The sequence below is a fragment of the Bos indicus x Bos taurus genome, chromosome 5, assembly GCF_003369695.1.
Source record: "Bos indicus x Bos taurus breed Angus x Brahman F1 hybrid chromosome 5, Bos_hybrid_MaternalHap_v2.0, whole genome shotgun sequence".
NCBI classification, from domain to species: domain Eukaryota; kingdom Metazoa; phylum Chordata; class Mammalia; order Artiodactyla; family Bovidae; genus Bos; species Bos indicus x Bos taurus.
Window position 1 is genome coordinate 53,731,453 of NC_040080.1, and position 144,179 is coordinate 53,875,631.

General features: G+C 41.0%; 1 long non-coding RNA gene across 1 annotated transcript; it reads right to left on the bottom strand.

Moving 5' to 3' along the window:
- Positions 1-11,826: 11,826 nt before the first annotated feature.
- On the bottom strand, positions 11,827-104,439 carry LOC113892729. Its single transcript, XR_003511114.1, has 4 exons — positions 104,401-104,439; positions 87,777-87,838; positions 57,306-57,402; positions 11,827-12,557 (listed from the first exon to the last, which is right to left on the bottom strand). It is a non-coding gene; the product is annotated as an uncharacterized LOC113892729 (long non-coding RNA).
- Positions 104,440-144,179: the final 39,740 nt, after the last annotated feature.

The following is a 144,179-nucleotide window of genomic DNA, read 5'->3' on the forward strand; positions in this document are numbered from 1 at the left end:
GATGGCTGCTTCAGCTTCCGATGCCTTTGGTCCCAGATTCCTTCCACATGGAGTGCCCCTCGCTTCCATTAAAACTCACCCTCTTCTAAACCCTATGTAAACTTCAAAGCCCTACTTTGAAGGCCAGTCTCCTTGGGAAGAATTCTCTGACCATCCAAATCCACAGTGACCTCTTCCTTCTCTGCCCCTTCATGATATTCAGTTTTAGTTCCACTATGAAGGCGTGGGCTGCCGTCTATGGGTTCGCACAGAGTCGGACATGACTGAAGCGACTTACCAGCAGCACCAGCATGAATAGGCGGCTACAGGTTGTCATTCAATGACGCTTCAAGTCCCCGGGAAGGAGATCTCTCTGTCCTGCTATGCTTCCACTTCTTGGGCTTTCCTTTCTGGTCTCCTCCCTTCATGCCCATCAACACTGCCCAGCTGTCAGTGCCTCCTTGTAAACTGGTCTCCATCTGTCATCTCTCCTTCTCATTTGCTAGGAAGCCAGATTACCAAATTGCCCCCAACCCCAGTGTGAGAGAGTCACTTCCTCACCTCTCTTCCCTAAGGATGACAGGATGGGCAAGTATTGACTATAGTGTTTATATCACTGTTTTGTTATAAAAATTCATGTACGCTTTCTGTCTTCTCCAAGGGATCATAAGTTCCTTGAGTGTAGGGATTCAGCCATGTCTGTTTCCCACTCAGTGCCTCCAACAGTACTCAATACATGATGTACTCAATACATGTTTATGAAAATAATACTCAATAAACATTTATGAAATATATTTTTATCATGATTGCATTATTCCACTGTGCCTTAAATATAGGCATATGCTGAATGAAGGCTCAGAGAGCCTTTCTGGGAGCCATTTCTCATTTCTCCAGTCATTTCTGGAGAAATAAGAAAGATCTGAAACATTTAGGTTGGGGGGGTCTTCTCTCTCCTGTGCCTGGCTTCATTCTCACATGGGCTTTTCTCTCATGCTAGTGTGGTTCCCCAGAGGAAGTTCAGGGTATTATTTCCCTAAGCACAGTGGATATAGGACAAGTGGGGTGACTGTCTCCTAGCTCATCAACACCCAAGGAGGAGAAACCAAGTACAGCAGGTCACCAGAACTAGAACTGAGCGTGACATCAAGGGGCAAGTCTGTGCTCTCAACCTCTCAGGGCCACCTCATGTCTCATCATTGCCTCTTTTGGTACACAATTTAGTCTCCTCCCTAAGTGGATTTTCTCCACCAGGCAGCTCAGCTCACTCAGGCTTTGTCTTGCTGTGATGCTAAATGCATTTCGTAATCTCTCAGTTTTCTCCCCCACTAGCTGGCAAGGGTTGCTCAATTTTCTAATTCCAACACTGTGAGTGAAGGATGCCATTATCCTTGCCTGCTTTTCCTTGTCAGGCCAGAAGTCCCTGGCAAGCTTCAAGACGGGCCAACTTTGATTCAGGTACCATCCAGGGTGAAGTCAGCTATGGTTGAGACGTGGGTGGGCTGGAGGGAGAGGGGACATCAGAGAAAATACGGCAGCCTAAGCCCACCCTGTCAGCAGAGCCCATGGGCAGGTATAAACCTCCTTTCATTGGACATTGGACTTGTTTCTGAAGACAGACACTGTCATAGCAGGGTAGAAAACCTGATTCCTACAGACAAGCAGTATAAATGAGTACAGCAGGCTGGTGCAGAGCAATGGGAGATGGTGGCTCCAGCAATTGTTAACATGTGGAAATGTTGCCAGAACTTTCCATTTTTAAAGAGAAGCCGTAAGCATGGATTTTAGTGTGAAGTTCCTGAGTTTAAAGCTCAGCCAAACTTATCTGTTCAAGCCAAACCAAACTGATCTGAGGGCCACTGTTACCTCCAGCTGTCAGTTTGCAGCTCCTACTTTAAAAACTGAGGTCCCGAGGCAGATCGCCTGAAAGTTAGGTAAATGACCTCTGAGCAAGTGGCCCCTTATTATAATTCATTTCCTTTTACTCTAGTTATTTGCATAGTAACCGCCTGCCTCCCATTTGGTGTCTATTGACTAACTTATTAAAATGTTACTCACTTTGGATTGCTCTGCTTTTGCATCATTTCAGAATCCTTCCAACTTCTTGCCCAAGTTCCCATGGTACCACCTTCAACCAGGAGAAGACAAGGCTCCAAGGGGATTTTAGTTTGAGGTTTCATGAAAGGTCAACTTGGGAATATGATTCTTTGTTAATGACCTTCTTGTCAGGTTTCTCAAAGACCACCCAGGCCTCTGGCTTGAAGATAAAGCCAGGACTAAGGGCCAGCTGGGTAATCAGAAAAAGCAAATCTCATGCCTTGGGAGCTGTGGAAGGTAAATTTTGCAAGGTTGGATACAGAAGCCAGAAGAATAGGCATGTCTGTTTGTCTCGGGAGGGGGTGGAGAGATGGAAAGCGGAAACATGTGATTACTGGGTTGACTAGTCACAGGATTTATCAAACTTTATTGATAATTCTCTGTAATGCCCAATGATTACGGCAAATTTCCAGCAGCAATGAATCTTGGCTGTTCCTTTCAATCAGGAACAAAACTAGTCCACAGGGTAAGTGATGTTTAAGTGTCTCTCCAAGAGAAAGATGGATGTGGCCCTTGGCTAGTTTCTTCAGAAATATCTGGTTTAGGAAGAACCAATGTCTAACATTATTTTTATATGATAAGATTGGGGAGAATGAAATCCTTGAAGGCCAGTTCAATGTCATATCCCTGAGATGAGCCTTGAGAAATATAGTCCCTGCAAACCTCTCCTAGAGCATACCTGGGCTGTGGTCTCTCCTCTTCTTTTTCAAACCCTGTGGGTGTGACTGTGTGTGTTTTCTTGAAACATGGTATTCATATATTTGTATAGAAAAGAGTACACACTTGTTAAGTGTTCCTCTGAATAAATAATCACACAATGAACATATCCATATAACTACTACCCAGGCTAAGAAATAGAATACTATCAGTACTTAAGTTTCCCTACTAAGTCCCTTTCCAGACATGGGGCCCTCCAACTCCCCACATATAGTCACATCTCGATTTCTAATGCCATAGATTTAAAAATGCCTATTTTTGAACTTCATATAACAGAAACCATATTATGCATATTTTGTGTCTGCTTATTGCAATGGTCAATTCATTTCATTGCTGTGTAATATTCTACCATATGACTACAATACAATCTTTCCATTTTACTATTGATGAAGATACGACTTATTTCAAGCTTGGGGCCATTACAAATAACGCTGCTATGAAATTTTTGTTCAGACTTTAGGTACCTTTGTGCATGAATTTCTATTTGGTCTATATCTAGGAGTGAAAGTGCTGGCTTATAGGATAGATGTAGTTCAACATGGGAAGATATCATTAAGCAATTGTCCAAAATGGTTATACCAATCTAAACCGATGTGCAAGAATTCCTTTTGGCTTGGCCTTTCATTTTTTAAAGACAAACTTCATCTCCTACCTACCTCCCTATCAAGTCTTCCTTCACTCCATCACCACTCATTCACTGCCTGCTTTTGCAATTTCTTTAGCACTTAATAGCATTTTCCAAAATTCTCTGATACTGAGTCACCTAAAGAACATGCTAAAATTAAAAATTTCTGGAGACCACCCTGGTAAAGCACCGGGGGAAGCTGCATGGTTCATCAGAGCCCCAGTTGATTCTGATCATCAGAGGAGTCTGAGGAATAGCAAATATCATAGAATTTAAGAGAAACAGATAAAAGTGGTCCCAAGGTATGATCAGGAGAAGGGAGTACAGAGGATGAGATGGTTGGGTGGCATCATCGGCTCAATGGGTATGAGTTTGAACAAGCTCTGGGAGATGATGAAGGACAGGGAAGCCTGACATGCTGCAGTCCATGGGGTCGCAAAGAGTCGGACACAACTGAGGGACTGAACAGCAAGGTATGATCACTCTAGTTAGGAATAATACCTAAATATGATTGGTCACTTATTCAGCTTCACTCAATATTCTTTTCCTGCCATCCTCCTCACCATGCCCATCTCCAGCCCCAAGAATTTCAGAAAATGTAGATCCTAGAGACTTCGCCTACTAATCTACCAAGCTATGTGGCCTTGCTGTCCTTGGATAGCAGCAGCAGCACTTGGAAGCTGTTAGCAAAGCAGAACCTCAGGCCCGCCCCAGACTTCCAGAACCAGTATCTGAAGTTATTTAAGACCCCCAAGGGATTTGTATCCACAGAACAGTTTGAGAAGCATCACTTTGTTCTGTGTGTGAGGGGAAGTGCACCAGATAATTTAGGTGATCCTAGGACCTAAGCAATATAGAAAGGCACGAGCTTTGGAACCAGACAGTTTTCAGTGAGTCCCAGCTGATAGGGAAGTTACTTAATATCTACCTTATCTAAAATCATCTGTAAAGAGGAGCTAATAATCCCTACCACACTGAGATGTTATGGGGATTAATGAAGTGACCTCAGTAAAGTATCTGCTTCATAGTTAGGGCTCCCCCGTTGATGGCAATTTGCTTTGCACAGTGCCTGGTACAATAAAAAGCACTCCAAATGCTGTAACTACTGTGGTTTTGGTGGAAGTGGTACAGATAACATTATTATTATTAGCCTCAAGGAACTTACAATTCAGGAGAAGGAAACACAGTTAAGCACATAAAAAGTTTAGGGAAGATGAAAGATTATAACTACAAAGGGTTGTTATAGTTCAGTCGCTCAGTCATGTTGCGACCCCATGGACTGCAACATGCCATGCTCCCTATCTCTTGGAGTTTGCTCAAATTCATGTCCATTGAGTCGGTGATGCTATCTAACCATCTCATCCTCTGTCACCTGCTTCTCTTTTTGCCTTCAATCTTTCCCAGCAACAAGGTCTTTTCCAATGAGTTCGCTCTTTGCATCAAGTGGCCAAAGTACTGGAGCTACAGCATTCAACATAAATCCTTCCAATGAATATTCAGGGTTGATTTCCTTTAGGACTGACTACAAAAGGATCCTTCTCCAAATTGGAGATCCTACAAGAATCAAGATTCTAAGCATGTAAATATTAAATATATTTCAAGGCAGGGCAACTAACATATCTAATCATTTAGCCTATGTAAGGCACACATTTAACATTACCTCATTCGATACACCCAACTACAAATGAGACAGATACTATTCAAATTGCTCCCACTTAGTAAAGGAAAACAATAGAACCCCACAAGGTTAGCTAATTTGCCCAAGGTCACCTTAATATTAAGAGGTGGAGCCAAAATTCACTTCACTGACTCCAGAGCACATACTCTTAATGATGGTGATTCTGAACAATTTTCTTCACATGACTTAAGATTCTTAGAAAGCAAGGGAAACCACTGTGGCTGGAGTGAGTTGAGGGGCTTCACAGAAGAGACACTGATTCACCCAGAGCTGCATAGACTCAGCAAAACTGGGCAGAGAGGTATTCAAGAAAAAGATACTCTCCTAATTCCAGCAGCATTTCGGATGCACAATTACATCTCTTCACAAAGTGTGTTCACAAACACTCATCCAGGGCTTGTTGTTGTTTAGTTACTAAGTTGTGTTTGGCTCTTTGTGGTCCCCATGGACTGTAGTCCGCCAGGCTCCTCTATCCATGAGATTTTCCAGGCAAGAATACTGGAGTGGGTTGCCGTTTCCTTCTCCAGGGGATCCTCCTGACCCAGGGACTGAACCTTCATCTCCTGAATTAGCAGGCAGATTCTTTACCACTGAGCCACCTGGGAAGCCCCATTCAGGGCTACTGAGCTAGAATATAAATTTTCTCTGTCTTGATAATCTTAATGTCTATAGCTTCTAATTTAATCCTACGACTACCATATGAAGTTGCTATCTTTGTTTTGCAGGTAAGAAAAATAGAGGCAGATACTCAGAAACTCCCATTGAAACTACCGTTGAAGGCAACTACCATTTGTCCCTTTAGGAAGATCTGGAGGCTATAGAGTGACCTATCATTATGATGTGCTGGAAATGGAAGAGTTCCCTGGATGCAGAACCTACAAGAAATTCTTGGGATAAGCTGGCCACCCCGATAGAGATCTAAACACAACATCCATGCTTGCAGTAAGATGTTGCCACTGGTTAAACCAAAGGCTGTGTGTGTGTGTGTGTGTGTGTGTGTGTGTGTACATGCACACACTAAGGTAGGGTGTGCTACTCTCACCAGAGATCCAATACTCCACACCTTACCCACCCATGACCTGCTCTCTGCTTAGTCCCCAGTGACTTCATGGTCAAAGGGACAGACTCTCCTTCTCTGAACACTGACTGTAGCTCAAAATTTTCTCTCTACTCATTTCTTCCTTTTAAACTTGCTGCAGTGTATGTCTAGGGCATATGATGTGCCAACACAGAGATGAATAGAACAGGTAAAATTCTCGCTTTCAAGGAAATTACTTTATTAGCAGGGCTTTGAAAATTGCTGGGGTGAGGTTGGGAGGGTTTTGGTGGGAGGGATTCTGGAAGAGCCAGAGATTGTTCAAGTCACATTAGAACAACTTTCTGACAATCAGAAATAAATCTTGGTTCTTTTTTTTTTAAATTTTATTTAATTTTTAAACTTTACATAATTGTATTAGTTTTGCCAAATATCAAAATGAATCTGCCACAGGTATACGGGGCTGACCTTGCATAAACAGACATTGTCTAGCTCCATGGTCTGACTACTGAATCTTTCAAAAAGAGAATAACCAATAGACTGACCTTTGCTTTCACAATGTGCATGCTGTGCTAAGTTACTTTAGTCGTGTCCGGCCCTTTGTGACCCCATGGACTGTAGTTTGCCAGCTCCTCTGTCCATGGGATTCTCCAGGCAAGAATACTGGAGTGGGTTGCCAAGTCCTCCTCCAGGGGATCTTCCCCACCTAGGGATCGAACCTGCATCTCTTATGTCTCTTGCATTGGCAGACAGGTTCTTTACCACTCGAGCCACCTGGAAAGCCCTTGCTTTCACAATCAGTTGTTTAGTCACTCAGTTGTGTCTGACTCTTTGTGACCCCATGGATGGCAGCACGCTGGGCTTCCCTGTCCATCACTAACTCCTGGAGCTTGCTCAAACTCATGTCCATTGAGTCAGTGATGCCATCAAACCACCTCATCTTCTGTCATCTCCTTCTCCTCCTGCTTTCAATCTCAATAGATAATAGTAAATGTGAGGTGAATGTGGTATCTTAACAATGTTGGAAAGGGGCCACTTCTAGAGGATGTTTCTTGTAAGCAAATCCTTTCCCCAGCATCCCTCACCATACAACCCATGCCGCTGGGCATGGCAGCTCTTGTTGGATATGTTCCTGTGAGGACAATGGCAGGCAAAGCTAGTCTACATGCTAGACGGGATAAGTAAGTGGTAGTCCACGCAGGGGACAGTAATGGGAGCTTCTCAGAAGGGAGGGAGGTCAAGCTGCCTTGGTTCCCCTGCCTCTCTCAGGAGTTTGGGGGGCTTCAAAATATGAGTCCACCAATGTCTTTATGGACAAGGATCGAAATGATCAAATTCATGCATCACTGGCAGCAGGATAAGCAAACATCCAGAAGAGGCATCCCAGGAAACAGGGAGGATCCATTTCAAGTTCTGAGACGACTGAAGCTTGGCACTCCCTGACAAATGCACTCCAGCTGGTTTTGATCCACACGAGACACCAGCGTGTATGCGCGCACGCGTGTTTATATATCTGCATATTACAGAAAATGCACTTAGTAAGCAGGAGACCTCCATTTCATCTTCCTTTTACTGAACGGCAATCTCCTGGAGAGGAAGATCCATGAAATGTCAGGGAAGATTATAACTCCGGCGGTCCAAGGAGATGAGGTAGGTAGCTGGCATTTGCACAAGGGAATTTAGATTATCAGAACACCTAATTGGAAGAGATTTGGTTAAGCTCTTCCTGCCAACTTTCCTATAGATAATGGTCAAGCCGTGGGGCCATGTGTGCTCTGGATCTTGAGGGGAGCAGGCAGCCCAAAGCCTCCTTGGCCTGATGCACCCTTCAGCTTAGCAGACTCTAAGTAAACAACTGATTCCACTAATCTCGGAGGCCTCCCTCTGGTGTCTAATAAGTACAGGCTCCCTCTCGGCATTTGCCTCTTCTCCGTGGCTCCCTTATGAAATGTGATGCTAGCTGTAGAGTTGGAAGGACAAAGGAACTGAGTAAGTGTAATTTATTATCCAGGATTGTTTTCAACCTTTTTCCAATTATACACATTTTTCTTTTGGCTTTGGCAGACCTGAGTTATGAGGCTGTTCTGGTCACTAATGGGCTGAAAAAAATGGGCCCCAAGTATTCCTTAAGGGATGTGTTACTGGCCTGTAGTTATTTGCCTATGGCATTCACTCTGTTGAATGCAGTTAATTAAATGAGAAAACTAATACTGACTCCTGCTTCTCCCACACTGTCTGCTTTCCCTCCCTCCACGTGCACCAAGGCTTAATATGGGATCATTTCATTTAGGGACCAGAAAGCTGTCAGACCAACAGAGATGGAAGCCCAGACTGGGTTGGGTGCTCTCATTGGAATTTGTTTATTTGTTCACACCCACTGGGGAGAAATAAAGGGCTTAGGAAAGACAGAAAGCCTGCACTTTTAAAACTGTGGAGCAAAAAACAATGGGCTGGGTGACAGGGACTCGTTTATGACCTTGGGTTGGAGGCTGATTTGATGTGTGACCTTGAATAAGTAATTTATTTCACTGGGTTTCATGTTCCTGACTTGAAATGGGGAAGAGTCATGAGACTACCCCTCACCTTGCCTATTGGATTGGTTGTGAATCCAAGGCTCTTTTCTTCATCCTGCCCACTTACTGGTGGGCATTCTCTTGGATTCAGGATTTGTGACCTGCTCTTTCCACGGTATCAGAGGTCTCACACCTCCTCATAGCATTAGGCCTGGCATCTTTGCAGGGATCCACGAAATCCGTATCAACTTCTCTCTCAAGATCCAATCTAATTTAGCCAAAATATTCATTGGAAATTTTCTAGGTGGATGCTTTGCTTTGTGAGATTTACTCTTCTATCCAAACTCACCCAGGGCACACTTCAATCTTTATATAGGAACCACAGGCACGGCCTAAAGAGGGTGTGGGCTTTGAATATTACTCTAGTACTTCTAATTCTGACTTGCGTGAGCCACTCGTACATACCAAGCTTGGAATGGAGACGGTCAGACTGGAAATGGAAAACTCTTGGCAGACTACCTGTTACATTGCAGACACTCAATAAATAACATCCTTCGTCCTATCCTTGAGCTCTTTTGGAATTTATATAACACCTTCAACTCTCAGATTATCTTTTATGTCTGTTACACAAAGTTTTCAAATACAGAACAAAGCACATAAAGAGCTGACTCTCCGGTAACATTCTGGACATTGAGCCTTGCTTTCTTATTGAGTTCCACTATTAATTTGGAGACATGTTCCATTGGAGACAAGAATAACTTTGAAGCTATACCAAATATGTAGGGATATATGTAATAAATACTATGTAAGAATACATTTAGGAATGTAGCAGTTTCTGAAGCACAAGAAGAACCATGAAATTTTTGTGATAAAATGCTAGTATTAACATTCAAAAATTCATTATTTGTATAAAAATATACAGAAATTGAAAATACCATGTCTAAACTGTGGAAAACAATGCAATACAGAAGGTTCCTTCTTATCAAATCAGGAAATTTTCTTGTTGATTTTAAGGTACTTTATTTAGCACTGGTGGTTTCATAGCTAGTCAAGGCATGGTCTATTTCACCTTTCTTTTTAAAGCTTCCGCAGACCTTTTAAAGTAACAACCTCCCCTCCGAGACTACATTTATACTTTTGGTGACAAGGTGAAAACAAACAAACAGACTAGACTCCCTATCCCAAGGAGAGAGGTCAAAAAAATAAATAAAAATGCAGAGACAAGTGGAATTGATCAAGAAGGCTTGGAACTCTCGAAGGGTGAGTAAAATTTTAATTCTCCCCTGACCTTCCTAGAGCCAGTGCTGGGAACAGGTTCCCGCCTAGGCCTTGTCTGTCTTTGCTACTGTTGTTGTCATTTTCTTGTGGTTTCAGAACTTTTCTATTTGTAGAAGCTCAGTGCTTCAACACTGACAGTAAATAAAGTTAAGGTGAACATATTTCTTTAGAAATAGGCTCTGCCTTCTATTGCAAAGTTGTAACAGAAATATAAATACTGAGATTAGTGAAATGAATCAGGGATAGCGATATTATATTCTTAGCAATCTCTCTAAGGGAGACAGAGAAGACATACATTATTTCTTTTATACAATTAGGAAAACAATGAAAGACCAGTTACAGTATGTGATCACAACAAAAATGAATATTATGATGTCTTCCTAAGTGGTACTTTTCCACTAGGATCAATCTGAAAGCCGTGATTTTCCTATGAGTAAGAAAAACACATAGAACACATATACACATATATCCTTAACTTAGACATGATGCTTAAAGGAAAAATTAATGGGATACAACACCTTCAGCTTATGGTAGATGTCTTGCTTTCCTAATGAAAGACCTTCCCTAGATGAAAGAACCTTTAACACTGGAAACCTCTAACTTTAGATCTTTTAAGCTCTAGCAGGCATGAGAGCCATTTGCTTACTATAAATAGACTACAACCTGTGTGTGTGTGTGCTCAGTCATATCTGACTCTTTTCTACCCCATGGATTATAGCCCAGCAGGCTCCTCTGTCAATGGAATTTTCCAGGCAAGAACACTGGAGTTGGGTGGCATTTCCTACCCCAGGAGATCTTCCTGACCCAGGGATCAAACATGTGTCTCTTGCATCTTCTGCAATGGCAGGTAGATTCTTTACCACTGTGCCAACTGGGAAGCCTAGAGATTTTCTAGTGCCTAGCTTAATTTCAGTCATCTCTCTCTGTGTAGTAACCAAAAATGTATCCATGTAAAATTTTTAATTAAGTTTATTTATTTTTGAAAGATAATTGCTTTACAGTATTGTGTTGGTTTCTGCCAAACATCAACATGAATCAGCGATATATATCTATACCTATGTCCCCTCCTTCTTGAACACCCCTCTATCCATGTAAATTTGTACCAGAATTTGTTTCTGTCTTTTATGTGGTTACCATTGCCAGTACTTTCTTATATTCTGGAAGACTATGTTCATAGAGTGGCTGAACATTGTACAAGTAATGCAAGTATTATAAAAGTGATACGGTGTGATGAGCTTGGAGGTTCTTGTCCACCCTGCTGCTGCTGCTGCTGCTAAGTCGCTTCAGTCATGTCCGACTCTGTGCGACCCCACAGATGGCAGCCCACCAGGCTCCCCTGTCCCTGGGAGTCTCCAGGCAAGAACACTGGAGTGGGTTGCCATTTCCTTCTCCAGTGCATAAAAGTGAAAAGTGGAAGTGAAGTCGCTCAGTTGTGTCCGACTCCTAGCGACCCCATGGACTGCAGCCTACCAGGCTCCTCCGTCCATGGGATTTTCCAGGCAAGAGTACTGGAGTGGGGTGCCATTGCCTTCTCCGCTTGTCCACCCTAAGACACTGGAATTCTGCATCTTCCTCTTCTTCTTTATTCAGCTGTGATGACACCATTCATGTTTCCACATTCTAGAATGTCATTTCTTTAGTGCATGGGAAGTGGGAATGTGTGTCTGTGAGTGAGTTGTTGTTGTTCAATAACTAAGTCATGTCCGACTCTGCAATCTCGTGAACTGCAATATGCCAGGCTTCCCTGTCCTTTACTATCTCCCAGAGTTAGCTCAGACTCCTATACATTGAGCCAGTGATGCCATCCAACCATCTCATCCTCTGTCACCCCTTCTCCTCTTGCCCTCAATCTTTCCCAGCATCAGTGTCTTTTCCAATGAGTCGGCTCTTCGTATCAGATGGCCAAAGTATTGGAGCTTCAGCTTCAACATTAGTCCTTCCAATGAATATTCAGGGTTGATTTCCTTTAAGATTAACTGAATGAGTTAGTGTATGCATAAAAACCATTCAGGAGAAAAATAACCAAGTTTTACATTCATTAGAAAATAACTGATTAATAAACTAATTTATCTTGGTTTAAATCATTCAGCTCCACAGGACACTGTGCAAACCTAACTCTGTCAACCTCACCCAGAAACCTGGGTGTGCTGTGTGAGGTGACAAGAGTTATTTTACAGTTGGAAAAATGGAAACGAGAAGAAGCTAGAGTCAAGAACCCAGGTCTCAGGCATTTGCGTTCCACAATGTTCTCAGCAAACTCCCATTTCTTCATGTTGTATTATACCTGATTTTGTTGATAGAGATCACTCAAGACCAAAGTTCCAAACTGCAAGAGCTGGTCATCATGAGGGCATGGGGGAACCCAGGACAAGACAGATGTTCAGCATAATACGGAGAACAGTTATGTAGTCTTCAGCAGATTTCGGTGTTATTTATATTTTGTCCACAAGATGGTAGCGTACACTTTCCATTTAATGTAAAGCTGGCCTGTGATTCTAATTTCCCAGAAAGTAGAGAATGGTTTGTGTTCAGTTGAGGTCAGCCGCTCACTCTGGATGTCCTTCAGTATTTGTGTGTGTGTAATGAACTGTTGATCTGGAGTATATTTAGCTCTGTTGTAGCAAGGTGGAGTTTCATCTGAAACAAAGAAAACCCAGAAATGTATTGCATTCCAAACTTTTTAAAGGAAATTTGAGAAGTGGGAATACTTTAGACATCTAAAAACCACACACCGAGTATCAGATACTGACATTTTCGAAAATACTACCTCAGTACATCATGCGAAAGACATTCAGGATGTCAAGTTCAATTAATCTTGGGTGAAATTTTTCACAGTATCGAAGTTCCTTCCATGAAACCAGTTCAAGAGGGCTATAGGAGGTTTCCCCTCAAATCCATGGGGAAAGCCAGACCTTAGATGCTATGAAATTTCCATGAGCTAAATAAGAGGGCAGCATCAGCAAGTTGGCCTGATCCTCTGCTGTGAACCTCCCTTCCTCATCCAGCCCTCATGCCAGAGGGACAAGACACAGATGGGAAAAACATCTGGGCCTGTCTGCCTCCATTGACCAGAGGGCCTCCTTTGAGGTTCAGGTCTTGGGCTCACATCATCTTTTTTTTTTTTTTAAACTCTTTTTAAAATGAGAAGCTCAAGTGGGATTCCCTTTCATCTTTCTGTATTATTTTCAAATTAAATTAGGTCTAATGCTCTGTATCAGAACCACAAAAGCAAGGCTCCAGGGCATCTAAGCGACTTCCCATTCTGTTGTCCAGAACAGCTGAGCACCCCACCTAAGAAAGAGAGAGGGAGATGAGCCAGGAACAGAATCTGGGCCAGGATAATGGCAGAGGGGCAGGAGGGGAGCCCCTACTGTCCCAACTTTGTGGTTGCCTTTCCAGTGGGCTCCAGAACCAGGTCAAGACTTCAGCCCTCCATGGTCATATGAGCTACCCATTCCATATTCCCTACTCCCCCAAAGGCCTCCTCTGATCTAAGCTAGAGAGCTCACCTCACTGCCCCGTTGATTTCCTCCAGTTTCTTGTCTGTCTGTTCTTTTCAGCTTCAGTAACTCTGACCTGAATCAGAAACCCCATAGCTCCTGCTTTGCACAGAAGAAGCATTCATGTGTCAAATGTTCTCTAAGAAGTGATGCAAATAGAGGGTGCGGTGAATTTTTTTTTTTTTTTTTTTCAGGAGGTAAAGGAATACAGAGATGGGTGAAGAGACCATTAAAAGAGAGAGGAGAGTACTTTAAGATATAGAAAATGCTACTTCAAGTGTAACCATGGTTATGATTTGGTAACTCATCTGCTTTCCATAAAAACCGGAAATTTTCTCTTCGAGGTGAATACATTTTATCATCACATCTGCCTAATTATATGGAAAAGTCAATGGTAACTTAATGAGTTTTTCTGTTCTCCATAATCTTGATAGGGTTTTTTTTTTTTTTTTTTTTTTAATGTAGATCATACCTTAAATTATATGTGATGGACTGAATATCAGCAAGAAGAGTTCATCTCAATAATACCCCATTCTGATACTTCTAGAAGCCCTATACCTGCTTCTGTAGAGGACTATAAGGATCTGTTCATGTTAGGATGGAGCTGAGATGCTGCAGAAATGTCCGAGGATGGAAAAACCATGGAGAGAGAGAGGAAACAATGGGGAAGGGAGACCAGTGGAGGAAGGGCTGGTTCCTGGTGATTACTGCTGACTCAGTAGATGGACTGGAAAGGAACAATGGTGTGGCACCATCCCCTGAATTCTCTGCATTTTTGTGTTTGAATAACTATAAGATTGTTTTCCTTCTAGAAGTCTCTACTAATCTTTCTAGATAGTGTAAGACCAAATATGGGCTTCCCTGGTGGCTTAGATGGTAAAGAATCTGCCTATGATGCTGGAGACCCTTGACCCCTGGGTCAGAAAGATCCCTTGGAGAAAGGAATGGCTACCCACTCCAGTATTCTTGCCTGGAGAATTCCATGAACAGAGGAACCTGGTGGGCTATAGTCCATGGGGTTGCAAAGAGTCAGACATGACTGAGTGGCTACCACTACAAGGGCAAAAGGGAAGATTATAGAAACACAGTTCCTTAGGGTGGAGTTAACTGTTTCAAAGGACTCATCATTCTTCAAGTCCACTTGCTCACTCACTCAGTCACCTATTTATCATCTATCTATCTGGACTGTGCTATACATATCACCCTATAACATGCTCTTTTTATTTAATAATATATCATAAACCTCTTCCCAGGGGATTCAATATTTTTCCCTAAAATGGGATCTTTAATAGCTGCATTACATTCTATCACATGGAAGCACCAGTTTTTCATTTGCTTGGTTTTTTAGCCATTCCCTAGTTGGGCATCTAGGGCATTAAGCAGCAAATTCACTTGATTTAAGCAGGGCTTTCCTGGTGTCTCAGATGGTAAAGAATCTGCCTGCAGTGCAGAAGACCTGGGTTTGATCTCTGAGTTGGGAAGATCCCCTGGAGGAGGGCATGGCCAAACCCTGCAGTATTCTTGCCTGAAGAATTCCATGGACAGAGGAGCCTGGTAGGCCATATAGTACATGCGGTTGCAAAGAATCGAACATGACTGAGTAATACAAGCTGTCTGAAGATGAAGTGAAGATAGATCTCAAAGACATCGCCACCTCCTTGCCCACAGAGAAGGGAAAACAGGCTGGACTGAACAAGCTGAGGAGGAATACTAGCTCTGGATGGGTGAAGAGGCCACACCTTCCAACTCTGAGAGTCTCAGATTACAGCTGCCTGAGGAGTGAGCTCCCAGGCACCTAAAGTGGAGCAGGGCAGGAGGAAAAGGCAGACAAGCAACAGGATCGTAAGCTATTGTTCAAATCTCCTAAAACTGTAGACTTTTTTCCTTTGGAAAGTGGGGTCTTGGTTTTCTGCTCCAAAGGACAATGTGTGCTTGGCCTCACACTCACCTATAAAGGCAAGTATCAGTGGACCTCAGTTCACAGAAAGATTTATGTGTGGGAAACTGGTACTGCATGAGGCCCACACTTGAGATTTGCAGATGTTCCACACACAGTATCATTCCTCTGTGTGGTGAAAGTGAAGAAAATGTTCCGTTCTTAATTGAGAATCTAGGTGGAGTCACCCTGCAGGAGGCATGGCCCAAAAAAAACCCATGGATGTGGGAGGTGGGCCAGTGCCTGGACAGAATCACTCATGCAAGGAAATGAAATGGATGCTCTTTGTCTATGTGGAATGTGGAACAGATTCTCAATCTTATTACTATTGTTGTTAGATGCCCTCATTTCCTCTTTCACTTCAAATTTTGCACTTTTCAATAAAATATAAATTCTCTTCCACAGTTCTTGAGGTGAGGCATGCAAACAGGAAATCAGTGGGTTCCCATCTCTCTCTAATTCCCCCACCCCCACCACAGGCACCAGGCTGAGAAGCAACACAGAAAAGTTCAGGTAGGGGGACTTTCTTGACAGTCCAGGGTTATGACTCCAAGCTTCTACTGCAGAGGCGGTACAGGTTCCACCCCTGGTCAGAGAACTAAGTGAAAGTCACTCAGGGAACTAAGTGAAAGTCACTCAGTTGTGTCTGACTCTTTGCGACCCCATGGACTATACAGTCCATAGAGTTCTCTAGGCCAGAATCCTGGAGTGGGTAGCCTTTCCCTTCTCCAGGGGATCTTCCCAACCCAGGGATCAAACCCAGGTCTCCTGCATTGCAGGTGGATTCTTTACCAGCTGAGCCATGAGGGAAGCCCAAGAATATTGGTGTGGGTAGTCCATCCCTTCTCCAGTGGATCTTCTTGACCCAGGAATTGAACTGGGGTTTCCTGCATTGCAGGTGGATTCCTTACCAACTGAGCTATTGGCACAGGATCAGGGAACTAAGATCCCCTACCAAAAGCAAACTAACAAGCCAGTTCTGGTGGGCTTCAAGGGCTTCCCAGATGGCGCTCATGGTAAAGAACTCATCTGCCAATGCAGGAGACATAACATACGCAGGTTCCCTGGAATAGGAAATGGCAATCCACCCCAGTATTCTTGCCTGGAGAATCCCATGGACAGTGGAGCCTGGAGAGTTACAGTCCATAGGGTCGAAAGAGTCAGACACAACTGAAGCAACATAGCACACATGCAGGGTGGGCTTCAGTGGTTGTTTGTACTCACTCAGAAACAGGGAGTGCTGGGGTAAAGCACCAGGAAGAATGAACCAGAATATGCCTCCTGCCACCATCCCCATCTTTGAAATCGTAGCTCTGATTCAAATCAGTATTTGCTAATAAGCACCAGTTCCACGTCAGAGACTACTTTGGACTTGGTGATTGTGTCTCCTCAAAATTCATATGCTGAAACCCTAATTCCCAATGGGATGGGATTTGAAGATGGGTCCTTAGGGAGCTAATTAGATTTAAAGATGGTCAGAGATCATGAGAGTAGAGCTCCCAGGATGGGATTAGTGTCTTTATAAGCAGAAGAAAGGACGAGAGTTTGCTCTCTCTGCCTCTGTCTGTCTGTCCTTCTCTGCCACATGAGCATACAGCAAGACAGTGTCTGTCTGCAAACCATCCAGAAGGCCCTCGCCAGACACCAAATCTGCCAGCACCTTGATCCTGGACTTACTGGCTTCCAGAACTGTGATGATAAATGTCTGTTACATAAGCCACCCAGTCTACAGTGATTTGTCACAGCATCCCAGGCACAGTAAAACAAGGGCTGTACTAAAAGAATAATTAAAAGACACATTCACTTATGTACTCTAAAATATATATTTGTTGCCTACTGTATACCAGGCACTATGATGGGCACTGGGAGGACAATGGTGAAACAAATAAATATAGGAGCTACGCTTTCCATGAACCTGTCAGTCTAGTAGGCAATACAGATATTAGATTGAAAATGACTTTATCATTTTAGGATGTCACATTATTATACCACTTTTCCCAGATCCAAGTTCTAAAGTACCTAAGAGAGACAAGGAGTCAGACAGGTAAAGTCCATGCACTGCCTTATGACAGGTAAAGCTGTTTGGAGCATGTGGTTCGCTAAATCACCTAAGCCTGCTAATATGCCCCTGAATTGAATTTTCATGAAACTGCAGGCCTCCTTCACAGGCGAGTACAGTAGTTTAATCATCTAACTGAGAATCCCTGCAGGAAGACAGAGCCAAAATCATTCAGATCCTCTGCCAATAGCATGCATGCTCAGCTGTGTCTGACTGTTTATGACCCCATGGTGTAGCCCACAAGACTCCTCTGTCCATGGGATTTTCCCAGCAAGCATACTGGAATGGGTTGCCATTTCCTTCTTCAGGGGATCTTCTGAACCCAGGGATTGAACTCATGTCTCTTGGTCTCCTATATCAGGCAGGTGGATTCTTTACCAACTGCAATACCTGAGAAAACCCCCTGCCAACAATCTGGGACCACCTTCACCTCCTATCTGACCAGGAGCTAACCCAGGATGGCCCTGCCCTTTCTCTGGGCTTCTCCACCAAAGGAAAGAGCCCATTCCCTGGGTAAGCCCAATTGGCTAAGAACAAAAAGCCAGATGGTATAAGAGACCAGCTTGATTACTCTAGTGGAGATCCTTCCACAGAAAGTCAAAGCGATGAGGACTATACCTATTCCTTGTTGGCTCAGCTGGTAAAGAATCTGCCCACAGTACAGGAGACCCCAGTTTGATTCTTGGATTGGGAAGATCCCCTGGAGGAGGGCATGGCAACCCACCCCAGCATTTTTGCCTGGAAATCCCCATGGACAAAGGAGCCTGGAGGTGCAGAGTCAGACATGACTGAGTGACTAAGCACAGCACACACAGCACATACCTATTCCTTACTATTCTGATGAGCGCTTCAGAAGGGGAAGCCCAGGGTATCATGGGAGGACATCAGTTGAGGACTTAACTTACTCCAAGTGGGAGGGTGTGTGAGCAAGGTATGGTTCCTAGTCTCAGGTAGTTTGCAGGTTAACTCACAAGGAGAGAGACTCTTCAAACAACAGTAAGGATAAATTCTGTACTAGCATCATAAGTTAGAAACACAAGGAGCATGGAGGGACACACAATTGATGTTTGGTGACCACTGTTTACTGTTCTTTTAACTGTTCTTATGCATGAGATAATGTCATGCACAGATTGTCTACCATCTTAATATGAGAATAGAACAACTATAAAGTAAAGACCTCAGTCATACTAGGCACAAATTCCAAGTCTGAGTGGGTTTTTTGTTTGTTTTGTGTTTTGCTATTAAATCTGTTGGTTGTCTAAGAAACTACCAAATCAATTGAGCTTTATGGCATCACATAAACAAAATCCTAAATCCACCCAAAAGTGCAAACACATCTGAAAATACTTTTAAGGAGCTGTTTTTTATTATGAAATTAGTGCGTATTGGTTAAACATTTTAGAAAATACAGAAAATTTCCACCAGTGAACCTCATCCACGGTGATGGCTTTGATGAACTACTTCCTTTGCTTGTTATTATTTTTTCCTGTGCATAGTATTTATTTTGCTCTTTCAGTGATTTTGTCTTGTATGCAACTTTCTATTACCTGCAGTGGCTTAGCTCATTTGTGGACTATTATAAAATCTAAGACAAAGAATCTGTGAGAAAACAGTAAAGCTATCACAAATCAGTGAAAAGCTGCATTCAACTGCATATCTATTGAACGCCTATTCTGTACCAAGCACAGAATTGCAGAGCAACCTGCAGGCACACATGGAGTTAACTCTAACAAGAGGAAGCCCCGTCTCCTCCCCCAAACACTGGGGAGGGGCCAGCCCCCAGCTTGGTTCCCTGGCCCCTAACCCCTGCCTACAAGGGTTTGTGGCCCAACAAAGGAAATACTTGCGAGGGTCTGAGTTTTTATAAACTCAGGGCTGGAGACAGAGGGATTGGGTTAAAAAAAAAAGGAAAAGAGAGGGAGTAGACCTCAATTCCACTCCATTATGAAGAAAGGAGAGGAACAGGTAACAATTCCATTATTTAATCAGTTAATCCCTTGGCCATTTCCACCCAAGCAGTTAATATGTTATGATTCTTATTTTATTTTATAATTTTTAGAATTTCAGACAGTATACATGGAATGATAACTAGATTCCTAATTATAAAATAGAAGTTAAGTAAATAATGTTTACACTCAACCCACTTCCTATATTCTGTGGCTAGTATAGTTTTAACTTTGATTTGGGAATTCTCTATAAGATCTAGTTGTCTACCAGAACTACTCTCTGATTTCCTAGAGCTGCACAGGTGAGGTTTACTGGGAACCATCTACAGCTCTGATTCTTGGAATAGACTTTATTTATTATTTTTTGTAGGCATGGCAGACACTGCTAGTTGTTGGCCCAATGCTGATTCATTCTCCTTTCTTACTGAGTCTTGATTTAGTTGGGTGTAGAAATAGTCACAGCTAAAACTAAATTTCCCAACCTACCTTGCAGAGGAGGTTGCTTGTGTAACATGGTTCTGATCAATGAACTAATCACAGGCAGAAGTCACCAGGGGGGCTTCTCAGAAAGGCCACCAAATGGGGAAGAATCAGTAGGCAAGTGTCCCTTTTCCCTCATCTTCCTGCCTCCACGCAATGGCTGGAGTCCTGGCAGCATCTTGAGAGGGTCACATTAAGGACTGCAGTGGAGAAAGCTAGAAGGAACCAGGGTCCTTGAGCTGCCTCTCCAGCTCTGAACTGCCTGTCACTGAACTTCTTTTTATATGCGAGAAGAATAAACCTTATCTTATTTAGGCCATCACCAAATATTTGGATTTTCTGTTTTAGGTAGTCAAACAAGTTCATGACTAGTCAGTAGGTAATTGTTTTTATTGTCAATAGTTGTCAGATTTTTATTTACATGATTTTTTTAAAAATGTTCACTCCCTTGGAGTTTATTTTTATATTTGCTTACTTGGAGTTTAGTGGGCTTTTTGGAATCAAGGGCTTAAGACTTTTTCTAGGTAAAGAAAGTTTTAATTACTTTTAGCTTGCCCACTGTTCACTGCCCTCTGTATCCATCATCTTCACTTTCAAGCAGAACTGGACTGCAGTTAATTCGCAGAGCTACTGGCAAGCGCTGAGCAGGAATTCATCTAGGATAGCTCTCCTGGTCCACAATGTGTCCCACCTTTATGGCACGGTTCTCTGAAACTCTGAACTGCACAGTTCGAGCTGTCACCCCAACCGCTGGGTATCTGTTACCATCTCCTCTAGAGTACTTTGTTTGAGGGAATTCTACTCCCAGAATGTAAAAGCACAACAGTAACCAGATGACCACCACCATCATCCCTGTCCCACCAGGTCCGACCCTGCTTTCTGGAAAGAACACTTTGCAAAATGATACTGAAAGATGGAGCAGAGGACACCTTGGACTGCTATACGAAATACTGCATACTGGGTACCTTAAACAACCAACATTCATTCCTAATCGTTCTGGAGGCTGAGAAGTCCAAGATCAAGGTGCCAGCAATGTCTGGTGAGGGACTTCTGACTTGTACATGGCCATCTCCTCTGTATATCCTCACATGGTAGACAGAAGAGAGAGGAAACTCTCTATCTTCTTATAAAGGCACTGAAAGTAATATGATAGTCACTCAGTCATGTCCAACTCTTTGCGACTATAGCCCACCAGGTTCCTCTGTCCATGGAATTCTCCAAGCAAGAATACTGGAGTGGGTTGCCATTTCCCCCTCCAGGGGATCTTTCCGACCCAAGGATGGAACATGGGTCTCCTGCACTACAGGCAGATTCTTTACCATCTGAGCCACCCACCTGCCAATTATGAGAGCACAGCTACTGCTAAGTCACTTCAGTCGTGTCCGATTCTGTGTGACCCCATAGACAGCAGCCCACCAGGCTCCCCCGTCCCTGGGATTCTCCAGGCAAGAACACTGGAGTGGGTTGCCATTTCCTTCTCCAATGGAGAGAGCACTAATCCCATTGTAATAGCTCCACCCTCATGACCTAATTACTGCCCAAAGGCCAACCTCCAAATTCCATCATATTATGGTTTTAACTTGAATTTTGGGGAAAAGACAAATCTTCAGTCCAGAGCTGACAAGGTAGAAGACAACTATGGCCTCCTCAAAGCACAGAACCTATCTGATTTCAACATGGCTACCTGGTTTTCTAATGAGAATGAGATGGTTGGATGGCAACACCTACTCCATGGACATGAATCTGAGCAAACTCAAGGAGATAGTGAAGGTCAGGGAAGCCTGACCTGCTGCAGTTCATCAGGTCGCAGAGTCGGACATGACTTAGTGACTGAACAACACAAGAAAGATCCTGAGTCACAGAACCAGAGGGTAGAGAGTGGGAAAGGAATGAAATATTATCCCACCTTGCCCCATATTAGTCCAGGCTTTCTTAGTCTTGACTGGATGATGCATGGGTATGCCACTGATTGATTTTTATCAATCCAGTTCCACTGATCAGAAAATTATCAAAGATTCTAGGTTGTGTGTCAGTAGGAATGTTTAGTGTTGTGATTTTTTTCCCTCCAGGTACAATACCATAAAACTTTCATGTCTTTTTCCTGGAAGAAAAATCATATCACATACTAATGCTGTGATTTTTAAATACATTGTATAAGTTGTCATTGTGTTTTTAAAGACAAGTTGGAAGAGACTCCATCAGGAGCTATAGAATCATAAACCCATATAAATAAACCCCATAATAATCCAAAAAATGGCAGCCTATTTTATTAATCATTAGTTAAATATTCACTATAAAATATTTATAATTTATGCTATCAAAAAATAATCCCAAATATTATTTTTCTTAAGAAAGATTTACAAGAGGGAGATTATTGGGTAGGAGGTAGGATTATGATTAAAACTCTCAATATATATTAAAAACAATTGATCAAGCATCTTTAAAACTCATAATCTTACCTTTCTTAAATTCTTCTGGATCTTTTACAAACTACAGAAGTAGATGAAGTCTTCTTGACTAGTTTTTAATTCTCCTTTACTTTTTAATCTTTTTAGTAGCATCGTAAGATGTCTATGTCAGCTGGCCAAAAAGTTCGTAAAAACCCAAACCACATTTTGGCATTCTGATATCATTCTCATTGTTTACAGATAAGGAAACTATTGTTTAGAAGGGCCATTTGTCCAAGATCACAGAATAAATGAGTAGCAAATTAGAGGCAACTGAGTTAAAGCTGTCTCGGGAAGCCCAGGTTTCTCTGGCCTCAGATCCAATGCTCTTCCACCCCTCCGTGACCACGTCTCAAGCATTGTTATTTTGCACTTAGAGAAACTTGTACTCAGAAAGACACAAGAATTTGTCAAAGGCCACACAGCTAGGTAATGAAATAGATCCAGCTCTGCAATTCTTTATTAAATTGCTATTATTCAGGATCAATTTGTAATAAAAAATATAAGTAATACGAAGAACTAGTCAAATGCAGTTTAGATACAACATGCTGGAACTCTATGAGGCATAATTATGCTTATAATTTTATGGTCCCTAATAAAAGTTTCTCCCACATTCTCTCAGTGCACTCACTTTTCACTTAACCTTTCTTCTCTCAACAGAACATGGTAGAGTTTGAATTCATCCCTTACCTGAATCCAGACTTAGAGGAAGGGGCAATCAAGAAGGCAGATTTCAATGACAAAAGAATGATGAAAAGGAGAGCACCTTCCCCATGCACCATGCACCGTGTGAGGGGCAACTGGCACAGCTTGCCCAGGGAAAAATCCATTTTTGGAGTGACCTTTTCTACAAAAAGAATTTTCTTTCCCACCTTCACGCACTTGTCATTTTTATATGACTATGAGGGGGGCTTCTCAAGATATCTCTCCCCTTAACCTTTGTACTCTCTTTCATGTATTGTCCACACTGTGCTTTGAAAAATGGGATTCTTGTTCTCAATACAATGACTAGCCAGCAATTTCAGAAGCGTTTCATATCTTCCCAATTATAAAACTTAACTTTGCTATGAAAACATCTTTACAAAGACATCAATTAGGAAGCTAATGTCACAATGACCTGATCCGCCCCTGCTACTCTCTCCATCTTTACGTGGTTAAAGATGACAGTATCAGTTGTAAAAAAAATGACTCATCTGGAAAGCTGCAGCTCTGATGAAGACTGCAATGAGATAGCAAGGGGATTCCCACGTTACAGTTAAAGAGTTTGGGAGGTTTTCTCCCTCTCTCTGTCTCCAGGACCCACCCACCACTAGCCTCCCTTACTCCTTCTGTTCCCCCCACACACCAGATGCTACAATTGCTTGTGCTGTGCTGTGTGCTTAGTCACTCAGTCATGTCCAACTCTTGCAACCCCATGGGCTGTAGCCCGCCAGGCTCCTCTGTCCATGGGGATTCTCCAGGAAAAAATAATGGAGTGGGTAGCCATGTCCTTCTTCAGGGGATCTTCTCAACCCAGGGATCAAACCCAGGTCTCCTGCACTGCTTACCATCTGAGCCACCAGGGCAACTTAATGAGTGATTCCTAGGCTTTCTGTTTACTTCCCACCTCCTTCTATCACACTGAATCTTCATCTACCCACTGAGTGAATACATATTATGATGTTCGACTTAAACTTCATCTCTTCTTCAAAGCCTTTTAAAAAACTTTTCATGCTAAGAACTAATCATTTCCTTCTTTATAATCTCATTCCCATGGTTTACACAATTAGAAAAAATATCTTCACTGCACTAGGTGGTTTTCTTTTCCAATCTCTACCCTAGTTTGCAAGCTCTTTGAGAGCAGGAAAATGATGTGACTAAACAGCCTCAGCATCTACCACAGGGGTCAGCAAATTTTTTTCTGTAAAGGTCTAGATAGTGAATATTTTAGGTTCTGTGGGCCATATGATCTCGGCTGCAACGACTCAACTCTGCTGTTATTAATATAATGTAAAAGTAGCAAACACATAAACAAGTGGGTGTGGTACCTAATATTTTGTGGCAGCCTGGAAAATCAAACCAAACTTATACCCATCCTATGGATTTGTGAGTTATAAATCAAACTATCTTATTCAAACAGAGTTGATGAAACAATTAAGTTAAAAGTGACATTCTGTCAGGTTATAATTCTTGCTTAGGGTACTTGTAATAGTTCCCTAATGATACTCTAATGATTAGTGTGAACTTCAGTCAGTTTAGTTCAGTCGCTCAGTCGTGTCCGACTCTTCGCAACCCCATGAATCGCAGCACGCCAGGCCTCCCTGTCCATCACCAACTCCCGGAGTTCACTCAGACTCACGTCCATCAAGTCAGTGATGCCATCCAGCCATCCCATCCTCTGTCGCCCCCTTCTCCACCTGCTCCCAATCCCTCCCAGCATCAGAGTCTTTTCCAATGAGTCAACTCTTCGCATGAGGTGGCCAAAGTACTGGAGTTTCAGCTTTAGCATCATTCCCTCCAAAGAAATCCTAGGAGTGATCTCCTTCAGAATAGACTGGTTGGATCTCCTTGCAGTCCAAGGGACTCTCAAGAGTCTTCTCCAACACCACAGCTCAAAAGCATCAATTCTTCGGCACTCAGCCTTCTTCACAGTCCAACTCTCACATCCATACATGACCACAGGAAAAACCATAGCCTTGACTAGACAGACCTTTGTTGGCAAAGTAATGTCTCTGCTTTTCAATATGCTATCTAGGTTGGTCATAACTTTCTTTCCAAGGAGTAAGCGTCTTTTAATTTCATGGCTGCAGTCACCATCTGCAGTGATTTTGGAGCCCCCAAAAATAAAGTCTGACACTGTTTCCACTGTTTCCGCATCCATTTCCCATGAAGTGATGGGACCAGATGCCATGATCTTCGTTTTCTGAATGTTGAGCTAGCTTATAAAAACACAAACTTTTGGTTGTATAGTTCTGCAAGAAGTCAAAGATCAGTCTCACTGGGCTAACATCGAGGTATAGACTGCACTGGTTCCTCCAGAGCCTTCAGGGGAGAATCTACTTCCTTGCCTTCTCCAGCTTCTAGAGGCCTTCTGCATTCTTTGGCTCATGGCCCCTTCTTCCATCTTCAAAGCCGGAAGCATAGCATCTCCATATCTCTCTCTGATGCTCTGGTTTCTGCTTTGCGCATCACATCTTTCTCTGACTCTGACTCTCCTGCCTCCTTTTTTTAAGGATTACATCATCATTACATTGGGAAAACCAGAATAATCCAAAATAATCACTTCATCTCAGCCTTCTTAATTAAAGCTCATCCTTGAAGTTCCTTTACTAAGTAAGGTAATTCATAGGTTCTGAAGGTGAGGGCATGAGCATCTTCAGGACACCATGACTTAGCCTACCACAGTAGCTGATACTAATCACTAAGAGCTCCTATAGAAGACACTGCTCTTCTCTCCAAAAGCTGACTGCCAGCTTTAGCTGTTAAGGAGAGGGGCTGTATCATGCTCCAGTTCTGTCTCACACAAGTCCACTCTGAATCTGAGTTCTCTGAAATGGCTGTGTGTACTTTCAGGACCTGGTCTTTTCCATGGGCATGCTCAGCTGGGATGTGCATCTTAGAACTTATCTGGCAGAGTCAGTACTTTTCTTCTTGGAGTTGCAGACAGAAACAGACTCCCTTCTGTGCGAAATCTGAATACCCTCAGACTTGCCATGAAAATACAATTAACCTCCTTCTCCCCTCACTTAACAACGTTGTTAAGTTTACACAGACTTGATAAGGAGAGTACCTTTTCTCTTTGCCTAAATTCTGAGCCAGTGAAGAAAGTAGACCAGCAAGAAAGGAAGAAGAGAACTCAAAACATCACCTTTATCATTATACTTCAGAATTTAGCTTGAGGCACTAAGCAAATGGGCTTTCTACCACTAAATTCCATAATTAGATGGATTTATCTGCCCTGTACGGCTTCCCAGGTGGCTCAGTGGTAAAGAATCTGCCTACCAATGCAGGAGATGCAGAAGACATGGGTTTGAGCCCTGGGTCAGAAAGATACCCTGAAGGAAGGTGTGGCAACCCACTTCAGTATTCTTGCCTGGAGAATTCCATGGATAGAGGGCCTGCCTGGTGGTCTACAGTCCATAGGATCACAAAGAGTTGGACATGACTGAGCATGCAGTCACATATCCACCTGTCCAAGCAGTACGGATTCTATTGGCCTCTCCAGGAGGGGGGTTGCCCAAGGAAAACTTAAGGCAGAGAGGCACAGAGCGAATGAAACACCTGTTTCTCCAGGCAGCTCACACCCAAAAGGGCCTGGTTGAACTATGAATATACAGCTCCTTTCCCAAACTCACCAATAAGAATAATTACTCCACTTCCATCATGGGAAGAAAGAAACAGGACAAGATCTAGGAGGGCTCCGTTTAGTAGAGCTCCGCCCTAGTGCCAGAAAACTTCAGCATGGTTGGAAGGAAGTTCCAGCACCATCAGTTTCCTACTCAGTTCAAACAGGTGGCCATAGCTAAGGAGTAGCCCAAGACTGTTACCACTGAATCAAGAGACTGGTAACAACATTGCTAAGAATTCCTCAAACATGGCATGGTGTTTATTTTTAATTGTTTATTTTTTAAAAAAGCAAGGACAAGGTAAGAAATGTCAGTTATCTATAAATTCACTCATAAGGGATTGAACCTTAATTCGTACATGAAATTGCTTAACAGCAAGCATGGCTCACTTGGAACTATTTGCTTTAAAAAGCATGAGTGTTATGTAAAAATATACAAAATTGAGAACTTGAATAAAGCATAAAGAGCAGTCAAATGACATATTTTTACCCAGTCTCCCTGACCATACTCTCTTTCCTTACTGATGTTCCTGCAAGATTAATTTACCTAAAACATACTTAGACCACATCACTCACTCACATGACTTCCTACAGCATGAAAAGCAAACTTAGCTTGGACTTCAAGGTCTTAGTCTATCTCCAACCTTATTTCTTACGACTTTTCTTTACATACGCTTTGCTCTATACACAGTCAGCCAGTTCATGTCCCTTTACAACTGGTCACTCTGTTTTCCTTTTCAAAGGCCACTCCCTGCACCCACTTCCCACCTGTCCCAAACCTACATCCACCTTAACACCCAATTCAAATGTCACAACCCCCCAGGCTAAAAAGAATCTTTCACTCCCCCCAGCTGTCATTTAAGTCCTCTCTAGGGCCTGGACTGTAAGTCTCCTGAGGGCAGGAACTATACCTCATAGATATCTTTATGTCCCCTACTGCAGGAATGCTGCAGACGGATGCAGGTTGTGCATGGCAGCCCTGCCCTGGAATACCTAACACACTGCCTTTACATGATAAGCATTTGACCAGTAATTCCTAATAAATGAGTGAATATCAGTACAGTTCAGTCACTCAGTCATGTCCAACTCTTTGTGACCCCATGGACTGCAGCACGCTAGGCTTCCCTGTCCATCACCAACTTCCAGAGCTTGCTCAAACTCACAACCATCCAGTCGGTGATGCCATCCAACCATCTCATCCTCTGTCGTCCCTTTCTCCTCCTGCCTTCAATCTTTCCCAGCATCAGGTCCTTTTCTAATGAATGATTATAAATTAATTGACATTGTCATTATCCTCACATACCAATTTAATGAAAACTCAGTTCTTAAGATACCAAAAAGTCTGAAGTCAGAACTTAAGGAGTGATATAAAAGAGAGACAACTTGGAGAGAAGCTTAAGTTCTTCATAGGATGACATCTGGGGTCTAAAACACTCTCTAAAAGGGCATCTAATGAGAGCACACCTCCATCACCACCCCACCCCCGCCACCCCCGCCCAACACACACACACAAATACACAAGGTATACAGTTCCTCCCTAGCCTTATAGATGCATCCCTGCCAGGCCCACAGTGTATGGTCAGGAGAGCATGTCTGTGGCAGCCCTGTGCAGGCCCCACAGTTAGGCTGAGCCCTCCTCCTCCCCACCCTCACACCCTTGCCAGGATCCCTCTAGTGTGAGTGTTATCTTCCCACTCGGTTCCTGTAGCCAGTACTAGGAAAACTTCTACTGGAACAACTTCCAGTGACAAGACCAAGATTTCTTTTCATGGGAAACTACCTGGCTTGGTAAAGAAAGGGTTAGAATGCATGACAATCACAATAATGCTGGGAGCCGCCATTGCCAAGAGATGAGATTCTGAGTATGTGACCTGTGTTTAAGCTGGGGTGAAATACAGCTTGCTTATTCAAAAGAGCTCTGTCCCAGAAGAGTTATCATCACACTCAGCAGACTGGGTAGAGGCCAGGCTCACCCAATGAAACCAGGACCCTGACCCACTTTCAGTACCACATATGTAGCCAACTAACAGTAAGCAAAAAGAGGCACCCTGACAGGGTCTGGGGGTCATTTCATATCCAGGTGGCCTGACCAGGTAGGGCCCCATCTGACCTCCATGACAGAATGTGGACCACACCCACCATGCGGAAAAGCTAGCCAGAATCTAGGATGGGAGGCAGTGGTGCCCAGCATCACAGATTTCAGGTGTGGCAGCTGACAGACTTGGTTTGAATTCTGAGCCACTGCTCACAGGGGAAGTTCACTTTCACTCGCTCACCTCCACCATTTGGGAAAGTCCAGTCATGTGGTGGGGGGACTGAGCCAGTTTTCCTTTGTACCCACCAAACAGAGCAGTGGTTACGAGGACTGATTCTGGAGCCAGGCAGGCCCCAGTCCAACTCCAGTCCTGACGTTTAACCACTTCTCTAAACTTCCTCATCAGTTTTCTCATCTATAAAATGAGACTGCTTAAAATAGCACTGAATTCAGAAGGGTTTTTTTGTGAGGGTTAAATATATATGATCATGTGGGTAAGGTATTTGACACAAAGTCTTCAATTAATAATAGATACTCTAAGGGGGAAGAGTTCCAAAGAATAGCAAGAAGAGATAAGAAAGCCTTCCTCAGCGATCAATGCAAAGAAATAGAGGAAAACAACAGAATGGGAAAGACTAGAAATCTCTTCAAGAAAATTAGAGATACCAAGGGAACATTTCATGCAAAGATGGGAACAATAAAGGACAGAAATGGTATGGATCTAACAGAAACAGAAGATATTAAGAAGAGGTGGCAAGAATATATGGAAGAACTGTACAAAAAAGATCTTCACGACCCAGATAATCACGATGGTGTGATCACTGACCTAGAGCCAGACATCCTGGAATGTGAAGTCAAGTGGGCCTTAGAAAGCATCACTACCAACAAAGCTAGTGGAGGTGATGGAATTCCAACTGAGCTATTTCAAATCTTGAAAGATGATGCTGTGAAAGTGCTGCACTCAATATGCCAGCAAATTTGGAAAACTCAGCAGCGGCCACAGGACTGGAAAAGGTCAGTTTTCATTCCAATCCCAAAGAAAGGCAATGCCAAAGAATGCTCAAACTACCACACAATTGCACTCGTCTCACACGCTATTAAAATAATGCTCAAAATTCTCCAAGCCAGGCTTCAGCAATACATGAACCGTGAACTTCCAGATGTTCAAGCTGGTTTTAGAAAAGGAAGAGGAACCAAAGATCAAATTGTGAACATCTGCTGGATCATCAAAAAAGCAAGAGAGACTCAATGGACATGAGTTTGGGTAGACTCTGGGAGTTGGTGATGGACAGGGAGGCTTGGTGTGCTGCGGTTCATGGGGTTGGAAAGAGTCGGACATGACAGAGTGACTGAACTGAACTGAACTGAACTGAAGGAGGAACAAATGACATTCAATTAAATAAGCTGCCCTTTCTAAATGCAACAAATGAGGACCTGCACTGATTTCCTCTTTTATCATTTTTCAATGGTTCTTATTTTAAGAGGTAAATAGTCCCTGGCTTTTCTATAATTCTTTTTCAGCTCATATGGCTTGAGAACCTACTACTGGTCTGGCCAGGTGAACTTTAAACACACAGAGTATCTTTCAGTCCTTATGGAGGAGGATGATATATATTATCCCCACCTCACAGTTGGGGAAAGTGAGGCTCAGGCATGCTGAATGACTTGCTAAGTACATTAAGCCAATATATTTGAGCCCAGGCATGCTGACTTGACATCTCCTCAGAGCATAAGACTATTTCTACGTAACCAAAATATTGACTTTATCAATGACCCAATAAATGTGGAAATCAGATACATGCGAGCATGCTCAGTTGCATCACTGTGTCTGACTCTTTGCAACCCCATGGGCTGTAGCACAGGCTCCAATGTCCATGGGAATCTCCAGGCAAGAAAACTGGAGTGGGTTGCCATTCCCTTCTCCAGGGGATTTTCCTAACCAGGGATCAAATCCTCATCTTCTGCAGCTTCTGCATTGCAGGCAGATTTTGTTTACCACTGAGCCACCAGGGAAGCCCATGGAAATCAGGAGATTTCTGTTCTGTTTCTAAATCCATACCTGAAACTTACTGTAATGAGAACTGGGCCCACAGGTAGCCCCTAAACCTACATATCGAGCCAGTCACCTTACCTCCTAGCTGGCCCCAGAAGAAAGCAGCCCAAAGAAGCTGGTGATTTTCCCCAAAACTCTGTGCTGTTCACATGGAGATAGGAGGCTGCAAATGGTTCCTCCAGCAGAAGTAAGGAACAGAACCTAGCTAAGAACTTTTTACCATATGATCCCACTTATATTTGGAATCTAAAAAAACCCAAATTGCCAGCATCTGTTGGATCACAGTAAAAGCAAGAAAGTTCCAGAAAAACACCTACTTCTGCTTTATTGACTATGCCAAAGCCTTTGACTGTGTGGATCACAATAAAATGTGGAAAATTCTTTAAGAGATTGGAATACTAGACCACCTGACCTGCCTCCTGAGAAATCTGTATTTAGGTCAAGAATCAACAGTTAGAACCGGACATGGAACAACAGACTGGTTCCAAATTGGAAAACGATTACATCAAGGTTATATACTGTCACCTTCTTTATTAAACATATATGCAGAGTACATCATGTGAAATGTTGGGGCTGGATGAAGCACAAGTTGGAATCAGGACTGCCGGGAGAAATATCAACAACCTCAGATATGCAGATGACACCACCCTTATGGCAGAAAGCAAAGGAGAACTAAAGAGCCTCTTGATGAAAGTGAAAGAAGAGAGCAAAAAAGTTGGCTTAAAACTCCACATTCAGAAAGCTAAGGTTATGTTATCTGGTCCCATCACATCCAGAGAAGTCAATGGCAACCCACTCCAGTACTCTTGCCTGGAAAATCCCATGGGCGGAGGAGCCTGGTAGGCTGCAGTCCATGGGGTTGCAAAGAGTCAGACGCAACTAAGTGACTTCACTTTCACTTTTCACTTTCATGCATTGGAGGAGGAAATGGCAACCCACTCCAGTGTTCTTGCCCTCCTTATCTTTAGGTTCCACATCCTTGGATAAAAGCAGCCCTAGATTGAGGACTGGGGCCATGGAACTTAAGCACTGGTGAATTTTTTTATCTATGTGAGCTCCTCCCAGCATCAATTCAATACCTCATGGATAATGAAGACTGTGTGTGTGTGTGTATAATCATTACCATGTACATCTTAAATTTATACAATTTTATGTTAATTATATCTCAGTCATGCTATATAAAAATAAAATACATAAACACTATTTAAAAAAACAGTAATGTGGGTAAATTGTTATTTGCATAGTGTCATATGGAGTGATCCATATATTTTATAATTTTTGGGTTCAGTTCAGTCTCTCAGTCGTGTCCAACTCTTTGCGACCCCATGGACTGTAGCACAGCAGGCTTCCCTGTCCATCACCAACTCCCGGAGCCTACTCAAACTCATGTCCATCACGTCGGTGATGCCATCCAACCATCTCATCCTCTGTTGGCCCCTTCTCCTCCTGCTTTCAATCTTTCCCAGTATCAGGGTCTTTTCCAATGAGTCGGTTCTTCTCATCAGGTGGCCAAAGTATTGGAGTTTCAGCTTCAGCATCAGTCTTTCCAATGAATATTCAGGACTGATTTCCTTTAGGATTGACTGGTTGGATCTCCTTGCAGTCCAAAGGCCCTCAATAGTCTTCTCCAACACCACAGTTCAAAAGCATCAATTCTTTGGCACTCAGCTTTCTTTAAGGTCCAACTCTCACATCCCTACATGACTACTGGAAAAACCATAGCTTTGACTAGATGGACCTTTGTTGGCAAAGTAACATCTCTGCTTTTTAATATGCAGTCTAGATAGGCCTTCCTTGGTGGCTCAGATGGTAAAGTGTCTGCCTACAATGTGGGAGACCCAGGTTCAATCCCTGGGTCGGGAAGATCTCCTGGAGAAGGAAATGGCAATCCACTCCAGTGTTCTTGCCTGGAAAATCCCATGGACAGAGGAGCCTGGTAGACTACAGTCCATGGAGCAAGTGTCTTTTAATTTCATGGCTGCAGTCACCATCTGCAGTGATTTTGGAGCCCCCCAAAATAAAGTCTCTCACTGTTTCCATTGTTTCCCCATCTATTTGCCATGAAGTTTTGGGACCAGAACTTAGTTTTCTGAATGTTGCGTTTTAAGCCAACTTTTCACTCTCCTCTTTTTTGGGTTCAAAAATGTTTTTCATTTCTACTATGTTCCAGTAATATGACTCTTATCAGTAATTTATAAATGTATACATACTTTTCATTTTCCATTCATTTTTTATGAAGTGTCCAGATTTACACAAACATTTTCAAATAGGTAAAATATTATATCAACTTCAAGTGCTTTCTTTCCTTTGTTAAAAAACAGAAAACAGTCATTTCAACACATAAGCATTTGCTTTTTTCACATATCAAGAAGCAGAAAGGAAGTCTGTCTAGGGTGATGCAGTTGCCCAACAATGCTGTCATAGATTTAACCTCTTTCTCTCCTTCTGTTGCACTGCTTTTAAAGGAACAGCATCATTATTGCTGTCCTGGTGGGTGGCTGTTTCACCAACAGGAATAAAATCCAGCATTTCAGCTGATTAACAGAAGGTGGAAGAAATAAATGCTAAAGAACCATGCTTTCTGGGTACAGTTCTTTGAAACAGCTTTCCCATTCAGCAACTTCCATTTAGAGCTCACTGAGTCACACACACACCTAATCAAAGTCTCTGGAGCTGCAGAAAGACAGAGATAATGTATGCCAAAGAAGACTGGGACTATGTATGAGTATTAACAATAATAATAATGTAACATAGCTAGCAATAACAAATATTTATCTAGGACTTACTATATATTAGACACTGTCCAAGAGGCATTTTCATTAATTACTTCTTCAATACTTGAAACAACCTTATGAGATAGGTACTATCATTATTCTCATTTACCTATGAGGAAATGAAGGCACAAAGAAATTATGCAATTTGAAGAAAGTCTCTTGGTGAATAAGTGCTCAAGGTGCAACTGAAACAGATGGAAGAACAATTTTAACCTAGGTTTACTAAGAAATTAAAAAAGGGATCTTTTGCTTCTTTTACCTTCTATTAATAATAAGGCTTTTCACTGAAAGTCAACAAGTGTTTAACTAACCAATGTGAGTTGGGGATTTAAATTTCCAAAAGTCATGTGACAAAAAATACCAGAGTAAGAACACCAATAGGTCCATTATTTAGCAAAGAACCCATTTGATTTGGCTTGGTTATCCTAAATGATGGTCCTGGGGATGAAATTTGCCTTGATTATGAAATTACTGCTGCTCATAATATTAATCAAAATTCTCCAAGCTAGGCTTCAACAGTATGTGAACCAAGAACTTCCAGATATTCAAGCTGGGTTTAGAAAAGGCAGAAGAACCAGAAAGCAAATTGACAACATCCATTCAATCACAGAAAAAGCAAGAGAACCCCAGAAAAACATCTGCTTCATTGACTACACTAAAGCCTTTCACTGTATGGATCACAACCAAATGTGGAAAATTCTTAAAGAGATGCGAATATCAGACCATCTTACCTGCCTCCTGAGAAACATGTATGTTATGAGAAACCTGTATGTTATGTTCTCAGAAGCAGCTGCTGTTGCCTTCGCCACAGAACAGCATTTATTTGCTGATTTGGGGACATTTATGTGCAAAGTTGGCTGAGCTGTGGGGATGGTGAACTTCTTGGAATACAAGGCTACAAGTCATGGGTCATAGGTCTGTGAGGCACCTGTAAGTATAATACCCTTGCTGGTCTGTAACCTCACAGCCCTGACTCTCTACTGACTATAGCCTAAACCCAGAGGAGGCTCTGGTGCTTTTACCTGAGATGCATAGACTAAAGTCCGGCCTTCACACACCTACCGTGAAGCAAAGGTTTTCTACTGGGCTTCCTCAAAGATCTCAAGACTCACTACTTAACACATGTTTATTTGTCTGACCAACTCTTTTTGCTTAACTGAGAAAAGTGGGAGGCAGTCCAAGTCAAGTGGACATTTCTGGAATCTTGCAGTCTTGAGAGTTTTGACCCAAACTCAGTTGACTTCCAGAGACTTACTGCTGGCCTCATAAGTTCAGAGTAAATGGTTTTCTATACCTCCGGCCCTAGGCAACTGCCATGGTTCAACATTATACTGTCCTGAGAACCTTGCTAAAGAACAGGAGAACTCTAATAATGATGTAGTGGGCAGTGCCACCTCTGATTTCCCTGTCTGTTGAAAGCCTTCAGAAGCTTGTGATCTAGGGGCCTAGTCCCTGCCGACCACCTCCATCGTATCTCTTATGACTCCTTACCCTGTGTCTTATATTCCAGCAATTCCAAGCCATGTAAATCCACATCCTCCCCAATGACAGCCATGCTCTTCTTACCTGTCTGTTTTTAAGTTTCTTTGAAATGCCCTCTTCCCAGTAAATGCTCATCACCCTGCTCCTGCACCCCACCCCTTTGTTCCCTGGCTTATTGTTAAGACCCTACACTGGTATCATTTCCTTCCTGAGCCCGGTCAGTCCAGTTAGAGGCTGTGCACACACCACACTGTTTCAGAACTGTACCAGTCATGTGTCTGCCTCTCCCATTAGATGGTAGCTTCTTTAGAGGAGATACGAGATACCAAGACACTTTTATCTTTATTTTTCTGATGCCTGACTCATGGACTACAGCAAAGTAGGCTCTCAAAATAATGCCGACTAAATTAAATGAATCCATAAGCGTTTCTGGATGGGTAGGAGATTATGGTTTTTTTGTCTAGAGTTTTATTCAAAGGCAGACAGAATAAACAATGTCACAATAATAACAGTTATAGTCTATCTGAACAACTATTATCAGACAAGTATTTTCAATATATGGAACCCCTTCAGTAATAATCTCAAATAGATACTGTGATTATCCCTATTAAAATATAAGGGAGTAATTATGATGATGATAAATACTGCATATAGCAAAAATCAAGAATTTAAAATTAAGAAATTTAAGAGATCCACACAAGAGAGAAGTGAAGTATCTTTTTCAGGCCACACATAGATAATACACGTGGAACCTAGGATTGCTGTCCAGTGCAATATGGTAGTGTAATATGCTTAATACATGACATCTTATTTGGAGGTGAATGTAGAAGCTGGCCATGTTGAAGACCAACTGAAATTCCTCCAAATACCATGAAATTGAATTGCTCTACTGGGAAAACTCTGACAGCAGGAGAATCAAGAAATACTCCATTCAGTCTGGGGCTGGCAGAATCTGTGTACACATGTACTCCAAAGGCAGGAACAGCTTGTTAATCTGGCATTTAACTACCAGAAATTACTATTAATCATTATTACTGGGAGGAGTTATTGATACATAATGATGGCCCTAGGGTATTGCTTAGTCATGAAGTACCTTCTGAATCATCAAAGAAAACTGAAGTTCTGTTCAGCTGAAGTTTAGTATTAAGTCTGCTTTATTGTCTTCAATTTTTTTAGGTGTTAGTAATCACTAAATAACATAGATACATCGAACTCTCTTAAATATTTTATTAATAGTAACCAGAACCTTCCCCTAAAGAGAAAGTTTGATATTATTTCACATCTGTTTATTTTACTTGCAAAGATATGTAAATGTCTGTGTAATTTCAGAGATGCATATTTGTGAGAAAATACCCAATTCGTGGCAGCTTTTGGTTATTACAAAATTTTCAACTACTGGGTATAATTTGCTTATTTAATAGATATTTGCCAAGCATTTACCATGCGGGCAGGAGCTGTATTGAGTACTGGAGTTGCAGATGTGATTAAAATGGGTACAGTCCCTGTCCTCCTATAATAAGGAAATCCATGAAAGTTTTTGATGTTAAGGTAGGAATTCTGATTCTCAAAGATGAATGCTATCACTAGTAAGACTAAGAGTCCCAGGTTGAATTAAATAAGTATTAAAATTGAACTATAAGCACATTTCTGAGTATAGAAAAGAAGTGATCTGAATTGGGAACTGAGAAATAAGACAGTGTGGTGATCTCTTGGGGGTGGACAGATAAGCAGGAGGCATATGGTCCTGTAATGGGAAGCATTCTTTGGTCAGATTGTTGGAACCCAAGGAGTTTGGACTTTATCCTGTAGAATAAATGGAAAATAGACTTTGGTATGTATGCAAATTCATTGGTAGTGTCTACTTGAAGCACTCTTTGGGGAGCTTTATGAGGTCCCCTCTGCCTTTCAGAAAAAGTGCTATGAATGAAATTTGAGGTCCATTGATGATATTGGAGGAGGAATGACTACTCCAGTGTGAATGCATTTGTCATCCTGTCTATAGAAAATAGAAAACAATCAATCATTCCATATTTATGGGTCATCTTCCATCCCTTGGATAAAGTATTGCTCCAAACCAGACTCAGCACTTTGAGAAGGAAAGAGTTCTAAGCATCTAGGGTCTAAGTACCTAACATATGAGACATTGCTCTTAACAGTGTAGCTGCAAAGAAGCATATTCATGGTATAGTCAGTTTTCAGTACAGGCTCAAGGAGATATGAAATCCTGACGTTTCTTCATGTACCAGACTTTGATATATGGAAATGTGCTATTTTCTTACAGGACAATTCATAGACAAGGATGGAGAACTAGAGAGAGTGCTTGCATCTTTCCCTAAATCTCTGATGACAAGACACAATCAGGGCATAGGGGAAGGAGGTTAGCACCCTGAAACGATCATCCAAGCAGGCCCTCAGTAGCGTGCTAACCAACCAAATGCAGATGAAGTAGTGTGGGCAATGAATTACAGTTTTAGTTTCCCAGTTCCCTTCTCACTAAGAATCTCCAAATCAAGAGTCTACTGCTTGAACTGGCTCTAGCTGTGGACTGGCAGTCCTCTTAGACTGCTGCAGTGCTGGGATTTATTTGCTTTAAAGTTTTCTCCTAAACATCTTTAATAGGCAGATGTAAATCTGGTTTTAGAAAAAGGCAGAGGAACCAGAGATCAAATAGCCAACATCTGCTGGATCATGGAAAAAGCAAGAGAGTTCCAGAAAAACATCTATTTCTGCTTTATTGACTGCCAAAGCCTTTGACTGTGTGGATCACAATAAACTGTGGAAAATTCTGAAAGACATGGGAATAGCAGACCACCTGATCTGCCTCTTGAGAAACCTATACGCAGGTCAGGAAGCAACAGTTAGAACTGGACATGGAACAACAGACTGGTTCCAAACAGGAAAAGGAGTACGTCAAGGCTGTATATTGTCACCCTGCTTATTTAAATTATATTCAGAGTACATCATGAGAAACGCTGGGTTGGAAGAAGGACAAGCTGGAATCAAGACTGCCGGGAGAAATATCAATAACCTCAGATATGCAGATGACACCACTCTTATGGCAGAAAGTGAAGAGGAACTAAAAAGCCTCTTGATGAAAGTGAAAGTGGAGAGTGAAAAAGTTGGCTTACAGCTCAGCATTCAGAAAACTAAGATCATGGCATCTGGTCCCATCACTTCATGAGAAATAGATGGGGAAACAGTGGAAACAGTGTCAGACTTTATTTTGGGGGGCTCCAAAATCACTGCAGATGGTGATTTCAGCCATGAAATTAAAAGACGCTTACTCCTCGGAAGGAAAGTTATGACCAACCTAGACAGCATACTAAAAAGAAGAGACATTACTTTGCCAACAAAGGTCCGTCTAGTCAAGGCTATGGTTTTTCCAGTGGTCATGTATGGATGTGAGTGTTGGACTGTGAAGAAAGCTGAGCGCTGAAGAATTGATGCTTTTGAACTGTGGTGCTGGAGAAGACTCTTGAGAGTCCCTTGGACTGCAAGGAGATCTAACCAGTCTTTCCTAAAGGAGATCAGTCCTGGGTATTCATTGCAAGGACTGATGCTGAAGCTGAAACTCCAATACTTTGGCCACCTCATGTGAAGAGCTGACTCACTGGAAAAGACCCTGATGCTAGGAGGGAGTGGGGGCAGGAGGTGAAGGGGATTACAGAGAATGAGATGGCTGGATGGCATCACCAACTTGATGGACATGAGTTTGGGTAAATTCTGGGAGTTGGTGATGGACAGGGAGGCCTGGCATGCTGTGATTCATGGGGTCACAAAGAGTCGGACACGACTGAGCAACTGAACTGAAACCTATATGTTCTCCTTCCAACAAGTCTTGTAAAGGTTAAAGAAGGGACACAGAAAGTTTTGCTAAATTCTCCTTCTACAGGAAACTAGAATAAAAGTGAATTAAAACTCCAATGCGGGTTTTCATGGTCAATAACTCTTACCAATAAATATATACACCTTGTGTTTATGCAAAATAATGTGGAGAATTTGTGGAGCTCTTTGTGGAATTTGTGGAGTTCCAGATGATTACAGCCCACATTTTTTGAGCATAGTCACCTAAAATATTTGGATAATTGAGGAAAATAGCATTTATTAATTGAATTATCTGAAATGCTCCACTTCAGTGGACTGTATAGACCTATATGTAGGTCAAAAAGCAAGAGTTAGAACTGGACATGTAACAGTGGACTGGTTCCAAATTGGAAAAGGAGTACATCAAGGCTGTATATTGTCAACCTGTTTATTTAACTTTCACCATGCAAAATGCCAGGTTGGATGAAGCACCAGCTGGAATCAAGACTGCAGGGGAGAAATATCAATAACTTCAGATATGCAGATGACACCACCCTATCGCAGAAAGCAAAGAGGAACTAAAGAGCCTTTTGATGAAAATGAAAGAGGAGAGTGAAAAGTTGGCTTAAAACTCCACATTCAGAAAACGAAGGTTATGGTACCCGGTCCCGTCACTTCACAGTAAATAGATAGGGAAACAATGGAAACAGTGAGAGACTATTTTCTTGGGCTCCAAAATCACTGCAGATGGTGACTGCAGCCATGAAATTAAAAGACACTTGCTCCTTGGAAGAAAAGCTCTGACCAACCTAGACAGCATATTAAAAAGCAGAGACGTTGCTTTTCCAACAAAGGTCCATCTAGTCAAAGCTACGGTTTTTCCAGTAATCATGTATGGATGTGAGAGTTGGACCATAAAGAAAGCTGAGTGCCAAAGAATTGATGCTTTTGAACTGTGGTGTTGGAGAAGACTCTTGAGGGTTCTTTGAACCACAAGGAGATCAATCCTAATCTAGTCAATCCTAAAGGAAATCAGTCCTGAATATTCACTGGAAGGATTGATGCTGAAGCTGAAACTCCAACACTCTGGCCACCTGATGAGAAGAACCAACTCATTGGAAAAGACCCTGATGATAGGAAAGATTGAAGGCAGAAGGAGAAGGGGCTGACAGAGGATGAGATGGTTCAATGGCATCAGTTTGAGCAGGCTCTGGAAGATGGTGATGGACATGAGTTTCAGTAAGCTCTGGGAGATGGTGATGGACAGGAAAGCCTGGTGTGCTGCAATCCACAGGATTGCAAATAGCTGGACACGACTGAGTGACTGAACAACACAACAACTAATATTAGTAATGTCCTGATTATAGACCTTTTATACCAACAGGTCTGAGGACATTGCAGAGCACAGTAGATACAGTGAAAGAAAGGACCACTTTAATGAACGTGGCCTGCAACGAAAGTGCAGGACCAATTTTCACATCCTTGGGTAATACTGCCTGTGTTTAAAGTGATAGACTTACGACTTTAAAACTCATTCTGAGAAATGGGACTGCTTCATGGTGTCACCAAAATTCTAATAAGGGATAATATCCCTCCCCCAAACACTTCAGTTAAATCTTGCCACTCTCAATGTAGTAGTCATTACTGCTACCAATGCTTTTGGAGCATGCAGTTAAGACTGTAAACATTACCCCCATGTGGTTTGGGAAGTGCCATATGTCTAAATCTGCCCGTTGTGCTGTAAGTGAAAGGATCACATATTACTTCCAGGCCAGAATATGCCATTGTGATTTAGAAACCTAGAACTCTCTTGTTTCTACCATTCAAGATGAAAACTGCTTTCTCAGCCTTGGTTCCACAGAGAGGAGGTATAGTGTGGAGCAGAGCCCCCAGATGACCTGCAATATACATGAAATAAACCACTAAGATTTGAAGGTTTCTTGTTATTGCAGCACAACCCAGCCTACCCTGACTGTTATACTGGGTCAGTCACTTACTCATTTAAATGAATAAGAACCCACTCTGTGCCAGACACTGTCTTAGGCCCTCTTAATATAACTAGGCCAGTGCTTGGCTTCCTGGAACTTAGACACTAGTGGAAGAATCTAGTGAGATCTAATTCAACAACTCTTCAGCCCAGAGAGGAAGGCATAAACTATAGAAGAAAATTAACCCTTCTCCTCAAAGACAAGGCTAAAATTAGAAAACTCCTTCCTGTGATATTCTCTTAATAATATTCTCTTAAAGGAAGCCAAGTCCAGAGGGCACTGGTCCCTCTGCTCCTTCCCCAGGACACCAAAGGATGTTCAAATCCTATTTGAATTTTGAACTTTTAAGTTAAATGATTTGGAAAGCTTACAGAAGGGAATTCTGGAGAAAGAGCAGGACTTAGTAAAGTGTGAAGGTGTGAAGGAGTCTTCTCGATTGCAGAAGATAAAAATCACAGAGATGTGAAAGTGTAGGTTCTTCTCCCTCAAACCAAATGGACCACAGAAGCATCAAGTTATAGGATGAATAAATTCACCAAAACATCAACTTGAGCTCCTGAAATAGTTATTTCGTTTTGTTTAAGACTTTATAGTAGTCACAAAGGTTCATTTCCCACAGGATGAAGCCCATTTTTCCTTGAGAGGAATCCTGAGCAGATACACAAATAATTAAACTGAAATAGACCATTTTAACCCCCACTGCAGTTCAAACACCCCAGCCATCAAAGCGGGCCAGCCAAAACCAGCTGCTTAAGATCATCCTTTGAGGTTCAATGAACTGGGGCTTTGTTAGACCAGGAGTGAGAAAGGATTTCAAAGACAAGGGCCCTCCTTGGGAAATGATTTCCTGATGACCTCTTCGAATTACATGCTTTTTCTCATAATACAGTTAGCCCCCTAATCCTTATTCCCTCCACTGTGAATCTCTCCTAAGCCCCTCAGTCAGCCCCTCAGAAGAGAAAGATGGGAGGAATGGCCACATCTCCCCAACCCATGACGAAATTTCACAAATTAACTTTGTCCTCCATAACACAAAATGAGCAAGAGACAAGTTTTTCTCTTGTTTCTGACTCTACAAGCTCTGGATAACTTGAGTCTGTGTTTTTCTATAATGGTTTAATTTGAAAAACAAAAAGATGCTAAATTTAAAGACTAGTAATTATATCACTCTGAGATGCCAGCATCGCTGTCACTTTAATAGCTCCATTTACAAGAATTTCTGAAGTTTTTTTTAATATTTTGGTCATTTTGTCTGGATTTTTTAGCTAAAACAAACGTTTGAGCTTTAACATCAGGTGTTGCTTTTTTTCCCTGTAAATTATGATAACTTTTAAAATGATACTTACCATAAATTCAGCTGCCCAGCTTTGACCTAAGGCTATTATTATTGCTCAGAACTTTATCAAAGGGCTTTCTTACCTAAGGAGTTAATATTACAATACCAGAAGAAAAGGGAATAGGAGGAAATGAATATGAACCCAGTTCCTAGAAGCAAACACACACTCTGGGACTCAATATTAGTTATGCTGAGAGCGTTCATAATAATCCGTTGTTTAAAAAAAAAACAAATGCTTGCCTGGAAAACAGGATTGAGGGTGAGAATTCTGTTTTTGGACATTCACTTGTTGGATGACCTCAGGAAAGTAACTCTGTGCACAGACTGTCTGCCAGCCATTGTACAAACCATTTGTCATGAATTAACTCACTTACTCTTCATGTCATCACCTTTGTGGCAAGTATTACTATCATCCCCACTCATGAGATAAGGGAATCTGATGCACAGGGAAGTTAAATAAGTTACCAAAGGTCACAGGTTTCAAGGTAGGTCCTTGCCCTTAACTTCTTTTTTTACCACTGGAAGTTCTGGAAAGTCTCATATAGGTTCACTAGTATAAGCTTCCAAAATCTTTACTTTTGAAGACACACCCTACCGCTTTGTTTTCTAAAATTATGTATAATTCCACCAGTGACTTCAGGTTTTCTGATTTTTTTTCCCTTTTAAAAATATTTTTTTGAAGACTTTAATCAAGACCTTAGATGAAATCTTTGGCTTAGGTTAAAATTTTTAAAGGAGAAGATGAAAGATGGAGAAGGGAGAAAACTCCATCGATTATCCCTTTTTATTGTCTTGCTTTTTTAAGTTGGTTTATCATTAATTCTTGGGCATCTCAAAGGGGCCACTTTGAGCTCTATGCATGGTCTTAGTTTTCTCAAGGGGATTGAGGCATCATCAGTGCACTGAAAAAAGCTTAAAAAGATGGAAACCAACAAGAATATGTCATGTAAGTATATATTCATTCCTTTGTGTTGTTTTTGTTTTGAAATAGCCAACCCCATTAAAACAAGAATAATCTACTGACCTAACACATTTTACTTTTATTAATCTTGTGTAATGCCAGAAAAACATTACAGCATTGGGGCTCAGCTCAAGGACTCCAGAGGCAAATGCCTGGTTTAAAAACCTGTCTCTCCAACTTGTTCAGAGTGTGAGAATGTTATTTCACCTCTCTGTGCCTCAGTGAACTCATGAATAATATGACATCAGTACCTTTCTCCCAAGGTTGTTTTGAAGTCAGCATGCCATGGGATGAATATTAATCACACGATAAATATGTAATGGCTATTATTCTAATTATTTTATGATTATAAGAACCCAGTTACGGCTCTAATCATAACCTTCTCACTTTTCTGAAGCAAAACTTCTTTCATTAACTCTACACATAGGAAAATTAATTACTTAACAATTATTTTTCAGCATTTTCTGCAAACCAGGCACTATTTTAAGTGCTTTGCAAGTATTAACCTGGGTAATCTTTCTTCCCACCCTACCAAGTGGGTACTATTACCACACCCATTTTACAGGAAAGGAAATTGAGGTGCAAGGAGGTTAAGAAATCTGCCCAACATCACTATGGTAATATATGATAGAGCTGGGGTTCACATCCAACCCACTGGTCCCATAGCCTCCAGTTCTGCCCCACTCTGCTCTGCTCTGAAAGCTCACCAGCTGCTTTGCTCCTCCCCCTCCACTCCATCCCCACTCAGGACCTTTGCATAAGCAGATTTGTCAGCCTGGAACACATGTGCACTGACCTTGAATACCTATTCACTTGGATAATACCCCTTTTCTCCCCCAGGACTGGACTGTCTCCTCTGTCACCTCCTCCTTTCCACCAGGTGCTCAGCAGGTCATTCATTCATACCTCCCCTAAGGTTCATCACTGCAGTCCAGCAATCACTCCTCATTATCGCTTCTGTGCTGTTTGCCAGAGGGCCTCGCAGTGCCCTGATCTCCACAAGGGCAAGAGCTGAGCTTTAGTTTTGTTCGTGCCTACAACCATAACATCTGGGAGCACGTTAGCTTATATATAATATTTGCTCTTGTTGTTGTTCAGTAGCTAAGTCGTGTCCAGCTCTTTGTGACCCCATGGGCTGCAGCATGCCAGGCTCCCCTGTCCTTCACTATCTCCTGGAGTTTGCTCAAATTCGTGACCATTGAGTCAGTGATGCTATCCAACTATTTCATCCTCTGCCACCCCCTTCTTCTTTTGCCTTCAATCTTTCCCAGCATCAGGGTCTTTTCCAATTATGCAATATATTGTATCATAGTATAGATAATACTGTTTTTATATATTACCTAGTATTATAATATTATTTATACTATTATATTATATATTATAATATATAATATTTTTACATATAATGCATATATATGCAACTCTTATGGAGTTGCTCTGAGGATTAAATGAGCTTTTTCATGTAAAGTGTGTAGATCAGTTTTGCCCCATTGTAAGTGCTCAGAAGGACAGTTCTTATTATAATTAACTGTCATGGACCTTATAATCTGGGGGTGGGGTGGGGTGAGGACAGACAGAGCCTGTCCCCAACTACAATGCAATGGGATAAAGAGATATTTGGTCAAACAATGTGAAGTCATTTGAAGTCATTTTTGTCAATCAAAAATGGTTAAGAAGAGGCAGTTTTGTTTGATACAAATTATAGTGGTCAGAGAACACAGAGAAAGGAGCAGTTGGTTTTGCTTGGAGAAGTAAAGAAAAACTTCATGAAGAAGCTGGACCTTGATGGAATCCTGCAGGCTGAGTAGACAGTCACTGAATACAAAAGGGGAGAGATGAGAAAGCAGGACCAATAGACCAATAGAGATGAGAAAGCAGACCATGCCAGAAATGAGACTAGAAGAAACCAAATTACAGCTCTTATTCAAAGTTCATTCACAATGTTATAAGATTTATTAGTGGCTTCTGAAGAGTTAAGAGCATTCTTTTGAGTGCCCATGGACTTTGGTGCCAGACAGACCTGGTTTGAATCCCAACTCCACTATTTACTAAGTGAACTTGATCAGATGACAACTTCTGTGAGCATCATTTTTTCTTATCTGCAAAACGAGTTCAATAGGACTTTATCTTGCAGGACTGCTATAAAGATTAGAGATGCTGCAGATACAGTTGTCCTTTGGTATCCAGTGTTCCAGGATACCAGGTATCCATGGACAACAAAATCCACTGGATCCTAAGTCCCTTACATTCCACCCTCCTGAACTGTAGTTTTGCACTGTGAATACAGAGGACTGACTTTATATAAAGTACTTTGTGGATTACCTAACATATTAATAGTTTTCCATTAAGAATGGCCTGTATTAATAGTATTATTAATGTCTTGGAGGACTCAGTGCTCTATAGGAACCAACTCACTGGCAACATTCAAGGACTAGTAGCATCACCTATTAAGTCCAGGCAACTAAAGATAAATACTATGATTTCCCAATCAGAAGGCTTTAAAGGCCAAGAACTATTATGTTAAGAAGATGCACTATCCTCCCCCAAAACATCAACTAATATTTGTGTAGCAGTTTTCCATATGTGAAGCACTTTCCTATGGATTAACTCATTTGCTCATCTCAGCAGCTTTATGAAGAAGTTTCTATTATTGTCTACATTTGAGGGGAAATAAATTTCACAGAAGTCCAGGCTTCAGAGAAATTCCCATCATAGCAAGTGGCAGAGTTGGGAGGCTCAATATAATTGAAAATGTAGACAATGTCTTTGTCTATTCCTTAAAAGACTGAACACAGAATTTATTTTGAAGGTTTAGGAAGCTGTAACCTGACAGTCTCAGTTAAGAATGATAATGTGGGAGATTATACAATCATAAAATTTTGTGTGGGGCCCATCAACAATCATCTCTCTTAGTCTTCTCATTTTACAAAAAGAACATTGAGAAAAGAGCAACTGAATGACTCTCCTGTAGTCACTTTGAAAATTCATAGCTGTGCTTCTAGGTAGAGGTGGCAGATTTAACATATGCTTTACATTACACTCCATCTCCCAAACTCACTAAAAAAGACAATAAAAGGATTGATTTTAAAGACATTAACCCATAAGGACAAAAAGAATAAGAAGGAAAACAACAACAACAACATTTTGGAAGATAGAAAGCAGATGGTTGAGGGGCAACAGGCTTAGCAGACCCATGAAGCTGAAATTTAAGTTGACAGTGGGGAAGCCCAGAAGCAACCTGATTTGCACTGCAAAATACCAGAAAGTCTCAGAAAGCAGCAGCAAGAAATACCTCTGAAAGTGGGTGTGCAGCCGAAGCTGATATAGGACTTGCTAACTGCGTTTGAGAAGTGGTCCCTTCACCCTCTGGCAGAAGACTGAAGACTGACTCTCCAGTAAGGCTGTTATGAGTAAGATTCCAAACCAAAGAATGACAGGCATGACTGAAACTAGGAATATCCAACTGACAACAAGGGATTCATTACAAGCACACATTCTGAATGATGAGAATCTCAGCCTCTTGTCTCAGCTTAGTTCCTGGAACTGACAGCCATGCCATAATCCCCTAGGCTAAAGGTTGAATGACTCTGGTCTGGGAACTCTGACCCAGCCCAACATTAAGATTTAAAGATACTGATGGCCAGGTATCCAGCTGATCCATTTAGATCAGCTTAGTGACACATAGGAGTCAACAAGCCTTATCCATGTACACAGATCTTTCCTCAGCTGCTCTGTGCTTCTCTCTTAAGATGGCCAGATTTAGCAAATAAAAAATGTGATATTTAACATATACTGAAAATGTATTCATTGTTTATGAAAAGTTCAAATTAAACTATTCTGTATCTCATCTGGCAACCTTATCCTCTCTTAAATGAGAATGGGCAGCCAAGAATCACCAAATATTTGAGGAAAGCCTCAACACAAAGACAATGACTAAATCACACAAATGGGAGAAAAGGGACAAAAAGACCAAAAAAGGATGCAAAGAAAAGAATAATTTCAAAAATTCTGCCATTTCTTTTCTCAGAAATTTAAGAAAGGATGTTGTACCTTTGAAATAGGATCAGCTTGTTTTTTAAAAAAAGAGTCAAAAAACACTGAAGAGCTATTGCTAATTAAAGTTATGATAGCAGATGAAAAACTCAATAGAAGGTTTGTTTTTTTTTTTAAACTTTACACAATTGTATTAGTTTTGCCAAATATCAAAATGAATCCACCACAGGTATACATGTGTTCCTCATCCTGAACCCTCTTCCCTCCTCCCTCCCCATACCATCCCTCTGGGTCATCCCAGTGCACTAGCCCCAAGCATCCAGTATCGTGCATCGAACCTGGACTGGCATCTCGTTTCATACATGATATTTTACATGTTTCAATGCCATTCTCCCAAATCTTCCCACTCTCTCCCTCTCCCATTGAGTCCATAAGACTGTTCTATACACCAGTGTCTCTTTTTTAAGGGAAAATACAGTTATAGAAAAAGAAAACATGGGGAATGGGGCAGGGGGAGAAATAATAAAAGAAATAATTCAAGAAAATTCTCCAGGACTGAAGAATATGAGTTTCAGATGCAAAAGACCCTCTGAGCACAAAGGATGACAAAATGCCCTCAGTAATGGAAACATACAAAAAAAAAAAAGGAGGGAGGGATTGAGCTAAGAGCTATGTCTGTTTTAGTCCTAGGAGTTCAGGATGAAAGATAATATGTTAATATGTTTGATAAATATTAAACAATTTGGTTATAGTTGCTCTAGCCTAGGACTTTCCTGCTGGCTCAGACAGTAAAGAATCTGCCTGCAATGAGGGAGACCTGGGTTCCATCCCTGGCTTGGGGAGATCCTCTGGAGGAGGGCATGGTAACCCACTCCAGTATTCTTGCCTAGAGAATCCCCAAGGACAGAGGAGCCTGGTGGATTACAGACCATGGGGTCAAAAAGAGTTAGACATGACTGAGCAACTAAGCACAGTACGGCCTAGAAATAATACAAGAGTTTAATAAATCTATTAAGCTTTAAGAAATGAGGTTTTATAATAATAATGATATACATGAATAAGCACAATGTAGTGAAAAGAACTCTGGATCAAGAACCAGAGACACACATTCTAGTCCTGTGTCTGCCCCTTTGTGACTTCATACATATCACTTCATATCTCTGGACCCAGTTTCATCATGAGGGTTTAGAATTTCTAGAATCCTATTTGCTTAGGCAATCATGAAATATATGGCATTAAACATAACTGAGTACACAATTAAAATAATTTTAAAAAATCATATCCCAATAATACTTATTAAATATACAATCCTTTTTTCTTAAATTTTACATATTATTTCATTTTTATATAATAACAAATTTATATTTCTACGGTACTTCACAAGTTTCATTCATTCATTCATTCATTCATTCTCCAAATTCCAAATGATGTGAGGTATACATAATGACAGAGAAGGCAATGGCACCCCACTCCAGTATTATACAGGCATTGCACATGCTCTCTTGGAGCTTTTATTCTAATAGGGAAGATAGTAACTTTTTAAAAGACAAATAAATACATTTCTATGTAGGATAAATGTTATGAAGGAAAATAGGATTCTATGAAAGAAAATAACAAAGGGAATCACTTTTAGAGCTGGTGATTAGCAAAGGAATTTCTGAAAAAGTGGCTTTTAAAATGAGAATAAATAAGAGTTTCGGCAGGTAAAGAGTAGGAGAAACAGCTTATCAGGTAGAGGAGGAAATACATATGAAGGCCTTGAGGGGGAAATTGTGCTTTCAGGGAAATGTTGGTTGGCCAGGATGGTTGTGTGATATTCTCCAGAGGAAGAATGGTGTGGGATAAAAGACAGAGACCAGATTATTCTGGGTCTTTGAGTCCATGAAAGAAGGTTGGGTTTTATTTCTAGGGCAACAGGAAGGTACTAAATTATTTTCAGCATGGTGTGACCTCTAATTTACAATGTATGATCACTCACCATTATTTTATCTCTTTGGATCTTCAATACTATGCTTTGAGATAAGCAGTGTGTTGATATATGGCACTGAGAAAATGAAGCAGAGAGAGGTTAAGTGTCTGTCTCATGAACAGGTCCAACAGTGAGTTAACATGGGCAGACCCAGAGCAAGACTTGGGTTTTCCTACACCACTTAGTACAGTGCCTGATGCATAACCTCAATAAATATTTGTTAAATGAATGTACATCACACCAAGACATTCTAGCTACTGAGATCCATGGGTCTTTTGGTAAAGAAAAATGTGTTAAATCAGCCGCCAGAGGGAGTGTATACTTCCCCCATGTAACAGAAACATTGACCTTGGCAAAGACAGCTGGCAGGAAAAAAAATCTTTAACTGAACAAAGTGCTTTCTCCAGTTTATACCAAAAAAGATTTCATGAAATAGAACTGGCAACATCACAACAGAACCTTTGTTATGTGTTTGAGCCGGCCATCTGTCCATGAGACTCAGTTGTGGACAGCCTCCTGACTTAGAGTTCTCCTGACTTTGTTAAAAAAAAAAAAAAAAAAGTGGTTCCTCCAAAGTAAAGTGTAATGAAATGGAAGTAGCAATATTTCCTGACACGATTCAAACTGTACATGCTGAACAAAAGACTTCTTATTTTTTTCACCCAACCCTGCTGTTTTGAATTTCCTTGAACTTGCTTCAAAATAGAGCTTGGGAAGAAGAAAACTTTGCCTGTGGCACAGAAGTGGTCCAAGATGGCTACAGGAGTCTACCTGCTGAAGAGTGAGATCGAACTATTGTTTCCACTGTGCGGTCAGGGGAAAAGAACTACACACAAATGCATCTAGAAACAACACACACACACACACACACACACACACACACACACACACACACACACACAAATATGTGGTTTAAGGCATGGTTTTAAAAGATTTGGATCCTACCAGCCAACCACATTTTTCTCCATTTAATAAAGATATAATTTTGTCAACAGCCATTTGACAAAATTTTTTGTCGTTCTCAGCCAATGCGTGAACTGGATACAGATATACAGGTCATCAACTTTTACCTGAGTTGAGGGATCAAGGAAAGTTTCCAAAAGAGTCCCCTAAAAGTAAATCTGCTACTGCTGCTAAGTCGCTTCAGTCATGTCCGACTCTGTGTGACCCCATAGACCGAAGCCCACCGGGCTCCCCCATCCCTGGGATTCTCCAGGCAAGAATACTGGAGTGGTTGTCATTTCCTTCTCCAATGCAAGAAAATGAAAAGTGAAAGTGAAGTCGCTCAGTTGTGTCCAACTCTTTGCGACCCCATGGACTGCAGCCTACCAGGCTCCTCCATCCATGGGATTTTCTAGGCAAAAGTACTGGAGTGGAGTGCCATCGCCTCAGCCATCTATAATCAATCAACAAGAATTGATTGGTCAGGCACTATGTGCTAAGAACAGGATTTAATCTTGTGGGAGAAACAAACAAGGGACTGACACACAGTTCCTACACTCAACAGCCAACTCTTTTTTGTTAGTTATTAAGGATATTTTCCAAATATTCTATTTTTTAAAATTTAGAGAACTAATATCCAGGTAGTTGACTGAATTTTATTTGTTTGCTTCTGGTTGTATAAGGTCATGAAAAAACAAAGACCAGTAAGGGATCTCCTGATGGTTCCATAGTGAGGTACAGAAACTTCATTTATTTGTCTTTCCTTAAATCCTCTTACAGGCAGAATGTAGGGGAAGAGAACTGGGTGTTGGGAGAGAGTCTAGGGGACTTTGTGCTTGTCACCTTGGAAGTCTCATTATTACAAAGCTTTGTTGTTTTTAGTTGCTAAGTCATGTCCAACTCTTTGTGACCCCATGGACTGTAGCTGGCCAGGCTCCTTTGGTCATGGGATTTCCCAGGCAAGAATATTGGAGTGGGTTACCATTTCCTTCTCCATACAAAGCTTTGGGCATTTTTTTTTTAAATAAGAAGTATCAGTTCCATAACATCCTGGCCCTAAAAGCTTCTGGGTATATTACAATTGTACTTTTATATTTTCTTTTTCCATTAACTTATTTAAATAGGAATTCATGATCACTCTAAAAATGTTGGTGAGAGTGGTATTTTTGAGTATAAATGAGTTTGTGGTGAGAATGTTTATGTGTGGTGACTAGTTTCTAGCATTTCTGGTCATTAATTAAAATAAAAAATAAATAGAAGAAAAAACTTTCCAAAACAGAAGAAATTGATTTTAAAGTTTTATAAAATTACAGTGATTTTTTTTAAAAAAAAACCTTCAACATTCCAAAATGTGTATCAGAGACAACTATGTAGAAGATATTGGCTCAGGTGCTATGCAAGATTCTAAAAAGGTCTATGATATATTCTTTCCCCCTAAAGTTGTTGGGAACTGGAGAAGTGAGAAGCAGGGATGTCAAGCTCTCAAAATAGGCAATATTAAGCTGACAGTGGACAGGAACACAACAAAGCCCAGACTAAGCTTTGTAGGAATATAGGGAAGAGACATGGAGAAAGAAACAACAACCCACTCCAGTGTTCTTGCCTGGAGAATCCCAGGGATGGGGGAGCCTGGTGGGCTGCTGTCTCTGGGGTCGCACAGAGTCGGACACGACTGAAGTGACTTAGCAGCAGCAGGGAAGAAACAGCCCTTACTGCATTTGAGTGAACATGCTCTTGAGGGTGTTGGGCAAAAGAAAGAATATAAACAAAGGGACAGAGATTAGAAATCACTCTGGGCATAACTAGGAAATACTTCCATCTCGTTTGACTAGGAAATAGGTTAATTATAGGACTGTAGGGGCTTTGCAAATGGTACTAGTGGTAAAGAATCTGCCTGCCAATACAGAAGATGCGAGATGCAGTTTCAATCCCTGGGTAAGGAAGATCCCCTGGAGAAGGAAATGGTAACCCACTCTAGTATTCGTGGCTGGAAAATCCCATGGGCAGAGGAGCCCTGGTGGGCTAGAGTCTGAGGGGTCCCACAGAGTCAAACAGTCGGTGACTAGTCAATGAGTGACTAAGCATGCACGCACGCATAGGACACTACTGTTAAGCCTGGAAATATCTTTAGGATCAACTTGTGGAAAGACCTGTATGGCATTTTGAAGACTCCAAATTTAATTGAGAAGAGAGGTGAAAGGGTGAAAGAGTCCTCAGAAGTGGGCTTCAAGAAGATTGATTTGGCTGAGGAGCACAAGACAGAAACAAAACAAGAACACAAAATCACAAAAACAAAACAAGAACACAAAATCAAGGAGACAACCGCCTAACAGGGTATTGCAGGAATCCAAGCAAGAAGAGATCATGCAATGTAAACTGAGGTGAAAACATGTGGAAGGAAAAGCAGGGGGCAGAGGCAAGAGAAAACTCAGAGAACAAATATAAAAAGTGAGTTAAATAAATGGAGTGAGACAGTCACATAGTTTCAGTTTGCTAATGTAATATTTGTAGCACTTATAAGAATAAAGAAGTCAGAAGGCTGACTAGGTTTCAAAAAGGAAATGTGATTTTGGTTTTGAAAACTCATTTATGCTAAAATGCCAGCAGTACAGACAAAGAGAGAAGTCCAGCAGATTGTTGGAATTAAAGGTCTGGAATCCAGGAGGCAAGAGAGTCCTGGAGGGAAGCTCTATAGAGGTAAGGAGTGGTCACTGAGGTCACAGCAGTGGATAACACTACTGAGAGAGAGAAGAAGAGGTGGGGGAAGGGGAGGAGAGAAAGACAGCCGAGGGAAAGACTCTTTGAGAATGTTTTTCTTTTTCTTTTCCTCAGCTGAGGAGGAGTCACTTAGAAAACCTGAGAAAGACTATTCTTTGTTGCAGGAGGAGAACTACTGCTATTACAATGTACAGGAGTCATTTCAAGAAGAGGATGTCAACAGGGTCATTTTAAACCCTGGAGTGGGTAAAGGTGAAGGTGAGATTTGACAGAAGAAAAAGCTGGTTTGGGACTTACCTGGTGGTCCAGTGGCTAAGACTCTACACTCCCAAAGCAGGGAGCCTGGGTTCAATCCCTGGTCAGGGAACTAGATCCCACATGCCACAAACTAAAACATTCCGCATACTACAATAAACATCATAGATTCTGCATGTCGCAGCTAAGATCTAGCACAGCCAGATAAATAATTTTTTTTTGAAAGAAAAAGTTTGTTAGAGGAATTGATTCGAAAGTGAAGTCAGTATGGCAGCAATTATTAAGACAGATTCAAATGATGTCATTTGGGCAGAAGTCAGTTTGAAAGGATGTATGGTTAGGGGGATTGAGAAAGAGGAGCCAACCAGTGGAGACTATCAGTTCAACAACTCTAATGAGGAAGGAAACAAGAGGACTGTGGTGCCAGTTTCCAGGTTAAGAGGTATATGTGTTGATTTTACATGCTGGGAGGGAGTGAGGGTCCTTTTTAAAAATGAGGAAAGGAGCTTTTGGAAAGCATGAGGCTACCCAAGACAGGATAAATTAATTACCCAAGAGAGGAGACCATTGGGTGATCATGAGCCCAGGGGTTGCCTTCCACTTAGCAAGGAGGGCAAAGGTTTTGTCAGCTGAAGGAAAGAAGGAAAGTAGATAAAAACAGAGACAAGAGAACAAATCTTCAAGGAGGAGAGGAATGGTGAGTGAGGAAGATGAATCTTCTCAATGAAGTGGTTGAGAGTCAGCTGGGAGGGTGGGAGTGAGGGTTTGAGAATCACAGAGAAGCATTACGCAACCCCTCGGGTGGGGGTCGGGGGCTGCAATGGGAGGAAAATATAAAGGAACGAAATGACTGCTAAGTGGCAAAGATTTTTTTTCTCTCTGGGTTCCTGTGGGCCCTCACTTTCAGGCCTGAAACTGCTCCCTACCAGACTTCAAAGCCACTTGCAGGGTTGGCACTTGTAGCTTGGTAATTCCAAGCATTCAGACCATGCCACCCGACACTGCAGTGAAAGGCTTTTCCAGGTCCCTCATGAAAGAAAAGAGACGCCAAGGAGCAAGGCAAAGAAGTATCACTAAAAAAAAAAAATAGGACTGGACCCCGGCCATCTTTCTACCTCTCTCTCCGTTAACATGTCGAACCAGAGAAATGCCTGACCTCGCTTCTTGGGAAGAGTGAGGTATGTGTATCAAAATACATAAATCCTAAAAAGCCTATTGTGAAGGGCAGAGCCCTCATTATTTGTATTTTGATCACTTTTAAATATTTTTAAAGTGAGCGCTTCCAGGGGCAAGGTAAATAGTCCCATTTTGTGGGGCGCTTGATTAAATTCCAAACATATCATTTTGTGGGGTGTGCCTGCAGATTCTGATACCTTTGAGCAGGTTTGCCAAGAAAGAGCAAATGTGAGAGGAGCCCATGGAAACAAGGAAACTATTCTCCCAGTGGCAGGTTGCAGGGCTGTGCAAGGGAGAGCCATCCGACTTTTGTCTCCCCACTGAAGGGGAGATTAGAATGGAATAAATTAGCAATGTGGGCCTGAGTTGTTACTACATAACAATAACACTCTGTGCTCCATTCAAGGGATGCCAAGCCCTTTGACAAGACTCTTGCTTTCTCTTTGGACTTCACCCCGGGGGTGGGGAAGGGCACTGGCTAAGCGCATCCCAGGTCCAGAGAGAAGTGTGCCTCCCCACCCACTTACCACAGTCTCACTCTCTGCTCCTTCCCTACCAACTTCTTGCCTTCCTTTCCTTTCTGACCACCTCCACCCATCCTTCATCATGAAGAAACCTGCCCAGAAGGAAATCAAACTACTGAGCATCCACTTATAGTAGCAACCAAGGCATTCATTTACTGGACCATTATGTGATCATCACAAAACCTGAATAGACAAGGGATAGTCAAGTGATGGTCACATATATTTAATGATTGATTTGGCATTGATCCTTGGCTTGGGAATATCCCTTGGAGAAGGGAATGGCTATCCAGTCCAGTATTCCTGCCTGATGAATTCCATGGAATGAGGAGCCTGGAGGGCTACAATCCACGGGTTTGCAAAAGAGACAGACATGATGGAGCAACTAACACTTTCACTACTTTTACTTTTTTGGCACAGCTACCAACCAAACAGAATGATATGGAAGCTGCACTGGAGCCCAGGATGAGAGGCACTCACCATGCTAGGCATTACCTCCTAGTTGCTGGAGTGTGGAACTTTCATCAACTGGAACAGAATTATTTCAATGTTTAGACAACAAGGACTGTTGAATCTTGGTCCTGAGCTATCACCATATCACAGATAAAAATGGGTCCACAGAGGTTTTAAATACTTTACCCCCAAACCACAAATTGATTATAGGCTTGGGACCCAGTGACTCAACTGGAGGGTCTTTTCCACCCACCTTGCTGGCCCTCTGCCCTCTTTCCTTTGTCATTTTGTGTGTGTGTGTGTGTGTGTGTGTATATATATATGTATATATATATATATATATATATATATATTTCACATATATGATACGTGAAAGTTGTTCAGTCATGTCCGACTCTGTGGCTCCATGGATCATACAGTCCATAAAATGCTCCAGGCCAGAATACTGGAGTGGGTAGTCGTTCCCTTCTATAGGGGATCTTCTCAACCCAGGGCTAGAACCCAGGGATCAAACCCAGGGATTGAACCCAGGTCTCCCACATTTACCAGCTTCAGTTCAGTCAGTTCAGTTCAGTCACTCAGTCGTGTCCGACTCTTTGCGACCCCATGAATCACAGCACACCAGGCCTCCCTGTCCATCACCAACTCCCGGAGTTCACTCAGACTCACGTCCATCGAGTCAGTGATGCCATCCAGCCATCTCATCCTCTGTCATCCCCTTCTCCTCCTGCCCCAATCCCTCCCAGCATCAGAGTCTTTTCCAATGAGTCAACTCTTTGCATGAGGCGGCCAAAGTACTGGAGTTTCAGCTTTAGCATCATTCCTTCCAAAGAAATCCCAGGGCTGATCTCCACCAGCTTAGAGATGAAAATATGCAGTGTTCTGGAGAGGACATGCAAGGGCACCAGAAGACTCTCTCCCAGAGAACTTCTCAAGTTGCATTTATTAATCTCTGCTGTTCCCATGAAAAGTCTTCTCAGTAGTGGCAAAATGGGAGGGGAGGGAGTGAAGGAGTGAAGAAACAACTGACTGAAAAGAAAGCTTCTATTTCCTCTTTTCCCCACAAAGAGGCAAGGACCTTGTTTTATATTGTTCCTCATGGTACCCCCTGGGGGTTAACACATGGTTGACACCCAATGCAATTTGGTTGAATGAATGAATAATAATTTCTCCCGTTTCTACAACACTTTATATTCTTGAAAAGAGCCTTTACACCTGCTCTCATTGGACCCTCAAGGAGTTCAGCAGGATTACAGGGCAAACATTGTTATTTCCATTTACAGATGAAGAAGCTAAGATGCAGAGGGCTAAGATGGTTTGCCTGCATCACAAACCAACCATATTGGGCCCTGCCAGCTTCCTGGTCTGGGGCTCCTTCTCCCACAGGGCAGTGTCTCTAAGTATGAATAAAAGTTAGCATAACTGGAAACAAAACAACTTACAATTTGCAACCTACCGCATACTTAGGGTGACACTGAAGGAGTAGCAGCACACAGGAGACCTGGTCTCCCTCTCCCTCTTTCTTTCCCCACGCTCACCTCCATTCACCAGATCACCAGCTCCAGGGAAGTCCCTCATTATTCCTGTACCTCAGCCATACCACCTGCATGTAGCGCTAGCTTTATATCTTTTCATTTTTAAGTGAATTCTCCCCTTAAGTAAATAATTTAAGTAAAATTACTTAAGGGAATGATTTTTGTAGCCTATATTAATTGGCTCAGGACTCCCTTTCTTACAAAGTTCAAGTATGACATTTAATAGACGGAAAAGAATAACACGACTCTAAATAATAACATTAGTCTATCTAACTATGGACAATTCCTACTCATGAACTCCCTCTCTAGGGCCTCCAAAAGGCAAGGGGCAGTGGCCATGGCTTTTCCCTCTTTTTACCTATTACCAGTTCCTGCAGTGTGGTTTCTGGACCAGCAGTATCAGTAGAATCGGAACCTCCTATGAATGATAAAATCTTTAGTCCTAAACCTACTAGAGTCAGAGTCTCTAGAGTGAGGGGTCCAGTGATCTATTTTAAAAGGCCTCCAGGTGATCCTGGTGCACATAAAAGGGTGATGGCTACTAATCCATTATATCCTATTATTTTCCTGCCTGAGCCAGGAACACCTTGTGTTCCCAATGGGTGCTCTGGGACTCTCTGCCCACTCAGTTCTTTAATTCTTCTTCCCTCCACATGAAAACCTACGATATAGTCTTATTAATGACATTATTAACTTACCTCCTTGGAGTAAGGGGTGGACTAGATAATCTTCTGAGATTTTTTTTCAAGTCAAGAAGCTCTGATTCTTCGGGGGAGTCACAGCTAAGCAGATGGCCTTAAAGAAGAGGAGTATGAAGTTAGCTATGTGTTTATCATGCATTGTGTGCTAAGTTGCTTGGGTCTGTCTGACCCTTTACGACCCTCTGGAGTTTAGCCTGCCAGGCTCCTCTGTCCATGGGATTTTCCTGGCAAGAGTACTGGAGTGTGTTGCCATGCCCTCCTCCAGGGGAATCTTTCTGACCCAGGGATTGAACTCATGTCTCTGCGTCTCCTCATTGGCAGGCAGGTTCTTTACCACTACTGCCACCTGGGAAGCCCTGGGTTTATCATATGTGGCCTTTACTATGGCGAGGTACTTTCCTTCTATACATACTTTGTTAAGGGTTTTTATCATAAATGGGTATGGAATCTTGTCAAATACTTTTCTGCATCTACTGAGATGATCGTATGGATTTTATTATTTTTTTGGTTAATGTGGTATATCACATTGATTGATCTGCAGATGTTGAACCATCCTTACAGCATTATTTACAATAACCAAGATATGGGCCCATCAACAGAGGAATGGATAAAGAATATATGGTGTATACATATATTACAAAGGAATCCTACTCAGACATCGTAAAAGATGAAATCTGACCATTGCAACAATATGGATGAACTTTGAGGGTATTATGATAAATAATAGATATTATTATTTGTCTTTCTATTATTATATTTGTCTTTCTCAGCTAGGGAAAGACAAATATCATGATTTCACTTATATGTAGAATATAAAAAACAAGCAAACAAAAAATAAATGAACAAACCAAATGAAAGCAAACATGTAGACAGAGAACAGAAAACAGTACTAGTTACCAGAGGGGGAGTGACCAGAGAGAGGGCAAAATGAGTAAAGAGACTAATTGCATGGTGATGGATGGAAACTAAATTTTTAGTGGTAAGCATGCTATAGTGTCGGAGAAGGCAATGGCACCCCACTCCAGTACTCTTGCCTGGAAAATCCCTTGGATGGAGGAGCCTGGTAGGCTGAAGTCCATGGGGTCACTAAGAGTCGGACATGACTGAGCGACTTCACTTTGACTTTTCACTTTCATGCATTGGAGAAGGAAATGGCAACCCACTCCAGTGTTCTTGCCTAGAGAATCCCAGGGACGGGGGAGCCTGGTGGGCTGCCGTCTATGGGGTCGCACAGAGTCAGACTGAAGCTCCTTAGCAGCAGCAGCATGCTGTAGTGTACACAGAAATAAAAATATTGGGTTGTTCATTCAGGGTTTTCCATAATACCTTATAGAAAAATCTGAATGAACTTTTAGGTCAACCCAATAGAACAGTGCACAACAAGAAACTTATATAATGTTTTGAACCAGTGTTATCTCAATAAAAATTAAATTATAAAAAAAGAAGACAGAAGAGAACTTCTGCCTGGTAAGCTTCCTTTGCTACAGGCTCCAAGGCTGGAGTAAAGTGAGGACATAGGCCAGTTGCCAGCTCTTAGTTACAGCCCCAGGAGATCTTTGATGTTCTCCCCTTGCAGTCTGGGGTCCCTGTTTTAAAGAATTTATCAGAATGACCTAGACTTAGCAAACTTGCTCTATGTACCTTGGACAAAATATCCGCTGAGTCAATTCTGTGAGGAGCCTTGGATTGTCAGCCTAAAAGCCTGTTTATAGTTGACTGCCTCTGGCAAACTGCTATCAGATGCAAAAAAAAAAAAAAGTGTCATAGGTTTGGCATATACTAAATTATCCTCAGCATTTGCATTAGGTAGGTGGTCAAGCAACAGCAGGTAGCAAATACAAGAGGAAGAATCTAGTCCCTGCCCCACTTCTCCTTTACCACCCCCTCCCTTCTTTCCCAGATTCCCACCATGAAAAGACAACCTAAAGGACTCAAAAGAAGGATGACTTCTCCACACCTGGATATTCTCACACAGTTAAGAAAGAAAGAACCCAATCTCTGTTCAGTTCCTGGGTTCTGATATGCTTTTCCTTTCTAAGCTTCTACAACCTACTGCTCATGACTTCATTTTGCCAACCACAAAATGTAGCTAACTGCTAACCTTCGGCTTTACTTTCCTCCCTCTTCTAGGTTCTTTGAGTTATGAAAGCACAATGAGTGAATGGAGAGACGGTCGAGTAGGATAAGATAAGAATGTTAACAATCTCCATTGAAGACAACAGGCAAAGGTCCTGGAATTGGAGTCATGAGACTTGGGTCTCCAGCCAGGGCTTTGTCACTGGTGAGCTGAGAGGCTGAGGCAGGTTACTGCCCCACTGGGTGTCACTGCAAAACAAGGGGCTTGAGCAAAACAAATCTCTGGGCTGTTTTCCAACTGTTTGATACTGTGAATAGAAAGACAGAACATAATTATGTCTTATTTGGGAGCTGCATTGCCCTTGTCTGAAAACTCAAGTTTGGGGACAGCAAGTAGACTTCACTTTGTTTACCAATCTGTTCTAGCTGTGTTGATTGCCTGAAATGTGGGAAAGGGTAGCGTAAATGACTACAAGATCTTCCATGCGAGGGCAGGCAGTTACATCCCTAGTGCCTCATTTGTCTCTTTTCCTGCTCTTTCACAGCTAATAATCCTTCTGTGAAACTTTTAATTGCATCTAGGCTGCCTAAAATACAAGTACCATCAGATCATAAAGTCCCATGCCCAGTACAAAGCCTGTTACCTGACAAGTACTCAGTAGCATTTTTTGAATGAATGAATATGGGTCTGTATACTAAGGGCCTGTCTAGAGCGATAGCACAACCAAAGGAGAGGACCGCAATAGCACTGGACTCATATAGAGAGAACAGTCCTATTTCACGTGTTGTCTAAGGGTACTTGCTAACACTGGTTTTTATTTTCTCTGAGACTGAATGTCAGCTCTTAACTTGATAGAGGAGAGTACAGCAATGATGGGAAGAGGAATTTCCCTGGGATTCAGTGAACACTTCATTTGGATATTGCTTCTTTCTTGAATGCTTTCACTGAGAGTTTGAATAGGAGGCCATCAGCTTGAGAAAAGATTTAAAATGGATCCTAGCTGCTCCTTATTGCTCAGATTTTCCAACCACAGGTGAAGTTTCCCTGTGTCTTGAAGACCTCATTCTGCTCCCCTGTACTCTTCGTTTGTGTTGGAGGGGGCACATTATTATAGTTGGGTATTAAGCTTTTCGGAAGGCTGAGAGAGAAGGAGGCTTTCTTGGTAAGCCTGGCTCTGTGGCTTGGCAGTCACACAAGAAAATGACTTTATCCCCAAACCAGATGTTCAAGTTGTTTTAATAATATCTTATGAGCCCTCCTCTAAATAAAACAAAAACTCACTCTATCAGAATGTTCCCTGGGATTAGGAGGTTGATCCTTGCTATCTGGTTTTACCCACCAGAGGGTAGCACCAAGACAAATTTGTAATAAATCCCTGACAAAATTCAAATTTGGTTCAGGATGATTTACTCAGAATTCTGTGTGAAAGTATCAGTACCTGAGAACATCAAAATAAGTCCCTAAATGCCTCATAAAATTTCTAGGTAGACACAGGTCTCTATTTATTACCAGAAATAATGTTAGGACATTGAATAAATCCCCATGAACTGGGACCGGTTCACATTTTTCTTGCACAATCAGTTTACCTGGAATCTTAAAATGAGGTTTTCCAGTGTACAGGAAGTTGGCTTCCATGATTGTTATAGTTTTTCTTTAACTCAACCATTCTAAGACTTTTTGTAGGAATCACTGACTTGTCCAGACTTTTCAAATTTGCATTTAATTGTCCTGCTATCTCTTCAAGAAAATTAGAGATACCAAGGGAACATTTCATGCAAAGATGGGCTCGATAAAAGACAGAAATGGTATGGACCTAACGGAAGCAGAAGATATTAAGAAGAGATGGCAAGAATACACAGAAGAACTGTACAAAAAAGAGCTTCATGACCAAGATAATCACAATGGTGTGATCACTCACCTAGAGCCAGACATCCTGGAATGTGAAGTCAAGTGGGCCTTAGAAAGTATCACTACCAACAAAGCTAGTGGAGATGATGGAATTCCAGTTGAGCTATTTCAAATCCTGAAAGATGATGCTGTGAAAGTGCTGCACTCAATATGCCAGCAAATTTGGAAAACTCAGCAGTGGTCACAGGACTGGAAAAGGTCAGTTTTCATTCCAATCCTAAAGAAAGACAATGCCAAAGAATGCTCAAACTACCACACAATTGCACTCATCTCACACGCTAGTAAAGTAATGCTCAAAATTCTCCAAGCCAGGCTTCAGCAATAAGTGAATTGTGAATTTCCAGATGTTCAAGCTGGTTTTAGAAAAAGCAGAGGAAGCAGAGATCAAATTGCCAACATCTGCTGGATCATGGAAAAAGCAAGAGAGTTCCAGAAAAAACATCTATTTCTGCTTTATTGACTATGCCAAAGCCTTTGACTGTGTGGATCACAATAAACTGTGGAAAATTCTAAAAGAGATGGGAATACCAGACCACCTGACCTGCCTCTTGAGAAACCTATATGCAGGTCAGGAAGAAACAGTTAGAACTGGACATGGAACAACAGATTGGTTCCAAATAGGAAAAGGAGTATGCCAAGGCTGTATATTGTCACCCTGCTTATTTAACTTATATGCAGAGTACATCATGAGAAAAGCTGGGCTGGAAGAAGCACAAGCTGGAATCAAGATTGCTGGGAGAAATATCAATAACTTCAGAGATGCAGATAACACCACCCTTATGGCAGAAAGTAAAGAGGAACTAAAAAGCCTCTTGATGAAAGTGAAAGAGGAGAGTCAAAAAGTTGGCTTAAAGCTCAACATTCAGAAAACAAAGATCATGGCATCTGGTCCCATCACTTCATGGCAAACAGATGGGGAAACAGTGGAAACAGTGGCTGACTTTATTTTTTTGGTCAAAATCACTGCAAAATCACTGCAGATGATGATTTCAGCCATGAAATTAAAAGACACTTACTCCTTGGACGGAAAGTTATGACAAACCTAAACAGCATATTCAAAAGCAGAGGCATTATTTTGCCAACAAAGGTCCATCTAGTCAAGGCTATAGTTTTTTCATTGGTCATGTATGGATGTGAGAATTGGACTGTGTAGAAAGCTGAGTGCCAAAGAATTGATGCTTTTTAACTGTGGTGTTGGAGAAGACTCTTGAGAGTCCCTTGGCCTGCAAGGAGATCCAACTAGTCCATTCTAAAGGAGGTCAGTCCTGAGTGTTCATTGGAAGGCATGATGCTAATAACCTGAAACTCCAATACTTTGGCTACCTCATGCGAAGAGTTGACTCATTGGAAAAGACCCTGATGCTGGGAGGGATCGGGGGCAGGAGAAGGGGACGACAGAGGATGAGATGGCTGGATGGCATCACCAACTTGATGGACATGAGTTTGGGTAAATTCTGGGAGTTGGTGATGGGACAGGGAGGCCTGGCGTGCTGAGATTCATGGGGTTGCAAAGAGTCGGACACGACTGAGTGACTGAACTGAACTTAACTGTCCTGCAATCATCAGTGGTGGCTTCTGACTCAGGGGCACAACCCAGAGAGTCAAAGGATGACCCACTTGATCCTTTGGTAGGATTATGGGTTTTCTTTGATTCTCAGGGACCTCTATGTTTACTTGTATATTTTCACATAGCATTCTGTGCCTATCTCCCACAGAAATATCCTAATTTTGTAATTAGACAATTCTGATTAATGTCCAGACCTCCTGTAGTAGCCCTTTATGGACAGGAATCATGTATATCTTATCACTTCAACCCCTAGAAAGACTCTGTCTCAATAAACACCTATTGAAAAATGAATAAATGATTGGATAAAATAATGAATGAAAAAATACAGCTAGAAATCAGCATTCTTTTTAGTAAGGTTCTTGAGAAGTTGTAAGTAAACTGCAGTTTTTTCTTAATTAATTACACAAATATTTGTTGAGCAATAGGCTCTAGGCACTGACAGATACGTTTCTGTCTTTAAGGAACTCACAGACTCTAGGGGGAAACAGACGAGAAATTAGACCATCACAGTTGATGCCACATGAAAAATAAGAGCAAAGGGTTTTGTGAAAATACAAAAGCAACATCTGGCTAAGTCTGGAAGAGATCAAAGATGACTTTTGAGATGGGGTGATGCCAAGTATTTAGAGTAGGTGAGGGAAAGTCAATTCAAGAAATGTCTTTAACAACAGATCTTCAACACAAGAGGTGATGTGTTTGGATTCCTCCTTGTGCAAAAACTCCCCGTAGGGTCAACAGCCAAATAGGGGACACAGTTTGCAGGGAAGTTGAGAGCAGAATCTCTGGAGGCAGACTGTCCTGGCAGGAATCCTGCTTCTACCCAACCCCTAGGCTGTGTGACCTTGAATAAGTGGCTTAAACTCTTTGTGTCTCAGTCTCTTCATTTTAGAATAATAGTATTATCAGCCTCATGGGATTGCATGAGGAATAAATGAAATGAAATATGCAAAGCTCTTAGAATAAATCTTGACACATGGAAAGACCAAATACCAGTTGTTATTATCATTGTCATCGCAGTTGAGTACTTCCCAGATGTGGCACATGCTGAGGGCATGGTTTGGCTCTCTCTTTGAAAGAGAGAAAAATGAATCAGGGAAGGATCACACTAAATAAAAAAAAAAAAGTGCATCGACCATGTCTAAATAATGACCACTGATTTTCACCCACCCGCCAATACTCCATGGGATAGTTCTGACATCACGGATTGACTGGAGAACAAAATAGAAAATCTATGCATCTAAACATATCATTTTCAAACCTGCCTCCTCAGTGCCTGGAACAGAGTGGAGAATTAAATCATCATCATCATATTTATAAATATGTGAAGACCCATCTACCTTTCCAAATTAAACACTGTTTGTCAAATCCACTAATCAAGTTATTTATTGAGCAACTTCTACAGCAGGAGACATGCATGATTCTTGCATTCTTGATTCTTGTCTGAAGAACTCAGAATCTCATGAGGCAGACAGATGTGTGAACAGAACATGAGAGTATAATAAATGTGGTGGGGACCAGAGGGATGGGACTTCCCAGGTGGTGCTAGTGGTGAAGAGCACCCCTGCTGATGCAGGAGACACAAGAGACACGAGTTAGAGACCTGGGTCAGGAAAATCCCCTGGAGAAGGGCATGGCAACCCACTCCAGTATTCTTGCCTGGAGTATCCAATAGATAGAGGACACTGGTGGGCTACAGTCCATGGAGTTGCAAAGAGTCAGACATGACTGAGCAACTAACACTTTCACTTTCAAATATGGTGGGTACCAGAGGGATGGGGCTTCCCGGGTGGTGCTAATGGTAAAGAAGATGATGCAAGAGACACAAGAGATGTGGGTTCAAGCCCTGGGTCAGGAAGATCCCCTGGAGAAGGACATGGCAACCCACTCCAGTATTCTTGCCTGGAGAATCCCATGGACAGAGGAGCCTGGTGGGCTACAGTCCATGGGGTAGCAAAGAGCTGGACATGACTGAAGCAACTTAGCACACACCAGAGGGATGTCTGCATGAAGGGCCACTGGAGCACAAAGGAGGGGGCAATATGCCCACCTAGGAGTCAGGAAATCTCCAAGGAAGATAAGTAGGAATATGATGAGCAAAATGGGGAAGGCAAGGTCTCCCGAATTCACTGTGCTGTACTCACTAGGCAAGGAAAGCACCTTGCCACAAGGGTGCTCAATAAATAGACATAGTATCACTGAATGGGTGAATAAAGAGGCTAGCTCTTCCTACTGCCCATCCTTCTCTATCCCCTCCTCCCAGAGACATCTTCCCACATGCTCTTTTCAACCCCACGGGGAACCTCCATTACATTACTCATCCCTTTCACTGCCTGGTCTTCTGCAAACCTCTCAAAAGCCTCCTCTATTATTGCTCAACAAACACAGGTGTCCTGGGTGAAGCATAGAGCGTTTAAATCATGAGGAAAGCCAGACACAGTGAGCATCTCCCACTAATTTTTCACTGGAGAAATGTGAAGTGCTGAATCAGGGGAGGACAGAGTGTGCTGTGTGGTCATTGTAATAGCCATGCCATGTCCCACCTGGCCTTTTCCCTTCACCCTCCCTTCACAGAAGAGTGTCAGGTCTGCTGAGTTTCACATCTACACCCAGAAACACAAAACGCACGCCCCCGTGCCAAGAAGGCTCCTTACCTTACCCCCATGCCAAGAAGGCCCCCGTGGCTCCTTACAACCTCATCAGAAAGAAAGGAGACCCTGAAGGAATCTAGGAAAATGGGACCTCCAAACCATCCCACAGCTGCAAGCAATGTAATGCTTTACTTAGGGCCAGACACTGCATCCTGGCCAATCCATCCTTTCACTCTGCATCAGCGCCATCCCCTCCCCATCCTTTCTGCACCCAGATTTCATTCTCCGTGCTAGACAGCCAACAGTTTAAAAGGTCTTCCAAAAAAAATCACATTTCCTTCTCTTTTCATCCCCAGAGCAGGGTGTATCCAAACCACGTGGCAACTTCACTCCTCATAAATCAATTGTTTAATTGACAGAAGAGGGGATTTGTTTAGAGGCTCTCAAAACTCAAAATTTCATATGACCTATCTTCCCCAAATGCCCAGAATACCTTGATAGTCTATTGTTTTCACAGGGACTTTGCAGCTTCCAAGGTCTGGAGAAGGGTCAAATGCCTGAACTCCAATTTTCTCCCCATTTCTCTGGTCTGAGAAGACAAGAGTATCATCTGGGATTTGTGGCCAAGCGTAATCTGTGTGGCCTCTTTGCATGAGGAGGAGATGGAATGTTTGGATGAACAGGTTTTTTTTTTTTCTTATCCATAGATTGCCCACAATGCTATGCAGAGAAGTGTCCAAGTTTTGGAGTAAAACAAAACAAAACACACAAAAAACTTTCAAATATTTGAGGAAGCATTTTAGAAAGCACTGGGGGAAGAGAAAGTGGTAAGATTATAGAGGAAAAGAAATGGAGAAAGGAAGAGAACTGAAGCAGAAGGAACAGAGGAAGACAGGAAAACAATGAGAAGAGGCCTATGTCCAGAAACATCTATCTTTGAGCAGATCTTTCATTTAAATAAAATGCTAAGTTCAGAGAGGAGCTAGTGAAAACTCATGCACTGATTTCTATAGAGTCTTTTATAATATCATGGACTGATGAGGCATCTAAGAAGTGAGCTATAAGTGAAAGTAAAGTGAAGTCACTCAGTCATGTCCAACTCTTTGTGACCCCATGGACTGTAGCCTACGAGGCTCCTCTGGCCATGGGATTTTCCAGGCAAAAGTACTGGAGTGGGTTGCCATTTCCTTCTCCAGGGGATCTTCCCAACCCAGGGATCAAACCCAGGTCTCCTGCATTGCAGGTAGACGCTTTACCATCTGAGCCATCAGGAAAGCCCAGAGAGAGAGCTATGCTATTTTGTAATTAGAAAATGTGTGTTGTTTAAGTAAGTTGATAAAGCCTATGATCTCAGGCACATTCTCACTAGGCTGGCCTCAGCTGTATATCCTGTCTAGCTCAAGTTCAACCACATCTCACCACCTCCTCTGTAATCACTATGGTGCTCATCACCATAATCTTCCTCCTGGAGAACTGCAATTGCATCAGAAAGGACTGGAAAGTCCAGGGTCCCCAGTCCTGAACACACTAGAATCACCTGGGTATCTTTTAAATCTACAAAAGCCTGGACCCCACCCCAGATCTGATACATGGTTAAATGAGCATCTCTGGAGGATGGCCTTGGGCATTTTTCAAAATGCCTTGTTTTTCAAAAAGCCTTCCAGATGATTTTTCTTTGTTTTTTTAAATCATTTTGTGTATTTCTTTTGGCTGTGCCAGGTCTTTGTTGCTGCATAGGCTTTTCTCTAGTAGAGTGGCATAATGGCTACTCTCTAGTCATGGTGCTTGGGCTTCTCATTGCGGTGGCTTCCCTTGCTGCTCCATGGGCTCTAGGACATAAGGGCTTCAGTGGTGGTGGCCCAAGGGCTCAGTAGTTGTGGTTCCCCAGCTCTAGAGCACAGGCTGAATAATAGCTGTCGAGCATGGGTCCAATTGCCCCTAGGTATGTGGGATCTTCCTGGACCAGGGATCAAACCTGTGTTTCCTGCACTGACAGGCAGTTTCTTTACTGCTAAGCCACCAGGAAAGCCCCAGATGATTCCAATGAGCCTGCCAGGGCTGAGAATCACTACTGTAGGCCACACTCTGGGACACCACTTATTCATGTATTCAAAAGATAATCCTGAGTGCCTACAGGGTATCAGGAACTGCATCCATGCAAAGTCTATCCAGTACTCACCAGGAAAGTTCAGGCCTAGATTCTCCAAGGGTACCATGGTGTAGTGATTGGGGTCCACAGCCAAGTCAGTAGGATGTCATGGGGCTTCATCTGGTCTCTGTCACTGAATTACATTAGGATGGTGCAACAAAAATCAAACAGCACACCCATGGTATTTTTATTGGGCTTTTCTTTCCCAAATGCACCTCGCCCATCTTTGCAACATAACAGTATAATAATTTGGGGGCAGGTGTCATCTTCCTGGTTTCATTGAGGACTTTGCTCCAGCAGTGCTGGCCTTTCAGTCCCTTGGCTGTGTACCCCAGGGCCTTTGAACTTGCTCTCCCCCTGCTTGGGAATCCTCTCTCACTTAGTCCACAGTCCAATCTAGAGAAACCTTATCTGACCACTCAGATACCCTTCCAGTTACTCTCTATTGTATCACCTTGTCTTATATTCTGTGGGCTTCCCTGGTGGCTAATACAGTAAAGAGTCTGCCTGCAGTGCAGGAGACCTGGGTTTGATCCCTGGGGTGAGAAGATCCCCCGGAGAAGGAAATGGCAACCCACTCTAGAATCCTTGTCTGGAAAATTCCACAGATGAAGGAGCCTGGCAGGCTACAGTCCATGGGGTTGCAAAGAGTCAGACACGACTGAGTGACTTCGCTTTTCTATATTCTGTACAGCACATATCACCATCTGAAACTGTGTGATTTGTTTGTTGATATATTGTCTCCTCCCCTCTCCAGTTGGATGTGAAAGAGCTTAGGACACTGCCATCCTCACTGCTAAATACCCAATACATGATTCAGTTTCTATTTTAAGGCTATTCCTCCTATTAATACAGAGAATGGACTGCAGACAGGCAATATGGAAGCAGGGATATGAGCTGTTGGAATAGTATGGCCCACAGTAATGGCAGAAAGTGACAAGGAACTGAAGAGCCTCTTTACAAAGGTGAAAAAGGAGAGTGAAAAAGCTGGCTTAAAACTCAACATTCAGAAAACAAAGATCATGACATCCGGTCCCATCACTTCATGGCATATAGATGGGGAAAAAGTGGAAACAGTGACAGATTTTATTTTCTTGGGCTCCAAAATCACTGCAGATGGTGACTGCAACCACAAAATTAAAAGACACCTGCTCCTTGGAAGAAAAGCTATGACAAACCTAGACAGTGTATTAAAAAGCAGAGACATCACTTTGCCGACAAAAGTCTGTGTAGTCAAAACTATGGTTTTTCCAGTAGTCATGTACAGATTTGGGAGTTGGACCATAAAGAAGGCTGAGTGCCAAATAATTGATGCTTTCAAACTGTGGTGTTGGAGAAGACTCTTGAGAGTTCCTTGGACAGCAAGGAGATCAAACCAGTCAATCCTAAAGGAAGTCAGTCCTGAATATTCATTGGAAGGACTGATGCTAAAGCTGAAGTTCCAATACTTTGGCCAACTGATGTGAAAAGACCATGATGCTGGGAAGAACTGAGGGCAAGAGGAGAAGGGGGCAACAGAGGATAAGATGGCTGGATGGCATCAGTGACTCGATAGACATGAGTCAGTGTGAGTAGGAAATGAGCAAATTCAGGGAGACAGTGAAGAACAGGGAAGACTGATGCGCTGCAGTTCATAGGGTCTCAAAGAATCAGACATGACTCAGTGACTGAACAACAGCAGTGATGGTGGTGGAGACAAAAAGAAGACAGCATATTTCAGAGATACTCAGAGATGGAACCAAAGCCTTGATCACAGGTTGGAGTAAAGGACGAAAAAGAGATTACAGGTTGATTCTGAGAAGACTGCTGACAGGGAGCTGGGTGGATGGTTGCTCTGTATCTGAGATGTACATGACTGGCGGGCCTCAACTGACTTATACACACCTCTTCTGTTTCTCTGAATTACACCTACACCCCTTTAAATAGTGTCTTGTGCAACAGGTACCCACTGGCGTCCTACAGTCCCTTCAGATGGTTTTAAAATTAACTTTTTTCTCACGTACATTTACATGGTTCAAAAACCTAAATGATGTCTTATAGAATAAGGCATACATTGAGAGGTCTAGCTCCTACCCTGTCTCTAACTACAGTTATCCACTCATCTCATCATTTTTAGATATCCGATTATATCAGCTTTTCTGTGCAACAAACTTATTGGCTTAAAGCAACAATTTAGCTTGTGATTCTGTTGTGAACTAAACAGTTTTTTGGGGGCTTGGTGACCTTGGTGGACCTGAGTACCCTCCGTGCTTCTGGGGTCATGGTGGAAAGTGGTGATCTAGGCTAGTGTGGTCATACTGTATTCGCTTAGGTGAATTGCAACTACATGTCTTAGAATTCCCTTCCCTGTATAATTCTTTTTTTTTTTTATTTTATTTTTTTTCTAATTTTATTTTATTTTTAAACTTTACATAATTGTATTAGTTTTGCCAAATATCAAAATGAATCCGCCACAGGTATACATGTGTTCCCCATCCTGAACCCTCCTCCCTCCTTCCTCCCCATACCATCCTTCTGGGTCGTCCCAGTGACAACACAGGATATTTGCAAGATATTTGGGGGTGGAAGTGAAGTGGGAGTCATTATGCTTGGAACACTGGTACAGAGCCTGAGGGACCAATTAGCCCACGTGCTTTGTCACAGATCCACAGGCTCAGCCTTCTGCTATGAGGCAGCAGCAAGACCCACAGCTCCTACAGCTTCCATGGATCCCCTCCTTCTGCCTCCCTGAGGCCTGGGCCAGGCACACGCATGGCTCCACAGCAAAGGGAGTAGATGGAATGGAAGACAGACACGGCTTCCAGGTTGGCCTCCATCTCTCTTGCTTTGGGTTCACTTTTTCTTTTGAATAATCTACGCTGCTGACCTTGGATGACTTTCAGGAATAGCATCAGATAGAAAAGCAGCAGGATTCGATAGTGTTTATTAGCTCTTCTTTGTGGTCTTTGACTAATGACTTCCAGTTTTACAACATTTAAACCCTACAGTAAGTCTCTCATTCTATGCCACTCTGCAGTTGACATGTTGCTAGCTAGTTTAGGGGTTGGGATATGAGGTAGGCAGCTGGGTCATATGTCTTTCACCATCCATCATGCTAGCCCAGGCTTTTTCACATAGCACTCGGTACTGCACGAGCAGCTAGAGAAGGCAGCTCCCAAATTCTGCTTGCTTCATATTGGCCAAAGGAAATTATATGGCCACGTCCAGAGACAGTGTGGAAGGCACAACTCATGGAGAGTAGATAAAGAGAAGTGTGAGCAGATAAGGCTGTTACTGCAAACAATGTGCCTTGGCACTTTTGTTGATTTCTTCTCTATCCTCTTTATGGGAACACAAGCAAATATGAACATATATTTTACTTTCCCTCTTTTCTCATGTGAAAGACTGAATATCATATATATGCCATATATATACTTGGGATTTTGCCTTTTTAACTTAATAACAAACCTAAACAGTATCTACTTTTCTATTCTTTTATAAAACTGCACAGTATTTCTTTTCATGACTGCTATAGTTTGCTTCATCCGAACCTTGTATGTGGACACTTGTTATTTCAAAAACACTGTAAAGAATCAACTTGTACCTGTGCCATTTTATTCATGCTGCTGCCTTTTTAATTTAGAATATTTTATAGTTTCCTCCATGGATTATTTTATGGGGCTGAGATTTCTCCCTTGTCTATAGTTGTCATGTTGGTGTCATATGGTCTGGGTATCCAGTGCCTTCTTGATGCTGGACGTTGGGAAGGTCATCTATGCACTATCCTAGGGTAGCTATTCTAAAACTTTAATCTACAAAACATTCACCTGAAAGACTAAGTAAAAATTAATATTCCCAGGTCCCCATCCTCAGATTCACTGAGAAGTTGTTTCAGAGTAAGCTTGGTATCTGTATTTTAAACAAGCATCATATTCCCAGGTCCCAGTCCCCAGATTCACTGAGAAGTTGTTCCTGAGTGAAGCTCGGTATCTATTTTAAACAAGCACCTCAGATACTTATGAAGCAGCTGATGTGCTGCACACAGAGAAGTAGGTTTGTAAATACTGGTTACCTGGAATTACAGAATGTCAAGTGTACCAAGGGCTCACAAGAGCAAGCTACATTCTCCGGCGGGGGTGGGGGGGTGGGGGGGTGGGGGTGGGAACACACCACAATTTAAGGCAAATGTTCCTTTGTTGATTCATTCATCCTGCCTCTCTTGATGATGCCCATCCCCCATGATGTATTATGGGGTGGAAGTTGTTTTAGCGATGGGATAAGGGCACAGAATTAGAAGGTGATTGTGAAAGCTTGTTCAATTTGTAAAGAAGCCCAGCAAGAGGGCTCTGAGATGCCAAGAAGTAGCTTGAGTTCAACGGAGTCTTCTAAGACCCAAGCCAGATGGGGCTCTGTCTTTCTTGTGTTCCCCCTGCTTACAACATTATTGGCTGAACAGAGTAAATCCCAGTAGTGCCTGACAATGAGACACTAAGGAGAAAAGACCAATACAAAGTTCAGAGAGAGAAATGAGATTCAGGAAGAGGGGAGGGCCTCCATTATTCAATCGAGGGCTTTAAGATAGAGTTGGACAGGTTTTCTGTGACTGCCCGTGTGACCTGGGTCTCTTGTTTCACACTTAATCCACCATGCATTACATAATGATTATCAAAGAATAATTCCTTCCTTGTGCATTCTTAGAGAGCAATTCTCCCTGCCTCTGAAACACATCTCCCATCTTTTTCATGTGGTCAATTGATTCTTCTGTCTCTGCCTAGCAGGCTGAAAGCTCCATGAAGGCAGGACAGTGTCTGAATTTTGCTTCTACTGCTTGCCAGGCTGACTAACTGGTGTTCCAACAATGACTCAAACCAGACATTATCTAGATAGGAATATGTCATACAGTACCTGGGTAGGACAGAGCTAACTAGGTATGACCATACAGAACCAGAAACTAGTCTGTTGAAAACTTTTCTAATCATCACATACACATAAGGCTGTAAGCAAAAGATTCAGTTCTCAGAGATCCTTACTCACAACAAACTTGGAAATGCAGTTTATATAATTATAAATGTCACATGCATTTATTATTTTTCTTTTTTTTATAAATGGGAAAACAAAGGAAATAATATTTATCATTACACCTCTTTCTTGTTAAGTACAAACCTGTATTGCTACTATAAATAAAGCTTATCAGTACATTTTTTTTCCATTCTCTTTTCAGAAAATAAATAATATTTACCATTGTCATATGAAGAAACTATCAAAAAATATTCAATCAAAACTCAGTTAGAAAAAATATTATATCAATGTGCCAGGCAGCTAACAAAAATTTTTCTTTGTGATATATGTGTTATTTGTCAACTTTTAAAAATCTGTGATTTGTTGTGATTTCTTTTCCTATAAGCACAATTTTATATTTTTCTTAATGAGCATCTCCCCCAAACCAAAATCTGCCTGTGGTTACGCCCCATGAACTTTCTGTACACACTTAGGTAATGAGCAGTTGTACCACTACTTTAAATTGAGAACATAGTCTCAGATTAGAAAGTTTAATAAGTCTAAGGTATCATTAACACATCCTAAAGTGACATAGGGCTGCTTCCTCTTTCTTTAGTGTGCATATAGTTCAGAAATATATATTGAGTATATTTGGAAAACTGCAATCAGATAGGGGAAGGTTGGTTGATTTCTTCTATATTTTTCTACCGTATGCATTTCTTCTCCACCCACTTCCTAGCTGGCCATCCGTTTTTGCCCCCTCGAAGGTTAGAAAGGAGTGGTGAAGAAAAGCCTTAATGGAACTGCATTGGGTGGCTTCCTGTTCTCTGGGCCTGGCAGATTCTGTCTCTATGGAGGTATTTCAATAGGTTCACAAGATGTTTTGCACTGGGTTCCTCTCCCTGCAATTCCTTTGATTCTGGCAGATGTGGACACAATATACATCTCTTTTGAGTGGTTGCTCTTCTATAGTATATGGGGTCACAAAGAGTCAGACCCAACTGAGTGACTTTCACTGAGTGGTTGCTCTTAACTCCTCCCTCACCAAAGTGCCCACCTCCAGATTCTTGCTGCTGGGATCCCCCTGTACCTCTAGGATCAGAAACAACCCATCTCTTTCTCTTGGTTAGTGAATGTTTGGTCCTTAGAAAATCCTCTTGCCTCCTTTCCGCCAACATGCCCTGGGAGTACAGGCTAATCCCATTAGGGAGTTCTTTCCTTACCCAGCATGAAAATGATGGACAACCTTCATCATCTTACAGGTTCCCTGGGAAAGGGTCAGACTCTGCTCCCAGCTACACAATGCTTTCCTCCCAGTCTCTCTCTAGAGGCAAAGAAATAATAGATCACCTGCCACTCCTCCCTTTTCATAGTCTTGATCTGGCTGAGAGGTAAAAAATTCATTGACCATTCTTCAGGATCATTTCCTTTGTAAACATTCAATTGGTGGTATCTCCTTTTGGAATTTTTCCATTGACTGAATGTTGGGACCTGGTCATAACTTCAATTTCAACATCCTGTTACAGCCTGAATCGCCTTTGCTTCATTTCACGGTATACAGCTCCTTTGTCCCTTGGATCACTAAATTGACTAGTAATTAAGAAAGGCATGGATACTTTTAAAATGATATCATGTGTCCAAATTAGATCAATCTTCCTCTCACATTTGCTCATTTTTAATTTCTTTGAAAGGAATCAAATTGCACTAAAATACTTTTGGCCAATGCATGAGCCTATATAAATACAAAATTCAGTTCAGTTCAGTCACTCAGTCGTGTCCGACTTTTTGCCATCCCATGAACTGCAGCATGCCAGGCTTCCCTGTCCATCACCAACTCCTGGAGCTTACTCAAACTCATGTCCATCGAGTCAGTGATGCCATCTACCATCTCATCCTCTGTTGTCCCCTTCTCCTTCCATCATCAATCTTTCCCAGCATCAGAGTCTTTTCCAGTGAGTCAGTTTTTCGCACCAGGTGGCCAAAGTACTAGAGTTTCAGCTTCAGCACCAGTCTTTCCAATGAATATTCAGGACTGATTTCCTTTAGGATAGTCTGGTTGGATCTCCTTGCAGTCCAAGGGACTCTCAAGAGTCTTCTCATTGAGTATGTATAGAGTGTTTCTTTTGTGCAAAGCAGTCTACTGGACACACAAAAACCAACACACAACAGAGGTTATGTGAAGGGAGGTTGTTTAAATCATTCTACAACTATTTCCCACCCCAACAACCATTTTTTTTTTTCCTCAAACACTTCCCCAAATCCAGAGAAGCTAAGGCCAGACTGGTAGGAATATGTTGCTAATGACACATCAATGATGCCCTTCAATGTAGGATTAAACCCTGAGTTTAATCCTGGAACTGAAAATCTATCTCCCTCATGTTCCCAAAAGAGAATTACCCTCTTAGCATCTCTTGTTCATCATCTCACAGGTGCTAGATTCCAGTGTGGTACATCCAATGTGAATTTCACCATCTCTCCCTGGCACCTGAACCTTCTTGATTTCCCGTGTAGACTCTCATTTTGAAATTGGTTGTATTTTTGAAAGTAGGCCTCTTAGGCTGCATGATTTGATGCAATTCTTCACAGGTCCGAATGCTAATACAAGTTGGTGACTAATTCCTAAGTCTTAGGAAAAGGAGTTTTTCTAATTTGGGGTTGCGTTTGGCAAGGATCCTTTTCAAGAGCCCTGCAAGAAGACAGAATTCCTTTTCTTGAAGTGTTAACTTCCTCAATCAAGACAGGCTCTGTTGGGAGTTCGATCTCTCCCCACGGCTCTTAGCTTTAGTTGAGGGGGGAGGGGGAGGGTGGGTAAGCTGCTTTCTTGGTACCCTGGGGAGAATAAGGAGTGACCTTAGATGTCTTTTCCCAGAGACTTCTGGGAAGAAGTTCCAGCTGCCATTTTAGTTTTCTTACAGACAGTATCTTGTGTCTTTTTTTTTTTTTTAATGCCTTCAAGGGGTAAAATCAAATATATCTTCTTTATGGCCATGCCAGGTTTTGCATTTTGCTTAGCACTAAAGGTTTTCTTAAGGTCTTAAAACACGTGTCAGGGGTTTTAATTCTATAAAAAAGAAAGAACTGGATGTTCTGAAGGCAGACCACATGGTCGCCACTTAAAAGTACAAGTTTATAGCAAATGGCTGAAACTTTCTAGTAACACTGAAATGATTTTGTATAAATGTACTGTTTCCAAATATTTTTCAGGATTCATTTGGGAATGATTAAGCTAATATTACATCTTTTCAGTGTTATGAAAAAGATGACTTTCAATCAGAGCTCTCTTTAGTGATTTCATCGAATCACTAAAGATACAGAACCAACCTGGTCCTCTTCTCCCCCTGGTATGTGAAGAGAATGAGATTTTGTTACTAGGGCACCTCAGGACACTCTGGGTGTCTGCTATGTATCCAAAAGAATGAAGAACATGCATCCTCTGGAACTCCCTGGGGAGTTTAGAACTGACTTTTAGTTACAGCAGGGTATTGCTATCCGGAGAATGAAATGGCATCCCACTCCAGTACTCTTGCCTGGAAAATCCCATGGATGGAGGAGCCTGGAGGGCTGCAGTCCATGGGGTCACTAAGAGTCGGACACGACTGAGCGACTTCACTTTGACTTTTCACTTACATGCATTGGAGAAGGAAATGGCAACCCACTCCAGTGTTCTTGCCTGGAGAATCCCAGGGACAGGGGAGCCTGTTGGGCTGCCGTCTATGGGGTCGCACAGAGTCAGACATGACTGATGTGACTTAGCATATAGCATAGCATAGCACAGTATCATGCCCATGACAACCTTGGAACTCTCAGAAGGCATGCCACCAATTTGCTCTGCAGTCCCAGCAAGGATATGCTTCATTGCATTATACAAATATACAAATGAAATGAAAAGGACTGGTTAGAACCATCTGGGAATAGGTCAAGAGAGGAATCTGAACATTGTCGCCAGCCAACAGCTGAATGGGTGTTGTGAGGACAGTGTGCCTATTGGGGGGACCCCTGCATGCATTTGGACAATCTTATGCTGACAGGGAAGTCTCCTGAATGTTTTATGTATTGGTTACATTCCCATGAATGCTAGCCTGAAGTCACTGATACATGACAGAGAGAGACACAGCTTACCCAAGGTAAGATCCAAGAGAGGAAAAAGCAAAGCAAATTCAGATAAAAGATAATTTGCAAATTTCACCCACATTGGAGAGGGCAATCTGCTTTACTCGGTCTACCAATTTAAATGTTAGTCCTATTCAAAAACACCCTCAAAGAAATACCTAGAAGGATGTTTGACTGAATATCTGGGCATCCTGTGGCCCGATCAAGTGAAATCATCACAGCTGCACCCTTTGTCAACTCGGCATCCACATGCATCTCCTTAAACCATACAATCTCCAAATGAAATCAGTAACAAAATCATAATTCCACCCAATGTAACTATCCTGCATTCAACCTAAAATGCACTAATCCCCTCCCTCGAAGAGGAGATCAAAATCCTTGGGTCATGTTTATTCTTCCCCTTGATAGCTCATAACTAAAATACTATGACTTAGGTTAACAACACTTAAAACACTATGATATAAAGTCTATGCATCTTATACTAATGATAAGGAGATAAGAGAGGGAAGAAAACAAATTCACTCACACATAACTATAACAAAATAAAGAGTAAATATGCATGACAATTTCAGCCCTTAGTTTTTTAACTGGTCATGTGGTTGTAACTGGTATTTATAACTACCTTTATCCCGTACCCATATCATATTCCCTTTACTTTCAGCACCAATTTCAGCTGGTGGGATGATCTAAACTTATTGCTAGAGGGTCTGAGCCATTACTAGTCCTACTTGGATTGAGTTGTCCTGGTTTTCCACTGACCTATTCATAGGGCACGGTAATACTAAGAGATGGCCTGAGGGATCTCTGAAATTCCAAGCATACTCTTCCTTACCTGCATTGTGGAATACCAGTCCAATGTCCTCTTGGTGGTCAGGATTATTTCCCAAATCAGCTGAGCAACTCTCTTCTTTGCCTGTTGATTCGGAGGCATTGGGCAGCAGTCTTAACTTCCAGTTCAGTGAATCTTTGTTGCATCTCTTAGTGAAAGCCTTCCTCTTTTTGGAGTTAAGACCTCTAGACCAGCAGAGCATAAGGATGTAGGAATAGGAAGCAAAAATGTAGCTAGTGGATCACTAGGGGTGCTGCCACTGCCATTCCCACCACTTATTCCACCTGTGGATCCTGGATCTCAGACAAACAGCGCATATATTGGCTGCTGATTCACAGCATGTATAGCCTTTCCCTGGCCCTGCCACATATTGCCACACAGCCGACACCATAACTGAGTCTTCAAAAGACCATTTCAACATTCAAGCCAGTTGTTCCAGACTAGCGGGGAACATGGTAACACCAGTAAGCAGGGGCCCACTGCTGCACTTCTTTGGCTGTGAAGTGAGATCCTTGATCAGAAGCCCTGCTGTGTGGGACAGCATGATGGTGGGGAGGCATTCTGTAAGTCCACAGATGGTAGTTTTACGAGAAGCACTGCACACAGGGAAGGCAAATTTGTATCCAGAGTAAATGTCTATTCCAGTAAGTACAAAATGCTGCCCCTTCCATAACAGAAAAGGTCCAATGTAATCAACCTGCAGCTGACCAGACAGCTGGCTGATCACCCTGGTGAATGGCGCCATAGCCAGGACTCAGTGTTGGCAGATGGGCACTCAGTAGCAGCTGTGGCCAGGCTGGCCTTGGTGAATCCATGTTGCTGAGCCCTCACATACCCTCCATCTGTGCCACCAGAGCCCCTTTGTTCATGAGCTTATTGGGCGATGACAGGCTATTTGGAAAAACAGACTAGTAGCCATTGAATGAGTATTTCTATCCACCTGATGATTAAAATCCTCCTCTGCTGAGGTCATCCTTTGGTGAGCATTCACCCTAGGCTAGGAAACAAATTTCTTCAGGTTTTGTGTTTTGCCCATTCAGAGAGGTCTCTCCACAGACCTCATCCCCAAATTTCCTCATCAGTAATTTCCCCATTGAATTCTTTCCAGTCCTTTACCATCCAGTCAAACCACTGGCCACAGCCTATATGTCAGTATTTAATTGTCTGCCTGGCCATTTCTCCTTCCAAGCAGAGGGACCAACCAGGTGCGCTGCTCAGAGTTCCTCCACCAGTAAGATTCCTCTTTACCATTGTCCTTCAGAGAGATTTCAGGAAGGGACTGGAGTGCTGCAGCTGTCCACTTTGGGGTGGTAACTGCATACCGTGCAGAACCTTCTGTGGACCAGGCCTGAGTCTTGTCAGCTGATGGTAGGGAACTCCTACGAGACAGGACAGCAGGAGTGGGGACTGCGGGAACATATGCCACTTCCTCATGTAACTTAGTTGTGCCATCAGGGACCGCTTGGACTTGATCATGTAGGTACCACTTCCATCTGATGATAAAGTGCTTTCAAGCATACTCAGCTTTATACCTCAGTGGGTCAGATAACACTTAGTTCATGGTGGGCAGCTCATGTCATATGGTAACTTGGTGAGCCATGGTTGACTGTTCAGTCTCTACTAAGGTAGGAGGTCAAGAGCTGTTCCCCAGAAGGACCACAGAGAATAGCCACGTTGTGTTGTGATGCACTTGTAGAGGCTTGCGTGCATGTGTGTGTCTAAGACACTTAAGTTGTGTTCAACTCTTTGCGACCCCATGGACTGTAGCCTGCCAGGCTCCTCTTGTCCATGGGATTCTCCAGGCAAAGATACTGGAGTGGGTTGCCATGCCCTCCTCCAGGGGATCTTTCGAACTCAGGGATCGAACCTGTGTCTCTTACATCTCCCACATTGGCAGGTGAGTTCTTTACCACTAGTGCTACCTAGGAAGAGGGCTCTAAACAGCATCCCTGTCTGGCACTGACACTTCAAGCACCACTGGATCTGTTGGTTCAAATGGTCTGAATGATAGAGTAGCTTTCTAACCACCTGGACCCATTGCTGAGCCTTCTCTTGTTTGGGCCCCACTCAAAACAAGCAACTTTTCAATTCACTCAACCATGGGGCTGGAGGAATACGTTGCCTCCAAAATCTAAAAAGGCCTTCTAGGCATTGTGCCTCTTTCTTGGTTGTGGGAGGGGCCACATGGCAACTTATCTTTCACCTTGACATGCTTCATACAACCGGATCCCTAGGAGTTTCACAGAGATAGAAAGCCCCTGAATTTTAGTTTGATTTATTTACCATCCTCTGACATATACATTTCTTACTAATAAGTCTGCAGTAGTTGCTACTTCTTGTCTGCCAAGTCCAATCAGCATAATGTCATCCAGGTAATGATACCTTGTGGAAGGAAAAGGCAAACTACATAAAACACAGAGCTGGGGAGCCGCTGAAGCCCTGACGTAGGACAGTGAAGGTGTGCTGCGGGGCTTATCAGCTGAAAGCACACTGATTCTGGGATTCTGGCATGTCTGTGGAGATGGCAGACACAAAGGCACCTGCAGGTTGACAGCCACACACCAGGGGCCAGGAGGTGTGTTACTTGCTCAAGTGATGACAACACATTTGATTCAGTAGCTATAACTGGAGTCAGCACCTGGTTAAGCTTGCACTATTATCCACATTCACCAAGATCCATCTGTCTTCTGCAGAGACAAAATGGGCAAGTCAAATGGGGATGTGCTGAGGCTCACAGCCTCTGCATCTTTCTGGTCCTTGTTGGTGGCACTCATCTCTGGAAACCCTCCAAGAATACCGTACTGCTTTTGGTTTACAGTTATCCTTGGTAGTGGAGAAGGAAAAGACAACCCACTCCAGTATTCTGGTCTGGGAAAGCCCACAGACACAAGAGCTTGGCAGGGCTACAGTCCATGGTGTAGCAAGAGTTGACAAGACTTGGCAACTAAACCACGACTATCCTTGATAGAATCAGTATGAGCAGCTTTCACCTAGCCTTTCTCATGATAACAGCCTCACTCCACAGGCCAGGGAACCAGGGTAGGGGTTGGGATTCTGCCAGCTGCTGAGCATGTCTATTACTATTATGTATCCAGAACTGAGGAAATAACCACAGGCTGCGTTCAGGGACCCAAGCGCTGTAGACATGAGCTGAGATTCCATTAACCACCTAGCCTCCATAAGCCCCTACTCTGAGTGGTGGACCACAGTAACCTTTTGGGTCTCTTGGAATTAGTGTCAGCTTGGAATCAATCAGTATCCAATAGTCCCTAAGTCCTCTGAATATTTCATTTTCCCTGGTGTAGTTACCGTGGTAAAAAGCTGTAGGTCCCTTTAAGAAAAACTGGGATAAGATTAACAGCAAAATTTTGGGTGGTGTCCTGTGGTTCTTCCTCATTGGGACCCAGTGTCCCTCCCACCCCCACCATTCAAGGATCTCTGTAAACTGACTCAAGAATTGGAATTGATTGAGAGGCTGCAACTTTCTGTTTTTACGATTCAAGTTAGACTTCTGTTCACTTAACACTGACTTTGCTTTATAGAAGTTTCCTTTCTATATTATAAATCTTGGTGTCTTCCTCCCTGAGTTGTGCTTGCTTTCCATGCCTGGGGAGCCTACTAGCGTTCCCCAGATCATAAGGGCTAGCATTTATTTTGTGCCCACAATTACCAAGCACTGATCTGAGTGTTTTACCTGTATATTATTTATCCCTCACCCAACTCTATATGTTAGCCACCAGGGCTCAGACAGTAAAGAATTTGCCTACAATGCAGGAGACCTGGGTTTGGTCCCTGGGTCGGGAAGATCCCTGGAGGAGGGCATGGCAACTCACTCCATATTCTTGTCTGGAGAATCCCATGGACAGAGGAGCCTAGTGGGCTACAGTCCATGGGGTCGAAAAGAGTTGGACATGACTGAGTGACTAACACTTCACTTCAACTCTATACAGTAATTAGTGTTGCTTATTATATCCCCTTTTCAGATGAAACAACCTGTGGTACACAGAAGTGAAGAAAGTTCCCCAAGGTTGCATGGGCAGTAAATAGTATAACCATCTTGTAAACCCAAGGGGTCGAGTTCCAAAGCCCATGCTTTCTGCTGGCATCTCTAGGCTGAAGAAGGAAGAGGATGAAGAGACATTCATGAATCTGTGGTTCCTAAGACATTTTCTCTTTTTTTTTCTGAATCGTGTCAGAAAAGCCATCTACTCTAAGGCAACAAATCTAGTTGCTTCAAATCCCATTAGGCTACTTATCTACATCAACCTTCATCATGCCCTCAGATCCTCCTTCTTTCCAAGACTAATCCCTCTCTCTTTAAACTAAATCCTATAACTTGTTTCCATTAAAAAGAACTTTTAAAAATTCTCTTGCCTATATCTTTACTCTCTATCTCTCCTAATTATTTTCCCTTCCCACAGGTATGTTCCACCTTTAATGAAAAACAACAAAAAGCAAACAAAAAATTCTCAAGGTTATGTATTTCTCTAAGTCCCATTCTATCTTCTGCTTTCACAGTTGCCAACTGAATATCTACAACAAAGAGTCTATACCTGCTGCCTTCATTTTAAAACCATTCATTTCCTTTGTGACCCACTGGACCCTGTCTGGTGTCCCTTGTTTTACCACCTGTTACCTTCAACTGGTTCCTAATCCAATGATCTCTATATTCACTCGGCACTGATGAGGGCTTACACATTCTCAAAACCTCCTCTCCTTGGTTTATGGTATTCCTCTTTCCTGGTCCTTCTTTTCTCTGTGCCTGTCACTTAAATCTTGGTGTTTCCTGGGGTTCTGTTCACAGGCCCTTTTGCTTCCCATTCTCCATGGTGAGCCATGTAATGTCACTACCATGCTGATCTCTTCCCAGTCACACCTCCATCCCAAGCTCTCTCCAGTTCTGGACTTGAGTACTCAAGTGCTTCTTGAACATCTACAGTTAGATGTTCTGCAGACATGGGAAATTAATCTCCTCATCTTCTCATCAGCAAACCCCTTCCTTCCCATTGATCTAGATGCTCAAATCAATAACCTAAGAGAAACTCTTAGCCCTTCACTCTCTTTTATACCCAAGTTATATAAATTTTACTTCTTAAAAATATATCAAGACCACCTGTTCACCATTCCACTGCACTGCCCTGCCTTACACACCTCTCCTTTCCCACTCACTAAGCCACTACAATGACCTATGTCTTCCTGCCTCGATCTTACCCTCTCAAATCTGTCCTCCAGAGAGACCTCTCTAAACCTCTCCTGCCACTTTCCTACTCACATCTCTGTAGTGGCTCACCTATTGCCCAAAGGATGAAGTCTAGACTCTTTAGCAGGTCACAGAGAGTTATTATCCATGATCTGATTTCTGACATTTTGCCCAATTATTTCCTACACTCCCTAGCCACCACTATTTATAATTCCTGGAACATACCATGCTATCTTACTTCTGTGTCTCCTTTGTTCCCACTAGCTTCTCTCTCTGAAATTCCATCATTTATCCATTTGAAAATTCTTGAGCTTTCTTCAAGCCTCAGCTCAAGAGTCACTTTCTTTATGGAGGTTTTTGTGACCCCCTCATGCTGTCTAAGATCTTCCTTCTTCCATGCTTCCATTTTTTTCATAGTTATTTGTACATCTGTAGCCCCATGGCTACATAAATAAATAAGAACCCCAGGGATCTCATTTATTGGTTCACCAAAAATTCCTTGAGCTGGTCACTGTTCAAAGCAGTGGAGACACAGCAATGAATGAACCACACAAATCTTGTCCTTGGAGTGCCTGCATTCTAGCGGGCTGTGTGGGTTTACATTTCAGTAACTTTTTTGCTGTATAAATGGTTAAACACTTCTACAATTTCACCTTTAAACCCAACCTTGGGAGATGCTCCTGGAACCCAGTAATTCACCTAAGTATTTCAATCTCCTTCAAGCACAAGGAAGAAAACTCACAGAATCCTTAAAAATGTTTTTAACTTGGAAGTCTCCTGGCCTAATCAAGAGTCCAGATATCTTATGATGTCACTGAATGTGATAAGAAGCAGTTACCTTGGTGAAGAAATTAACCAAACTGTGAATATATTAACATGCACTCAAAGCCACTCTGCTTGAAAGAGACCTGCATGTCTCCAGAACTGGTGAGGAGAGGTGAGAGGCAAGGAAGATAACCTACATGATAAAAATGGCCAGTAGCAGAATATGAATAAATAATATGTGGTAAGTAAGGACAAATGATACAAGGAGGGTCTGTTTGGTTACAAGGCTCCTTTCTTGGTCCAAGAGGAAAAGGGGACGACAGAGGATGAGATGGTTGGCATCACCAACCCAATGGACATGAGTTTGAGCAAGCTCCGGGAGTTGGTGATGGACAGGGAAGCCTGGTGTGTTGCAATCCAGGGGGTTACAAAGAGTTGGACACGACTGAGTGACTGAACTGAACTGAAAGCAATCTTGATCAAGTAGCTACTGTGTGTTTACTATGAGATGGCCCCACTGCAGGTCTGATGCTCTGAGGACAAGGATGAGAGGTTCCTGCATTGTACCTGCCCAACAGAAAGCCATGGGCCTCCATTAGCAAAAACTGAAGATCCCAACATAAAACATTTAAGAACCTACACTACACCTGGCATGTGTCACCTCTGCTCTCCTGTGTCTTTGGTAAATGAGGCAAGTATTATAACACTCATTTTACCCATGAGGACACAAGTTCACAGAGATTAGGTCATCATTTTAAGGGTCACATCTCTGGCAAATGGTGGAGCTTGAATTTAAACCCAGTTCAGCCTGATTCTTAACACAATCCACAAGCATGGCCTGGATAACTTGATGGGTTGGGCATATGTAGACTTGAGAGCATGGGGGTCTGTCTTCTCTGAGCAGCAATTTAAGCCTTCTTGGTTATAGGGGATCGGGTAACTGAATTTCTGGAGATTCATCCCTGGCCAGTCCCTTGTTGATTTAATTCACCCAATGTGCATTCGATTGTGTTATAAAGGATTTGAACATGCAAAGGCTTTTGAAAACAATAACAAGAAAAAGGTTCTCCAGCCCACACTTAGGTTTGGCAGGCTGAGCTCTGGCCTGAGGCAGGGTGTGAGAAAAAATATAATTAGCATCCACTCAGGCATAGAGTCTCAGGCCACAACTTCTTACCCTGGTATTCATCAATGCACATTTAGCTCTGGCCAATGTACACAACCCTGAGGCTCCACAGCTTCTCCCTCTTCACCCACCCGCTGGCTCAGACACACAATGGAGCTAAAAAGAGCCTTCAGGTAGAGCCCTGGTCCCATTAGCTCACTCTGTGGCAAACGAAGGGGAAAGTGTTTGGGATGGCAGGTTTTCCCATCCCTGGAAGATCTGGATCCAGACAGACACCCAGACAGCCGCCCAGCATTCTTTGGTGGGGAGGATTCCAGCAGGCAGCTTCTTAGTTTGGTAATTGCTCCGGCACCACAGGGGGCTCCTCTGGCTGAGTTGGGACTCCCCAACTACAGCTGCACCACCATCCCTTCCAGTCTAGACAGTCCCTCCCTCTGTGCGCTCCAGGAACGCGGTACCCAGAGACAGGCAGAGGCCTTTCACTTCTCTGTCCCCTTTTAAAAATGCTTAAAATAAATTGCATAAGGTTACAAAGAAGGCCAGTAATATTTAAATAGTTATCAAAGATTTGAAAAATCAAATTTGTCATGGGGTCATATACGTGCTTAACAGTGAATTAAACAACAAGGTCTCACCACCCCCATTTTTACTTAAACCAGGATTAAATTTCAAGATCAGAAAAATTAATCTCAATAATTACCATAACAGCACCCAGCATTGTTCTTGTAGAGTTTTAAGCATTCCACCACTGTAATAATTTGTTCTTTCACATTCATTCATTCGCTAGTTCAGTCATTCTACTAAAAAATGTGTACTGGGCAAGGTATTATGATCATTCCTGACCAGAGGTCAGAAAATGATGTGCTTTGGATAAAGCTGACCATGGCCACTCATTTACATTTGGTCAGTAACTGCTTCCACATGATAACTTCAGAGTAAAATAATCACACTCGATGCAACATGACTTTCAAAGTCAAACATATTTGGTATCTAGCCCTTTACAGAAAAAGTTAACTGACTCCTGAACCAGACATGGGCCTTACTCTTAAGGATTTTTTCATAGTCCACAGGAGAAAAAAGATAAAAACAAATTTCAGTGCAATATTATGCACCAACAAAAATATGTCTAAGGTGTTGAAATTACTGAGAGAGGACTGAAGGGTAAGGTGTAAGAAAGGTTTCTTAGAAGAGGTAACATGTGAGTTCCATTTTGAAAGAATAGAGGTTTATCATAGGTGACGGCTTTCTGGGCAGAGGATATTGTTACAGGGAAGAACAAAATCTAACTCCATATTGGGTCTGTTTCTTTTACTTTAACTTTGCTTCCCATTGCTTTTGTTCACTAAAACAATACTGTCCAGACATAATGGCCTGCCTCAGGGAACTCTACTCCACTGTCTGAATGTTAAACCAAAATGCCTTTGTTCTAGACCGTGTCCACCTGTGGATTGCTCCAGGAAGAAGAAATTAACACATGCCTTCCCAAGGCTGGTCATTCCAGGAGATATCTGCAAGATTAATGGCTTTTTACTTTACTTACTCACTTCCCCGCCTCTCTGTTCTATAAAAGAACCTGGCATCCAGACCCCAACAAGATGGTCATTTTGAGACATTAGTCTGCCATCTTCTCTGTCTGCTGGTTTTCTAAATAAACTCCTATTCTTTGACTCAACACCTCGTCTCTGATTTATTGGCCTGACATGTGGTGAGGAGAGACATCTTGGACTGGATAACAATATTACATGATCAAAGGTAGGGTGACATAAACAGCATTATGTTCTGGAAATTATAAACACTTCACTATCACTGAAATGTAGAGCTCTAGAGGGGAGTGACAGGAGATGACTGAAGAACAAGGCAGGATCAGACCCTAAAAGAAGTTATGTGTCATGTTAAGGAGCACAACTCTTCTTCCATAGTTACCAGCAGTGCCATCCAAAAGAACTTGCTGGGATGATGGAAATTTCTACAGCTGTAAAGCCAATATGATACTCACCCTCCAACATGGTGACTGAACACTTAAAATGTGGCTATTATAACCAAGGCACTGAACTCTTAGTTTTCTTTCATTTTCATTAATTTAAATAGCCACATGTGGCTAATCACTACGGAACTGAATTCCTTTAAGTGATGGAAAGTGAACTGATTTTCACACACTGAGATGGAGTGAAAGCAGTCATGGACCATATGTAAACGAGTGGGCATGGACAGTCTTTTCATGCACATCATTTTCTGGCCCCTGGTCAGAAAGGATCATAATACCTTGCTCAGTACATGTTTTTGAATAGAATGAATGAATAAATGAGTATGGAAGGACATACTTCCAGAAACTGATAGGAGTGAAATACTTCAAACTTTACCACCAAGAGGAACAATGCTGGGTGCCATTATATATATTGAAATGATCCTTCATGATCTTGAAGCTTAATTCTGGCTTAAATCAAAAAATAGGAGGGAGATCTTGATATTAATCCACTATTAAAATCCATTGCTTGAACAGACAAATAGGTTACCAAATCTCCTCTTTAAGAAGATTATCCTGGTTGTGGATAAACTGAAAGAAAATAAGACAGGAAAACCAATGTAAAGACTAATCAATTTTTCTGAAAAGAGAAGATAAAGTTCTAATCAAAGGCAGTAGTGGTTGGAATAGAGAAGAGGGTGGTTTTGAGGTATATTAACACATAGGACTGACAATTCAGTGATTAATTAAATTTAGCGATCAATTAAATTTGGGCTATGGAACATGAAAGAGTTGTTTAAAACACCCCATTGGTTCCTGGATGGTGACTGGATAGGGAGGTGGATGTGAAGATAGGAATAAAGGATGAAGAGAAGGCTGGTGGTAGGGGAAGTATAGATAAGGAAGATGCTAAGTTGAGTTTAAGTTGCTTGTGAAGTTGGGTACCTAGGTCTAGTGAGAGGTCTGGGTTGAAGATAAAAATTAAGCACATTAGTAAGTACCATGTAATCCAATAATAATAATAAAATAATAATAACTTCTAGTCTTGATTTTCCTACCAACTTGCTGGATGATTTTGGACATGTCATTTTTTTGTGTGACCTCAGTTTCATCATCTGTACAACAGAAAGGTGTTGAACCAGAGGTGGTGCAGTCACTTTTTTCTCTAAAGGGACAGACAGTAAATATTTTAGACTCTGAAAGCCATACTTGGTCTCTGTTGCACATTTCATTCCTCCTCCTCCTCCTCCTCTTCTTTCTTCTTTTATAATCTGTAAAATATAAAAAAAAAAAAAAACATTCTTAGCAAATGTTTTGTATAGAAACAGAGCTATAGTTTTCTGATCCCTGGACTAGATAATCTCCAAGATTCTTTTCAACCATAAATTGCTTTGGTAAGTTATTATGTGAGCTTCCCTGAAAAAAGCGGTCTTTTTCCAGTAGTTTAAATATACTTTTAGTGGAAACATAACATAGATCAAGAAAAGTAGGCAAATCACATGTGGACATTTTGATTAACTTCTACAGAGCAAATGCATCCAGACAACTACCACCAAGATCAGGAAGTATTATGCTATCAACACCCTAGAAGCTCCTTTCATTTCTCCTCAAGGTCATCACCTATCTCTTCTTCCTAAAGGCAGGCACTAGTCTAACTACATGGATTAGTTCAGTCTCTCTTAAACTTCATGTACTCCTAAGTGTTGGGATTTAACTTATGTTTATAAGATTCATCCATACTGTTGCACAGAGCAGTAGTTTATTTTCATTATTGAATAATATACTATAATATTATCACACAAGTAACTTATCCATTCTTATATTATTGTATGTATTTGGATTGTACATCAGCCTTGACATACTCCTTTCCCAATTTTGAACCAGTCCGCTGTTCGATGTAATGTTCTAACTGCAGCTTCTTGATCTGCATACAGATTTCTCAGGAGACAGGTAAGGTTATCCGGTATTCCCATCTATTTTAAACATTTCCACAGTTTGTTGTGATCCACACAGTCAAAGGCTTTAGCACAATGAGGCAAAAGTAGATGTTTTTCTGGAATTCCCTTGCTTTCTCTATGATTCAACAGATGTTGACAATTGGATCTCTGACACAATTTTCCAGACCCAGCTTGTACCTCTGGAAGGTCTCAGTTCACATACTGCTGAAGCCTAGCTTGAAGGATTTTGAGCATTACCTTGCTAGAATGTGACATGAGAGCAATTGTATGGTAGTTTGAACATTATTTGGCATTGCCTTACTTTAGGACTGGAATGAAAATTGACCTTTTCCAGTCCTGTGGCCACTGTTAAGTTTTCCAAATTTGCTGACATATTGAGTGCACCATTTTAACAGTTATCTTCTAGCTCAGTTGGAATTTCATTACCTCTATTAGCTTTGTTTGTAGTAATGCTTTCTAAGGCTCACTTAACTTTACACTCCAGGATGTCTGGCTCTAGATGAGTGATCACACCATCGTGGTTATCCGGGTCATTAAGATCTTTTTGTAAAGTTCTTCTGTGTATTCTTGCCATCTCTTCTTCATCTCTTCTGCTTCTGTTAGGTCCTTGCTGCTTCTGTCCTTTATTGTGCCCAACTTTGCATGAAATGTTCCCTTGGTATCTCCAACTTTCTTGAAGAGATCTCTAGTCTTTCTCATTTTTTTTCATACTTTATCCTTAACAATTAGATACATATTTTAACTGGAACTGATATCTATGTATTGGGTGAGGTGGAGAAGTCAAAATTTAGTTGTTCCATATGTATAGCCATTTGGTTCAGTGACAGTTATTGAAAATTTCTGCACTATATACAGTATTTACATTTGTCATATGTTATGGTAATGTATGTGTGGGTCTTTGTCTGGAGCTTCTCTTTGTGTTCCTTTTACCTACTTATCTGCCTGTGAATGTATCCCTCTACTTTGTTAGGTCTTCTCTAAAATCCCTTAAAAATATTTGCACATCTTTTGCTAGATTTATTTCTAGACATCTGATGTCATTTAATGCAAGGGTCCCCAACCCCTGGGCCACAGACTGGTACCAATCCACTGAAACATTTTCTGCCCTGTCTGTGAAAACCTGTCTTCCACAAAACCAGTTCCTGATGACAAAAAGGTTGGGGACTGCTGATTTCATGTTATCCAAATAATATCTTTTGAATTTTTTCATTTTCCAGTTGGTTTGTATCTTAAATACAGAAATATAATTAATTCTTATGTATTGACCTTATTTTCAATAACTTCCTGCATTCAACTTACTGATTCTAATTCTAGTAATTTTTTAAAGCAGGATTTTATGAATCAACTACTCCTCAATAAAAAAGAAGAAAAATTAAAAATAAAAGCAGGATTTTATTTTCTCCACAAGTTTTACAGCCACAATATATTAAGAAAGAAAAAAAAAATTCCATGGGTAACTAAAGTATGAATAAATTCCTGATTTTAATTTTCTCCCTGCCATTATCAGCACACTGACATGGCATCTGAATGAATCACAACTGGATTTCAAGGACTCACCCTGCCCTTAGATGTCATCAATCCTGCTTACTTAGTGTCAGCAACTGTGAAACCAAGCATAATAATAAGCCAGTCCTAATCCAATCTTAGTGTGACTTCAAATTGTTAATAAATATGTCTGTGCCTGTAGGTATACTTAGGCAAAGGGAAACCTACTTAGCTGAACCACAAAATTTAATGATCAATAAGGCAAAAAAAATAATTTTCTGTTGTTTCTGTTTTGCTTTGTTTAGTTTCTTAAGGAATTTTCTCAGTGAAGATCAGCAAAGGAATGGCCAACAACTTCCAGTGAAATTTTGCTGCCTAGTTCTGTTAGACACTGTAGTCATAAATGCAGACACTTATTAAGATCAAGGAGGAGGCCTTAGAATTAATTCAGCCCCATAAACTTATTTTAAAAATAATTTTTAAATTGAGGTAACACTGAGCTATAACATCATATAAGTTTCATATATACAATACTGCATTTCTACTTCCATAGACCCTACAAGGAGCTCAGCATCAAAAATTTACTTTCCATCCATCACCAATACACTTTTTTTTTTTTTTTTTTTAACAAATGAGGAAATAAATTTATAGTGAATTGGGCTTCCCTGGTAGCTCAGCTGGTAAAGAATCCACCTGCAATGCAGGAGACCCCGGTTCGATTCCTGGGTTGGGAAGATCCACTGGAGAAGGGATAGGCTACCCACTCCAGTATTCTTGGGCTTCCCTGGTGGGTCAGCTAGTAAAGAATCCACCTGCAATGCAGGAAACCCCAATTTGATCTTTGGTTCGGGAAGATCCCCTGAAGAAGGGAATGGCTACCCACTCCAGTATTCTGGCCTGGAGAATTCCATGGACTGTATAGTCCATGGGGTCACAAAGAGTTGGACACATCTGAGCGACTTTCACTTTTACAAAGTGAATTATTCAATGTTTCAGAACTGGTTAGCAGCAGAGTTAGAACTACAAGTCAAACGTTACCACTTCTAGTCCATTGCCTTTTCATTAACCCACACTGTCTCTCAGGCTCAAGAGTAAGATGCAACTGAGGACACAGGGAATGCTTACGCTTGGAGGTGTGTGGAGAGATTTCCATGATGTGCAGTGTTGAGAGCAGGGCAGGAAGATGGACATTCACTAGCTCTCTCTCAAGAGCCAGGCAATAGCCAAAGTATTTTCTATATATTTTTTTTAACCCTCTCTGAAATTTATAAGGTAGCCATTACTATTCTCACCTTGCAGGTGAAGCAATGAATCTCAGCACTGTGAAGTGGTTTGCATAAGAACACATGTCTGGGGAACCCCACTCTCATCTAGAATTGCTTAAATCCAACCCATGAGATTTTTTTTCCCTTTTATTGTTGAGAAGTGGAGATAGGGAGTTTTACACTATAAAAAGTTTTATTTTTTAAATACTGTCAAGAATGATCAGAATTACAACAAGGCATGAATTTGGCCAGCATCCCCATTTCTAAAAATGACTGAAGACAGTTGGAGATTTTGAGAATTCTGGGTTTGAGTCTCATTTCCAACACTGGGCTACCCATTCACCTGAGAGTCCACCTTGGGTTTCACAAGGATGTGACACAGGGATGCATTTTAGGATTCCAGAATGATTGCTGGCAATGGGATAGCAGCTAGTTAGATGAGTATGTTCTGCTTTGGTGATCCATAACTTTATATACAGCATTTTTGTTACCCCATAAATCAGAGATTTAAAATTCAGCTTACAAAATTATCCCTCAGACAAAATGATATCTTTAGGAAACATACATATCCAACTGCTTTATATTGCCACCTTCTCATTCTGCATTAATTAAATCAATAAATTAATAAAAGACTTGCCACAATAATCTGGGACAGTCTACACAGTATGTGGATTAAAATCAGCTATGGGATCATGTTTGTAGAATACTGAACACAGTGCCACTACATTTATTCATTCATTTATCCACACATTTATTACTTTAAGATATTTATTGAGCACCTGTTATAAATCAGGTCCACAACTAAGTGTTGAGGAGACCCAGACAGATAAGACACATCTTTGTGTTATAATAACTTGTAAATTACATGGACACATGCAAGTAAACTTATCATTAATCATGACTCAACTGATAAGTTCCCAAGAGAGGCACCTGCAAAGTGCTTCACGAACACTGGGAAGGGATTGGTTTTATCTGCTGGTAGGGAAGGGGGAGGGAAAGGCAGTGTCAGGGACAGCTGCACTGAGGAAGTAATCATTATTTATTTATTAAAGGGTTATTATTAACCTTATTTTTAGCATTTGAACTTTTATTTTTATTAATAGTTTGAGATAGTCACATGCCATACAACTCACCCTTTTAAAGTGTATATATAGTTCAATATATTTGAATTATTATTAAAGCCAAATGATTTGTTCTACAACTCATGACTAACTTCCAGATATCATTTCTTAATTGAAGTATAGTTGATTTATAGGGCTTCCCAGGTGGCTCTGTGATAAAGAATCTGCCTACCAATGCAGGAGACACAGGAGATGAAGTTTCAATCCCTGGGTTGGGAAGATCCCCTGGAGAAGGAAATGGCAACCCACTCCAGTATTCTTGCCTTGGAAATCCCATGGACAAAGGAGCCTGGTGGGCTACAGTCCACAGGGTAGCAAAGAGATAGGACTTAGTGACTGAGCATGCATGCAATTGACTTATACACTGTGTTAACTTCTGATGTACAGCCAAGTGACTCAGTTATACACATATATACGTTCATTTTTATATTCTTTTTCATTATGGTTTAATTCCAGGATATTGAATATAGTCCCCTGAGCTACACAGTAGGACCTTGTTGTTTGTCCATTCTATATGTAATAGTTTGCATCTACTAACCCCAACCTCCCATTATCTCTTACTTGAGGACCTTCACCTGCCTTTTCAATGGCCTCCCTGACCTGCCCTTGTCACCCCACAGCATCCACATAGCAACCATATGATTTTTATAAAACAAGTCAATGTCTTCTTTGCTCAAGTCCTCCAATGTCTTTTGAGTGAAACGAGAGTGAAATCTTGATTCCTTAGATAGCCTTATGATGCAGCTTTGGCTGCTTCTTTCTTAATTGCCCTCTAGCCCCACCTCCCCTACAACCCATTAATACATCTTAGCTACTCTGGTTTTGTTTCTATTTATATATGACTTCTTTCCAGATGTCAGATTTATACAAAAATACATCTTTAGAACTTCAAAATATTTATTGTTGAAAAAGAACCTACAATCTTAAAATTAAAAGTCAAAGAATGCTTTCCTGCTTCTAGTCTCAGGGCCTTTGCACTTGCTATTCCTTCTAATTGAAGTGTTCTGCCCCAGATCTCATAGAACTGTGCCCTCCTCTGAATTAGAATCTCCATCACTGAGAGGTGTTCCTTAATCACTTCAGCTAAGCCACCACCACCACTTGCCCCACATACATTCACACACACACTTCTCTTTACTCCATTACCCTCCTTTCTCTCTTCTTCATTACCTTACTTACTACCAGAATCACTGTTTGTTTTCCATACCCACTCATTTTCATAAGTAGAATCTTAAGTACCGTCTAGTTAGGAACTGGAAAAGGCAATGGCACCCCACTTCAGTACTCTTGCCTGGAAAATCCCATTGATGGAGGACCCTGATAGGTTGCAGTCCATGGGGTCACTAAGAGTCAGACACGACTGAGCGATTTCACTTTAACTTTTCACTTTCATGCACTGGAGAAGGAAATGGCAACCCACTCCAGTGTTCTTGCCTGGAGAATCCCAGGGACGGGGGAGCCCTGGGGGGCTGCCATCTATGGGGTCGAACAGAGTTGGACACGACTGAAGTGACTTAGCAGCAGTTAGGAACTATGACTATTTCTTCTTTGCTTCTTCTCTTCAGGACCTAGAATAGTGCTTGTGTGCGAGTGTGTTAAGTTGCTTCAGTCATGTCTGACTCTGTGCAGCCCTATGAACTGTAGCCTGTCAGGCTCCTCAATCCACGGGATTCTCCACGCAAGACTAACTGGAGTGGGTTGCCATGCTCTCCTCCATATCCCTCAGTTGGATATTCCCAACTGAGGGATTAAACTCATGTCTCTTATGTCTCCTGCATTGCAGGCAGGTTCTTTACCACTAGGGCCACCTGAGGAGCCCCAAAATAGTGCTTAGTAAACAATAAATGGTGATGATGGACAGGGAAGCCTGGCATGCTGCAGTTCATGGGGTCACAAAGAGTCAGACATGACTGGGAGACTGAACTGAAACAATAAATGATCAAGTGAAAAAGGGGAGAACTTACAATAAAAGTTCTTAAAGATGCTACTCATTTTAGCTAATTATATAATAAATTTCTTGTGTTGGTAGCAAAAGTTTTAGGGAGATAAGCACTAAAATTATGCAAACCATTACACAGCAACCTCTTGAGACCTTCTTGTTTGAGATGACATCAGTTCAGTGGAATGGCTGAGGATACAAGGAAGACATTTTCCCCATGTGGATCAGTAAAAATCACAGAGTAAATCTTGGCTTTTTGATTCTGTTTTCATTGACATTCCTTGATTTTAACAGCCAATTTGCCCAGCCTTCCTGTAAAGCATTTTAGGACATGGGAATGATGATGTATTTAGGGAACTGTCAAAATGTAAACTGCTGTTGTCATAGGTTTTCAGCAGTCAATCCCCATGAAGCAGTAAAAGCAGTGTTCATGGCTTGGGTGTCAGAAACCCCAACCAATGTGTGCCTTGTAAACCTTAAAAGGCCTTTTAATAGCTTTAAATGTGAACTTTTGGTCTTACAATGCTTCTATATGATCCCCAAAGAAATCATAAACATGGTGAGCTGTCCCTCCACCTACTAGGATGATCGCAGATCTTTCCCCTAATACTGGCCTACTGAAGGTTCCCAGAGCTGTTTATTATTCCCATATGGCCTTATTTATGGGAGAAAGGTCTGGTGATCTCCCACAATCTGGGCAGTACATATCTTCAGATTTGGGGTCAAAGGGAACAGCCTGGACTCTGAACATGAATTTTTGGTTTGAAGAAATCTTCTCAGTGTATATTTCCAGTCCAGAGCCTGGAGGTGGAAAGGAATTAATAGATAAAGCAGTTCATGGGGAGATTAAATGAACAAAGCTGTAGAAAATAATTGGCCAACTCCTGATTTTAGTAGGTGCTCAACAAATGATAACAATTAGATATGATTGCATCTATATTCTACCATTTAATCTGTTGTGTTAAAATCTGATTGTGTGTCTTTCTCCCATCAGATAAGAGACTAGTGGTCAGGGGATTGATTTCTGTAGCAACAGAAAGTAGCAAAGTGTCTGAAATGCATTAGTCATTCAATTTATGCTTCCTGACCTAGATAGAGCACTGGCTTCTGAGTCCCACACTATCACTGTGTAGCTATGAAACCTTGGATAACTTTTCTTAGCCTTACCAGGTCTCAGTGTCCTCATTGTAAGAGGAAGAGATTGGATTTTATGGTCTCTAAGGCCCTTTCCAATTCTAGCATTCCATGGCTCTACTTAAGCAATGTTATTAAACTAAGGAAGATTATTAGGAACTGTTGGAGCCAAATTCCATTTCTCTTCGCCTGTTCTGACCAAGTCTTCTACAATGATGAATTATCCAAGCTAATTTCCAAGCAATCTAAGTGACTGTTTTGCTGTTATTAAGATTCCACTTTGGACATTCAGAGTTTATTCCAACCCAGAAAACATGGTGGAAAGTGGAGATGGATATGAACCAAATGGTACCCTGATCACATTGCCTATTCAGCTTCCTAACAGCCTATGTATGGTTCATAGAGGCAAATGGTCCATGGTATCAGTTAGTAAATATTTAATAGTTCAATTAAAACACTGGTTTTTTAAAATGGTTTAACTCAGTGCAGCAAATAATTATTGTGTGTCTATTGTGTGCCAGGTACTGATTAGATTCTACAGATACAGCATAAATGAAAAAATCAAAATGTATGTTGACTAAAGAATGCTATCTGCAAGACTGATACTTATTCACAGCCAAATTAAACATCTCTTTTCCAGATAGACAGCTAGATGCAGAAATCCAAAGCCAAGCCAGTTAATTCCTAAAATGAGTGAAATACAAGAAATACAAGTCTCTAGCTATCACCTGTGATCACATGTGCAAATAATTAGCACAGAGCCTAGAATTCAGTAAGTGTTATTTTCCTTCTCCACCTTGTTCAAGTTGACACCTAGAAGTTAGTCATTCTGCATTCCTCTACCACTCACTCCCAGGTTGTCAAGTCTGCCTTATTAATATTGCTGTATTTTAGCCACTTCCCTATACTCCAACTTGTAACAACCTTCAAGCTTCTACTATCTCTCTTATTGCATTAATTTTCTAAATTTTTTCTACTGCCTGTCTTGCCCCGCCCTCCCCCCGCGCCGCCCCCCGCCCCCCCCATTAATCTGCTTTTTAAAATGAGGATGTAGTGTTTTTTTTAAGTTCAGATCTGTACATTCCAACTGCTTCAGCCAGAGGCAGAGAAGAAGGGACAGAGTGTATAAACATCTAGAGAAATAGCAATCAATAATTGGTGGTTGCTTTTCTCTTTCTGACTTACTTTACTCTGCATGATAGACTCTTATCAATGCATGTATGTGGAATCTAGAAAAATGATGCAGATGAATCCATCTGCAGGACAGGAATAGAGATGCAGAAGGAAGGAATGGAAGTGTGGACACAGGCCGGGGCAGGAGGGTGGGATGAACTGGGAGACTGAGACTGAAATATGTGCACTGCCATGTGTGAAACAGACAGCTAGTGGGAACTCCTGTAGAGTGCAGGAAACTCAGCTCGGATGATCTGTGGTGACCTAGATGGGGGGGGCATGTGAGGGAGGGCCAAGGGGGAGGGGTATATGTACACACAGAGCCGAGTCACTTCGTTGTACAGCAGAAACTAACACAACATTGTAAAGCAACTATACTCCAATAAAAATAATAATAAAATAATTTTTAAAAAGCAATTGGTGGTTGAATGCGTTTAGGATGGAGTGGCAAAATTTATGGAAGAGTCAAGAATGACTTCCACTTTACTTAGATGGATGATGGTGTCACCAAAAGAAGAGGCATGAAGGAGGAACAGATTTGGTGAGAATGATGGCAGAGGGAATGCTATGTATGGCTTATCATTCTAGACTCCCCAGTTGCGGGAAGTGTGGCTGCTGATGGCTCATCTTGATAGTCTCCCAGGAATGGCCAGCATCAACTGTTCCAGTGCCTCTCTCTCAGCTCACAATGATGCTTTCATTTTGACCAAGTAATGGAGGGAAAAAAATGCCAAACTAGGTTCATGGTTTGGTCAACTTTATATGTGGGTGCAAGCCAAAATGATTGTGATTGCATAACAGCTCCACTCAGGAGTAGTCCTAAAAGACGGTGATAAAAGAAACCCCCCTCAAGGGCCAGAACTCCAGGTGGTGCATGTGATTATCATAGTGTCTAACCTAAATCAAAAATATCAATTATTGTATGGCGCTATGTTTCCAATAGATAGAATACAAGGTTTCAGAACCAGGATATGGAAGAAGGAACAGCCCCACTTACTGTCATTCCCACTGATCCCTCCCCAGAATTCTGTGCTTTCTAACACTCCAATTTTAGGTTCTTTGTGTCTAGAGGAGTCTGTTACCAGAATCAGAAGGCTCCCACCAGGGGATGTGACTTGAATCCCACTAAACTTTAAGTTATGGCTGCTGTCTAGTCACTTCAGCACACTTGTACCAAGAGAACTGCAGTCAAATACAGGAATCAACATACTGTCAGGAATAATTATCCTGATTAGAAAGAGGAAGAACTACAGTTATATAGTGAGACCAGGAAGAACAGATTTGGCAATCTAGTTGATCCACTAGGGCATCTCTCATGGTTCCTTCATTCAATTTTGTCATTAAACAGATGGGGAAAGCAAAGCCTGAGAGGGACATTATGGCCAGAGGATCAGACCACTCAAAGAAGATGGTCTGAGTCACCATTCCAGGTAAGTTACTTAGACTTGCAAAAGTGCAAAGTGAGAGGAATTCAGTTCGAAAGGCTGATAGAGGAGGGAGATGGTACTTGGATGCAGTGTCAAGACTAGCTAAAGCAGGATGCAGGGTGGTTATAATTTCATCCCACTGATGTTCCTCTTGTAAATTTTCCCAGAATAAAAGGCAAAACAGAATCCTGACAGGAGCTATTCCCATATGAGGAGAACTTACTAGCAGAAGTGAAAGGATCTGATATTTTAAGAGGTGAATTGCTTTGTTGAGGTACCCGGATCTCCCCTTCAGTAGTCTTACAATGGCCACGAGCATCTCTGCTGACAGTCCACTAAGTCATCTCTCCCTGGGAATTATCCTTGGCTTATCCTTTGCTAATCTCTTGATGGACACCATGACAGTGTTTCTCAAAGGGTTGCATGAAGACTCTAGGCTCAAATTCACTCAGGGGTGCTTCCAGGTGTACTAAACTAGAACTTCCAAGGCTGGGATAAGAATAGCCATTTTTAACACATGACTTTTATGATAAACTGGTAATGCAATAAGTAAAATATTTATCTGAGTTCTATGAGGTATTCTAGCAAATTAATCAACCCCCAGGAGGGCCTTGTGGGAAATTCAGATTTATAGCCTGTACGTCAGAAGGCTGGACTTGCAATTGGCACCTGAAGTGGAGGACAGTCTGGTGGGACTGAGCCCTGAACTCGTGGAGCCTGATGCCATCTCCAGGTAGATTGTGTCAGAATTCTGTTGAACTGTAGGACATCCAGTTGGTGTGTTTGGTGAATTGCTTGGTGTGCTGGAAATACCCCCAGTCCCTCTACTGGGATTGGGTTCAAAAAGTTAAATATGTATATGAAAAACCCACTGAACAGACGAATGCAGCAGATGACAGCACCATTTTAAAAAAGCCTAGTCTGTACATGGACAGTCATCACAGAGTTGGGTGGGGGTGGGAATGAGTAAAGGCAGAATGGCAAAGACAAGTTTTCTGATGTAACTGGTTAAAATAATCAAAAGGATTAATTCAACTCAGATGTAGGGAAACCTGTCAAAAAAAAAAAATAGTGAAATTATTTTATCCCTTTATTAGGTACCTAGCTAGATTTTTCTATTCTCAAAATCAATTCAAAACCATTTCATATATTTTAACTGAAAAATAAATTAAAAATTCCCCCAAAAGATTCATTTTGCATTGCCTACTCAGTTTTCACACTTGACAGAAATAACTTGCCAATTATTTCATAACTACTGTGATTTTTTGATGATAGCTACTATGATGGGGAAAAAAGAAACAAATGGTTATTTCTGCTTCTTAGTAAAGTGTTATTGTGATAGCTAAGAGGCAAATTACATAATAATGCTTCTTTAAGTTGCTTAGAATTATGGGATGACATCATGGTCAAAGTCCTGCAGCCCACTGCATGTCTCTGATCAGAATGCATGACTTGTGCATGAAGTGACTAACTAAGGTTTTGAACACTTTGGAGGGGGAGTACAGTGGAGAAGAAAGACATTAATCTTCAGCTTCAGTACAATTAATTTTTTTTTTATTCAGTGAAGACTTGTTTTTCTTGACCAGGCATCCAACATTTTCAGATGACACAGAATGGAAAGTGCCAGAAACCAGAGAACTGGCAAAGCTGAGATGGGAGAAGAGAGTCTACAATGATTGACAAGTTAAAAGAAATTAAAACTGGCCTTTCTAATTTGATGATCATGGGACTTATTAATTGCACAACACTGATAAGAATTTGACCTTAGGTGGGTAGCAGTTCTCAGAAAATCCTGCAATAAAGTCATAGTCAATAGTCAAAAGTACAAAGAAGGCATGTGCTGTTGGCGCAGATTATAATTAAAAGTTGACTTGCTGGTTATCTTGGGTTAGCCATGTTGACCTTGGCTATACTGGATCTACATTATGAAAAAAGAAATTTAGAAAAGAATATAATTTAACTTTTTGTGAATGGCCAGAAAAATAACAGCTATAGAGATTACCTGTTATAAATACATTACTATTAATTTATTAATTCTAGTAAATTAGTAACAGGTAGCCTCTGTAACTGATTTGCTACACACCAGGCACTGTGCTAAGAGCTTTACTTGTGTCTCATTTATTTCTGTCACAATTCTATGAGGTCAGTACTATTATTAGATCCATTTTCTTTTAGGTAAGGAATCAGAAGTTTAGAGAATTTTAGAAACTTTTCCACATTCATACTGGCTAATAATAGCAGAACAAGACTTTATACTCAGGTCTGTTTGATTCCACAGCTGCTTCTTTAAATCACTAGGTCAGGTGATTATTGAGATATTTTGGAAATTCTCTAAAACTCTCAATAGAGTTAACAAGAACCCAATATTCTATTACCCATAATTTCAGTGATTGTCACCTCTATGCATCTATCTTTACAGTTCAGCACTGAGTACCATTAAGCCTTTTAAGGAATATAAAAGTACACTGTCTGCATCTTTAAATATCTCATAAATGTACTATGATGATTTAATTGCACAAACAAACAGAAAACCATACAAAAGAGTTTTGTGATCAAGAACTTAAGTCACAGTTGGCTTGGTTAGTTCACACATTAACACATTATTTCAAACACATTGACATGGTGGTCAAAATACAAGAAGAGAAAAACCAAAGAGATGTGGTTAAACTGTATATTTAACAAAGGAAAGCAGGACTTCCCTAGTGGTCTACTGGTTAAGAGTCTGCACTTCCTCTGCAGGGGGTGAGGGTTCAGTCCCTGGTTGGGGAAAGAAGATCCCTCATGCCATGCAGTATGGCAAAAAAATAATTTAAAAAAATGTTTTTAAACAAGAAAATCATTTCAGAGAACTTGAAATGGAACAATAACACCGAATAACAAACAGATATACTGGTTCTGGGTCTAGAAACAGATAACAGTAATCAGAAGTGTGGCACCTGCAGGCTAAGATTGAGAAAAAAGCACTGTGTCAAAGGAGGAACTAAAGTTAGGCTCCAGCTCATAATATAATAGTTATTCCAAAGAAACTTGCTGGCTACTGCTGTCTACTGTGCTAGGCTTATAGGATGTTTAGGTTCAAGGGAAGAAAGAGGGCATAGACATAACTTTGGTACAAACATTTAAACAGCCATCCAAGCTTGGTGACGGATAAGTGAAGACTGCAGTAATACCGCCACATAGAATCCTGTCCCAACACTCGAAGACCCACTTCTTTTAAGTTGTAGGCTGGGGAACAGATTGAGGCCATTGACAAGGAGGAGTGATTTCACAGAGAGAGAGAGAGAGAGATAAAACACCACCCTCCCCCCAAACTTGGGACTTCTTGGTGGTCCAGTGGTTTAAAATCTGCCTTCCAATGCAGAGGACATGAGTTCAATCCCTAATCAGGGAACTAAGAGCTGCATTCTGTGGGGCAACTAAGCCTGCGTGTGGCAACCAGAGAAGCCAGCACACTGCAACTAGGGAAACCTGGGCGCCACAAAGAGAAAGCTTTGTGCCACGAGAAGCCCACACACCACAACTAGAGAAAGCCTGCACTCTGCAATGAAGGCCCAAGATGAAAATCTAAAATAAAAAAAAAAAAATCAATCCACTCAAAAAGAACCTACATATCAGTATTTCAAAATACTTAAAGAAATCTAATGATGTGCAAGACCACTGTAGAAAATACTGTAGATTGACTTCCTTAACCTCCCTTTTACTTTCCTTCTTCTACTAAGGAAGCTAGAAAAAGAAATATTCTCCCAGCTTCTCTTACAGCGACAGGAGGCCATGTGGCACTCTCCTGGACAAAGAGACTAAAGCTGAAGTTCCTGGGGAGACATTTTTCCCCTGAGTAAAAAGAAAACCTCACTGACAGAAGGCCCTTTTGACTTTCACACATTTTCTTGTCTGGAATGCTTGCATGATGCTTCGAAGCACACACCCATCTTGGGAAATGAGGACAAAAATTTATGGAGCAAGAAGACCTAATAGACCTGGATATTTGGGAACATTTTTGAGTAGCAGCACAGCCCTGCACCTCTTACCCTGAAACCTCTTATCATGTTGAATAAAAATTTCTGCTCACACATACAAACGCACAAGCTTCCTGCATTATCAACATCCCGCACCAGAGTGGTACATTTGTTACAATCAACGACCCCACAATGACACATCATTATCACCCACAGTTTATATTAGAGTTTACTCTTGATGCTGCACATTCTATGGGTTTTGCAAAATATACAATGACATGTATCCATCATTATAGGATCAAACAGAATAGTTTCTGGCTTCCCAGGTGGCACTAGTGGTAAAGAACCCACTGCCAATGCAGGAGACTTAAGAGACTCGGGTTTGATCCCTGGATTGGGAAGATCCCCTGGAGGAGAGCATGGCAACCGACTCCAGTATACTTGCCTGGAGAATCCCATGGACAGAGGGGTCTGGTGGGCTACAGTTCATGGGGTCACAGAGAGTTGGACAGAACTGAGCGACTGAGTACGCATGCACAGACAGAATAGTTTCACTGCCCTGAAAATTCTCTGTGCTCCACCTAATCATCTCCTTTGCTCCTAATCTTTACGTTTCCTCCATGTCTTTTCCTAGTTTGGGAACTTATTTCTTTTTAGCACTGAATGATATTCCATTTTATGGCTTTACCACAGTTTATGTATCCATTCACTTACGGAAGGACATTTTAGTTACTTCCAAGTTTTGGCAATTATGAATAAAGCTGCTACAAATTATGTGTGGACATAACCTGTCAATTCCTTTGGGTAAGTAGTAAGGTCAGATCATATGTTCAGAGTATTTTTACTTTTGTAAGAAATTGCCAAACTATATCCCAAAGTTGTAGTACCATTTTGTATTCCCACCAATCAGTGAGAATTCACATTGTTCCCCTTCCTTACCAACATTTGATGTTGTCAGTGTTCTGCATTTTGGCCACTCCAACAGTTGTGCGGTGGTATCTCATTGTTTTAATTTACATGAAAACCAAATGATACGTAATGTGAAACATTTTAATATACTTATTTGCTGTCTTTACATCTTCTTTAGTGAGATACCTGTTCAAGTCATTTGCCCATTTTTAAATCAAGCTGTTTGTTTTCTTATTGTTAAGGTTTAAGAGTTCTTACATATTTTCGATAACAGTTTTTTAACAGGTATGTCTTTTGCACATATTTTCTCTCAGTCTCTGACTTGATTTCTCACTCTCTTGAAAGATATAAAAATTTTAAGTGGAAAATGTCATTGAACTTAAACCTACAGCATGGACACAAGAGACACAACTGAACAGTGTAGACTGGAAGACAGGCCTGAGCAAATCACCTTAAGTTGGAAACCATTCAATGCTGTTAAAATACATGAAATAAAGAGTGAGAAACTCTAACAAATGTCTAACAAGACCTCAATAAGGAGAGAACTGAGGAAATGGACAAAATGTGATCATCAAGGTAATAGCAGCTAAAGTTTTTCTAGAATTGAAGAAAGACATAAGAAACTCATCCCAACACACTGTGGAAAACAACAGCATCAAAGACAGAGAAAACATGTTAAAAAATACTAAAACCAAAAGATAGATTTTCTATAGATGAATGAGCTCTATAATTAGATCTAGAGAAAATTTTTTCACCAGCACTAAATTTGTCAGAATACAGTGAAATGTCTTTGAAGTGACAAGGAAAATGATTGGCGAGAGTAAAACTCTATATTTATCTCAATTATCATTCAAGAGTATGGGTAAAATAAAGATTTTTTTTTTACACATAAAAACAGATAATTTACTAGTCACATATCATAGTAGAAAGATTTACTGAAGACTCTAATGCAGCAACCAGAAATAAAATCTAGGAGGAAGACATGGAAACCAAATACAATGGTAAGCCAAAAAAAAAAGTATTAATCAAAAACAGTGACATATTTCTTATTGTGGAGGGAGAGGCAGGTGGGTGAAGAATGTTAAAAAGTCTAGTGGAATTTTTTTTTTCCCAAAGAAATAGCTAATTTTCCTAATACTGTTTATTAAATATATTATGTTCTTGATAGAACTGAAATATCATCACATATCAAATTTATATACATGGTTCATGTTGGACTTCTTACTATCTTCCCAATGAGCTATTTGTCTTTTAGTAAACCAGTATCATACTATTTTGATTACGGTAGCTGTGTACTACATTTTAAAATCTGTTTTGAGAAATTTCACCCTTTTTTATTTTCTAAAATCATCTTATCCACTTTTATTATTTACTCTCTAAGCCAGGGGTCAGCACAACGTTCCCTATAAAAGGGCAGACAATATTTTAGGCTTTGAGGGCATGTAGTTTACAGTTTTACTACTCACCTTTACCATAGTTGGGGCTTCCCTGGTGGCTCAGAGGTTAAAGCATCTGCCTGCAATGCGGGAGACCCGGGTTCAATCCCTGGCTCAGGAAGATCCCCTGGAAAAGGAAATGGCAAACCTCTCCAGCATTCTTGCCTGGAGAATCCCATGGATGGAGGGGCCTGGTCAGCTACAGTCCACAGGGTTGCAAACAGTTGGACACAACTGATCGACTTCACTTCACTTCACTTTACCAATGTAGCATAAAAGAAGTTGTAAACAATATGCAAATTGTTTTATGTAAATGAACAGACTTGGTTATATTCCACTAGCACTTTGTTTGCGAAACAGGCAGCAGGTTGGATTTGGCTGGTAGCCAGAAGTTTGCCTTGCTCTTAACTATTTCTTACTTTCAGTTTGTTTTCAACACTAACCTGGCTTTTCCATATCCCTTCTGGGTTGTTTTCAGGGCTGGATAATCATCTAAATATCTGCTTTCCATGTGGTCTTGGCTGTCTCACCACTGTAATAGCATCACTTTTGAAGTCTACATAGGGGACTTTCTAGTTGAGGGAAAGAACAATCTCTCCCTCATTTTTATGACTCCAAGATCTAATAGAGGGTTTCATACAGAGTACATGCTCATTGAATACTGTCAGAAGAAGAGGAAGAGAGAAGAATCTGGAATCTAACTCTTGTTTGACAGTGTGGAAACATTCTTGCTCAGATTTATAAAAATAAATTAATGACAAAATGAAGAGACAAGTAAAAGCACAACCGTAGTACAGAGAAATAAGGGTTGGTATTAACATAGGAGCGCAATGGTAATTTATGACTGGGACGTGGAGGTCGAAGAGAATATCATGCTTAAACAAAGACACAAAGGATGAACAGAAATTTGCCAGGCAAAAAAGGAAAAGAAGAAAAGGGAGGATGCTTCAGAAAGAAGGGAAGGCACACCTAAAGGCTAAGAGGTGAGAGAGAGAATGACTGGTCTGCAATAGTTGAGTGGGCCCAGAATTTGGGGTGGGATGAAAAGGGAAGCAGAGGATGGGTAAATAATAGATTCAAGGAGGGAGAGGGTAGGGAGCAACCTATAAATCAAGTTTAGGCATAGGAGCAAACTTATTTTTCTAACAGGTTTCCCAGGCTAAGAGCGCAAAGCTCTGGATGAAGTAAAGACAGATGTATGCAAGCCAAGAAAGATGCTAGAGTCGGGCACACTGAATGGCCTGAAGCAGGGGAACAGGATGAAGCACTGGTGTCAGGGACCAGAGAAAGGACAGCCACTCAGCCAGTAGAGAACATCTGCTCACAACTTAAGTAGGAACAAAGGGAGGAGGAACACACACACACACACACACCTAGAAGCTTGCCTGCCAAACAGTCATCAGTGTGGGATTCTCTTGTTCTGTTCAGGCTCTCCTGATCAAACACACAGCAGCCACACCATATGCTCTCTGGGACAGAGAAAGGTTTCAGCAATTGCCGGGCGAGGGAGGGGGAGCTGGAGGGGAACATCTGCTCTGTGAAGAGACTTGAAAAAGTAATCTTCTAATCGCTTGGGGAAAACATCTGGGCTGCACACCCCCAGACCACCAATGGCGTGGTAAGTGGAAAAAGACTGGGGGAATGGAAGAGGCAGGAGACAGAGTAGATGCAGAGTGAGCTGTGGGCTAGAGGAAGGACACGGGCTCAGGGAGAATGGTGTGGCCCTTTCGGAGACATTGATCACTTGGGGGCTTTCTCAGGCAAGGACCAAAGGCAGTTGAAATGTTCACCCACAGAGGTCACTGAAAAGGCTCACTTGGTCCATGGCACTTGGAAAACCATGCCCCACCTTCCAGACTTCAGAGGTCTAAAAACATCAAGCGGTGAACAGCTATCATGAGAAAGACAGAACAAAGCTTCTAAAGGTCCTACCCACTTTTAAGAAGCTGTGCGTGGAAAGGGAAGGAAAGAGCCAGGAAAACTTTTTGAGATGAACAGACAGGACTCCTTGAATCTGGCATGTTACTCATGTTTTAGCCCCCTCTTCAGTCCACGCATTCATGTGGAAAATTCAACTTGAATTACTTAAGGTAGATTAGAACATCACAGGTTTTCTTCAATTCATCTATCAACGAGTAAACTGAGTTTGTTTTTTAAGGGTTGCCCAAGATTCTGATGCCAATTAAGTGAAATAACTTGGAGTAATTAGGAATTACACAGAATTCTTCAATCTTCAAAATTTGGGAGTTGAGGAAAATGGCACACAGGGAAGTAAAATTCCTTTCAAGAATCACGTGACTAGTGAAAGTGTAGATCCTGGACTGGATCAGGTTTTCTGACCTTGATTCTGGTGTAGGTTTCCCCAGCTATTCAAGCGTTCCTATGAAACCTTTCATAAGCAGAGATGGCATAAAGGGAAGAAGCGGTTATCTTAGGACACATCTTGCTAACAGATGCGCAAAATAAATCAAGATGAAGCTCAGATGCAGTTATGGCAGCCTGGTGCTAAGATGCTGAGTGTGGTTCCCCCGCAAAGAGCTTGGCTGTGTCACTCTCGCTACTGGGGGTGTGAGCTCCCTCTATTCAGGCTCCCATAACACAAACATTAAATGCTGTTCTTTCTCCTTGTTTTTGTAAAACCACAAATCCTCTTCAGATTTTTTTCCATTGGTGAAAACAGGTACTAATGTAGGTAAAAGTGAAGTGGTATAAAGCGAACTTTTGAAAAGCAGGGGATATCTGTATTCCTTCTAGAAGCCCATTTTCATTTTTTCTTTCCTATGTAGAAAGGCAAGAAAAATCCTTTCTAGTTGGCAAGGTAAGATGGCCAAACAGGAATTAATTAGAGAGCGATGGAAAAGCTAAGGCTGAAACCAAGAGTTTGCTTACTGACCATATAACACCAGGATATGGGAGAGGCCAGTAGGGAGACAAGAGAAAGAAAAGGTCCTTTTTGGGGAAAGAAATCTAGATGAGGTGGCAGGGGTAACTTTTCCCTACTTATGAATAAGTTCTAGTTCAGACACATCTTTGCGCTCCATTTTGTGTCTCCTTTCTGCAACTTCAAGGTAGAACCACAGGGCACCTCTGCAAACCTGGGGCCCACTGCAGTTGTAGGAAGGAAGGGCTGCAACGGCAATTCTTGGGGCCAGTGAGAGGCATGGGCCTGGTTATGTGGTACTGTGCTGTCATCGAATCAAGATACTACTTTAGGTTCTTTATATCTTCATAACAACCTCTAAAGTGGGAGTTACCTTCCTCACTTTACAAAAGAGAAAACTGAGGCTCAGAGAGATCACACACCTAGTAAGTATAAAGGGAAGGCTACAGGAGATCTCTCATCTCCTCAGATCACAGATGCTTTGGGGTCCACGACTGGAGTTAGTCATGCTAGAGTTCACTGCATGTGGCTTATTACAGTCACATCACATATTGCTACCCACTGGTTGCCCGTTTCTCTATCCAAGGTTGTATATTTGACAAACCAGGTTAAAATGTTCCAACAAAGGGCAGCAGATGAACACTATCCCAAAAGGGCAGTCTTGTGTGTGTTTGAACCTGCTTAGGCCGCGCTCTGTTCACTGCAGCTGGTGGTCCAGACAGTTGGGCATGCAGGGACCTGGAATCAGAGCCGGCATCTGAGAGGAGGGCAGGTGGGAGAACAGGCCCACATGCAGGAGCTGTGAGGGTGTTCAGTTCCACCTGCAGAACCACACATGGAAGGAATGGCAGCAGGCACAGGCAGTGAGTCAGTGAAGCAGTGGGCATTGGCGAAGTCCAAGGGCAAACACAGCATGTCCTGACCCAGGGAAGGGACGTATTGAAAGGGGATGCTGGGAAAGGACAAGCATGCATACTTGAACTTGCTTGACTAACGGATGGGACTTCTGCCTAGGCACGCTCAGCTTCAACGGAAACACATTTGGAACAGGAAGCGAAAAGAATTAGCAGAATACAAGAGCAGGCCATGCCAGGAAACCCAGCAGACAGGCAAGAGGCAGCTGGCCTGTGGGGAGCAGAGGCCCATCCACCAGAGACAAGGACCATAGTTCTTGGAAGGCGACTGGAAACAATGCGAGGTCTGCAGCTTGGCTGGGTTAACGAGGGAGAGACTCACCCACAGCAACAAGTTGGGACTCCGATTCCCAAGAGGTCAGGAGAAGCTACTCCTTTACCTGATTTCAGCCCATTCCTCAAAACCTACCGCATAACAGACATTCAGATTATAGGAGCCTCTAATCCCTTATTTTGAAAGACAATAATTTGTATCCTTCTTTAAACCCCAAAGAGTTTCCCCAAACATCATTATGTAGCAATGTTGCAATCTGTTAAGGATTTTGGCACAAATAAACCAACAGTATTTTAATAAGTTTTCTAATTTTCTCATGTTGGTGTTAGTCACTCAGTCATGTCTGACTCTTTGGATTCCATGGACTGTAGCCTGCCAGGCTGCTCTGTCCATTGACCTCTCCAAGCAAGAATACTGGAGTGGATAGCCATTCCCTTCTCCAGATCTTCCCAACCCAGGGATCAAACCTGGTCTGCGGCACTGCAGGCAGATTCTTTACCATCTGAGCCACCAGGGAAGCACTGAGTGAGCCGTAGACAAGGACAAAACTGTGAGACACATATGTTTTTTACACAGTCACCTCTTTCAATATCCTTCTTATCTTCCGATCTGATCTTTCTCCCAATGAATGAACTTTCTGAAGCATGTCAGGTCCATCGACTCTTCTTATAAGCTTTTCCATTTTCTTAGGCAACGTCATCACAATGTGGTGAACATGACAATGAAACACATAACATGGTGAAATAATGAGATGCAGTTACATTCAACCAGTCAAGATGCAGCTGTAACACACTTGTGGGTGTTCTCTCACCTACAATCACACGTGACTTAAGCCATTTTGCTTCCATGTATATACGGATGTTTTGTGGAGGAGGGCAGTAAATATTTGAGTAATGAGAGTTTAGACAGTGAGGGATTACTGTACAAAAGAGAAGCAGGTCTTGGAGGTAATAACAGTAACAGATAAACCTGTGATTTACAATGTTTGAGTCCTTTTTATGTGCCAGGCATAGGAAAAATTATTAATCTTGCAATAAGGCAATGGATTTGTAAAGCACAGGGTTGCTCTATTTCAAGCTTAGAAAGAGGCTGTAGAGACAACTGGAACTCCTGTGTCCAAGAATAGATCCCCAAATATCCAAACTTGATGAGGTGAGTAATCATGGCCCATATAGTCAAAGCTATGGTCTTCCCAGTAGTCATGTATGGATGTGAGAGTTGGACCATAAAGAAGGCTGAGTATGGAAGAACTGATGCTTTCAAATTGTGATGCTAGAGAAGACTCCTGGAAGTCCCTTGGAGAGCAAGATCAAACCAGTCAATCCTAAAGGAAATCATTCCTGAGTACTCAGTGGAAGGACTGATGGTGAAGCTGAAGCTCCAATCCTTTGGCCACCTGATGTGAAGAGCCAACTCACTGGAAAAGACCCTGATGCTGGGAAAGATTGAGGGCAGGAGGAGAAGAGGGCCACAGAGGAAGAGATGGTTGGATGGCATCACCGACTTGACTCAATGGACATGAATTTGAGCAAAACTCTGGGAGGTGGTGACGGATAGGGAAGCCTGCTGTGCTACAGTCCTTGCTGTCTCAAAGAGTTAGACACAGCTTAGCAACTGAACAATATTTATTATCAAGCACACACTTTATTGCCTCCATTTCACTGGTGAGAAAACAGAGATACCCATGGGTTTCTTTTAGGATCCTCAAAATCTAGGGTCTTGAGTTTCAAAAATCTGAACTTGAGATAATTCTGTTCTCATGAACATACTTCCGATTTACCAATGACAAGATGATGTTTTTCCTTACAACTGGTGAAATCATTTTGTTCAAGGTTATCCTTGAAATGAAGGAAACAAAAATTCTCTTGTATCCCTCAGTGTTGCTCTGATTGCAGGTGGACAAGCACCATCTTGAGTGATTTCCCTTCTCCCACCTTCTGGGGGATGGGAGAGAAGAGGGCGCAGACACATAGACACCAACCTGGCTTCAGTCACTTCTGGGAGGCATGGCGCATAAGATCTGTGCCACAGAGAACAGTCCACTGGGGCAGGGCAGGTGGGGGGAGAAGCAGAGAATCTTCCATTTGTTGGTCATAGTTTTCTTACCTGTATCATTCCTGAACTCTTCGTAATTGACACATTCTGATGACTATCAGTTATCGCATGCTAAGGATGGAGTGTTTTTTTGGTCACACCACACAGCACACAGGATCTTAGTTCCCCGACTAGGACCCATGCCCCCTGCATTGGAAGCACAGAGTCTTAACCACTGAACTGTCAGGGAAGTCCAAGGATGCAGAGCTTTTAAAAGTAACAAGAACTTGCTCTCCTGGCAGGGCAAAGGAGTTAAAATTAAAAATCTGACAGAATAAGAACCACAGCCTTGTTCTTTACAATTGCTTCCTAATTCCACTTGCTGTGCCTCTTGCTGTCCTGCTCATGAGGGCAATACCGATTTTCCTGTACTCTCCCTTCCACAAATACCTTTCAGGCTGTGGGTATCACTCTATCTGGTTCCAGACCTCTGATACCCTCCTTTCCCTAGTCTGCTTCTACCTTCATACCTAACTCTGCCCTAGCTTAGAAAAATAAGTGCTCACTAAATGGTAACTGTCAATATGGAAATGCCTCAAAAGCATGTAAGACTCCAACCCCCTTGGGTGGTAAAACTAGACTTCCTCAATCATACCGTCCATCTCCTTGGCCTTTAAATTCCATTGCTCTTTTCCCATCCCATTTTCCCTTAGCTACTCATTTGTCTTAAGACATTATTAATGTCATATCACTCTTTTGATCCGGATAGGATTTCTCACCATTTTGTGCCCTTAGCTAGGTGGCTTCAGTGTAGAATGCCAGTTCAAACCCTCCTGCCATTTTTCACTTGGCCAATCCCTACTCAGTCTTCAAGACACAGCTCATGTACAGACTCCTCTCTGGAGTTTTCCCTGATGCCCTGAGCCAAAGGCGGTTACCACTTTTGGTGTTCCCAATGCACTCTGCTCATACTCTCTACTGTTATATTGTAAGTCATCAGTTTACTGCAAACGCCAAGAGGACAGTGATGTGTCTTGTTCATCTCTGTGTTTCCCAGTTCCTTGCGCCTGATAATACAGATCAGTCAGTAAGGACTGCTTGATTGAATGAATGGATATCTCAATTGCTGTCACAGTGTTGATATGGAAACTCCATTAAAGTCCCAAGAACAAATACTCCAGAATTCATCTTGGAACTGATTCCTCAGATCAATATTCAGAATCATTTTCTGTGGCACTCCTAGACCTTCCTTCATTTGTTCATACTGCTTTCATCCCTTTGGAACTCTAACAAGACAAGAGGTGTTCAGTGAATGCCATCTCTGCTTCCAAGAGAAATGCTTTCTTGGCCTCTCATGAATCCTTCAGGGATGCCTTCTCAAGAGCTATAAAATGCTCTGATAACGGATACCAGACCTGCAGTCATCCAGTTACTCTGCTCAGTGTACTTGTATGTGGTGGCTATCATTCAAGCTGTCCTGTTTTCACATTTTCTTCCCTAGTCCTTGCTAGTACGTGTGCATATGTGTAAATGCATGTATGTGTGTTTTCACTGACATTTGATAGCACTGCTAGATTTCTACCATTGAAAGTCAAAATACAAAAATGAACCCTATATACTCTAAGTAGTTCAATGATTGCTGAAGAGCTATTTACTCCTCTCTAACTCCCCCCTAAAAAACCATACAAAATAAACAAAAATATCACTGCCTACTTTAGTTTTAAAATGTTTCTAACTTTCTATTGTACAGAAAAATAAATCAGCCATACATATACATATATCCCCTCTCTTTTGGATTTCTTTTCCCATTTAGGTCACCACAGGGCATTAAGCAGAGCTCCCTGTACTATATGTTCTCATTGGTTATCTATTTTATACATAGCATCAGAAACTAACACAACATTGTAAAGCAACTATATTCCAATAAAAATTAATCTAAAGAATTTATCCTAATGACAAATGCAATTTGGAAATTTATTCCATGGAAGTGATCAGAGCTATGCAAAACAATTTATATACAAAGATGTTTAGAGTAGCATTATCTGTAACAGAGAGGAAAGAAACTCATGTTGATTATGAATAATATTAGTATTTAAGATTTGGTGTTAAATAAAAGCAGCATGTCATGAGACAAAAAATGAAAATAAAAATAAAATGTTTCTAACTTTTAGCTGGTCTAGCCTACCTCTCATCAAAGTATTTATGAAGCGCCTAGCACTTTGGTGTCCCAGATACTCAGAATTATTTATTTCATCTTTTTCTTGCCAAAGAAACTATATATACGCAGTATATATACAAGCTGTTTTTGGCAGCACACATCCACAACAATGGGCTTTTTACATACAGGTAGAGAGTCGAATACTATTTCTAATCTGCATTTTCAAAGTTACTCCCACAGAAGTAGCCAAAACACATGAAGAAGACAAAGAGATGATAATGAAATCAGATAATTAAACTTCTCAGCTCCTATCACACTCCATGATTAGATGTGTTTTCATATTTTGGAATTCCCCATTAAGGAGAAACTCATTAGAATATTAGATTTATCAAGTTTTAAAGGTATACAAAGGTTCATATAGTCAAAGCTATGGTTTTTCCAGTAGTTAATGTATGGATGTGAGAGCTGGGCCATAGAGAAGATTGAATGTCGAAGAACTGACGCTTTCAAATTGTTGTGCTGGAGAAGACTCTTGAGAGTCCCTTGGACTGCAAGATCAAACCAGTCAATCCTAAAGGAAATCAATCCTGAATATTCATTGGAAGGACTGCTGCTGAAGCTAAAGTTCCAATACTTTGGCCACCTGATGCAAAGAGCTAACTCCTTGCAAAAGACCCTGATGCTGAGAAAGACTGAAGGCAAAAGGAGAAAAGCGGCAAAGGATGAGATGGTTAGATAACATCACCAATTCAGTGGACATGAATTTGAGCAAACTCCAGGAGATAGTGAAGGACAGGGTAACCTGGTGTGCTGCAGTCCATGGGGTTGCAAAGAGTCGACACAACTTAGCAACTGAACAACAACAAAGGGTACCTCCTTTATGCCAGGCATGCCAGAGGCACTGGAATACAAAAGCAAGTGGCATCAGCAAAATCTTTGAGGAGTTCTCAGTCCAGTGGGAAAAAAACCAAGGTAAGAGGCACTTACAATCTCCTGGGGGCAAGTGCTTTAGTCAAGGGAGGTTCAGAATACCACAAACATGGAAAGGTACCTCATGCCTGCCTCCCCAAGTAGGTCAGGGAAAACTGGGAGATTGAGGAAAGAAATTTGATTTTGTGCACAGTGACCAGAAATATGGTTGGGACAAATACTCGGGGAGAGAATATATTTATTTCCAATGACAGGAATGAAGTCACTGCTGGTAGCTTTTCCATCTCAAGACTGTTCAAATGTTACTTCTTAAATGCTTCCTCCCATAACTACCATACTTAATTATAAAATTTTGTCTTACCATCACTCCTGAACTCCTGTTACCCTACTCCACATTTTTTAAAAATTTTATGAAATACTCTTCACTTTCTGCCATACTATTAGTATATAACTTGCTTTTATATTATGTTTAATGCCTCTCTCTTGCCTTCCCCTCAACCTGTAGCTAGACTAAAGTTCCACAAAGATAGGGGTCTATTTTCATTCAACAACATAGTCCAAGTACCTAGAACAGTGCATGGCACAAGAAGGCATTCAATAATGAATTTTAGAGATGCAACTAATTCAAAAAGCATAAGGATCTGATAGTTCACTTTGAGTGAAACTTTAAAAATGACTAATGTTGTTCCCTAGACTAATAATTACTCATTGTCATAGAACTGAGGAATTCCAGGAAAAAAAAATTGCTCCATAAAGAGCAACTGTGCATGCCCCTACTTGTCAAACAAACAAACAATAAGGGCCTTCCTAGATGGGATGAGTGACTTCTCTGCTTTTGTCTTATACCTGACAGCCAATTTGACCCCTCAGCAAGTTTACATATTAAAAATATTTTAAAAATGTCCACCTTCTCCATCCCAGAGGCCACAACCCAGGTTTAGACCACCACTGTTTCTTAGTAATATCAATAAGCAGCTCATGGGTGCTCATTCTGACCTACCTCCAATCCATTCTCTGGTCTAAAGCAAGAGGGAGCATTCTAAGGCACAAAACTGTTTCAGCTTAAAAACTTCAAACACTCCCATTTTCCTTATGATAAAAACCAAATTCTGAAACATGAATTATGAAGAATTGATTCAGTGCCACTGGCTCATGAGAGTTGACTGTGCACCTCTTCCCAACTCGGTAACTAATAGACTTATGTGGGTCACTTGAAATTAAATTTGCCAAGGTTGGAGTACATTTATCTCATGGAAATTGGGAAACGGTAGAACTCAGAGCTTTTTAATCCAAGTAACAGCTTGTACAGAAACATAGATAGATAGATAAATTTGGTGTGTTAATGTCTTAGTGAGGATTTTTGTATCTATGTTCAAGGGATGTTGATCTATAACAGGTTCTATCTATAACAGGTTCTCTTGTTGTGTTTGTCTAATCTTGGTATTAGAGTAATAATGGCCACATAAAATGAGTTGACAAGTGTTTCATTATCTTCAATTTTCTAGAAAAGTTTGTATAAAATTGATACTATCTCCTCCTGAGATGTCTGGTAAAATCTGCAAGTGAAACCATCTGGCCTGGAGGTTTCTTTGCTGGAAGACTTTTAATTACAAATTCAAGTTTTAAAAACAGATTTAGAATTATTCATATTTAGAATTACTCATATTTTATATTTGTTCTTGTATGAGTTTCAGCAGTTTGTGTTTTTTAAAGAAATTGGTCCATTTTATCTAAGTTGTCAAATTTCATGGCATAGCATCCTTATTCTTTTTAATGCCTGTAGGGTCTGTAGTGATATCCTCCTTTATTCCTGATGTGGGAAATTTGTGCAACTTTCTTGGCCATTTCAGTTATAGGTTTACCAAATTTATTAACTTTTTAAAGAAAAAAATTTTCTCATTTATTTTTTTCTATTTTTTCCAATTTATTAATTTCTGCTCTTTATAATTTCCTTAATTTTTTTTGAGTCTAGTTTGCCCTTCAATTTTAATTTTTAATGTATTATCCTAGATTACCAAAAATTGGTATTTTTCTAATATAAGCATTTAATACTATGTGTGTGTGTGTTAGTCGCTCAGCCATGTCTGACTCTGCAATCCCATGGACTACAGCCCACCAGGCTCCTCTGTTTGTGGAATTCTCCAGACAAGAATACTGGAGTGGGTAGCTGTTCCCTTCTCCAGGGGATCTTCCTAACCCAAAGACTGAACCCAGGTCTCCTGCATTGCAGGCAGATTCTTTACCATCTGAGCTTCCAGGGAATTCTATTTAATACTAAAAATTCCCCTAAAAGCACTAGCTTCAGCAGTATTCCATAAATTTTGTCGTATTTTCACTTTTACTCAGCTAAAAAATATTTTCTAATTTCGCCTGTGGCTTCTTCTTCAACCTACAAGTTATTTAGAAGAATGTTTTGATTTTCAAAATATTTATGAATTTTCCAGGTATCTTTATGTAGCTGATTTTCTAGTTTAATTATTTATGGTCACAGTATGTACTCTGGATGATTACAATTCTTTTAAATGTGTTAATTTATTGTTTTCATTCTTCCTGTGACCCAGAATATATTATTTTGGTGACTATTTCATGTCCACTTGAAATTTTCCATACTAGCTGGGTAGACTGTTCTATTAATGTCAATCAAGTCATTTGATAGTGTTGTTCAAGTCTACTCTAGTCTTGTTGATTGTCTTTCCAATTGTTTTATCTATTATTGATAAAGAGAATGTGAATTTTTCTATTTTTCCGTTTAGTTCTATCAACTTTTACTTCATGCATCTTAGAGCTCTGTTACTTGGTGTATGCACATTTAGTACTGTAATATCTTTTTGGTGAACTGACCTTTTCCATTATGTAATGTTTCTCTTTACTTCTAGTAATTTTATTCTAAAGTAGACTGTATACTTAATATACTCACTCTGCTGCTGCTACTAAGTCACTTCAGTCATGTCCGACTCTGTGTGATCCCAAGATGGCAGCCCACCAGGTTCCCCCATCCCTGGGATTCTCCAGGCAAGAACACTGGAGTGGGTTGCCATTTCCTTCTCCAATGCATGAAAGTGAAGTCACTCAGTCATGTCCAACCCCTAGCGATCCCACGCACTGCAACCCACCAGGCTCCTCTGTCCATGGGATTTTCCAGGCAAGAGTACTGGAGTGGGTTGACATTGCCTTCTGCAATATACTCACTCTAGCTGTCTTTTTATCAGTTTACATAATATATATTCTCTATCCTTTTATTTTTAATCTATCTACATAAGATGGTCTCGATAGAGGACAGAAATGGAATGGACCCAACAGAAGCAGAAGATATTAAGAAGAGGTGGCAAGAATAAATGGAAGAACTGTACAAAAAAGATCTTCATGACCCAGATAATCACGATGGTGTGATCACTGACCTAGAGCCAGACATCCTGGAATGTGAAGTCAAGTGGGCCTTAGAAAGCATCACTACAAACAAAGCTAGTGGAGGTGATGGAATTCCAGTTGAGCTATTTCATATTCTGAAAGATGATGCTGTGAAAGTGCTGCGCTCAATATGCCAGCAAATTTAGAAAACTCAGCAGCGACCACAGGACTGGAAAAGGTCAGTTTTCATTCCAATCCTAAAGAAAGGCAATGCCAAAGAATGTTCAAACTACTGCACAATTGCACTCATCTCACACGCTAGTAAAGTAATGCTCAAAATTCTCCAAACCAGGCTTCAGCAATATGTGAACTGTGAACTTCCAGATCTTCAAGCTGGTTTTAGAAAAGGCAGGGGAACCAGAGATCAAATTGCCAACATCCGCTGGATCATCGAAAAAGCAAGAGAGTTCCAGAAAAAAACATCTATTTCTGCTTTATTGACTATGCCAAAGCCTTTGACTGTGTGGATCACAATAAACTGTGGAAAATTCTGAAAGAGATGGGAATACCGGACCATCTGACCTGCCTCTTGAGAAACCTATATACAGGTCAGGAAGCAACAGTTAGAACTGGACATGGAATGAACAACAGACTGGTTCCAAATAGAAAAAGGAGTATGTCAAGGCTGTATATTGTCACCCTGCTTATTTAACTTACATGCAGAGTACATCATGAGAAACGCTGGGCAGGAAGCAGCACAAGCTGGAATCAAGATTGCCGGGAGAAATATCAATAACCTCAGATATGCAGATGACACCACCCTATGGCAGAAAGTGAAGAGGAACTAAAAAGCCTCCTGATGAAAGTGAAAGTGGAGAGTGAAAAAGTTGGCTTAAAGCTCAACATTCAGAAAACTAAGATCATGGCATCTGGTCCCATCACTTCATGGGAAATAGATGGAGAAACAGTGGAAACAATGTCAGACTTTATTTTTTGGGGCTCCAAAATCACTGCAAATGGTGACTGCAGCCATGAAATTAGAAGATGCTTACTCCTTGGAAGGAAAGTTATGACCAACCTAGATAGCATATTCAAAAGCAGAGACATTACTTTGCCAACAAAGGTCCGTCTAGTCAAGGCTATGGTTTTTCCTATGGTCATGTATGGATGAGACAGTTGGACTGTGAAGAAAGCTGAGCACCAAAGAATTGATGCTTTTGAACTGTGGTGTTGGAGAAGACTTGAGAGTCCCTTGGACTGCAAGGAGATCCAACCAGTCCATTCTGAAGGAGATCAGCCCTGGGATTTCTTTGGAAGGAATGATGCTGAAGCTGAAACTCCAATACTTTGGCCACCTCATGCGAAGAGTTGACTCATTGGAAAAGACTCTGATGCTGGGAGGGATTGGGGGCAGGAGGAGAAGGGGACGACAGAAGATGAGATGGCTGGATGGCATCACTGACTCGATGGACGTGAGTCTGAGTGAACTCCGGGAGTTGGTGATGGACAGGGAGGCCTATCGTGCTGCTATTCATGGGGTCGCAAAGAGTCGGACACAACTGAGCGACTGAACTGATCTACATAACTATATTTAGAGTAAGTTTTGTGTATGTAACATATAGTTGCAACTTTATTTTTAAATCTGCCTCTATTCTTTAATTGATTTAGATTTAATGCAATTATGGATATGGTCACATTTACATTTCCCATTTTATTATCTGTTTTCTGTGAGTCCTCTCTAGTTTTTTTGTTCTTCAGTTCCCTGTTTCCTGCCTTTTAAAATTTTGAATATTTATTATCTTATTTCAATTTCTCTATTGGCTTCCTGGATATTTGTCTTTGTGTGACATTATTATCTTTTAGTGATTGTTCTATAGAGATTATAATATTCATGCATAACCTTTCAGCATGCATGCACAATAAGTTGCTTCAGTAGTGTCTGACTCTTTACGACCCCATGGACTGTAACCCACCAGGCTCCTCTGTCCATGGGACTCTCTAGGCAAGAATACTGGAGTGGGTTGCCATGCCCTTCTCCAGGGGATCTTCCAAACCCAGGGATCAAATCCACATCTCATTGTTAGAGAGGTTTTTTACCTCTAACACCACCTGGGAAGCCCAACACAGTATGCTTAGAGTTAATATATCACCACTTCAAGTAAAACAAGCTTTACAACCAAGTAGATCCCATTAGTCTCCTCTTTGATATATATAGTCATATGTGTTACATCTGACTATATGTATATGGTCATATGTGTTACATCTATATATATTGAAAATCTCATCAGACGATGCTATACATTTTCCTTTCAACAGTCATGCTGCTGCTGCTCCTGCTGCTAAGTCGCTTCAGTCATGTCCGACTCTGTGCAACCCCATAGATGGCAACCCACCAGGCTCCTCTGTCCATGGGATTTTCCAGGCAAGAGTACTGGAGTGGGTTGCCATTGCCTTCTCCAACACATTTTTAAATAATTTTAAGATGAGAGGAAAAGTCTATTATATTTACTGAGCTATTTGCTATTTCTGTTGGTCTTTATTCTTGAAGTTTCTGGTATAATTTTTCTTCAGTCTGAAGAATTTACTTTAGCACTTATTTTAGAGTAGGTCAGCTGGTGACAAATTCTCTCAATTTTCTTTCATCTGAGAAGGTTTTATTTTCATTCTGGAAGGATATTTTTGCTGGATAGTGAATCCTGGGTTGATAGTTCTTTTCTTTCAGCACTGCAAAGATATTGTTCCATTCTGTTCTAGTCACTCTGGTTTCTGATGAAAATTTCACTGTTAATTGACCTATTGTTCTCTTAACCTTTGTATTTTAAAGGCATTGAATTTTCGGGTGGTTTGTTACACAGCAATACAAAGATACTCATACCCTACAATCCACACTGAAGGTCATTTAGTTCTTCGAAAGCCCTTCACCTTCTTCTGGGATTTTGCACATGTGGTTCCCTCTTTGTGAAAACTATGCCCTCACACATGTTCACACTCCATTGCACCCTCCCAAATGAGCCATACTATCTCCTCACTTTTCAGCTGTTTGGGGTTTCTTCCTCCAAAAGTAGCTCTCATGACTTTACATTAACAGCCCCTTATTATACATTTCAATAACAGACTGTGCTTTCCACATCTTATTCTTACAACGAAATAAAACGGGTACTGAGCACACACTACATACTAGGTCTTGTTCTAAATGTTCTGCAAGAGTCTATGAAACAATTCAGTTATTGCCTCTCTTTTCCCAAGGAGGAAACTGAAGAACAGAATGGCTAATTTATCTGCCCATAATCACAGAGTATAGTTAATTAGTGGTTGAGCCAGGATTTGACCCAGACAGTCAGCTTCAGAGCCATGTCCTTAGCCACTATTTTAAGCTGCTTTCAACTTACCCCACTGTATTATAATTAATCTTTATGCTATTCTGTATAGCCAATAATATTTGTAAAGAAAAGAACTATGTCTAACTTACTTATTTTGGGTATCTTTAATGCTTAGCCTAATCCATGAAATGTAGATGGCAATCAGTAAATATTTATTGACTGCATAGCATCAGAACACTGTTTTCTATTTCTCTTGTTATCTGTGTGTTGTCTCTATATTTTGAAATTCTGGAGGTCAAGGATTTTCAATTTTCATGTATTTATCTCTATGGATTCAGAAGCCTGAAATATGATAGTCAATAAATATTTTGAGTGCATGACTGTTGAGTAAAAAGAAAATATATAGTACAGAGGGTTAACATGTCTTACGGATCAAAAAAAAGACACAGAGGCTCACTTAGAAAAGCAAGGAACTCAACATCAATAGAACATAAATAGAACCCAACATCAATAGAATGGTAAGTGCAAAAAAATAAGAACCAAGTCTTCTGGAATCAATTTTCTATCAAAGGTTATAAAACTCACCAGTTATAAATGGGATATAAATTAGAATATACCATTTTTTGTCTACTAAATTATCAAACTGAAGTTAATAATATTCAATGGTAGCAAGGTTATAGTGAAATAACTCTAGTATTATCATGCTTGTCGAGATTTAAATCAGTATATTTGTTTCAATACTTACCAAATATATTTACATAACAGAAACTATTTTATAAGAATCTATTCCTAAATAAATAATGAGAAATATGGAAAAAAAGTAGGTGCCTATGTTAGTTAAAATGGTCAAAAAAAATCAGAATTGACCAAAATTATATAGCTATTAAATTTTTATTTTGAAAGACTCAGAGACATGCTTACCACATATATGCATTTAAAAAAAAGAAAAAATGCCTGAGAGAAAATATTCCAAAATGTCAACAGTGATTAACTGTGAGTGACAGAATTATAAGTGATTTCAATTTTCATTTTTACACTTCCCTGTAGTTTTAAATTTTTCAAACATTGGCATGTATTTTTCTTTAATCAGATTGAAAACAATAAATGTTACCCAAAAACTGAGAACTAAGTTTGCAGCTGACCACAAGGCCCTTCATAAATAAACAAGCTGGAGCAAGCCATTTCAAGAAAACAGACGTCATAACTGACAGGGTGGTGGGAAAACATACAAGCCAAAGGCCTTTCTCCTTCAGCAAAGTGAAGATTAGGTTGCTAAAGACACCCTGGGAAAGCAGTACAAGCATCAAGGAACACAGGGATCCAAGACTTGTTGGAAGGAGAACATATAGGTTTACATCTGCCTATTAAAGATGTTTTGGAGAAAACTTTAAAGCAAATAAATCCCAGCACTGCAGCAGTCTAAGAGGACTGCCAATCCACAGCTAGAGCCAATTCAAGCAGTGGACACTTGATTTGGAGATTCTTAGTGAGAAGGGAACTGGGGACCTAAAACTGTAATTCACCGCCCACACTACTTCATCTGCATTTGGTTGGTTAGCACGCTACTGAGGCCCTGCTTGGATGATCGTTTCAGGGTGCTAACCTCCTTCCCCTATGCCCTGATTGTGTCTTGTCATCAGAGATTTAGGGAAAGATGCAAGCACTCTCTCTAGTTCTCCATCCTTGTCTATGAATTGTCCTGTAAGAAAATAGCACATTTCCATATATCAAAGTCTGGTACATGAAGAAACGTCAGGATTTCATATCTCCTTGAGCCTGTACTGAAAACTGACTATACCATGAATATGCTTCTTTGTAGCTACGTTGTTAAGAGCAACATCTAATACGTTAGGTACTTAGACCCTAGATGCTTAGAACTCTTTCCTTCTCAAGGTGCTGAGTCTGGTTTGAAGCAATATTTTATCCAAGGGATGGAAGATGACCCATAAATATGGAATGATTGATTGTTGCCTGTTTTCTATAGACAGGGTGACAAACGCATTCATTGCACTGGAGTAGTCATTCCTCCTGCAATATCATCAGTGGACCTCAAAATTCATTCATAGCACTTTTTCTGAAAGGCAGAGGGGACCTCATAAAGCTCCCCAAAAAGTGCTTCAAGTAGACAGTACCAATGAATTTGCATACAGACCAAAGTCTATTTTCCATTTATTCTACAGGATAAAGTCCAAACTCCTTGGGTTCCAACAATCTGACCAAAGAATGTTTCCATTTACAGGGCCATATGCCTCCTGCTTATCTGTCCACCCCCAAGAGATCACCACACTCTTATTTCTCAGTTCCCAATACAGATCACTTCTTTTCTATGCTCAGAAATGTGCTTATAGTTCAATTTTAATACTTATTTAATTCAACCTGGGACTCTTAGTCTTACTAGTGATAGCATTCATCTTTGAGAATCAGAATTCCTACCTTAACATCAAAAACTTTCATGGATTTCCTTATTATAGGAGGACAGGGACTGTACCCATTTTAATCACATCTGCAACTCCAGTACTCAATACAGCTCCTGCCCGCATGGTAAATGCTTGGCAAATATCTATTAAATAAGCAAATTATACCCAGTAGTTGAAAATTTTGTAATAACCAAAAGCTACTATGAATTGGTATTTTCTCACAAATATGCATTTCTGAAATTACAGACATTTACATATCTTTGCAAGTAAAATAAACATATGTGAAATAATATCAAACTTTCTCTTTAGGGGAAGGTTCTGGTTACTATTAATAAAATATTTAAGAGAGTTTGATGTATCTATGTTATTTAGTGATTACTAACACCTAAAAAAATTGAAGACAATAAAGCAGACTTAATACTAAACTTCAGCGGAACAGAACTTCAGTTTTCTTTGATGATTCAGAAGGTACTTCATGACTAAGCAATACCCTAGGGCCATCATTATGTATCAATAACTCTTCCCAGTAATAATGATTAATAGTAATTTCTGGTAGTTAAATGCCAGATTAACAAGCTGTTCCTGCCTTTGGAGTACATGTGTACACAGATTCTGCCAGCCCCAGACTGAATGGAGTATTTCTTGATTCTTCTGCTGTCAGAGTTTTCCCAGTAGAGTAGTTCAATTTCATGGAATTTGGGGCAATTTCAGTTGGTCTTCAACATGGCCAGCTTCTACATTCACCTCCAAATAATAAGATGTCATGTATTAAGCATATTCCAAATGGCACTGGATAGCAATCCTAGGTTTCATGTGTATATCTATGTGTGGCCTGAAAAAGATACTTCTCTCTTGTGTGGATCTCTTAATTCTAAATTCTTGATTTTTGCTATATGCAGTATTTATCATCATCATAATTACTCCCTTATATTTTAATAGGGATAATCACAGTATCTACCTCAGATTATTACTGTAGGGGTCCATATATTGAAAATACTTGTCTGATAATAGTTTTTCAGATACACTATAACTATTATTATTGTGACATTTTTCTTCTGTCTGCCTTTGAATAAAACTCTAGACAAAAAAACCATAATCTCCTACCCATCCAGAAACCCTTATGGATTCATTTAATTTAGTCAGCATTATTTTGAGAGCCTACTTTGCTGTAGTCCATGAGTCAGGCATCAGAAAAATAAAGATAAAGTGTCTTGGTATCTCCTCTAAAGAAGCTACCATCTAATGGGAGAGGCAGACACATGACTGGTACAGTTCTGAAACAGTGTGGTGTGTGCACAGCCTCTAACTGGACTGACCGGGCTCAGAAAGGAAATGATACCAGTGTAGGGTCTTAACAATAAGCCAGGGAACAAAGGGGTGGGGTGCAGGAGGGGGGTGATGAGCATTTACTGGGAAGAGGCCATTTCAAAGAAACTTAAAAACAGACAGGTAAGAAGAGCATGGCTGTCTTTGGTGAGGATGTGGACTTTACATGGCTTGGAATTGCTGGAATATAAGACACAGGGTAAGGAGTCATAAGAGATACGATGGAGGTGGTCAGCAGGGACTAGGCCCCTAGATCACAAGCTTCTGAAGGCTTTCAACGGACAGGGAAATCAGAAGTGGCACTGACCACTACATCATTATTAGAGTTCTCCTGTTCTTTAGCAAGGTTCTCAGGACAGTATAATGTTGAACCATGGCAGTTGCCTAGGCCCGGGGATATAGAAAACCATTTACTCTGAACTTATGAGGCCAGCAGTAAGTCTCTGGAAGTCAACTGAGTTTGGGTCAAAACTCTCAAGACTGCAAGATTCCAGAAATGTCCACTTGACTTGGACTGTGTCCCTCTTTTCTCAGTTAAGCAAAAAAAGTTGGTCAGACAAATAAGCATGTGTTAAGTAGTGAGTCTTGAGATCTCTGAGGAAGCCCAGTAGAAAACCTTTGCTTCATGGGAGGTGTGTGAAGGCCGGACTTTAGTCTACGCATCTCAGGTAAAAGCACCAGAGCCTCCTCTGGGTTTAGGCTATAGTCAGTAGAGAGTCAGGGCTGTGAGGTTACAGACCAGCAAGGGTATTATACTTACAGGTGCCTCACAGACCTATGACCCATGACTTGTAGCCTCGTATTCCAAGAAGTTCAGCATCCCCACAGCTCAGCCAACTTTGCACATAAATGTCCCAAAATCAGCAAATAAATGCTGTTCTGTGGCCAAGGCAACAGCAGCTGCTTCTGAGAACATAACAGTGTAAAGAAGGAACACAGAAAGTTTTGCTAAATTCTCCTTCTACAGGAAACTAGAATAAAAGTGAATTGAAACTCCATTGTGGGGTTTTCATGGTTAATAACTCCTAACAATAAATATATACACCTTGTGTTTATACAAAATAATGTGGAGAATTTGTGGAGCTCTTTGTGGAATTTGTGGGGTTCCAGATGATTACAGCCAACATTTGAGCATATTCACCTAAAATATTTGGATAAATGAGGAAAATAGCATTTATTAATTGAATTATCTGAAATGCTCCACTTCAGTGGACTGTATAACAGTTCTGAATTACAATTTTCCAAGAAATAGTGCTTTGAGAAAGAACAGATTGACATTGGAGGAAAGAGATGGGCCTCTTCAATAAAACCCAAGATATATATTTTTAAAAGATTCAGAGACATCAACCATTAAGCAAAGGGTGATATGAAATGCTTTTTACTGTCATTCTTGAGGATGTGCAGATCTCCCCACCTCCATGAAGTAGAAACAAGCTCCTTCAAATTCAAATCAGACTACCTGAATGATCACAGTTAAATCCCATTTGATCTGGAAGAATGAGAGCAATGCATCTGCCAGAATATTAATAATGAGTTTGGTCATTTGGGCCTAGAGAAGAAAGTCATCCAAAATCAAACAAGGATGGAGTTTTTGAAGGAGGCTACGATGGAGCCGGTCACAGTGTATTAACGATCTTAGAAGCATTTCTCTAAAAGCAGCCAAGAAGGCACAAATGGATTTGAATTTTCAGAGAACAGATAATCCAACTGAGTGACATCAACTTCGAAATTAATGATTAAAGCCAATATGTTAGCCATTTTTCTCCTCCTTTTCTGTGTCTTGGGTCACTAAAATATCCCAACATTTTAGTACAATTTCACTGCACTGAGAAACATACATCATTTATGGACAGTCACCCAGGTACTGGGAAGGTATCATAATGGTCCAAATTACCTAGTTTTCTTGCATCTCTTCCATACTTAGCTTACCTCAGAAGTATATTCACCCATGCACAAATACGGATACACAGTAGGCTTCCCAGTTGGTGCTAGTGGTAAAGAATTTGCCTGCTAATTCAGGAGACATAAGAAATGTCAATTTGATCCCTGGGTCAGGAAGATTCCCTAGAGAAGTATATGTCAACCCACTCCAGTATTCTTGCCTGGGAAATCCCATGGACTGAGGACCCAGGCAGGCTTATAGTCCATGGGGTTGCAAAGAGTCAGACACAACTGAGAACATGCACACGCGTGCACACACACACACACACACCAGACAATGCGGTTAAAATTCTTTTGAAGCTTGTTAATGGATTATAGCAAAGTATAGCACTATTTTTTGTCACCTAAAGACTAAAGGTACACTCAGATTGGACCCTCAGGTGCCTGGCAGCTCCACAATTCTCTTCATATCAAATCTCAACACTAAATAATATTAACTGACCTTCTAAATGTCTTCTGTGGTTAAGCTTCTCCAAACTTACTGAAACTTCCTAGAAAACACAGACTGGGGTTCTACCTTCTGTTTGTTTCCTCTATAGCAAAGTATGGGTAATGGAATGGGCTTGATGAAAATTACATGTGAATTGACTTGTGCACATGCAAACATGTTTGTTTACGGCATGAACCAACATATTGTTTACAATATGGTCCAATCAGACAAATCAATCTGAAAAGACAAAAGGTTTAACAGTATCTTTTGTAACTAAGAAGTTGGCACTTCAAGGGTAATTATGTATCCTTGGATGGGGTCACTGCAGCTCTGAGCCCTAATATTTTATAGCTCAAGCCATATTCCTAGATCATTACAGCAAGACCTAGAGCTCAAAGCTCAACTTCTAAGAAGTGAGTACAGGAGCCCTCTCTGCTCTAAGAAATTGATTAATATTTTCTATCTGTCAGTTTTGGCACATTTTACTGTGAGAACACAAGTTCTGAAATCCCAAAAGAGTCCCAGAAGATTACCAAGCTAATCGACAAAGCAGATCTGGCTTTGGTATATATAAGGGGATACATCCCGGGGAATTTTGCAAAATTTGAATATATGGAGTAAGCAGCTCTGGTGATTCCAAAAAGGCCAAGGGAAACAAACGAGGCTTTATTTGGGGTTATATAAAATCAGACCATGTCAGGAACATAAATCACTGGGGGAAACATTTCAAATCCAAGGTAAACCATAGCTAAATGTTCTCTGTCTGGACAACTTGCCATCCAGGAGATCTGAATTTACCCAAGGTCAGAGACAGGACCTGGAATAGAACCCTTAATTCCCAGTTTGCAGGCTATAGCTCAAAGCCCAGGTTAAGGATTACATCCAAGGCTAAAACAAGCATTGTATCAGAAATCTGTACAACTTCAGTAAAATGAAACAAGTTCATTGAAATCACAGAAATCCCATCTTCAAACAACTGATTTATAGGATGTGATGAGTTAGAGGGGCAAAAATGAGACTACAGCATTTATGTGACATGAATGACACCCTCTGAAGTGGCTCTTGGGGAAATTCCTAGGGATAGGCAAGCCACTGTGGGTATAGTGGAAACCATGGCTTAAGATACTCTTAGGAAGACTTAAGCCAGTCAGATCCTCATGCTGGTATAAGGCATGAACACTGACATGTTCATGCTTTTAACACTATGACCAGACACAGATATTGCCCCAAACTGGAAATGACAAATTCTTCTGAAAAATAAATAGAATTGTTTAAAGGACTTTGGAAAGTGCACACATCAAATGAAACTTGCTGGTCTTGACAGAGCCTATCTGTATTTGATGACTTTGCAGCCATTCAGAAGAATCTGTCTTAATAGCCACTTTGCTGAAGAGGAGAATAAATAAATACAGAACGTCCTGACTTCACAAAGAAAGGGAGCTTAGCGATAACAGGAGTAGGGAAGAGAAGACAGTCTGATGAAACCAAAAGGAGAGGAAGGGAGACCCTTTCCAGATTGAAGACAATTTGCCCCTTAAAACTGACATATTACCTATAAAAGTTAGACCAATAGTATCCAGCATAAACATTTATCTAGATAAATAGTATCTGATATCTAAACTGTACCTAGTATTTCACTTTTTAAAATGCTATACAAATATTATCATGCTACATGTGTCACTGTAAAATTTCCTTTTCCACTCAATATCACATGTATGTGCTGCTGCTGCTGCTAAGTCGTTTCAGTCGTGTCCGGCTCTGTGCAACCCCTGAGACGGCAGGCCACCAGGCTCCCCCGTCCCTGGGATTCTCCAGGCAAGAACACTGGAGTGGGTTGCCATTTCCTTCTCCAATACATATATGTGCACTAACCTAGTATTTTAACTGTTGGATAGCATTTCATCTTATGAATAGACCACAGTTTATTTATTCATTCTCTTACAGATGGACATGAAATTGCTTCCAAACGTCGCTGTTACCAAACAATGCTGCAATAAACCTTCTTGTTCATGTGTCCCAGTGCACCTGTAGCTAGATTCCTGAGGGTATATACCTAGAAGCAGAGTTGCTGGGTCATGGAGTTTGCACATCTTCAATCTCACAAGATAGTGCCAAATTACTCTCAAATGACCTTCTTATCCTTACTCTGCTTACTCCACACACTTTCCCAAAGCACGAGACATGAGAAAAATAACAAGATTTTGCAAGAAATAGTCAGCAAACCAGTGTTCTAAGCTCTGTGGCTTTAAGATAACCACTGAAAATTTCTGAGTCTTAGTTTCCTCAACTGTAAAATAGGAATGATAGCACTTTGTTTTTTTACTTTATTCCCTGGGCTTTAGTGAACAAATAAAATTGTGATAACTAATGAGCTTTAAAAACTAGTAAGTGCTGAATTGTGTTAATTATTTTTAATAAGCAGACACACATAAATCAGTCACCTTCATTCATTAAATATGAGTCTCAACTTTGTAAATATGCTTCCCAGGTGGCACTAGTAGTAAAAATTTGCCTGCCAATGCAGGAGATGTAAGAGATGCAGGTTCAATCCCTGGGTCAGGAAGATTCCCCAGAGGATGGCATGGCAATCTTCAATATTCTTGCCTGGAGAATCCCAGGGACAGGGGAGTCTGGTAGGCTATAGTCCATAGGGTTACAAAGAGTTGGACATGACCGAAGCGATTTACCATGCTACTATGTAAACAGCCAACAAATGGAGACTTAGCTGCTACTCAAAGAACAGGAAGGTTAGTAACTACATTTTTTTTTTTTTTAATTCTTAACTGCCATGGTGCTAAGCACTTTACAGGCAACTCCTGGTTATTTATCATTCTAAAATTCACTTGCCAATGGGTTTTTTGAAATTTAAAGCAAAATTTTCAAAAGAACACTATGATCAAGTGATATGGGTTCAAGTTTGCCTAAAAATCAAGTATAAGGGAACCAACATACATAGAGTATTGGCTATAAAATAACAGAAGTTGTGCCAAGTCGTTAGTTTTGTATATGCTATGTAATACACTCTCCTTCACAACCTTGGAGTGTAAAGTTCTAATAATCTCATCTCACAAATGGGAAGCTTGAGGTACTGGGAAGTTAACTAACCTGCCTGAAGTCACACAATTACAACAGTGGAATCAGGAGTTGGTTTGAACTAGGAGTGGTGCTGCTGCTGCTGCTGCTAAGTCGCTTCAGTCGTGTCCGACTCTGTGCGACCCCATAGACGGCAGCCCACCAGGCTCTCCCGTCCCTGGGATTCTCCAGGCAAGAACACTGGAGTGGGTTGCCATTTCCTTCTCCAATGCATGAAAGTGAAAAGTGAAAGGGAAGTCGCTCAGTCATGTCTGTTAGCGACCCCATGGACTGCAGCCTACCAGGCTCCTCCAACCATGGGATTTTCCAGGCAAGAGTACTGGAGTGGGGTACCACTGCCTTCTCCGAGGAGTGGTGCTACATACTCTTTTTATTACTTTACAAGTGTATGCAGTCTCCATCACCACTTATAGCACTGAGTCTATAGGAAAGTTTGGCTGTTCGGTCGCTAAGTCGCATCTGACTTTTTTTGTGACCCCATGGACTGTAGCCCGCCAGGCTCCTCCTGTCCGTGGGACTCCCCAGGCAAGAATACTGGAGTGGGTTGCCATTTTCTTCTCCAGGGGATCTTCCTGACCCAGGGATCACACCTATGTCTCCTGCATGGGCAAGTGGCATCTTTATCACTGAGACATCTGGGAAACCCCCATAGGAAAGTGGATGCCAATAAATGGCAACAAAAGGTGGTGGGAGCTCAGAGAATGTGTGTGCCCCCGGCTACAGCCACTTCAATCTCCCACTAACTCAGAAGCAGTAAATGTGACAACTTGAATATCTGCTGTCTTTCCAGCAATGCCCTCAGAAAACATTAGTAAACAGAAGGAACTATAATGAGAAAACATTTCCCTGAGATGAGAGAGAAAATTGTTTCCCAACCCTGTCATAGTAGCGTAACTATTCTCATAATGGCTAACATCTGTATAGTTCTCAATAGCTTATATACAGAGGTATCTGTAAAATGTAGGAAGATGAAAGGGAATTTTGATGTATGATGGTTTGGACCTTAGAGGCTGTCTTCTCATCCTTTTTTTCCTTTCCAAATAAGATATTCATAAATCAGTATGTCTGCACTATATAAATTACTATAAACCTGAAGTTATGAGAGAATTCTTGAAATCATACATGAAATTAAATAAGTCCCTTCAAGGACAAATAAGTCCCTTCAAGGACAATGGGCTTCCCTGGTGGCTCAGAGGTTAAAGCGTCTGCCTGCAATGCAGGAGACCTAAGTTTGATCCCTGGGTCGGGAAGATCCCCTGGAGAAGGAAATGGCAACCCACTCCAGTATTCTTGCCTGGAGAATCCCATGGACGGAGGAGCCTGGTGGGCTACAGTCCACGGGGTCGCAAAGAGTCGGACATGACTGAGCAACTTCACTTTCACTTTCTTCTTTCAAGGACAAAGCCCCTTCTCACCGAACTCCACTACGTTGTGTTGATTTCAGAATTATTTTAAATGGAATTTTATTTGAAGCAGTGATAACCAATTAGGACAAGTAATAGGACGAAAGTTTCCGTTCACATTAGCAAAAAACAAAACTCTAAACTACCTATGAATGAACACAAAAACAACAAAAAGTATACACCAAATCACACTTACGAACATAGCCTGGTTTTGATATCACTATTAAGCTAGCCTTATGAAGTATGTTGGATGGTTTCCTACCTTTCAATATTTTTTGGAACAGTTTACATAAGATGGGAATTATCTGTTCCTTGAAGGTTTGCTGGAACCCACCCATAAAGTTATCTGGGTCTGGTGCCTTTTCTTAGAAAAATCTTTGGCTTCTATTTCTCATACTTTTTTTGTTTGTTCACCTATTTTATTAAGCTTATTTTGATAATTTATATTTTCCTAAAACACCCTACTTATTTAGGTTTCAAATTCCTTGGTACTAAGTTGCCCATAAAATTTTCATAATTAAAAATAATTTAAGCATTTTTGTTTAAGTCTCTATTTTCATTTCAGATTCTGTGTATCTGTATTTTCTTTCTTTGATTTTTCCCTAGAGTACTGTTTATTTTACAGCACTTTTCAAAGAAGTAGCTTTTGATTTTGTTAATCAACTACTTTTGGTATTTGTGAATTTCTTCTAATTTATAAAATTTTGCTTTTATCTCAATTTGTTGGCTTATGCTTAAGTTTTACCTAGTACATTATTTACTATACCAAATAAATTATTTTGTGTATACACAAACACACATCAACATACACACACACACACACACTTCCTCCCAGGTATCTCTCCATCTGTCCCTGTTTAAAAGCCCTGTTCTTATCTCAAGATTTCTCCCTACATCTTTTAAAAGACCTTGTTTATTTGAATTTCTTTTCTTTTTGGTTTACTAACTCTACTTCTTAAGATGATAGTATTTCTATTTGTTAGGTTTGCTGTTCCCTGCTGAAGTACAGTTGTTTCTCATCTGTTTGGTAGTTTCCAGTTGTGGGTTCAACCTCTGCAATGGAACCCTTATCCCTGTGCCCCAGGTTTAAGTGTTGTCCATCCGGCTGTGGCTTGTAAGTTGGGTTCTTACTGAGAAAGCAGTCGTAGTTTAGTGCTGGCACCTCCACTCTCTTGTTTTCTTCTACAGACTGGCCTCTGGACTATTAATGTTTTCCCTCATTTTGAAATACAATTGTATTATTCTAACATTTAAGTATGTCTTCTATTTCATTTTTTTAGGTTTAGGCCAAGAAGATTTCAGTTTATTATTCAATTTATTTGTATTTCTATATTCACCTTATCTAGCTCAATATGATAGTAAGTACCTGGCTAGAAAAGGTTCATGAGATATCTTTTTTGTGTGTTAAAAACAATTATTTGTAACATGTAATGCTTTTCCTTGTTTTCTTTCTTATGTAATAACATCTACCAGTGCTTATAATTTTGCTTTTACAATTTAAAAGATGTGCTACATACGTTCCCTATCAAGAAACAAATAATTAGCTTCATAAAATTTAGCTTGACATGCTGTCTTTTAACAAAGCAAATTTGCCCATGGATGCTTTCAGTTAAAACTATCATATATGATCCACAATTTTGTTGGCCAGTTCAGTCCAGTCGCTCAGTCATGTCCGACTCTTTGTGACCCCATGGACTGCAGCATACCAGGCCTCCCTGTCCATCGCCAACTCCCAGAGAACTCAAACTCATGTCCATTGAGTCGGTGATGCCATCCAACCATCTCATCCTCTGTCGTCCCCTTCTCCTCCTGCCTTCAATCTTTCCCAGCATCAGGGTCTTTTCAAATGAGTCAGTTCTTCACATCAGGTGGCCAAAGTATTGGAGTTTCAGCTTCAGCATCAGTCCTTCCAGTGAATATTCAGGACTGATTTCCTTTAGGATGGACTGGATAATTTTCTTTTCATAAATACCTGTGTACATAAATAACATACATGTATGAACTATATAATCTTATACTGTATTATTCTGGTTTTCTTTTATTAATTCTATAAATTAATACTTATAAGATTATCAAAATGATTTTGTAACCACTAGTTTCTTTTATCTCAGTTTTTTTATCTCAGACCATTTCATGGTCTTTGTTGACAAAATCCTGCATTTCAAATCTAAGTTATTTGTAACATAATAATACTGGTCATTTCATATTTTCAATTCTGAAAAAAATTTGAAATTGACTTTGAATTTGACTTTGACTATAGTCATATTTATATTTAACAATATTTTGGTCTTATCTGCTTTCTACTTTCACTGGCTTCAATTCCTATGCCCAAAACTTTCATATATTTACTTTAACAGACTTGATAATTTTGCTTTGCTTCATGTTTCAGTAGTTTTATTGTTCAGTTGCTCAGTAGTGTCAGACTGTTTGCAACCCCATGGGCTGCAGCAGGCCAGGCCGCCCTGTCCTTCACTATCTCCTGGAGTTTGCTCAAACTCATGTCCATTGAATCTGTGATGCCATCATCAGTAGCTTAGAGAATATTTTCATACATAAATATTCAAGAGGGTGCATGGTTAGTCCATTTTCCCAGTGTGTACACACACACACACACACACACACAACTTGCTTATCCTAACATCTAATGCATGCATCCTCAGTCACTCAGTTGCATCTGACTGTGACCTCACAGACTGTAGCCTGCCAGGCTACACCACAGGGGAAGCCCTGACATCTAATAAGCATGGCTATATTTACACAACATATTAATTCAAAGTCATTTTAGTACTTTCCCGTATGAAAGATTGCTTGGTGGCAGTAGTGGTAAGTAATCTGACTGCCAATGCAGGAGACACAGGAGATGCGGGTTCGATCCCTGGGTCAGGAAGATCCCCTGGAATAAGAAATATCAACTTGCTTCAGTATTCTTGCCTGGAAAATTCTATGGACAGAGGAACCTGGCAGAATATAGTCCATGGGGCTACAGAGTGTTGGACACAACTGAGTGACTAACCACCAGCAGCATATGAAAAGAGTAAGGTAAGTTGGTTGGTCATAAAATTCTTTGTCAATAGTTATTTTCCCTCAAAATTTTTCAAATATAAAATTTATTTCTATGACGAAGAATAAGCTTAGATTTGTTCCATTATTGCTTTTGCTGCCTGGATGGTCAATGAATTTTTCTTTATCCTCCTAGTCCAGAAACCTTAGCTTTTCACTGGTTTTCTCCTGGAAAGGAGTGAGCCTTTAAATCATTAAACATGCCTCACTTCACCTCAATTAAGGTTATTTTGTCTTACACCTTTAATTTATAATTTGATTCTATTTGTGGGTTTTTTCTTTTTTTTTTTTCAGGAGAAAAATTTATTTTTATTTTTTTGGCTCTCTGGTTTTGGTTTGCATGTCTGTCATCTTCTCTTTCAATTTTTAGATTCCTTTGAGCTTTATTCCTACAGTCTAGGAAAAGAGCTCAAATTTAACTCTTAAATCACTTACTGGATTTTGCACAGATTGATTATGCTCTCTACTCCCTCTAATTTAGACTTTAAGGTTTTTAATGTAGTTTCAATCTTTATCTCATCAGTTCCTTTTTCATGTCCTATTCTCTTTTTAATTTTATTATCATATCCTGTTATATTTCACTTTATCCTGTTAATTTCACTTTGGTACATTTTAATTGCTGCCTGCTCTTCCAGAAGGATTTTATTGTGTCTCTTTAGATGCAGCATGGTGCTAGTTAGCCAGTTTTAAGCATAACAATGAGGACAGCACCCTAGGGCAGTGTCACCTGAAGTGTGGTATATACGCAGGTACAGTCTGAAAACTTTGTTACCTGTCAGCAATAAGATGAGTAGCTTTCCTCTAAATTGTTATTAGTACACAATGAGATAAGAGAAACACTCACTACTTCTGTACTTGTTTCACTGCTGACTGGTGATAAGCAGTCCCCAAATTAGTGCTGTTCTGAACCACACTCTCATTGCTCTAAATGTATGCAGGGTAACAGGACAGAAGGAAACTGCAGCCCTCAGCATTCCTTATTCCTTTCCTGTCCTTTAACACTCAGCCTTTAGACATGTCTACGAAAGATGAATGAATTTCTCGAAACACTGTACTTTCAGTTGTATTTTTTTCTAGCAGTTTTGCCTATACTTTAAGTAGTATACTGTAATAGATCATTTTCTGAAATAGGCTCTCCCTTTGAGTCTTTTGATACTTGTCCCTTACCTTTATTCTTCAGTATTCTTTTTTTTTTTCTTCAGTATTCTTTTGCATCCCCTTCATGGACCACAGCCTTGTTGTGGTAAAGGGGCTTGCATAACTCAATGAAAATATGAGCCACGCCATGCAGGGCCACCAAGACAAATGGGTCATACTGAAGAGTTCTGACAAAACGTGGTCCACTGGAGGAGGAAATGGCAACCCACTTCAGTATTCTCGCCACCAAGAACTCTGTTAACAGTATAAAAAGGCAAGAAGATATGATACCAGAAGATAAGTACTGCCCCCTCAGGTTGAAAGGTGTCCAATATGCTTCTGTGGAAGAGTGGAGGGCAATTACTAACAGTTCCAGAAAGAATGAAGCAGCTGGGCCAAAGTGTAAATGACACTCAGTTGTGGATGTGTTTGACAGTAAAAGTAAAGTCTGATGCCATCAAGAACAATATTGCATAGTTACTTGGAATGTTAGGTCTATGATTCAAGTTAAATTGAACATGGCCAAGAAGGAGATGGCAAGATTGAACATCCACATTTTAGGAGTCAGTGAACTAAAATAGACAGGAATGGGCAAATTTAATTCAGATGACCACTGTATCTACTATTATGGGCAAGAATCCCTTAGAAGAAATGGAGTAGCCCTCATAGTCAACAAAAGAGCTCAAATGCAGTACTTGGGTGCAATCTCAAAAAGGACAGAACGATCTCTGTTCATTTCCAAGGCAAACCATTCAACATCACAGTAATCCAAGTCTATGCCCCAAACACTGATGCTGAAGAAGCTGAAGTTGAATGGTTCTATGAAGACCTACAAGACCTTCTAGGACTAACACCAAAATAAAAAAAAAATGTCCTTTTCATCACAGGGGATTGAAATGCAAAAGTAGGAAGTCAAAAGATAACTGAATGAAACTTTGGCCTTGATATACAAAATGAAGCAGGGCAAAGGCTAATAGAGTTTTGTCAAGAGAACACACTGGTCATAGCAAGCACCCTTTTCCAACAACACAAGAGACAATGCTACACATGGACATCACAAAGTTAATATCAAAATCAGACTGATTATGTTCTTCACAGGCAAGGATGAAGAAGTTCTATACAGTCAACAAAAATAAGACCTGGAGCTGACTGTGACTCAGACTATTAGCTCCTTATTGCAGAATTCAGGCTTAAATTGAAGAAAGTAGGGAAAACTACTAGGCCATTCAGGTACAACCTAAATCAAATTCCTTATGATTATACAGTAGAGGTGACAAATGGATTCAAGGGATTGGATCTGGTAGATAGAGTGCCTGAAGAACTATGGATGGCAGTTCATAACATTTTACAGGAAGCAGTGACCAAAACCATCCCAAAGAAAAAGAAATACAAGAAGGCAAAATGGTTGTCTGAGGAGGCTTTATAAATAGCTGAGGAAAAAGAGAAGAAAAAGGCAAGGGAGAAAGGGAAAGGTATATACAACTGAATGCAAAGTTCCAGAGAATAGCAAGGAGAGGCAAGAAGGCATTCTTAAATGAACAATGCAAAGAAATAAGGAAAAACAATAGAATGAGAAAATGTAGAGATTTCTTCAAGAAAATTGGAGATATTAAGGAAACACTTCATGCAAGGATGAACATGATAAAGGACAGAAATGGTAAGGACCTAACAGAAGCAGAAGAGATTAAGAAGAGATGGCAAGAACATATAGAAGAACTATACAAAAAAAAGGTGAACAACAACAATCCTTTTTCATAAATCTCCATAGTGGTCTCCCACTCCTTTATTCATTCTTGAAAATGGAAAGGTGTTTTCAGACAGAGTGTATGGTTTGTCTTGGGCTTATGCTCTGTCATCTAAAGGAAAAACCTCCTTTGCATCTATACAGTGTGTGGGTATGAGAGAGAAGGTGAAGCTGTAGTGAGATTAAGTCAGTGAGCTTCATTCCTATCCAATCCCTAGGTTCTATCACAATTTCACGTAACACATCTCTTCCCCTATACTTATCACCTTGCTTTTGATATTCTGAACTCATATTTATTTAAATCTCAATGTCCATCATCTGTTGTATTAGAGTTCTTTATTTCAGCATCTGCTTCCTCTGCCACATACATACACACACATACCACATACAGACTTTTCATTTTACCAGAATGTGTGTGTTGAATAGGAGAAGAGTACCAACCTATGGGAATTGCACCAGAGGTGAGGAACATGGGAGAAAGGTGAAGCTTAAAGGTTCTGGCACTAAATCAAATGTCAGTGGGGATCCTAGGTTTTTTTTTTCCCCCAATCATCTTAGGAAATCACTAAGAGAAAGGGAGAGGCAATACTTTAGGATAATTCCCAAATTTTTCTAATGTGGATGATTCAGATGGAGATACTTAAGGTAGTATTTATTGAAGGAGGGGCAGATTTGGCTGGAAAGAGGATGACCTGGGTAACATACATGGAAGTATTCTTATATCCAGGTAAAAATTTCTAGTAGGAAGATGTTTGTATTCTCTAGAGCTATGGGTAAGAGTATAGATTTTAGAATCATCAGTATAAGGGTAATAACAGAAACCAGGGTCATGAGTGGGACCAACATCAACAGACTAAGAGAGAAGGCCCAGGAATAATCCTTAAAAAAAAAAAACTACTAAAGGGTCAAGTATAGAAGGAGGAACAGGGAAAATGGACAAAGACATTGCTGCTGCTGCTGCTAAGTCGCTTCAGTCATGTCTGACTCTGTGTGACCCCACAGACAACAGCCCACCAGGCACCCCGTCCCTGGGATTCTCCAGGCAAGAACACTGGAGTGGCTTGCCATTTCCTTCTCCAATGCATGAAAGTGAAAAGTGAAAGTGAAGTCACTCAGTCATGTCTGACTCTCAGCGACCCCATGGACTGCAGCCCACCAGGCTCCTCCAACCATGGGACTCTCCAGGCAAGAGTACTGGAGTGGGGTGCCATTGCCTTATCCGAAGACATTGCTAGAGAGATATAAAAACTATCAGAAGCATATAATGATGGGAATCAAAGGAAGAGACCATTTCAAGGAAGAGGGAATAGCCCATCGAGACAAATGTCCTTTCAGAGGGTAAGCCAAGTAAGTATTTAAATCAACCCTCTTGATTCTGGAATTACATTGACTACCAGCCTAGATTCTCAATGTTATTCTGAGTTGTTTCTAAATCCTTTAATTTATATGTATCTTTGTGGGAAATCAAGAAATTCTGCAGTAGAAGCTCTTCTCCAGCTGACTTTCAAAACAGAAGTCTACACTAGAACTGGGTTTTTTGTTTTGGTTTGTTTTTAGTGTTCTTGCAATCCTTCTTTTTTGGTCAAGGACCATTTGGTTGCAAATAATAGTATCCTATTCAAATTGGGGTAAGCCAAAAGTAGAATGTTTTTAAAATAATACAAGTGCAATTCATAGAACCCAAAGTCAGGAAGTCTAGTGAGGCCTCATGGGAAACTGGAATGAGGAACTGGAAAGTTGTCAGAGACCAAGATAGCTACTTTCTGTCTGTGTCTATCTCTCTCCAGACTCTGTGGTCTCTAGTCTCTGCTTTTCTTTGTTCATCTTCTTCATTCATTCCTCTGTTCAGTCTAGAGCTCTATTTGTGAACAGGAATGAAAATGGCCCCCAAGGCAGTTCTTCCTACCCTCTCTCTTTCAGCATCATCTGAGCCCACATAGCACTCCCGGATCTCTATTCCAATTTTCTAGGAGAAAGAAACTGATTGGCCAAGTTTGGACCATGTGTCCATTCTTAGTCCAATCAGCTGTGAGTGGGGGTAAACGCTGTGCTCTTTCTTCATTCTGAGAATGGAGAGTGCAGGAGAGCCCACTCTGAAGAGGAACAGGCAGGTAAATTAACTGAATTGTTTCATCATCCTCATGTTACCCAGTTCCTTTTTCTGCTCAACTTACTGTCTTTATCTTTCATCTTATTATATTTTGATTTCAGAATGTTCTCTTCTCATGATTCTCTGCTCTTATCTTTAAAAAGCCAGTGTTTATTTGCATCTTATTAAAAATTATTCTGGTTACCATGAAAAATAATTTTTGAAGATAATGATCTGTATCTTCCAATCCTCAAAGCATGTTCCCTTTTTTCTATAATAAATTTTCACAGGCCTGGAGGATTTCTCTTTTATATAGTTTCATACTCTTCAGAAGTTTCTCTTTTCTTCACCTGAAAAGAGGACAAATCTATAGACAGTGTTTGCTAATAGAGGACATGTGTTTTGCATTTGTGTCTATTCATGAAGGTGTGGAAGGGAACCCCCTTATCAAAATATTACGGGAGGGAGCATGAATTGACATAAACAAGTTCTTGCCCAAACATCATTGTCTATTTGGCTTTCTTCTGGTGTTTGAGAGATGAATTTATCCACCCTAGTGCCTTCCCCACTTATTCCTTAAACTAGTCAAGGGGAGAAACATTTATACTCCCCAACACGCACAGTTCCAGAAGATCAGAATCCTCAAGTTATTTTTATCTTTAATTTGTCAGAGCTTCATATAGTATACAGTAGATGTTCAGTAAAGGTTTTAATTTGACTCTTTCTAAAATGCCAATTTGACCATGTCATCTACCTGCCTGCTGACTATACTTTAACGTGTCCCTGAATGCAGAGAGAATTCAACTTTCTTAGTTTGGAAGTCCAAGACCTTAATAAATTGGCCCCTGCTTCTCCCACTCTTAGGACAGAAACTTTAACTATATCCTCATAGACACCTGATGGGTCATGCCAATCTACCTGCAGTTCCACTGTATGTGTGTACCCTCACACTACCATGTCTGCATGACCTGTGTCGTTCCCTCTCCCTCAAATCATTTCCCCCTCCTTCTGTCTGCATGATAAAATCTCACCTGGCCTGGTAGCTGCAGGTCCACCAAAATCTCCAACATCAGATGCCCATCCTCTCTTCCCCCAAGCACCTCTATTAATGCACCTAACGCATCTTGGTGGAATTCCTTTTTTGTTTTTCACTTGTCTGTTTTCTACTAGACTGGGAGCTCTGTGGAGACAGGGACCATGTACTTTTCATCTTTGTAAAGAATCCGCCTGCAGTGCAGGAGACCTGGGTTCAATCCCTGGGTCAGGAAGATCCCCTGGAGAAGGAAACCACAAACCACTCCAGTATTCTTGACTGGGAAATCTCATGGACAGAGGGGTCTGGCGGGTTACAGTCTATGGGGTAAAACAGGTAGACATGACTGAGTGACTGAACAACAACAAATCTAGCTTCTACTAGGCACCGAGTTAAGAATTCCATAAATGCTTGATGAATAAATCTATTAGTGTCTAGATATTAAGCTTGATGATATAAAGACAAATGTACTTAGATTAGTAAAAGAACTGAAAGTCATTATTTAAATATTAATTAATCCACTAGCTAACTGTTTGGTATAACACGATCAACTAATTTTCAGGAAGCCTGAGGAGTTAAACAGCATCTTAATCCTAACTCACAATAATACATCTGGATCCATGAATACCAGTCAGCTATAAATTATGTGCTTGGAGAGGTAATTAAATGTGTGTGTACTGGCAAAGCTTTTCAGCCTTCTCTTTGTCACATGCAACAAGAGAAAATGGATTTTTCCAGTAGCCCGTGAGGGAAATACTAATAAATACCCTCTTCTTCTGTACAACATTTTAAAGTTTACAAGGTGCTTTCATATCCCATGTAATTTTTAACACAATTTTGTGAGTCAGAGTATCATAAACCTACTTTACAGACACTTTTAAGGCTCAAGAAGTAAAATGATCACCAATTTTAGTGATCTAAGTACATTTTTTACCAATCTAAGTACATTTGTCTTTATATCATCAAACTTAATATCTAGACACTAATAGATCTGTTCATCAAGCATTTATGGAATGCCAAAAGGTCATGAACGTAATACTCAAGCTCAAATCTTCACCTTCTGTGTTTAAATCAGGTGCTCATTTCACTTTATCCGTTAGCAAAGAAACCCATGAAACAAATACATTCAAATACTTGGTTCCTGGACAACGACATTATTGGTAACAATTTATTTGGTTTACATTATATGTGCTATTCAGAGGGTTTCACATCCTTTCATTTGTTTCATAAAACAGCCCTGAAAGTAGGTGGGACAAATGCCCTTATGTTTGTTTAGCTGACAAGAAGCCTGAAGTCCAAGGAGTCTAGGTGATTTTCCTTGTTTTTGTTTTCAAAATTAGTCAGTGAGAGACCTGCTTCCTGATTCTGTGCTCCAGCCATTTCCCTTGTTAACCAGTATCTTAACAGCAATTAAAAGGCTCAACAGTTATCAGAGAGATAACCCACTCTTGAGAAATCAGGAAAGATAAATAGATACAATTAGCTCATGTCTAGACAGCTCTAGACTTGTCTCAATGGCAGTAACACCCTATGATGCTGTCCCTTTTGTCCTAATTCCTCAGGGGAGTATCCAAAACAGACCTGTAATACTCCATATGATGCTCAATCTACAGCACCTTAATGTTGAGTATAAGATGCATTTCTACTTGAATAGGAAGTCCTATACGATCATCGCATCTGGTCCCATCACTTCATAGAAAATAGATGGAGAAACAATGGAAACAGTGAGAGACTTTATTTTCTCAGGCTCCAAAATCACTGCAGATGGTGACTGTAGCCATGAAATTAAAAGACACTTGCTCCTTGGAAGAAAAGCCATGACAAACCTAGACAGCATATTAAAAAGCAGAGACATTACTTTGCCAACAAAGGTCTGCATAGTCAAAGTTATGCTTTTTCCAGTAGTCATGTATGGATGTGAGAGTTGGACCATAAAGGGGGCTGAGCACCAAAGAATTGATGCTTTTGAACTGTGGTGTTGGAGAAGACTCTTGAGAGTTCCTTGGACTGCTAGGAGATCAAACCAATCAACCCTAAAGGAAATCAGTCCTGAATATTCATTGGAAGGACTGATGCTGAAAGTGAAGCTCCAATACTTTGGCCAGCTGATGCAAAGAGCCGAAGGGGATTATAGAGGACAAGATGGTTGGATGGCATCATCAACTCAATGGACATGAGTTTGAGCAAGCTCCAGGAGATGATGAAGGACAAGGAAACCTGGCATTCTATAGTCCATGGGGTGGCAAAGAGTCAGACACAACTGAGTAATTGAACAACAACAGGGAGAATTCAAACAGTTATCTTTTCAGTTCAGTTGCTCAGTCATGTCCTACTCTTTGCAACCCTATGAACTGCAGCACGCCAGGCCTCCCTGTTCATCACTAACTCCTGGAGTCCACCCAAACCCATGTCCATTGAGTCAGTGATGCCATCCAACCATTTCGTCCTCTGTCATCCCCTTCTCCTCCTGCCCTCAATCTTTCCCAGTGTCAGGGTCTTTTCCAATGCTTCTATACTTATGCACACAGACAACAAATAAATACACATATGACTTTGCATAATCATCCCATGTACACACAAACTTTATATTTAGACACACACACACACACACACACACACACCCCTTTTTATTGTACTTACTTTCCCTAACAGGAAGGCACATATGGACACTTAAGACACATCCATATCCCTCTGGAGGTCTCTCCTGTTCATTTCCTATCCCACACCCCTTCAACTGAATACACTTTTACTCACACACAAATGCCAGGTTTCACAATGATCAAGAGTCCTGTCAGCTGTCAGGTCCTGAATGTGCATGGTGAATTCTCTGAACTTCACTCTAGGGACTGAGACTGCTCCTCAGGCAAGGCAGAAGGGAGGACTTTAGACCTTGCAGTAGGGAGACCAGGCCAGCAAGTCCGAATGTAAGATGAGGAGACTCTCTTATTAATAAAGTCAAAGGCCAGAAAACAGTGCAATCAAGGGCACCCATTCACAAATATCTCCCTGACTCAGATATCACCATACTTCAGAAAATGTCCCTTGCAAGCTTAGTTTGGACATCTTTAGGGTTCTTCTTCACCTGAGAAAAAGTCTACCTAGAGTAGAAACCACTGAACATTGGAAGCAGACCTCAATTTAAAGCTCAGATCTACCTCTTAAATCCTATGGGCTTCAGTTTCCTCACGTGTAAAAATGAGATGATAATACCACTGAGTGTTACAATGAAAATTAAAGAGTGACAACATATATAAAGTACTTACCCACAGTCTCTGACACACAGTAGGTCTCAATTAATAATTGAGTGTACACTCAAACACATGAGATGTTACACAAAGCCAAGTTGTCTAAGAGAATATATGGGTGCTTTCACCCATATATGGCATTTCGACTGTACTCCTCATTGCAACGTATTTTTAAATGGGAGGAAAAAACAAATACTGGATTCTTAGTACAAAAGGAGTCAACGATTTCAGAATTCTTTGCATGAGGCTTTGATTTTCAAATAGCTAGGGAAAAAAGAGAGACTGAACTTATCCATTTAAGTTTTGAAAAAATAATCCCAGATTTCCCAGCAAAGATAACAAATGGGGTCCAAGAATCTGGAGACACAAGTGCTTAGAAACCTGAAGTTAGGGGAGAGCATAAGGAGTATTCACAAGGCAAACTGTGGTAACAAACAGCCAGTGTATGTCTTATGTTGCCCATAGAAATATAAGAAAAGGATCTTTCAAAGATCAATTGATATTAGTAACTTGAATGGTCTACACATCATACCACCAGGCAGTGAGGTCCTTATGAGAGAGTAAAATAAATTAGACTTGGAGTCAGAATGTTTGGAAAACTTATGTAAGCCTAAGTTTCCCCATCCACAAAATGTAAAATGGGGTTGCTATCTGTTTTCACCTAGTGGGTTTCCCTGGTGGCTCAGATGGTAAAGAATCTGCCTGTGATTCAGGATGGAACCCTGGTTCCATACCTGGGTTGGGAAGAGCCCCCTGGGGAAGGGAATGGTAACCTACTTCAGTATTCTTACCTGGAGAATTCTAAGGACAGAGGAGCCTGGTGGGCTACAGTCCATGGGGTAGCAAAGAGTTAGACATGACTGAGCAACTAACACACATACAATGTCTTATTATAAGGATTAAATGAGATATGGCACATACTGTGCTTAGAACAAGGCTTATAACACAAGTAGTGAGAGCTACTATTTTTACCCAACTCATAGGTTTATTTTAAAGGTGAAATAAATACATTATAAAATATTAGTTTTAGTT